The following is a 143,424-nucleotide window of genomic DNA, read 5'->3' on the forward strand; positions in this document are numbered from 1 at the left end:
AATGCAACGTTATTTATTTCGCACATCTTACAATTGTTTCATCATTTCACAAAGGAAAATTGTAAAGTGTAAAGAATACATAGAGAATACAATATACGGTGTCATTGCAAAATATGAACATCCAAATAAAAGTATTATTATTAAAATCATAGTCACATGCGAGATCGTTTGAAAACAGGTCAGAAACAAAACCAGAAATGATCCATTCCATTAAGAGTCCAGTAAGATGCAATACGGTGCACTGGGGCTGTGTATCGCCAACAAATTCACAACATACCCATCATGATACAAGGCCACGATATGATATGCATCCCCATACGAGTCCATTTTTATTACATTTCCAGTATAGCAGATTTAGAGCATAACAGACTTACAGAAACTTGCCATTCAACTAATTATAAGTTCATCTGACAAATCAATGCTCACCAGTCGTATAAAATAGAATAAGTAATGTTGCAAAAGATGTATGCATGTGTTTTACAAATAGACAATAATAAATATGAATATATGCATAAAAGTGAAGTCAGAGTTATTAGATTCAATTAAAATAGAAATAAATGACTGGTTTCTAGATGTAAGATTATACATGTGTCCGGTGCTGTAAGAGTTTAAGCAGATCTTTGCTCTTCACTTTCTGTTACACACACATTTACTGCGGCTCTTCCACGTCTTACTTTTCAAACGCTTCACTACATTACTCCAGCGGCCAGGCGTTTCGTTGATTTTAATAGTTTTATATTGAAAAATTGTTATGAAATGTTTTTTTGCATATTAATTGGCTCATTTCAAAAGTGCTGCAGAATCGGTACGGAGGCAGTTGTATTGATGCGCATCATCAGGAGTTCATGACGATGTATCACCATATCAGTATTTTGAACACATCTCTATTGTGCGCACAGTAGTAGAAAGCACACATCACCAATACAAAATTTTTATGAATTTAGAAATCATGTGTTGCTGCAATGCATTCTAGGACACAGGACCACAAAACCAGTCATAAGTATATTTGTAGCAATGGCCAAATAAAACTATTAATTTTTCTTTAAAAAATCATTAGGATATTAAGTAAAGATTATGTTCCATGAATATATTTTATAAATTCCCTTCTGTAAAATCAAATGTTATTTTTGTGAAAATCGCGAACAAAAATTGCCAGAAACACACCAATTATCACATCACTCGCTGCTCGCTCATTGAGAATGACTCCCTCAAGTTTGGTATCTATGTAAAGCTTAGAATTTCAGCTTTCGGGTTCATCGACTCTCCACAACGTCAATACAGCAGTAATCCAATAGAGAGCGTTAAAACAAACCTGTTTCTTGCTAGCAACAGCCTGCTACAGCGCCGATTTTCTCAACCTTTAGATTTTTATGCACCCTCAGATTTCAGCGTTATAAATAGTTGTATGTCAGGCATGTTTTCCTATCCTAACAAACCACCACATCAATTGAGAGATAATCGTTCAGCTTTCAGATGATGTATAAATCTCAATTTTGAAAAACGTGACTGGTTTTGTGGTCCAGGGTCACATATGAAGCTTTCGTCCTCCTCCTCTCGTCTGTGACGTCTCTCATCAGCTCTATGTTGTGCGAGGGGTGTAAACACAGCTCTCTGATGAACTAACACTGCTGTTTGTCTCCATACAAGTAGTTACCTCAAGTCTCTGGACAATACATTAAAACTCAATTACACGTCTATAGATCCCGAAGCTAACAAACAAACAGTCTCGCTCGCTCTTCTCTTTGACCTGTGATTGACAAACGCTTCAATCACTGCTCCGTGTGTTAAACCCAAGACCGCTCGCTTTGTTTTAATGCCCTCTCAGTCAAAGAACACAGAGCACGCTAAGACATGCTACACGCATGCAGTTTCGTGTCACTAGGTCTCGCAGAGTTTTATGGCTTGTCGTTCATACATAAATGCATGCGGTAAGAAATGGGACACGTTTAAAACATTTGCTTCTGGTCTGGCCTGCTGTACGGGGGACCCGCGCGGCCTGATGGGAAAACATCATTGCTTTCATTCCAGACAGTTTGCATCATGCATGAAGGCCACGTGGTGTCTGTAGCACCCCGCGTCGGCCTTCCGCTTTGGTGAAATGAGCCTCAGTACGATTGTAAAGCGCCGATATTTCGACTTGAGGGGTCTGCTCACACGTAACTCATCCCGAATCAATCAAGCAAAGATAAACCGATATTCAAGAGAGTTCTGTCCTTTCAGAAAATGAAAGAGATTTAGGACAAAATTTTCCTAGCTGTGCTTCTCATTATTATCTGCGTTTGATTGACAGTCAGATCAGAACCATCAGACTGGAGTATTCGGGTCATGGGTGCCAGGGCCCGTGTGGGACCACATTAATATTAATCCTCACCTTTGTCATTCAGGTACCAGGTGTCCCCCCGTCAGACAGGGCAGGACGGAGGAGCAGGTTCTCCAGAGGCTCCGCCGAACTCTTCCCGCAAACGACCTTTGACTCCTGCCATCCTTCCTGCGGAGTACCGTCAGTCCCTGATCGTTCACCACACTCCAGCCGTGCTACGGACGCAGACTGGATTCAAATTCAAAGGCTTTGTGGGTTCATTAGTTGCGCTCCATCCCCTAACTCTTCCCCCTGCAAACATAGAAGAAAACCGTCTTTTTATTTTTAACTTCTCAGACACCAGGAATGTGAAGGGTTCGGCTCCCATCAGGAGTTACTCAGGGCGGGAGTCTCGCTGTCGGGCCGTTTACACCTGCCGCTATGCATTAAACATGGCGTTGGCAGGGGGAATGATGGGACAGCGGCGTGCATGGGTGCTGCGAGTCTTTCATTAGCCGAGCCGTGAGGAATCTAATCGACAGCCACGCCGCGTTCCCTCCATCTCGACAGGCGTCCATCCGTTCACCGCCCCGCTGCTCCGGCTGAATACCTCCCCTGGCAGGCCGTTCTTCCATTCTTACTTCTATCCGCTCTGTTTCTCTCTCTGTTGTCCTACGTTGAGCTCTCGGTTGCCCTTTAGCGCGGCAGCTGAGGTTAGTTCCCTCTCTCTCGCTTCCGCTCTCGGTGACCTTGATGTACAGCGAGGGCACACAGAGACTCACAGGAACAAAGACGAAGAACCTGCACCGAAGCTTCACTCTCAACACACAATCAGAGAAACACTACAGATATAGAGAATATGTACAAGTGTTTTCAAATGAACAACATCGTCTTGAAGAATACCAGAGAGTCTGAATTGTGTGTGATGCAAATACGTGTGATTTGTACATGTGACTGTCTGAATACAAATATATATTTCGAGAATCTAAGTCATTTAAATCAGCGTTTATGTTTCTCCATATTTGAAACAATTCAGCCATTTTTAGCGTGTTATTTCACACATGTGTACTCGTTTCACATCACCAGGACTCAAAGCGATACTTCAACCAAAAATTCTGTCATCATTTACTCACCCTCAGGTTTTTCCCAACCTATATAAACTTCTTTGTTCTGCTTAACACAAAGGAAGATATTTGGAAGAATGTCAGTAAGCAAAGAGATCTTATCGCCCATTTACTGCCATAGTAGGGGAATAAATACGATGGGAGTCGATGGGGTATGCAATCTTTTTGCTTACTTACATTCTTCCGAATATCTTCCTTTGTTTTCATCATTCTTCATTTGTGTTGATTTTTTTATTTTTCTTTATTAGGTTGTTTTCTAGTTCTATGTTATTATTTAATGTGTATTTACTGTGTACAGACCTTTGGTCTACTGTGTATTGAAAAGTTTAGATTTGAGAGAACAAAGACTTTGGAACAACCTGAGTGCGAGTTAATAATGACTGAATTATCATTTTTGGGTGAACTATGCCTTTAAATATTCAAAAAGATTGTTCATTTGAATTTCAAAAGTCAAACAAATAGGTTTATTAAAAGTCTGTTCTGAAAGCTAGACCTTGTTTAAAGCTGGCCGGAGAGTGAAATCACTTTTCTGTCAAGCGTGTTCCTCACAGCAGTGGAGCGCCGGATCATCTGCCAGCAGTGTTCAATCACGCCAACACTCTTCTGCTCCACATACACACAACACCGCAAATCTACTCCGGGAAAAAAACACTTACCAAACTGACTCGCTGTCTTCTCAGACAACATCCTAACCATCATGAAGCCTTACAGCTCAAACCTTCTCATACTGGAGACATAGTGGACACTGTAAAAAATGATTCTTTGTTGTAGTAGATTTCATGAAATTAATTGAGTAAACTTAATACAATTGAGTTGTTGGCTTTTCAACCAAAATTTTTATTAAAATTATGGAAAAAATCTGGGATTTCAAAATTCACAAATTATTGAGTGAATTCAACTTTTTTCATGTTCAACCCACTTAAACTTGTTTAAAGGATCTTGAATTAATTATTTTGTGACTGAGCAGTGAATTTAAGAGTTCCCAGCATGTGTGCTTTTGTGAAATGTGCTACTTTATGTGCTTTAAAATAAAATTAAAGTCTTGATTTTTTTTCTTGATTTATTCATTGAAGATTGCATTAAAAATACGCTTTAAAATACTTAAAAACATTTTGTGTAATATCGTTACCATCATTTTTTTTAAGTAAATATCCGTGCCGTTTTTTACAGTGAAACAACCTGGAGGACATAATACTCAAAAATAAAAATACATATGTCGCACAAACAATGAGTAAAATAATACATAGATGAACTACTTTCCAGCATTAAGCAGACGGCTCACCAAAAACTGAGACATTAAAAAAATCTTCCTTATGTCAGGTCAAACCGTTCTTCTTCAGAACACAAAAGAAGATAGTTTGAAGAATGTTGATAATCAAATAATAAACCACATTGACTTCCATTGTATGAACACAAAACATTTCTCAAAATATCTCCAGTTGTGTTCCAGAAGAAATTGTCACATAGAGGTTTACAACCACATGAGAGAGAATAAATGACAGAATTTTCTTTTTTTATGAACTTCTCCAATCAAGCACGAGCTCATGAATACATCAGATTTAGTCAAAAGCGACACATCTAACAAACATCATAACCCCACTTTCCTTTTGAATCACCCTTGGCATCCTGACCGTGTCAGATGATGATGTCGAGAGGGGTTTTGGAAGAGAGCTAATGCGTTCCCATCGATCTTTTTAATGGCCCGAGGTGATGAAGAGGAACTCATATTAAAATGTATTTTAGGTCACTTGTGAACCTCAGGTAATAGATTTCACCCCATTATTGTTTAACGACCGTCGGCAGTGGATTTAAGCGTCTGCTTTTATTTAAATCGTTTCCTCGAATATTAATTAGACCAACAAATCAATGAAACCTGACGTCATTTGCATTTGAGTTTTTCGTGAGGAGAGCGTCGATCTCATTCAAATACATTCGGTTACGTTCGTTCCTCTGGTGACGAATGGCGCTACGCCACAAATTAAATTCCCATTAACAAAGTCGCTCTGGCCAATTTCCACTCAGAAATACCTCGCTTCCAAAATAACGAGAGAGTTCGCGAGGCACTGGAAAGCGTCGAAAGTCTGACTGAATCGCATTAAAAACGCATTAAAGTTGGCGGGGTGAAGATTGCTCCTTCGCATAAACACATTATTCCTTCCGTGTGTTTTTTTTTTGGCGGGGGTGATTTCGGGCGCTCAGGGCAGAGTCTGCTAACAGCCGCTCATCAACACCCGAGGCACAAATAGAGGCCGCCAGCTGTGGAAACAGGTTAAATGCGGCTCTCGCATCAGCTCTGGCGCAGATCGACAGACTGTGAAACACGCGCTGCTGTAACTCTTCACATCAGTTCCTTAACGTGGTCAAGAGTTCCTACAGTCGATCTGAACAGAGATCAAATGCTTCTAAATGAAGTGCAGACCTCGACAGATGTTGTGAAGTGTTTTGAGACATTTAGTCTGACACCAATTTTAGATCGCAAAAGTTTCAATTTCACGAACCGTAGGCCTAATTGTACACCTCAAAGTCGTTGCCAGTGTTGGGTGTAACTACACTGTAAAACATTCCTGTAGTTTTGCATCAGGTTTGTCAGTAACTGAACATTTAATTTACCATAAACCTATTTCATAGCGTGACGTGTAGAAACCGGAAGTAGGGTAAACGCTTATCCGGTCAATGCAAGCTCCGTTCACAAGACAGAATTGCGGAGACCAGAAGTTCGGCATTTTCTGATTTGTCTTACATAAATCAGACCTTGATAATAAATGATTCGCTCAAAAAACAATGGTTTTGTAATGTTTGTTTTCCTACTTTTTAGATCTCCCAGATAACCTTGAATAAATCTGACAACATATGCCACTTTTGTTTTTGGTGAACAAAATGAACGCCTGTGAGAAAACAAGCTGAATGAATGAATGGCTATGGCAGCAGTGCGACCGGAAAAAGATTTCCCCTACTTCCGGTTTCTTTCGCCATTTGTGAATTTTGTTTTAAACGTAAACTTACCTAGTTTATATATTTTCTTTCATTAAACAAGACTTAAAGTCTTGGGTGATTTTTCTTGTTATGTAAATGTATCGTTATTTATGAAGTTTTAATTATTTTTAGTAGAAAACAAAACAAAAATGCTCAGGAAGAATGTCATTTTTTTGCAGTGTAATGCCAGTAATGAGAATAATTTTTTTAATTCTGATGAAAGTCAAGTGTTACTCGAAATTAAAACTGAACTAATAAAAAATATTAAGTAGTAATCAAATCTACAGTAAGTTACTGGCAAAACTACTGCAAAGTTTAACAGTGCGGTTACTAAGTAATTTGTTACTGTAATTTAATTACTTTTCCCTTGAAATAGTAAAGTAAGGGATTACTCTATTTTGTCTGTCATTTAATTAAAGTTACTTCCGATGTAATTAAACTAAATACTGTGTGTAATATGTGTGGGTGTGTGCAATAATGGAATTGACATCAAAATTCAAGTCTAACTTTAAAATCTGTGCTTTAATGAATCTTTCTCACATTTGTAATACTTTGGTCAGTTAATAATACAACATTATATAGTTTAACATGATTTATTTGAATGTATTAGGAGCCGTTTTATGTTTTCACTTTTTCGGAGTAACTCGCCCAGCACTTTCACACAGAGATCGTCGAAAATACACGGAAAATGTGTCGAGGAATTTGATCCGGGATCGTTCGATTTTGTTCATTCAGTGATTTTATGGAATCTGTGCGTGCCGTTCACAAACATCCCGTGAAGATTCCAAATGACATAACTCAATGTAATGATATGTGCATTTTCTTCATGAAAAATAGGGTTTAAGACGTTGGAAGGATATTTTATATATACATATTTTATATTATAGAAGGCCTATTTTTTAGTTTTCGATTTACTAACAAACAAAAAAAACTCGTTTTACTATATTTGTTTTCATAGCCAAATTATTTACGATTTATTATAATCGTGTGTCATCAGTACAAGGCTTGTAGGGCATTGTTTCTGACTTTTTTCCACACAGGGTGCTTTCCGGGACTGACCCCATTAATGTTACTAGGTCCCCTTTCGGGAATCCCTTTTCTGATCAATCTGGGATGCGTTTGCGTTCACACTGGCAATTTTCTGGGATCAGCGGTCTGTGTGAAAGGGATTTAGGTGTCCTGACAATTTATGCTACCCAGCAGATGTTCCTACCCCGCGTTATACTGCTGAGGTGTTAGATTTAGGGGCGGTTTCCTGGACAGGGATTAGTTTAAGCCAGGACTAGGCCTTAGTTTAATGAGACAATTTAAGTAGCTTTAACAAACATACCTTACAAACAACATTACTTGTGTGCATTTTAAAACAGCACGAAGGCACTGATGTATTCTATTAGGTGTCAGAGCAAGTTTTTATCAGTTTGGACAGCTCTAACATTTATTTTAGGACTAGTCTAATTTCTGCCCGGGAAACCACCCCTTAGGGTTTGGATTGGAGTTAGTTTTGTAGGTAGCACAAATCGACAAAACATGCAGCATCCAAAGATGCTTCCACACAACTGAGGTCAACATCACACAATGCACTAATAAACAATGAAGTGAAGCATTGAGCTGCACCATAACACACAGCTACACATTACAAAGGCTAATAAAGTTTCTTGTTCCAGAACGTCAGGGTCAAAACAAGATGGAGGACATTTTGTGCAGATCTACAAACGTACATTTTGATGATTGAGTGTTGAATGTGTTGCTCTACGCATTTGTAAAATAAATACATCACTTGAGTCCTTTTATTATGATGAATAAATTGTGTTATTCGTCACAATGCGTATGGCAGTTGTAGCCTATGTGTAGTGTGTGTGTGTTGTGTACTCTCTGTGGTCCTCATGCAGTCTTCACCTGGTTTCTGCCGGTAATGAGCTTTTCCTTCACTAAAGAAGAAAGCGTTTAATAATTTGTGCCGAACGGCCGAGTGGAGCGCTTTCACTCCGCTGACCAAACGTCATCCAGAAATGCTTACGATTACAAAAAACATCACCTGACTCCTCCCACCTCTCCAATATTAACTCCACGATAAATAAGAATACAACGACATGATGGACATAAATAAGCTTTGGGGTTTAACGCACATTTGCGTTTGGCTTTGGCACAGGAGAACGATGGAGACACGGTCTCAGAAGAGCTGTGAGAGGAACTCAGGAGCCCAGTTCATAGCCGTCTGGGCCACAGCCAGCGCCGCCGCCCCCAGCGTGGCCGACAGACCCCACACCGCCATTTTTAAAAACTGGTTAGGAGTGTTCATGGGAAGGGCTAGATGGTCTTCGTGGCGTTTCTGGAGCTGCTTTCGCAGTACGGCGTCTGGGCGCTGCTGCAGCGTTGATCTCTGGAAGTCCTTAAAGCTGCTGATGGCGATTCTGTGGAGAACCAGAAAACAAAAAAACAACAAGAATCTATTAATGCTCAAGTAGTTGCTCAAGAGTCCACGCTGAGATGTGGACAAAAAACATCATTAAAACATCATCAAATATTCAAAAATTCCATTTTATTAGAGTCTCTAAGGAAGAATAGTTAACACAGAATGCAAATTCAGTTCGCTCGCGATAGTCAAGAAACGCATTCAGAGGAACCGCGGGCTCTGCGTCTGGAGGTCCTCGCTGGTTTTTCTGGTTTTCCTCCTGTGATTCCAAGCATTCTCAAGCTCTCATTAGGATCTGCGGCTAATGCGACACGGCTGAAAATAGCTGACAGGTAACAGCAGAGCAATTAACTTCCAAACTTTCCCTTCAGCAGCTGAAGACTCGGGAGACGCAGGGTTTGAGCTGATGAAAGCCGCTCTGATGCGGTGACTCGGGCCCGGCGTGAGATCTGTCACTCCACTCCGACCCTTCAACTCTCCAAACACACGTGCTGGATTCCCGTCGTCTGTTTAAAGAAACACCTCATCCAAAAATGACAACTCCGTAAGAATTAATTCTGTAGGAATCTAGAAAGCGTATTAAACAACTAGTTTATATGAGCACTCTAAATCTTCCGAGGCCAGACAACGTCTTTGTGTGTGGAACAGAAATTGAAGATAATGTGTATAAAGACTCCACAGCTAGCCTGTGACATGGGACAATCAAGAAATAAATCACGAGAGCTTCCACTGGGGCGTTACCACTGTTTTCTCATCTCAAAGAAAGCATTTGTTGCCAATGGGTCAAGAATGAGTTTTCAGATGACTTTACCTCCTCCGTCTTCACAGCAACGATGTTGGATGGCTTCTCTTGCTCCTTCTGGTCTGTAAAAGAGTTTCTAATTTTGCTGTTTCCACTCTCACAAACGGCAGATTGTGTGACCTGTGTCGCATCAGTCTTGTGTTTTCCACTCGTTCTCTTCCTTCGCCTCAATCTGTTCCCTCTGCACTGAGGGAAAGGCAGCAGATGATGGATGTGTTTACACTGGAGGAACATTTCAACGTCAAACCATCTCAAGTTCAGTCTCTCTTTTGTCTGTCGTGATAACGGTCCTTGACGTTCACGTTCACCTGCTTTCATTCAGTGCCGAGGAACCTGATCGCCGTTAGACCCCTGGGAGCCGGACGCTGGTTTTTAAGTGCATCCTGTATGCTTGAACCTCTCTTGAGATGTCGTAACATGATGGGTTAACACAGTTCAGCGAGATGCTCTCATTCTTGATGGTCTTATTATTAGACACTTGCTGCTGAGATGGTATGCCCAATTACCCATGAGTCCACGCTCTGCTTGTGTGTGTCCTGCAGGCTTTTGTGAATCAGCTCTGATGTCCCGATGACCCGTGAGCGCTGGCTCTTTGTCATGTCACCTGGAGCTGCTCACAGGAGCTCGGCGTGACACTCCAGGACTTCACTTACTCGCTCATACACACACTTATTAAAGTACAGTAACGGGGGAGACTTCGCTTCGTTTCCATGTGTCTGAAACAAATGATGCAAAAAATTATTTTTTTAGCTAAACCATCCCATTTATTTGGGCTGAGGTTTGTGGTGCACAGGTTTTTAAGACACGTGAAAAAGGGGTCACATGAAGCACACAATGAACAACAGAACGTTAAAAAGAAAAATGACAATATAAACCAGCTGCAAACATCCCATAATATCCACTAATACTATCCAACACGACCTGAACACATGATTTAATCAAACAGGTAACGCTAACACGAAACACGGATCATAATTCCTGCTGATGATATAAATTTGGTGTGTTAATGACGACGGAGCGGAGCGCGAGGTCGTGTGTTAGCCTGCGGCCATGTGCGGGGGGATTAATGAAGAACATTTGGGGGTCAGAACCATTTGAAAGAGTGTGCCACTCCTCATTACTGAACTCCACGGGGTCAAACAGTACAATAGAGAGCAAGGTCACAGGTCACGCCCCCCAGAGAGTCTGCTCATTTCACTGACACACACACACAGGGACACAGATGCTACTGGGGGAGGGGTTATGCAAAACACACAAGGACTTCATAACCCAGTGAGGCGGGGCTTAGTTACTGCAAGACTGATTTGCATAAGACAAACCACTTTCCTCCTATCACTTGTCTCACCCTCATTTCCGTCTCTTTCTCCCGCTGTCTATTTGTCTCTCTCTCATTTCTGTCTCTCTCTCAATCTTCATAGTCAAAGGCAGGCGCGGGGAGATCTTAAACGAGATGGATCTTCTCTCTGATGGCTTTTTCAGGGCTCTGGGGCTTGAATTCAGTTCCCTCTGAACGGCAGAGGAATGGCTTGCCCCCGCCGGCAGAGATAAATCATTAAAGTGCTTTCACCTGCATCTATGAATGCGATCGGTGGACTGATGGCGAGCGTTTAGACAGGCATGGGTACGACGCAGACAGCTCAGGCTGAGACATCAAAACAGGAGCTCAGGAGAGGGGATATGATGTCATACTCAACAGCTCCACCTGCTGGAAATAGGATGATAAAAATGCCCCTCAGGACCCAACATGTGAGCGTTGAATACCAACAGATGTGTGTAAACTCATTACCGACAGAAACCATCGTCCTGGAGATATGAATGATCTTCTGATCATACGTGTGCTTTTACTTTTCCGAGCATTTGAATGGTGCTGTAGTCAGGCATGAAAACATGTTATAGATCCTGCAGACTCTTTTCATGAGCACTGGTGAATTTCCCACGACCAGACCAAGAAATCGGAGTCAGTAACTAGGATCAATCTTGACTTATTCAAGAGTGCTACCATCTTAAATATACTTCAATAGGCTGTAGTAAAATGATAAAAGGTCTTTTATAGTAGTTTATGTATAAACTCACATGCTGTGTGACTGCAGAGCTGCGGACTGGGCGAGCAGAGAAGGCGGGCAGCTCTCGAACAGACTCTGAGCTCGACCAATCAGATCCTCGTACGGCAGATCCTGAGGCATCTTTGACAACAGGTGATGAACGCTGGGCATATCACACTCGCTGCTCTTCACCTCCTCCTTTCTGTACAACACAATCTGAGAGAGAGAGATAGTGAGGGAGGGAGAGAGCGAGAGAGAGGGAGAAAAATAGAGAGAAAGAAAAAAAAAGAGAGAGAGAAAGAGATAGAGAGAGATTTCTTGTCATTAGTTGTTTTATGTATAATGCTAAGACAATATTTGTAAACAAATCACAATAATGCCAATAAATACATTTAAATAGAATAGAATATACAATTCAAATATTTTAATCTGTTTGGCTGTTGTTATGCGATTTATATCCATTCACAAGTTTTTTCTGTTTAAGGCAATAAAAAATAAAAATAAAAAAGTCTGCGCACATAAAACATTTTTAAAGCCTAAATACAATTTCTGGTCATTTTTGATATATTCAGTTTTCAAACAATTTCTTGTTCAAGACACACTGAGCAGTTTGTCAATTAGGGAAAAAGCTAGATACACTTTGTTTGTCATATCTAGTCTTAATATCCCATTCAGTATTGATTTGTGAAATATATTGTTTTAAATCTATAAATGCAAATAGTTTTCTATTATTTTCAGGTTTAGGGGTAGAGGATAAATTATACAGTTTTTACAGAATAAAAATCATTATGCCTATGGACTGTCCCCATGGAGATAATAATCCAGACATGTCTCTGTGTGTGTGTCAATAAAGCTTGATCTGATTCAGAGCAAACAGCAATAACATTATCAGACCTGCTGTTGATGTCTAAACCATCTGACCTCAGAATAAAGCACACTAAACAGATGTTCACTACACTACACAGACAACATGCTGGAGCATAAGCCGTCATCTCAATCTATAGTGCAACCCAGTAGAGGTCAAACAACAGCGTTTCATTTCCAAACAAATCTCAGCCGTTCAGACTGAAGCTGGGTCACGTCCAGAGTGACTGTATCCACACATCTCCAGGCCTCCCCGACTTCAAACGGCCTGCGGCCCCCTTCGCTTTCCATGTTGTGTCTAGCAGGGGCTGAGCTCGTGGAGGCAGAAAAAAGATTCAAGCACAAACACACGCAGCCTTCCATACAAACCTCTGGTGAATTCATTAGACTTGTTTAATTAACTCAGTCCCGCTACAACAAAGTGCCCTGGATTCACACATCACACAAGAAAAAAAGCTGAAAATTCCTTCTTTCTCTTTGAAACAAGCTTTTTTTCTGTTGCGTTGATAAATTAGCTATCGCCTTAATAAGTGAATTAACAAATACACAAGCGAAACATTGTAAACAACGTCCTCCTTCCGGATAAGAAAGGCGTGTGTATATTCAGATGGTTTGTCTGACTCCATTAACAGTGTGGAGGCTTTATTTCTGCCGTTTTCCAATGTTTCATGAAAAAAAATAACCTCTGATTGTGGCACCGTGATTCTAGTTTCATGTCCAAATCGTCCATTTTTAAAATACAGTTTGCATTTGTAAGTATGGAATCATTTAGCTCTATATTCTTTCTGCAATAAACCATGCTAAATCAGATTGCTAAATTCATATCAAAAGGGTTCTGGTTTGCAGACACTTGGCGAGTGTCAATCTTGGACGTGCGAGATATTCTGAGAGCCTGTTACGCCACACGCAGAAAATAACACAGCGGTCTAAATGTCATCCAGCTTTTAAGTGCAATGATGTCTTTCCTTGCGCTTACACGAACAGAAAAGGTTAAAATGCTGCACGGCCTCGATGTCCGGCAGAATAAAGAGAAGATCTATCTTACCACAGCGGCAAAGTAAACGGCCATGAGCGGATGAGAGGCCAGGAAGAAATCATAGAGCCGCAGAACGTGTCTGAAGTCGGACAGAACATAGCCGTACCATGTGATCAGCCAGCTCAGGGCGAAGATAGTGCCCACCTCGGCCCTGTAAACCAGAGCAAAAACCAATAAGACACATAATCTGCATCGCACCATTCATTGGGTTTCTCCGTAACATCTGTAAATAATCCAATTATTTTTGACCTAACTGTATTTTCCGCGTCGGTCAGATGTGCAAACTTGAATAAAAATATTCATTTCATGATATCCCCGACAACCACAAACCCTCCAGAAACTCCAGAACACAAGAACGCATGTTTGACACGTTCATTCATCACATGCGAGCGGTTTAACAGCTGAAGGGGCTTTCTTCCATCTTGTGAAAGTGTCATATGGTTTCCGCTGTCATGACTGGAAGATGTGAGGAGGAAATAAAAACCATAACAATGAAGCCCAAAGCTCCACCCCATATGGACAGACATTATGCTGTCAATTTACAACTTCCTGCTTAAAAACATGGCACAGAAAGCCTCTTCAAAGCCCAATTCATACAGATCTGTGTATGTCTGTAACGTCAATGAGTGCGTTTACATGCACAAAATAAACAGATATCTCTCAAAAATCAGTTTAAAATGAAACCTGCTTTCACGTGTTTACATGTATAGTAATAATAAACCGGCCACGTTGAAAACCGCAGTTACACGGAAGTTTCAGACTTGCCGGGTTTCTCGCGTGCAGTGACGTCATCGTCGGTAGTCTGTTTAGTCATTAAAAATGCAGCGGGAAAATGGTTCAGAAGCTGTATTTTTTATATCTCTTCTCATGTCCGCAGTATATGCATATGTAACCATAGTTCTTCATTTTTACGTTTCTACATCAACTGCATGATTCCAGAGAGGACTTTTATACGTTGTTTAACTATTACTTCCGTTTGGTACTTTTACTACTGCGCTTTCAGACATGCGTACACATAAACTAATAGAAAACCGGTAAAGGTGTTCACATGCAGTGCGAAATTGGAGTAATGGGCAAAAAACTCCCTCTGTCGATCGGTTTCGCTTAAGCCGTTTATTTTATTTTATTTTATTTATAAAGCCCATTTATAGAACAGACTTGTTCCCCACAGTGCAAATATCAAAGGTAGAATAAAAATATCTCTTTCACTCTTTATCTTTTTCAACAAATCAACATAAAAAAAATTTAAAACATTTTTTTTGATAAAGCTTTATGACCTTTCCCAATAAAAGAAAACCGTTTTACGTGTTTACATGACCTTCCATATATCATCTTATTAAGCAAAATCAGCGTAAAACTGTGCATGTAAACGCACTCACTGATTCCCACCGAATATCTGTTCAAATCAGAGGGATGGTTTTGTGTCTTCTGTCTGTACAAATCACACATATTACCATTGAATTACATGTATCGGGTGCTGATGTACAAAATTGTGGATGATATAATAAACAACTAAATAAAGTCATTATAAAGACAAGCAGACGCCCGGTCACGCTCACGGACAGCACAGATAATATCACGTGTCAGAGGCGTTTCAGGACGGATGTTCTGTTGAGATCAGGCAGGTAAACGCTTCTCAGTATGAAGAAACCGATGCACGTCCATGTAAATAGACATCACAACATGTATTTTTTAGACTGGCCTGTTTGCCCAGAGGCTTTTAAGAGTTCTCCTTTTATTAACTTGTTTGTAAAAGTCTGAGAGTGAAAGCAACAGCCCGAGCGAGCAACACCATTAAACCTGTGGACCGGCGAGACGCTGCCATGCAATATTTACCAAGAACCTCTTATTCTCTACATTTTACATGACACGCCATTATAAATAACCTACTTTTATAAAGGAGAGCTGAGAAAGTGCACGCAAGACAGCGATGAGTATCTGTGCCGAGTTACAGGTTTATGTGAACACTCACGACTCACGATAAAGAATGACTAACTGAAGGAACTGATGCTACGAACATCACGAAATGAATTCATCTGGAGAAATCATCTAAATTATCACATTTTGTTTCAAAAAATCTATTAATCAATAAACCTTCAAGCATTTAATATATGATTTAATGTCACAAAATATTCAGACTATTTTATTTTATTTAGTTCACTGCTGTTTAGGACTCCTTCTATAAATGTTCTTGCATTGTAGGATTTAACAAGAATTTAGTGCAAAGGTTTGTTTAATGTTTAAGATTAATTCATAGTTAAAGAATCAAAGTTGTCACAAAAATCAGATTATTGTATAAATGATGTAATCCTACAGTTAGACATTTAAAAAGACCCTTTTACAGCTCACCTGAGCCCTTTTCACTGTCTGAAGAACCTCACACAACAGTTCCCTGTGAGAATTCATCATAAAGCATGCATGCAATCCGAGAAAACAGTTTTAAACGTAGCTGACGTGCTAGACATCAAATCGTATAACCGTACACGTAATTCTTGCCCTTTCTGCGTCTCGTTCAATTGAATCGTGACTAATTCCACTGATTTAAGAGCAGTTACAGGAAACAAACACAGACAAGCGTGATCTATTTTACAGACTCCAGAGGCTTTTATATGCTCAGACTGTGTGTGTGTAATAGTCGGAGATAAACCTGTTAGCAGGTGACACACTGCCATGAATGTGTGTAAAGACATCTGCTGCCCTCTACAGGACGCAGACAGAACTGCACTAACATCAGCTGGGTTGAAAGCTAGTTTTAGTTTTCATTGCAACATTGTTAAATCATTCACAGCCAATCATTAGTGAGATTAAGAGTCACCTGATCATGAAGTCATGGAGTTCAGGGTCCACACGCTCCAGAATGGGCATCAGGTAGTTCAAGATGTGCTTTGTGCTGTCCATAGTGGGGTCCATGAAGTCTCTGCAGGTCCCAGAAGAAACCGTTACAGTGCGGGAAACCTTACAAAAAGTGACCAGAGCTCATTTAAAATACCTGAGATGGTGATTGGACAGTTTTTCCATGAGCGCAATGGTCAGTCTTTCTCCCACCACCAGCAGGAAGGTCACGGTGAAGTCATGATATCCCTGATAATAGTGCAGCTGAGGGTTCCTCCTCAAAACATCCAGAATGATGTCAATCAGCTGCTCCTGGAGAACCCCCCTTTCGTCCAGACGCATGCCTGGGGAACATTGATTCACAACCTTTACAGAACCGTTAACACAGAACATCACCTGTCACTAACTAGAAGCGAATCTACGGGCCCCGGGGATAAATGAGTGTGATAGTACGTCAATGTCACTGTTCTCGATCGGATAAAAGACATCACACACTGACCCTTTGGGAAGCGGCGCATCGATCTCCTGACATCAAGCACCACCTGCCTGTGGTCTTTGTGGCCCTCGCGGACATCTTTAGCTTTATAAGAAGGAAAGATGGAGAAAAGTTGACATCATCTTGAACTGTTCTTCTGTACAAGAGTCCACAAATCCACACTTACAGGGTTTAGCAGGCAGATTGTAGACATTGACACTGAGGAGTTTGGGCCAAACTTTTCTTCTGATGTCATCCGTCAGCAAACCACCCTCACTCCCAGCCGCCTGCCGCAGGGTGTCGATGTCCACCGGGTCACTGTTGAGGGCCTGATGGATATCCACAAGCTTCCGTTTCTTCCAGGACAATTGTTCTGCAGGTGGAGTTCAGAAAGCGTGAGGCAATATCCTTACATTACAGACAAAATTAATCCATGGCCAGTCATCTGCAAACCTTCCATCAGAAGAGAACATAACACATCAACACACTGTCAACTAAAGAAAAGCTCAGAGACTTTCTAACATCTCACTTTTTACTTATGCTTGGTAGAAAAAAGTATTGCGGCAATGTCAGAAACAAAACAAAACCGTGCTGTCTATATGAGTAAGTCAAACTATCTGTTTTTATCAGTTAATTTGACAGGCTACAAAAATGAAGGGGCGTGGTTTAAATGCAGGGCCGGAAGTTGATGCGGCGACGGCTGTTGAGGTCCAGCTGCCTTTAACTTATATTAGAATCAATTTTAATCTTTTACACCTGCATTTCCTCTTCGAAAAGCAGACATGCAATTCATTCCGACTAAAGGGTGTGTTCTGATGGGAAAGTGAGGTCAGTCCACACCCGCTTATTATGGGCTTCAATCAATCAATCACACACGGGATCGCGAGCGCTTATTCTAACTGGAGAGTAACCTACAGATCAGGGTAAAATCACACAAATTCAACGAGTTTATACTTTAATGGATCACACACTCACACACATTCAGTGAGATTATATTGGATATCTCACACTTAGTTAACATCATATCAGGTAACGTTACCTTCATTTCTCCTCACAGTCGCTCGGGATTCGTTACCCTGAGGTCTCTTTCTCACCCTTTTCATCTTCTATGCAGCGTACAATCATGAGGACATAAATCGCATACTTAACAATTATAAAAAAGTGAATTTCATTAAAAACTGACAGGGAAACAAAGTGATATTCCCCTCATATCTCGCCGGTGACGCCGAGTTGTGCGAGTCTCACGAGCTTTGCTCCTATTGGCTGTTAGACGGAAAATGCCGGTGAGTCACTCAACCTTGACTGGCATCTACCTCGCACCCGATTGGTCAAAAGACTCCTCGTAGCCTGACGCCATTGGTCTAGTCGAAACTTGTCTGGGCAAGAGCTGTTGAGAAACAGAGTTGCGACACACTTTAATATCGCCGCCGCGTGATCACGTGGTTCATGGGACTCAATAGTTCCAAACTCTCGGTCTGTTTGAATGGGTTTAAGCGGGAGAGACAGTGGAAGCAGCTGTGTTTGCAACAAATTTCACTAAATACCAACACAAAATACGCACTGATTACTATGTTGGTTAAATGTATGATAATATTTTGTCTGATAAATGTGTTAGACTTACAGTATTATGCAGATTTTTGTGTTTAATTACACTAGGCAGAAGAATGCAAAATGTGCAAAACATTAACAGTATTTATGCATTCATCTGTTTCATATGCTTCTATGATCATCAGTACATTTACATTTAGTTATTTAGCAGATGCTTTTATCCAAAGCGACTTAGAGAGAGTTCAGGGAGCAATAAAGCGATATTTCATACAGGAGCGATGATACAATATGTGCTAATACCAAGTTACTAACCGTAAACTGATGAGAGAAAGAGAATACAATGTTAAATTATGTTAAGACATTTACATAAAAATGCAATTAATTTAAGTTATTTATCAATAGATGCAAGTAAATGCACCACAAATAAAACTTTTTTATATAGTTTATACACGGAGATAACATTTTATTTAATGTGCAGTCTTAGTTTATAGAAAATCATTCAACCACACATATCTTGTTTTCAAAACATCCTTATAATAAAACACCAGTTTTACAGAGATGTATTGGGAAACAGTGAAATGAATGGGCTTCAATGCAATGCTTTGAACTATAGAGCGCTCCGTGACACGAGTTACTTTTGCATTTCATTCTTCCAAAAGCCGTCAATGCACGTGTCGCAACTCTGTTTTTCGACGGCTCTGGTCTGCGCATGCTCATCAAGCGGCGTGTTTGTCTTTTTACACGCGTTACGTAATGTTTTACTGACTATTCGAGTGTTTCAAGTTTCATCTTCATGAAATTTATGCAGACGTGTTTGGTAAACATACAATAAGTATAATTAACAACATGAAATGCAATCCTTTAGCAGATGCCTTAATCCAAATCGACCCATTTTGCCCTGGAATTAAAACAAAATGCTCTCTAATATTTCAAATACAATCTGTTAATGTTTAAATCTAATAAGATTCTAGAAACGTTTTGTCTGTCTGAATAGCTTTTGGCTAAAGAACTGCACTCTGAATAGAAGAGTTTACCATACATTGCTTTTGTTGAACTATCCTGTTTAATTTAAGCTCGTGTTTATCAGTTATTTAAAGTTACAAATTTATTTGAGGTCTCTAAATTTAGTATTACATAGATTAAGTAGTAGGCACGCTGAAATATATATGGGCCCGTTGCCTCCTAGACAAACAATTATCATAGGAAGGCAAATTTATTCAATGGACTTAAGTGTTTTAACACTATTGGCAAATCATTACAGAAGACTGTAAATCAGTATAATCAATATACGCCTTTATGAGGAAGTAAAGTGTGCCAGGGTGCATTCATCGATCCCACAACAACCATTGCGCAACGTGTGCGCAGCTCGGCTGGCTTTATGTTGCCCTCGTATTGGATTCAATGCGTTGATGCGATACATCGGTGAAACGGGGACGACATGAGATAGTCTTTCGTATAAACGCGAAAATGGGCGACAGAAGCGAGAGAGGCCCGGTGAAGCGCGGACGCAGAACCACGATCTCCGGAGAAGCGGCGGGGACTCGAGCGGAGCGCGGCGGCGCAGCGGAGACGCGCAGCAGGCAGGTGCAGGAGGAGAAGAGGCGCGACTCACCAGGGAGAAAACACAAACACGACAATCATGCCATTACTGACAGACTCCGGTAAATAATGTTGAATTCAAGTGTTGTGTTTATTTCAACATTTTCCCATAGAATGCATGACGGACACATCATAACATTAATGTAAATGACAGATCTGGAGGATGAGTTGACATATTTATGTGAATTTTATTCATTAGACATACAGGTCTATATATAGACTTTGAATATCTGGAAGAAATACATAAACACAGGCATAAAGGCTTATTAATGTATGCTCATAACACATCTTTATTCTTCATATACATGTACAGTATATCTTTGGCAAAAGTATTTGAGTAAAGTATTGTGAATTGTTTAAATGACATATTTAATTCAAATATAAAATAAATCAGTTGAATAGGCTAGTTTGAAATGATAAAACAATAGATGTACTGTTCAGACACCTGTTGTTTCTCTGTTGAACACCTGTGTGAACTCGATGAGAACTGAGCTGACATCATTATATAACTTTAAACCCATGACTACTGCATTAACAACAGCGTTTAACACATAACACATTAACCCTCCTAAACACAGAACAGAAGGGAAAGCATTTGGTATAATAATAATCTAATTTTTCATTGTTATAATCATTCACTGAGCACATGTACTGTAAAACAATGAGATTTTTTGAAGGTTCCCAAATGATAAGAGTATCATAAAGGGCATTTTGATATGATATCGTACTGCTATCTGAGTCATAATGCAATCTAGTGTAATGTAGTGAATCTTTAAAACGGTAATATTATTGCAATCAATGCCTTTCATCTGCGTTGGACTTTTATCAGATCGTTCTTTCTTTGGGTTTGGGGTGTGTTGATCTAATGTAGCAGTGTCATGGTGTGCACGGAACAGAACCCAGATGCAGACAGGATCGGAGAAAACAAAGATTTTATTATAAATCACAAAGCAAAAGATCCACGAGGGGGGTAAAACAAATACTGACCAAGAGAGGATAACACAGACTCAACAGGAACAATAAACTGACCAAACACAGACTAGACTAGACTAGACTAGACTAGACTAGACTAGACTATTTTCCAAGGCATGAACGATGCAACTTCTAAACAAGGCTTTGAATCAAAACGAGCAGGCATAAGACAGAAAACACAGGGGCATTAAATAGGGAACCATATCAAGAGGGGCACAGGTGCGGGGCATTAAATAATTAACAATCAATAATGAGGAAACGAGAGGGCGGGGTCAAGAGACGAGACCGGAGACAGGAGAGAGCGCATGGCATGCCGAAACAAACAATGCCATGTCTCTCTCACCCTAAACACGATGTCTCACAAAATCTCCCTGAATGTTGTCAGCTGTCAGACCTAAATGCACTCTTAAATATAAATGGCCTGAATTTAGGCTCAGGCTTGTGGGTATTACACAGTTTTACGAGTTTTTTGCAATCGTTCTCTTCTCCATTAACTGGGTTTGTGGTTGCTGCTGCGTTTCATCAGCAGCATGATCGTTGTCTTCAATCAATCTCTCATGATTTCTGTGTTACAGAAGATATTACAGCGACCTCGGTATAAGACATTCATCACACTAAACATGTCATTGCATTAGATGACATCTGCAGACGAACACAGAACATTCTTCACTTTCATAAACCAGTCAATGTCCAGATTATGTTTTACTGGATGTCAAACTTTTCTGTAGTTTTTGCATCAGGTTGCCAGTAATTTACGGTAGATTTAATGACTACTTAATATATTTTCCGATTAGTACTGTTTTCAATTACTTTAAAACACGTTATGAGACTGGCATTAGCACAGCAACAATGCCCAAAAATTCTTCCTTAATCATTTTCTTTTGTTTTCTATGAAAAATATTTAAAACTTCTTAAAGTACGATACATTCACATAACAAGAAAAGTGACCCGAGATATTTAGTCTTGTTTTTTGAAAGAAAAATATATAAACTAGGTAAGTTAATACAAAATTGTACAGTAAATCTACAGTAAATTACTGGCAAACCTACTGCATATTTACAGCAAAGTTTTACTGTGTTTATGAGATCACGTCTCTCATGTTCACACTGGAGTAGTACATCGCATTAACTGTGCACATTTTAATAAAGTGAAGCAATACTTTGATCTCCCTTTTAAAAACGGTTCTTCTCTAAATCTGCTTTGAAACAATGCACATTGTAAAGAGCGCTATAGAAATCGAATTGAACGAACTTGCTAATTCTGATGTCTTTATTTTGTAAACCTACACGTTTTGTGAAATGTTTTGCTTGAGAAGTGTGCTTGTGTTGTTTTGAGCCATTGAGAGAGAGAGAGAGTTCTGCCAAAAGAAGTCCAAAACGCTGGAGCGTCACTTGTTTCATGGAGCCTTGAGATAGTTGCAGGAAGTTATGTTTTCTCTGTAAATGCTTTATTTCTTTATTTTTTTTGTTCATTAAATGGCTTTCGTCTTTAAATGGGTTAGAAGTTTACCTCAGTTGTTCTATTTAGTAGGGTTGTAGTAAACTTAAATATTTACTATGGTAAGACTCAAAAACACTAGTGTCGATGAGTTTTAGTAGTTTACTTTTGTAAATATTATAAAGTACACTAGATCATTTTTCACATGGGAACTAATTTAAATGTGAGACAAATTTCATTGATACAGCAGTCTTTAAAAAGGGAAATATTAGGCTTACTTTAAATGCAGAACTAAGGCGGTCAGTAAGGGCGTCAATTTTCCAGTCTGTGAATCATTTAACCAACTCGTTTAAAATGCTAATTTGAACCATTATCTCATCGGAGTCATTCAAAACACACATTAGTTTAGTAGATAAACAAGGCAGATGTAAGTGTTCAAACGAATATTAATGCGCATATGCAACATTACCTACGGTACTACGATACTACCGTTTTAAAAATAGAGAGGCATCGCGGGCAATGCTACCGGAGCATCAGTACACCGTGCAACCCTTCTGTTTAATCGCAGCTCCATGCGTAACTAGTAACATCCGGGAACTATTGAAAGCCTCCATTAACCGCCATTGATGTCAAAAAACTGTTCCATTGGAGTCCAAGTAGTTGACGCTACTCTCTCTTCCAATGGCTCTGCTCAAATATTACAATATATTATTTATCATAATGATCTTGCTTGTTCTATAAAACCATGCACTGTGTTTATACCTATTTGTTTTTTCTTATCTTTTCCTGTATAGCTGCTTTGCAACAATGCACATTGTAAAAAGCGCTATATAAATACAATTGAATTGTGTCATCATTTTTGTAAAAGAAGCAATGCAAATTTCAGAGCTTATCTAAAGTTTCATGTATGCGGTTCAGTAGCTAGTGCAGGTTTAGCTGTAATATCAGATGGAACACACCATCTGTAGCATCATTTGTCCCATCATCCTGAACATCTTGATCAATTTACAATTTTTACATTTACATTCAAGCATTTTAATTTAAATCGTAGTGGTACCAATAGAAGAAGAAGTGCTATGGCGAGTTACCGGGTTACACAAAGCAACACAAAACATTTTTTTGGGGGAAAAAGTTAGCATGTTCCTGTCACGCGCTGCTGAAAAAGATGAGTTTTTAGTTGTTTCTTGATGGATGTGAGGGATGTGCGGAACGGATTGTATATTGTGTTTGATTGATTGTGTGTCTTCAGCTGTCACACTCTTCAGGAGTCTCTGCTCAGCTCCGACAGCGGTTACAATAACTACAGAGGAATCCTCAACTGGTGTGTGGTCATGCTGGTGAGTCTCGCAACCGACCGATCAATAATCACTGAATGTGTGTGGAAGTATGTTCTGCATCTCCCCAGTCTTCTGTCATTGAAGCTTTGAGATATATTTAACTCCTCTCTGTCACCTGAGCGCTGACACGCTGTCGGCCTTCAACCTGTGTTGACTTCAGTCCGGTCACACCTGTTATTTTATCTTCCCCTTCGACCTGCTTGAGGTTTGGCATGAAGACCCCGTCTGCCCTTTAGCATCGTCCAGTTTATTCAGGTCTGTCTTGTTTTCAGCGGGATTGTATTGAGCAAGACTTTGACCTTTACTCTTGGCTTCAGTCTCATGTAATCACAAGACCAGATGTATTTACACAAACGCGGAATACAACAAAGAGCTACCGAGGCTTCACACACTGTATTCAACCGCACGGTTCAAACCAGACGCTAAAATCTATGAGGAATCAGATGAATTTGCTTAAAGTCCGATTTTAAGGCTATTGTAATATCACACCATCATAAAAATACAGTCCACCCAGTCTCTGTTGTGAACGAATTACATTATTAAAATATATTCAAATAGAAAAGACTTTTAATTTGAAGTAATATTTAGCAATGTTTCAATTTTTTCATTGTTCATCAAGATTAGATTAGATTCAACTTTATTGTCATTACACATATACAAGTACAGTGTAACGAAATGTAGTACTTTGTTCTAAAACATCAAAAGATTGCATCTATTACATGTGGATAGCTCAAATTTCGTTGAATAAACCTTATAGTTCTAGTCATTCTTAATATTAATAAATTAAAAATTGTCGTTTAAGGTTAGTTATGGCATGTACACAAAATTTTGATCGCACCATCCCCCTTGAAATTGTGTTAAGACTCCACCATTGGGTGTAATGTACTAATGTTTAATACCCCTGTGTACTTCATCCACACATGCTCTCTATAAATAGTGTTGATGATATTCACGTTCATATGTGGCTGGCTACAAGGTCACATCTCCGTCAGACTTCTGATGATGTGCCAGTCAAATGTCAAACTGTCCTTCAGTGTGTCACAGCTATCAGAGATTGTCTTCAGTACAGTTAATGAAACGTCCAACGTTTCAGAGGATTACTTCAATGAACGCTCAGAAATGTCACATGTCCTCTAAAAATAAACATCTATTTCCCCCTGAACCGCAGAGAAGCCCAGCAGGCTCTTCAAAGCCGTGGAAAGCCAATCAGAGTTTTTAAAAGCAAGATTAATCCTGCCTTTGAAACCTGATCACATTGACGTCCTCTGAGGTTTTTTATTTTACCCCGTTCCGCATGAAATATCCTAGATTGCTTTGAATTTATTAATGGATAATTGTGAAAGTCAAGTGGGAAGCGGGCTGCTTGTGAGAGATTTTGTTCGAGGAACGCAGACGGAGCTCAACGGAAGCTTTAAAAACTCTTTTCATCTTTAGAGAAATTGATTTTAAACCACTTTTTCAGGACAGGTGGACAGTGAGCTTTTACTCACAGTATACAATCTGTAGAAGAACTTCACTGCCCATAATCCTGCAAAGAGATCCACCAATCAATGTAGGCCTTGTTACAGTGGAAATTTCATATGATGATTATAAACAACTATTTCTTATACTTTCTATGCCTACATACTGTGCATACAGACCGCCAGCGACTGTTTCACTGCGTTTTACTAGTCTCTTGCAACTCTAGTTATATTAACTCTGTCGTGTCGCTAGACATACCCACTTCCTGTCACCTACAGTCACTGTAACCGGAAGTTGCGGGCTCTCCATTGAAATGAATGACATCGCCAGGCTTTGTTGCTGGTATCGCTGGTGGTGTGAACGCGGCGTTAAGCTGCATTCAGACCACCAGCAACTTTGTCATTGTGTGTCGCTAATCTCTTGCTACGAGCACATTTAGAAGGCGTTGAAGTCAGTGTTGAGGTTACCGGCGTTCTCTCTGCAGGGCCAATCAAATGGACTTCGTCTCTACGTATGTCATAAATCATCTAATGTCAAACTAAAAAAATTAATTTTAGGTCTTTTGTTTTATAAGAATCTTCTTTGTTTTACTGGAAATCACAGTGAACTAAACGTCAAGTTTAAGTTGATGTAACATTTGGAACAAGTTACCAAACTACCAATGCAAGACCACTAGACAGTGTACAGGACAGAAAACTGCATGATTCCAGTTACACAAACACTGTCTTTAATTCTATACATAGTAAAAATAATTACATTAAAAAACAGATAAAGTACAGGCAGAAAATTACCATTACATTTTCATTTATTTTACAGACATTCCCGTCAATGCTAAAATGCAATTTAATGCAGTGCAAAATGTAAAATAAAGGTAAAACAACTGTAAAAATGAATGCGGAAAATTCCTGTGTTAATATAGTATATTTTCCCCTATTTGTACAGATTTATTTTAGTGTATAGAGATCATGTATTTATGAGCCTGTGTTTATCAGTGCTGTGGACTTTCCTCCCTGCTCGTCATTCAGAAATGATGACAATATTAGACTGTGAAGAGGCCGGAAGACACAATCTCTGTTTTAAAGGCCACATTCCCCCGCAATCCCATTTTTCAACCTTTAGTTAGTGTGTAATGTTGCTGTTAGAGCATAAATAATTCCTGCAAAAGGATAAAGCTCAAAGTTCAGTGCCAGGTGAGATATTGTCTTTAACAGAATTCACTTTTCAAGGACTATAGAGCTGGAGTATATCGGTCAGATTGTAAACATTTGTCTGAGCTACATGTAAACTACTTTCACTTTTATCACAGTCCTACAGCTGGTCATAAGAATTCAGCTTCACACATTTTAAGAGAACCAACGGTCAAATATCAGCTTTTTGACTTTAACATCGACTGTGAAAGCTGTTCTGTGCGCTTACCTCTTAAACACTTCTATGACACGTCCTCTGAAGTCCTGCTTGCAAATGTCTCCTTTTTAATCTGCTTGTTTTATTATCCTACTTGGGTCCAATATAAAAAAGCAAAACTAACACTTCTGTAATTAGAGTTATTTAATATAACCGGTGTGACCCAACCAGTCCGGTGTCATTTCCCTCGCCATAGTAGGAAAAACGGTGTGATCTCTAATAAAGCTTGACGTTTGCACATGCAAATAAACATCATCAAAGCTTCAAAAACACCAAAAGACTGGCTCCTTTAAATATCAGTGAGCATAAATGTGGAAAGAAACATGATCGATCACATAAAAGTCCGGTCTTATCATTTTAATTTGTATTACAATAATACGACATTTGAGACTGTGTTGCCTTTGACATGACTCACATCAGTGTCAATGTTAAACAGTTCTTCAGTAGATTCTGAGATGAATTCTAACTCAGGAATAGATACGAATAAACTACAAACGCATTCAGTCAGTTTACTCGTCTCTCTTTCCAGGTTTTGACCAATGCACGTCTCTTCCTGGAGAACCTTATAAAGTAAGCCGAACATCAGCAACATTAGTTTTGATTGTTTGATTTAAACTCAGTGATTCATCTCTGTTAATGATCCAGAGAAAATATCTCATATATAATCTATAACACGTGTCTGGTTTGTAGAAGTGTGTTTGTGTTTTCTCTTTAGGTATGGCATTCTGGTGGACCCCATCCAGGTGATCTCACTCTTCCTGAAGGACCCCTACAGCTGGCCTGCTCTGTGCCTGATCATCGGTACTAAAGATTTCTGTTCAATGACATGTTCACGTCGTATTGTGCGGAGGCGTCAATCATCACAAAGCCGTCATCAATGCATATCGTGTTTATGACTTCTGTGATTGATAATTCACCATAAATATTTATGCCTATTTAACACATTCTTATTTGTTCCATGCAGTTTCTATCGTGTTTATAATGGCAGCTCTGTACATTGAGAGACGGCTGTCTGTGGTGAGTTGCATGCTGGGAAAGAACTCAATGCACGACGACTGAAGATAATCAAAAAGTTTAACAACTGAACGGAACATGAGTTATATTTCAGCCCAGAATCAAAGATGTCAATGAACATTAAGCATCATTTTTGTTTATGAATTACCGCAATGAAAAGTATGTTTTGGATACGATTCTAGTTCAGTGGTTCTCAAATGGCCCCCCAAAGAAAGACTTTTAATCTTAAATATTTTCAGTTATAAAATACTGGATTATCAATTCTTTTGGTTGGCGGTCTTATTCTTCCTAATGTTCACATAAAACCCACGATCATTTTTCTGTGTCATAAAATCCATGAAACCTGTGGCTCCCCCGGATCCATTTTGGAGCCCCTTTTTGAGAACCAGTGCTCCAAAGTTTTTGAGATTTCAAGTTTGTTTAATGGATATTTTTTTATTATCCGTCTGTAAGAAAGTGACGTCACACATTTTTCCTGACGCTGTAACGCAGGGCACCATCTCGGAGAGCACCGGAACATTCCTTCACTGCATCAATCTCACCGTCATTTTATGTTTCCCAGCAGCCACGGTTCTCACCCTGACCTCTATGACCCCAGGTATCACAAACCCCTACTGCATGTGAATGTTTTAACATAAAGGAACTGTTACTCTAGCAGCACTTTTCCTTGATTTTCTTCCAAAAATATAAAATTCATAAAAATGCGATGAAGGTATGACCATCTCGCGACTGTGTAAATTGGTGGTTGTGCCGTGCATGTTATTGTGTTTTTGTGTTATTGTGTATGTGATATTTGTCTTGCAGTGGGAGGTGTCTTTGCATTGAGCGTCTACACCATTCTCTTTCTGAAGCTGTACTCTTACAGGGACGTCAACAAATGGTGCAGAGAGACGAGACAGGCCAAAGCTCGGACGCTGTCTCGCTCACACTCCTGTAAGACGTGTTGTTTAGATGCAGGATCATATAAACTGTACCGTGACAGCAGATGAAATGATGATTTCTGTTGAATGTAACATGAGTGTGTGCAGTGATGAAGCTTTACTGACACCTCCTGGAGAACTGATGTACAACAACTTGTGTGTATTGCTGTTGGAATGTGTTGTGTGTGTTTATCCTGTAGGCCCGTCTGTGCACAGAGCCAATGGAAACACTGGAAACACACGCGTGTTGTACCCGGGTAACCTGACACACAGAGGTCAGCTCGTCTGTTTCAAGACTACTGATGCCTTAATGAGCTTCAATTATAAATGTGTTTCAGCTCATTTGTGTTGTAAATGTCAGTGAATTCTTCTGCATTATGAATGAGCAAATGAGAAATGAGCTCATGTCAATTTAGTCCCTCGGTGATCCGTCAGCCGTCACGATTATGACTTTGTTAGTCACACATGGCTATGATTATATATTTATATTGTGTTCATTTGTTACAGATATGTTTTATTTTCTTTTTGTGCCGACTCTCTGCTACGAGCTGAACTTCCCGCGCTCTCCGAGGATACGAAAACGCTTTTTACTGCGTCGGCTGTTTGAGATGGTGAGATGACATCAGAGGTCAACATATAAGCACATAAGTTGTACATCACGGTTAACACGACGACTGTTTCTCTCTTGCAGCTGTTTTTGATCCAGTTAATGGTTGGGTTGATTCAGCAGGTTTGTCATTTATTGAAACACTTTCTTTCTTCAGTTTCTTGCTTGTGCCACTCTTCAAACTTTAAGACTTTCTGTCTTTTAACAGTGGATGGTTCCCACCATTCAAAACTCCATGAAACCCTTTCAGGTAAAATGTTTAAGAAATTTAACATGATTTATTTGACTGAGGATACACACTTGGATTGTGAGTTAGTCAGTCTTTTTCTTTATCTTCGTGACTGATGTGAGTCTCTTGTGACAGAACATGGATTTCTCCAGAATGGTGGAGCGTCTGCTGAAACTCGCAGTAAGTGCGGACAGACGCTGCTGTTGCTATGGATGCTGTTGCTGTGAATGTTGTTGCTATGACTACTGTTGTTACAATAGTGAAATTCTTGACACCAGGCTTGTACTGTCCTAGTGAAAATGTAGATATAATAATAGACATCGTATACATATTCATACATTTAATCCATTCATGATGTCTAGTAGGACTCTTTAGTGGTTATGATTGATGATTGACATGTCTGTAGCTCCTCCTCCTCAAGAGTGTCTAACCGCACAAGCTCCTCCCCTCTGCCTCTACAGGTACCCAATCATTTGATCTGGCTCATCTTCTTCTATTGGTTTTTTCACTCCTGTATGAACTTCGTGGCTGAGCTTCTTCAGTTTGGAGACCGAGAGTTTTACAGAGACTGGTGGTGCGTTTCTCTGTCTTGACCACTTTTCAAACATACAGCCTCTAATAAAACATTACTTTCTGCTGACTGCACATGCATTTCAAGCCACTTCCCGTCATCTTTTTTATTCCAGATGGATAAACGCACATTTTTATTTACATCTGCATTCGTTTTTCTCCCTCAAAAGACAGCTTCCATCAGAAATACGTCACACTGCACTCTTAATGTTGACTTTATGTTTTTTTTTGTATTTTCAGGAACTCTGAAACTGTCCCTTATTTTTGGTCAAACTGGAACATTCCTGTACACAAGTGGTGTTTACGGTGGGACGGACGCATTTATTTCTTTTGTCATTACTGTAGTTTAAAAAAATCTAAATTCATGTTTTTTATTATTTCATTGTGTTTTATTTTGTTCATTAGCTGTAATTTTTAGTTACAATGGCTTAAATCAATACAAACCAACTGCATTTTGATTGATAATAATTAGAATGCACAATAAAAAAAACATGATTTTATATGTGATATTGATGTGATATTTTCACTTATGTGCCACTGTACCATGTTTAGAGTCATTTCTCATCCTCCGTCTCTCTTTTTCTTCTCAGACACTTTTATAAGCCCATGATGATGAGAGGAGTGAATAAGTTTGCAGCTCAGGTCGCCGTGTTCTTCCTCTCAGCGTTTTTCCACGAGGTTTTATTTCGACACAATCATTCAGCCTGTACAGTAACATCATGTTTTTCTGTATGGTCAGTGGAACTGATGCTGGGTTGTTTTATTTCTGGCAGTATTTGGTGAGCGTGCCATTGAAGATGTTTCGGCTGTGGGCGTTTTTGGGAATGATGTCACAGGTCAGGCTCACATAAGTGATATTGCTCAATACGAACAAATGTTTTCTTGTCTTAAGTTTTGTTGCATCTTTCAGATTCCGTTGGCTTATTTTGTGGGCCGGTTCTTGCGGGGAAACTATGGCAACGCCGCCGTCTGGATGTCTCTGATCATCGGTCAGCCCGTTGCAATCCTGATGTACGTCCACGACTATTACGTCCTGAATTCTGTGGTCGCGTCACAGAGTGACACAGTATGATGTTTTCTTCAATAACTGAGATGTTGAATATATTTTTACTAAGAAACTTTTTAAGGGACATAAAAGACCAATTCTCTGCGATGACATACGAAGCTAAGTGAGCAGGCTTGTGTTTTATCATGTGCACACTGCCGAGCCAAAGCAACATGACATCATGTCTTCTCACTGCTGTTTGAGCCAATGATGTGATGGAGTTTTTACACGCCCTTTTACTTACTCCATGTGTTCAAACCTGTAAGTTTTGCACTTTATTCATAAATGCATGAAGTTTGTCAGTCTTTTAAACAGGGTTGATTTGAATGCTTGTTGTCTATTATAATTTGCAGAGGTAGAAATCTCATTATTGTATGTGACCTTGTTTGAGCCAAATTGTATTTTTGTGCCATTTTAATTGCCTGTATTATATGGTTTATGATGCTCAGTTGATGTATTAATTCATATACGCTCGGTTTCATAGACAAGGCTTATCTTAAGCCAGGACTATGCCTTAGTTAAATTAGGATATTTAATTTGCTTTTATTAAAATGCCTTTAATAAAACATTACTGGTGTGCATCTCGAGACAAAACAATGGCAGTTACATATTTAAAGCTATGTCAGGCCATTTATTTTCAGTTGAGCTGGTTCAAACCTTCATTTAAGTCTGGGACTAGTCTTAAGCCTCGTCTGGGAAACCAGGCAACCAAGTATCAGCCTTATTGATGTTTTTGTCAGCAACATTTTGTAATAGTAATTGAGATTTTGCATCTAATTATTGAGATAATGCAGTTTAGATCATGAGCAGACTTCTGATGTGCCAAACTGTTCACAAGTGTTTGCTTTTGTGAATCATGGGATCAAAACGGTTTCAAAACGGTTTTCCCCATTAATCGCATCTTACAGCTGTATTTTCTTCGCCGATCGTGTATAAATATATAAAATATCTCAAAAGGTTTTGATGGAGACTTGTGAGATGAACACAATGTACTGTATGTGCTGTCAGAAGAAATGTTTTAAACTAAATGTGCAACTAATGATATTTTAATTTCATTGTACTTCAAGCATTTGTTTTTAGAGAGAGGTTCTGTTCTTTGCATTAATTTCTAAATATTTTAAATCGAACGACCAGCAGCTACTTCTTATAAAAGCCAAAGTTTGTCACTACACGCAGTGCTACATTCTAACTGTTTCGGCAGCTCGTTCAAGTTGAATAAATCTTTCGAGACACCATAATATGTCTTGTTTTTGAAACTACCATTCACACCTCATTTCCCCCAAATATAAAAACAATCTTGAATAAAGACCTCAGATATGAATCATAACACAACATTACATCATTGAAAGTAAAAAATCCTGTGTATTAAAATCTGTACAGAAGACAATAGTGTGTTATGCAGAAACAGATAACATCACCTCAGATCGTGTGGATCTGTATCTGTAGAGAAAACAAAATGTACTTCATCTACTGTTAAACACTCAGACGGACAGATCAGAGTTCAGTTTGAGCATATAAAATATTTATTAGCAGACAACAAAGATCCACACAGCTTCAAAATAACACTTAAAAAAATAAACACAGATTGGCCCACTAGAAATCTGTCCAATATGAATGTGTGCAGAAAAAACAGAGGGAGGAGATGATGAAATCCAGTCGGCCGTGTCACTGCTGTGAAGAGATGAACAATATTAATATAAAATCTTCACACCACATCAACCATTTAAACCAGCACTAATTTGAATAGACATGCAGAGACTTGTCTAAACTAGACATCATTATTGTCTTGTAACTAGAATTCACCTTTGATTTGTTTTGTACTGGTAAATAGAGTTTAAATTCAGCAGGCAGCTCGTCTTCAGAGTACAGCCGGTCAGAGAAATAAACTCTTCTGATGCGACAGTTTGCGTGGATCTGTAGGAAAACCATCATTAACACACAATGCTATTCACTAAAACTGCCACTTCCGTCGTGTGATAAAACATGAACGTCCAGATGCGGACTTTGCATCTCATCTGCGGCTCACCTGCACTCTCAGAGTCTCAATGTAATTAGTCCCGTACGCGCGCCGTGTGAAATCTGACAGGTTGAACTGGATTTGATTCCAACCATCATCGAGTCTCATGGGCATCGTGCAGATGAAAGGCTTTACACGCGTCGTACTCTGATAGTTACTCGCCCGGAACCGTCGTCTGACGTTCTTATCATCCAGCACCTGAAAACCACATCAAACATCACAATACAGTTCAGAATTTGTACAGAACTTTAGGGATATTTGAACGTCACAACATGATTCATACCTGAACTTCAAATGTGAAATACTTCTTGAGATTTTTAATGATCATTACGAGGAAGGGAAGCTTGATGCCGAGGGTCTTCTTTGGGTCTGCTGGACATGTGATGTAGGTGGTACTGTGGATATGAGACACACACATCAGCTTTACTCATGACAATGTTATCATAAACACATGGATTAACACACACATACGCACTTGCTTACCTCACATTAGTTCCCTCCACTTCAAGTACCAAAGACTGGATGTCATTGTCTGTTATTCGTTTAATGTGTCCATTTCTGACCTGCAGGAACATGTTAATATATAGACAATCCAACGAAGAACACACATTACAAATCAAACCAAATATATATAAAAACAATATATTCATATAAAAAAAAAACATACTGTACTGACTCACATCTAAATATTCGTGCAGAACATAAAACCCAAGGAAATATTTGCTAGCTTATTACATTTCTACAATATTTATTCTCTCACAAAAAGTGCTGTGACAGTACCACGGTATAGTAATGGTATGGTTATATAATGCTACTGTCATATAAGATGACAATAATTATATTACCGTACACAACTCATTTTCAATATAAGTGCATGCCATCCAATGTACTATAATGGTAAAGTATAATAAATGCATTTTAGTGCCCCCAAAAATAACAATAATATAATCTCCTCCAAACTACCAAGGTACTTATCGTGAATGCATTATATCGCACGACATTTGACAACTACACTGAATGCGGTTAGACACACGTGTATATGTAGTAATACAGATCATATGTTAACATGATAAATCTCAATGCTGTCAATCATTATCTCAGCACTACATTAGCTACAGATGAGCTAACTCACGCAAACTAGCACGTTAGTATAATTCTGCTCACCTTCTTATCCCAGATCTGCAGAGGTTTACTGCCGATACTGTAAAGAATAGACAGAAATCCGCTCTGAAATGTGTTTTTGAACATATTTAGAGCGATTAAACACGCGCATTCACTATTTATTCCGCCTGAAACGCTTCCGGCTGGCTCGCGCGACTCTCTAACACTGGTTCCGCTTTTAATATTAGATTATTTTATTTTATGGTATTTAAATGAAAAGCTGCTTCATAACGTGTTGATTTATCCTCGCGGCAGCGCGATGAGACTTTCTGGAGTTTATTTTGGAGTTGCTAGGAAACGTGACGTGATCAGGTTGTCATGTCGGCTCTTTTAATGTTGACACCGCTGTTCCTATGGTAACGGAGTTTCGTACAGGTGCACCAATGCAGCTGTGAAGAAAATAATACAAATGCTTATATTTTACTATAATATTAATATAAATAAAAATAACTAAAGTATCTTTTAAAATGTAGTAAATTCCCTTCTGAAAATTAACCATGGTTTTAATAAAGTAAAAGTATTTTTTACTACAAATATATGTCTCAAACGAACCATAAGCAACCTTCTTGACTCGTTATTTAATCAAACAGAAGTTAGTTAAGACATTTTTCACAAAGTTTTATTTCAAGATATCATGACAATTTGACTTCTATGAATAAATGAAGTGTTCGGTTCCAAAACTCTGTTTTAAATTTTTTTCTAAAATCATGTTTTTTTATTGTGGATTCCAATTAATATCAATCAAACTGCAATAAAACACAATTACACATTATAACATGATTAAAAAAATATATTGAAAAAAACTTCTCATTTTGGTACCCAACTCTTCAAATATTCAACATAATAAGATCATGTACTACAGTCATGTGCTCTTTATTTTCTCCTAGCCATCAGAAATGATTTAATAAGTGAATCATGCAATAATCCCATACTGACAAAACAGATTTGTGTAACAAAAAACATTTGCAACAACATCTCAAACACTTGCGAGACACAGTGACGCGTTGGTTCCTCCAAACCCAAAAGAGTTAGTTAAAGCGATTCTGCGTGCGCTGGGGTCCCAGGACTGTGCTGTGAAGGGTACATAATTCAAATCAAACTCTGGGTCCGTCCGGTCCAGATTCAGGGTTGGAGGCAGGGTGCCATGGTAACAGGCCAGCGCTGTGAACGCTACCTCCAGCGCACCTGCGGCTCCCAGCAGATGACCGGTGGCACCTTTAGTAGAGGACACAGACAGCGAGCGGGCATGCTGCCCAAACAATCTTTTAATGGCCGCGTTCTCAGCGGCATCTCCCAGTGGTGTGGAGGTGGCGTGAGCGTTGACGTACGTCACGTCTGAGGCAGATATTCCAGCATCCCGGATGGCCGCAGACATGCACCTGCAAGAAAACACAAAACTCAAGACACGCACAGCTGATACCGGTCAGTAATAACATCGGTTTTAGATTACAGAATCTTACCTAAAGGCTCCGTCTCCATCTGCGGTCGGTGCCGTGATGTGACTGGCATCTCCAGAGAGTCCATAGCCCAGCACCTCAGCGTACACACGAGCACCTCTCTGATGGGCGTGCCCGTACTCCTCTAGAACCAGCACCGCTGCCCCCTCGCCCATCACAAAACCATCTCTCTCCGGATGAAACGGACGTGACGCCAGCCTGGGCTCCTGGTTCCAGCTGGTGCTGAGAGCCCGAGCCCGACAGAACCCGGCTATAGAGAGTGGGCTGACGCAGGCCTCAGTGCCCCCAGCGAGCATCACTGCAGCGTCGCCGTGAGCGATGAAGCGGGCAGCGTCGCCGACGGCATGCGCCCCTGTCGTGCACGCTGTCGAAACGGCGTGATTGGGACCCTTCAGTTTGTGTCTGATGCTTATGTGCCCGGCGGCCATGTTGACCAGGATGCGAGGTACGAAGAACGGACTGACCTTGCTGTAGCCGCGTGTTTGGAACGCAGCAGCTGTTCGAGCAATCTCCTCCAGAGAGACCATGCCCATGCCCACCGCCACACCCGTGCTGATCTGCTCCTCAGGACTGCTGGGATACCACCCACAATCCTCCAGGGCCAGCTGGGCGCCACCTAAAGCCATCACCGTGGCCGCGGACATACTGTTGATGTCTCCTTTAGATACAAACAATCCCTCTCTAAAATCTCCATCTTTCTCTCCTCGTGGCACACGAGCTGCCACTTTACATGGCACTGTTTTATATTCATCTGCATCCAGACCAACTAAACTGCTCTCTCCACCAATCAGACGCTGCCAAGGTATAGCACACCCTGTTCCGAGGGGCGAGACCAGTCCAATGCCGGTGATGACCACCCTCCTCTGACTCTGAACTTCGAGGCCGGTGCTGTAGTGTCTCCTGATGGTGCTCAAACACGTGTAGGTCTCAAGGGTCCCACCAGCGAGTCTCAGTAAGAACTTCTGACAGTATCTCAGTGACATGCTCATCCCGTCCTGGAAAGACAAAAGACAAATCAGATCTTGACATACTTGAAACATGTTGGAGGATAGTAAATAATACACAGAAATAAATAAATCAAATTAGTTCAAACAAAGCAGTTTTTGAATAGTTTTCTTCCTATTTTCTCAAAAACAAAGATTTATGACAGGTCACAATAAATGATTACATCTCAGAAACATTTGGTAGTAACAGCATAACATTTATATCAAATAAAATGTATCAAGATGACTTTTCCCCTGTAGTTGAAAAAAATTGTTTTAGCTCAAAGTGATCTTTTAACAAGGCTGACTGTTATAAAGTCTAAGACCACAAGTGGAGAGGATTCTAAACATTAAAATATAAAATGAATGAACATGAAATCAAGAGTTTATTAGTACTTTAAATGTCCCTCTTTTGTCTTAAGAACATCTGCTCTGAAGCAGTTTGACCTGAACCTGATTCAAAGATCATCTTGTATTTTACACTTGAAAAAATAGAATATTACTTTTTGTAACAATGAGTTCACATTGTCAGTGTGTCTTTAGAGGTTTGATCTCACTGTGTTACTTGCAAGATTTTGAACGAATGCTGTTTGATTAATTGGATAAACTACACGAGAAGGACACAGCATAACATACATAAAACAACATAAAAAAGGTAAAAACCCTTCATACATTTTAATGCAATAAATATATACTTATATATAGTAAACAACATAACACCTTAAGACACAATGCCTTCAATCTCAGAATAACCTTGAATAAATATTGACATTTATGTGGCGTTCAGTTCAGTCCTGCACGCGCAGTCATTCATTTGCTTAGTTAAACTAAACTAAACATGCCTTAAGATTAAACGAATTAAAATAAAATAGTTACTTAAATCCACGTGGATTCTACAGTGGATGATACATAAACAAACTCAGCGAGACAGTGAGCGACGCATATCCGGTTCAAATTCAGTTCTATAATAAAAGTCTCCAGGTTCGCTGTTAAGAGTCCCAAAGAATCCCATGTCACGCGCTGTTCTTTTTCAAACATCACAGAATACTTGTGTGATTTACTGCGAAAGTGATTGTAAAAACTACAATTAACAAAAACAAGCACTGTTACTACTGCTAGCATAGCACAGCAAATCACTCTAAAATAATACATTACACCGCAACGATATTTGCGGATACCTCGCAATGTTAAACTGGTTTCGGGATAAATCATAAATAAACCACAGATAATACAGCAGATTTTAAAATGCGGCACATAATGGAAATATTTGTGCTTTTAATTGATTATTTCCTTCACCAGATGTGTTTTAAACGGCCACACGTTATGAAACACAAACGGCTCAGTGACTCTTCACAAAGTTCCCAGTTGAAGCGCTCGTGACGTAGATCTGGAGATCAGTCGAACCGTGCAGCAGAAGTCGCTGTTTACAGTCTTTTATCGTCATGTGCTGCTGTGAATGCTCTTTGTGGACTCCAGGGAGACTCTGAAGGAGGAGTTTACAAACTTTATCCCACCGCAGCAGCCGGAGGAGGCGTGAAGGAGGAGTTGTGTTCAGCCAGAGAGACGAGAGGAGGAATCCCGAACCCGTTATATCTGCACCTGAACACTGACAACACATCTGCATGAGTTATGACGCAGATTTGATTCCTGTGAAGTTCTGTTGTGTGGTGTTATACTGTATGATGTGTGAAAGCTCTTGTGTGGGGTCCGGGACCCCTCAGCGTCTGATGCTTCTGGCCCTCAGAGGAGACTGGATCCCACTGGAGCAGAAGATCAAAACTTTAGATAAAGGAGATCCAGAGGTCCTGCAGAATGATGAGGTGAGAGACATCTTCCATAAATGCACATTTATATTAGTTTTCTTTTTTAAACTATTTGTTTGTTTAGGATGTTATTGTATTTTAATTGTTCAACAAACGATGCTGGATTTCTCACAAAAACACATTTAACTCTACAGAGATTTTTTTGCAATGACTTGCAGCTGGTGATTTTAGTTGATGTATTAAAATGTACACAAAATTGTGATAGTTTAGTAGCGTTTCATCCAACAGTCGACGTCTGATAAGCAGAAAGTCACCAAATACTTCATTCATTCTTCATTCAATTAGAATGTGTGATGTTTTGTTATGTGGTGCTATTTTTCTGACAAATAAATCCCACTTCAATTTATTATATTTTGTAATGTCATGACATTTTAAGATGCAAGAGGGATTTTTTTCATTTGAATTGTCATTTTCGGCTCTCAAATGCACTCAAAATAAATCTGAAACAGTGCCAGACGTCTGTCATCAGTGTTGTGAATATTTTTGGCGTCTGGATGTTCCTGGTGTTCAGTGTCTGTATTGATTATCCTCTGGTGTAAAGTCGCACACTTTAAATCTCTGCAAGCGCACATCTGAATCGTTTCTTACTGCTGTGAATTATTGACTTTGCTCATTATTTATTCCGTCCCAGGACTCGGGTTTGAACCTCCTGATGGTGGCGGTGCGAGAGAGTCGTCTGTCTATCGTTGACAGGTTACTGGAACTGGGCGTCAATCTGAATGACAAAACGAAGGTATGGAGTCTCCTGCAGTCTTCAAATACTGAAGAAAACACTCCCGACATGAGCCGCCACACAGATGTTGTTCATTAGAAACACACAATTAACTCTTCTTATTAAAATGGTTCTATGGTTTAGCAGTTCATTAAAAATATATTTGAATATCATGTTTTAATCTGCAGTTTTATTTAAGTATTACAATACAATTGTACACGTGTCAAATGTGTTTATGCACCTGAGTGAGTTTGTGATTTCAAAAACCTTCAATGCTTAAAATTACTGTCAAGAGAAATATAAATTATGTTTACGTAGGCTTTTATTAGATTTTTTTATTGCATTGCCAGCAATGCAATGTAGCATATATAGCATAATGAAAGCAATATAGTCATGGTAAACAGCCTGTTTTAAAAGTATCCCAGCATGCACCACATGGGGTTGATTGAGAGAATGAACAGAGTGAACTATATTGTTTTTTGTAACATGTTGGAAATATTTATAGTAAAGATTAAGTAAGTGTGTCCAAACGTTTAATGAGTAGTATGTCAATGGCAATATCCGCTGTGAGTTTAATAACACACGGTCAGTTACGCCTCACACACACACACATACACACACAGCTGGTGAATAATTGTCTCTCTGTGGGTGTTTATAAGCTCAACACACATCAACAGTCAGTAGCGGCTCAGATCTGACAGGGTGGATTGGAAAATAAAAGGCGGAGAGGTGACAGAACGTTTGGAAAAGGTTTTTTCGTGTTGGAGTGAGTGGGCGAGAAGATTTTAATTCAAACCTTCAACACTTTCTGACTCTCCAACATCTGCTGCTCTTAAGAAAACCTCATCGCTTTATAATTTTGGGATATTTATTGAATTCAGTAAGAGTAGGCTGTCAAGAGTAAGGTTTTAGACTCACAATCCATTAAAGATGTTTTCAGAAAAATCTAATTTTACCCAATGTACTGTCTTAATATAATAAATGTACATTATTACTTTATAGATTGGAATCAGAAAGAAGAAACCACACTCTCTTTTTAAAGTAAAGGTGCCTTAAAAGATTCTTGGATGCCATAGAAGAACCTTTTTTGTTTCATATAGAACCTTTAACAGCCAAAGAGCCTTTCTGATTCACAAAAGGTTCTTTGCGGTGAAAAAAGGTTCTTCAGATTATAAAAAGGTATGAAAGATACGGTTCTTTGACTGAAGGGTGTTTATGTTTAAGAGCGCACCCAGGAAAGTCTGAGAGCGCTCGAACACTGAGCATCCAGAAATAGTTATTTTAGAAGTTAACGTCGCTCCTCTCAGCATCATTTCTGTCTGCAGCTCAAACAGTTAAATTCTGAGCGTTTGAGGTTTGTTGAGCTTTAAAAAGAACCACTAATTATACGAGTTGCAGAAGAAGAAAAATAGACGTAATGAATTACTACAAATGTCAGTTGTAATGTGTGCATCAATCTCAATTCAGACGGGACGTCTGTTTGGCTGTAACGTTGTTTCCACTCCGTGTGATTTTTGGATGTGTTTTATGGCTGCTGCTGTGATTTATTTTCCATTCTTTGATTTCACGAAGGTCATCAGTGATTTTCTCCATCCATCACATCTGAATGAAGAGTGCGTGTCTGTGCATGTTTAGATTCTGTCACACACAAGAGATTTTCCTTCGGCCCAGAGTTGCGTTTAGTCGGATTGTTCTTCAAGTCTTTATTTCAAGCACCTTCGCTATCTGGAGGATTGTCTGGACCTGTGGTTATCAATCAAAACCAGTAACCAGTAGTAAGACATGTGCGGTAGTTAAATGAAAAGCACATTTGGTCTAGAATTCCTGACTGTAATATCTTCTGTGCGTCTTCAGAGGTGTCTGGATTGTTCTTGCTGGCGTGTTCACTGACACGGGAGAGAACGGGTGTGTCGAGGGCTTTGGGTCGCCCTTGGGTGTCTGTTATGGAAGCATATGTGGTGCAATATTCAAAATGGCAATGCAATATTCAAAATGGCAATGCAATATTCAAAATGGCAATGCAGTATTCAAAATGGCAATGCAATATATGTTGTGCAATATTCAAAATGGCAATGCAATATTCAAAATGGCAATGCAATATTCAAAATGGCAATGCAGTATTCAAAATGGCAATGCAATATTCAAAATGGCAATGCAATATTCAAAATGGCAATGCAATATTCAAAATGGCAATGCAGTATTCAAAATGGCAATGCAATATATGTTGTGCAATATTCAAAATGGCAATGCAATATTCAAAATGGCAATGCAATATTCAAAATGGCAATGCAGTATTCAAAATGGCATTGCAATATTCAAAATGGCAATGCAATATTCAAAATGGCAATGCAATATTCAAAATGGCAATGCAGTATTCAAAATGGCAATGCAATATTCAAAATGGCAATGCAATATTCAAAATGGCAATGCAATATTCAAAATGGCAATGCAATATTCAAAATGGCAATGCAATATTCAAAATGGCAATGCAATATTCAAAATGGCAATGTATTTCTGGTCCGTGTACTTTTGCGTCCATTCGTTTTTCTTTTTTTAACAACTATATAAAAAACAAAAAATGTGCTTTTCTTTATATTTGTTTTCAAGTTAATGGAGAGATTAACCACAAACAAAGTACATTTTCTTATTTAAAATTATTTTATAAATGAAAATCAAATTATTGGTATACAACTATTTATTCAGTTTTACAAAAATGCAATTTTTTAAATAATTATTGTCTAACTTCTGGATATTTAATGTAATGTATATGCAATTTGTGTTAGTTGCACTACGGATAGTTCGGGATCATGGCTTCAAAAATCTAAATCTTCTAACAGTCCTCGCCGAACAACCTCGTCCAACACCAATTTGAGACAGATGCTCAGCAACGTCCTTGTGTGTGTGATGTTTTAAAATCATGTCTGTACGGTTCCAGAGACATGGTGCTTCGCATTCAATGGTGCGGGAAAAAATATTTCCGGGTCACTAATTTGGCCTCAGAAAACTAGTACAATTCGCTTTTATTCGATATTAATTTGTGTATTTTATAAATGTAAAGTAAGGTGCAAAAAGTCATAAACAAAAATCTGAAAATAAGTCAATATACATTTTTTTCGTAGAATGTTCTGAATACAGTTCTAATTCAAAATTTTGAATGTAACTTTTTTTGCTTAAAATACAACAACCGTTTATATTTTATTTTTATCGTCATGGTTAAAAAAAGAAAAACGAATGGACGCAAAAGTACACGGACCCATTTTGAATATTGCATTGCCATTTTGAATATTGCATTGCCATTTTGAATACTGCATTGCCATTTTGAATATTGCATTGCCATTTTGAATATTGCATTGCCATTTTGAATATTGCATTGCCATTTTGAATATTGCATTGCCATTTTGAATATTGCATTGCCATTTTGAATATTGCATTGCCATTTTGAATATTGCATTGCCATTTTGAATATTGCATTGCCATTTTGAATATTGCATTGCCATTTTGAATACTGCATTGCCATTTTGAATATTGCATTGCCATTTTGAATATTGCATTGCCATTTTGAATATTGCACAACATATATTGCATTGCCATTTTGAATACTGCATTGCCATTTTGAATATTGCACAACATATATTGCATTGCCATTTTGAATACTGCATTGCCATTTTGAATATTGCATTGCCATTTTGAATATTGCATTGCCATTTTGAATATTGCATTGCCATTTTGAATATTGCACCACATATGCTTCCATAGTCTGTGGCATGATGTCTGTGGTTTAAATCAGAGATTCTTTTCACAGGAAAATATCAGATCCAGCACAGTATTAAAAACTAAAAACTAGTTTACGTGTACATGTGTTCATTAAGCAGACACTTTTATCCAAAGCAACAAATCAGAGCGCATTTGACATCGTGCATGTCTCCACTTTCTTGTCCAGATTTTAGTTTATGCAGATCTGTCATTGATGTACAGTATGCTTTGAAATTTGTTTTCCTACAGCACGTGGCCGTCCTCCTGTTTAAGCAGCTGCGTTCTCTTAACTGAATGAAGCTTTATACAGTAATATTGTTCTTAAAAGGTGTTTCATGATCAGCCCACCATCTGACGTAGATTTGTGGGGATGTTGTTACATGAGGTGTTTCAGGCAGGTCTGGGTTAGCATCGCTTTTACATAGAATGCATCTTTTGTTCCCACACTTTCATTTTTGCAATTTCACGTGTCTAATACATGCATGGGCAACATATAACACACCAAAGACACAGAAAAACACGTGTTCATGCCATATGACCCCTTTTTAAGAACCATCTCTTTCTTACTGTGGCATAATATGAAGAAACTTTTCTCACCACAAAGAACCTTTGGTGAAACAGAATGGTTCTTCAGATGTTAAAGGTTCTTAATGGAACCAAAATGTCATCAAGGAAAATTTTCAAGCACCATTTTTAAGACTGTAGAAGCACCATGTTTGTCTAAATGGTTCCATAAGCAACCTTTACCCTCCGAGGAACCTTTCTGTGTCACAAAATGTTATTTGTTGTGAAAACCGGATCTTTTTTATGGAAATGGTTCTTTGAGGGACCAAAGATGTCACAGCATGCCAAAGCTGCAGACTCTTTACATCACACGTAATGATCCGTCAAAACAGTTTTACGAAAAACAAAACTCAAAAGTTTTGCGAAATGATTTGAAATGAAAGGAATGTCTTCAGGGTTGCCCTGTGCATGACTGCAGGCCTGGAGGATTCCCAAACTCTTAAATAAGTGACAGTGATTTTATAAAAGCCACGTCTGTGTTTTACACCAGTTTCTAAGCCCAAACCACACTTGCTTGTGTTTGTGTTGGCATGGAAACCCTCCAGGAATTCTGCCTGGTTTGTCTTCACTATTAAGAAGTGTTTCACACGGGACTTCACTTCATTACTTGTTGCTTTATGTGCGTTTATGTTGGCGTTTCAGACGGCCGTGTAGAATGTAATGATGCTCACGGATTGTTTTAAACATAAAACATAAACATTTCCAATTCCATAAATGACGGGACAATAAACCCAAATTCATCAATGACATGGAGTCATTTAGCAGACGCTTTAATCCAAATGAGTTAAACAATGGAAGCAATTGGAACAACATTAGGACAACAAAAAACATTGGTGCAGTAAAGCTGTTCTCATATAGCCCAGCACAGTTTACAAAACAAAGGATTTTTTTAAGGACATAAAGAGTAGAAAAGAAATCAGGTGTTGACGGAAGACATGTGTTTTCAGGTGATCTTAAAGATGGCCACAGAATCTGCTCATCATCAAATGTCTCATTTAAGAGTTCAGAAGAGAGATTAGAAATCTGGTGTTGTCCTGTAACCTGTGGTGATCCCGCTGGTCATTCACTCGAACCTTTGAATTGATGTTGTGTCTGAGAGTCCTCAGATAACCTCTCACTGTCTCACACACCGCTGAAAGAAGACGAAGCCAATGAGCTTGGGGTTGAAAAAACTGCTTCCTGTTATGCAACAATTTGTGTTGACACCATCTGTCAGATTTGATATTTAGGATGTTCTTATCAAGTTAAAATTTTGATTAGTATTATGAAGCCCTAAAACCAGCTGTCCTTAACCCATCCCTCAATACTCAAAGAAATCTAGAGGTTTTGCATTATTTAGTTCATTGTGCATGTTTGTTTTTTGTCAAAACCATAATTTACTACACACAAATTATTTGACACATTTTTACTTATTCCATTCTTTCTTTCTCTACAGAATATATAAGTTATTTTATTATCTACAGTCTGTATGCTATAGTGTACAATTGGCCTGTGATCATTCCAAAAATTTTCATTTACAGTGTTTGGGCGTAACTAGTTACTGAGTCATTAGTTACTGTAATTGAATTACTTTTCCCTTGAAATGTAAAGTAAGGGATTACTCTATTTTTTCTGTCATTTAATTACAGTTATAAATTAAACTAAATACTTTGTGTGATATCAAAATTCAAATTCTATCTTTAAAATAAATGCTTTAATGTATAATTCTCACATTTGTAATAGTTTGGTCAGTTAATAAGAATAATTTATGTAGTTCTATATGATTTATTTGAATGAATTGAGACTCGTTTCATGTCTTTTCTTGAATCACTGAACTAATCAAGGTTGATGTAGGATATAGAAAGTAATCAGTAATGAGTAATTAAACACTTTTTGGAGAGAATCATTTGTACAGTAATCTAATTACATTATTGAATACGTAATTAGTAACTAGTAATGAACTACTTTTTAAGAGTAACTTACTCAACACTGTCGAATACACTCTACACATAAACATCTGAGATCAAAATGGTGTCAGTGTGAAGTGTTGTGATGTTTTTGTGTTGATTGTGGTGTTGTCGTTCAGGATGGACGATCTGTGTTACACGTGGCGGCTGCTCACTCCAAAGACGAGATTGTCAAAGTCCTGGCGAGAAAAACTGATCCTAATTTAGCAGGAGGGGTAAGATTCTCAACATTCTCTCCATGACTGACGGATCATGTGTTTGTGTTTAGTTCTGCTGTGAAACTGAATGCATTTGTAAGTAGGATCAAATTCTATTTCTAGGTCGATTTTCTATCATTTTCTATGTAAACAAAACGATTTTGTGGTGATTCAGTTCTTAACGTCATTAAATAATGTGATGGTTATTATTCACTGACAGGAAACACTCGCTAATATCTGTGTTGATCATCATGACTATGCCCACGAGAGTCATGATGATCAACACAAATATAAGCATGTGTTTCCTGTTCCAACAGGAAGTGGATGTGTCTGTTCAAGAATTCCCGGCTGATGATGTTTATGCCTGTAAGATTGTGTTTACAGTTAGTTCTTGACCCTTTATTGTACATTGTGGTAATTTCGAGGGTTCTTTAAAAGGTTTCTGTTATTAAAGTACATTAGCATCAGTCTTTACCTAAGAATTGATGTCTGGCAATTGGTTTACGTCTCGTTTTCAAACCCTCTGAGAATAAAAACTAACAGTGTAGATAGCTGTGAATCTTAACTTGCGTTATGATTGGACTTCGTCCACTAATTCTAATGTAATAAAAATACAAATACTTTTTTATTTACTAGCTAGATGCCGCATTGGCCACTTTGCTCCGCTGCGTTACGTCAGTAGCGTCGCCATATTGGTGAGGGCAACAGTGAACTAAAAGCTCACTGAACACAATGGTAGAGCTGTGCTTTTTCTGCGATATTATGATTACTCTGCCATCACGTTTACATTTCTTAACATATTTCAGTGGTTTATGATTTACGTAAAGAGTACAACTTACCATGTCTCTTGTAAAGTTGATATTCTTGTGATTGAGATGGTTCCCCGTGTCTTCATATAACCACAAACACTTGAGCTGTCAAATGATCTCGGCAATGAAAGTCATGTGTATTTACACATAATGTACCGTATGAGAACAATCTCTGAATGTTGTTCTTGTAGGTCAGTGGTCAGTTGCCTCTGCATTACGCAGCCTCTCGACCCACCGGAGGACTTGGAGTCGTACAAACATTGCTGAAATACAGCAGCAAAGATGCTCGAGTCACACCAGACAAGGTACAGATGCTCAGTTTCATTTGATGATTCAATAAAAATGCTTTCATGAGCCGAGCACAAAACCTTGTTTATCACAATTAAAGGAGGAAAACACACACAACAAAACTTTAACATTTGTGCGTGTTTGTGAGTCATCATCAGTCTGACGTATATTGATGAGATCAGATGATCTGAGTGTCAGTTTTTCTGCTGTCTCTTCTGGGTTCAGGAAGGCCGTCTCCCGCTGCTGCTGGCTGTCCAGGCCGGGAATGTTGCGATTACACGGGAACTTCTCTCCAGCCAATCAGAGCCGCAGCTCAGAGCCGTCAAATCAGTAAGAGTCTGATCTTACACACCTGAAGATGATAATGATGTAAATCAGTGAAGGAGAGTTGTTTTGGGTTTGAGGATGTGAAGTGTATTTAATATGACACTGAAACGCTCTTTGTGCAGCTCACAGATGTGTTCTCAATTATCTTTAAAGTGATTTAAGATGAAATCACATAGAAATGTTCTCTGGAAATGAAACAACAATGCTTCAGTTTTGCCGTCCGAGTGATTTTCACGTAATATCGGTGTGAATACACAACAGTGTGGGATGTAAACAACTTATCTCTAATCTCTCTAAAAGCATAGTTTACATTGTTAACGTCTTCAAATAGCAGTTTAATCTGTTAAAGGTGTAGTTTGTTTTCTTCAAGTGATAGTGGGAATGACATGAGGATGAGGAAAGGATGAGCTCAGGTGATTGGCAGTTGTTTTGGAAGAATATCTTCTGACGATTTGATGAAGTTCTCTTTGTACTCTGATGGTTGAATTGCGTTTCCAGGGAAACGGAGACACGGTTCTTCACATCTGCTGCAGACGGAAAGACGTGGAGACGGCCAAAGTCCTGGTGGAGTTCGGTGCGCAAACGGACCGTCAGAATGTAGGAGGCAGTGCAGAGACGCACAAACACACACACACACACACCAACAAGATCAATATATTCACACAAGCACACAAACAAACACACACACCAACAACATCAATATATTCACACAAGCACACACACATGTATGTTTTACTATCTCTATGGGGACAGTCCATAGCTGTAATGAGTTGTATACTGTACCAACTGTATATTTATCCCCTAATCCTAAAGATTGTAGAAAAGTTTTTTGTATTTATAGATTTTCAAAAATTATCGCTCTGTACATTTTATAAGTTTTTGTGCCCGTGGGGTCCTCAGTTTTGGTCCCCACAGTGACACGAGTCCCCATGAGCTGGTGTACATTCAGGTTTAGATCCCCCCACACACACACACACACACACACTCACACAAACAACATCAACATATTCACACATACACTAACACAGGTTTAAAAGAAAAAGGAAACTTTGTTATTGGAGTATTAATAACACAAAGTCAGCAAATGAAAACTACTGTAACGAACACAGAAGAGCTGTCACACATGAGTCTGGACACACACAACAGTGACATTGACTTGATGGACATTACAGAGGCTCTTTAGAGAGACACCAGATACGCTGTGTGTTAATGGTCTTTGATCCGGAACAATCATGAGTCTGATCAACATTGTGATAATGATCCCTCTACAGCTAATGACTGATGTCTTGACTCACATCCTCTCTGTCCTGAGATCAGACGAGAAACATCTCACTGTCCACGAGCATCTCGTTCACACCGAAATCTGCAATCCATCTGAATCATACACATCATAAACCAGCTCACCAAGTTTTTGATTCAACTTAAAATGAGAAATTCAGCTCAATGAACGTTGACAAGAAATAATTGCATGAGCGTTTCCTCTTGCGGTGGAATGAAGAGATTGTGGTGATTCCTGCGGTCATTAAAACATTTCTTCTGGGAATGACTGTCTTACTGTAAAACTGTCCAGAGATCATCTTATCAGAGCTCTCAATAACTCTTTAATCCTGTGATTCAATGGAGTCTCAATGGGATAAAAACCTTGGATTACTTATTGTGTTCTTAGTGCTTATAAAACCTCCGGCTCGTGAATATTTAGGAACTGTCAGTATATTTATTCATATTTTCGTCACAGAAATAAGTTGGCGGAGTTGAGACACGGTTTATTTCACGTGAAAACACACAACAACTCTTTTGATAGGTCAATCCTGACCGTTTGTTAACATTCAAATGACAGTTGTGATTGCTTCCCAAACAATCCGGAACTTTCCGAAGCTTGTGTGAGGTTTGGAAAGAACCGGAGGAAGAGAGTGACGGGCTGCTTTCAAACTTTTATTAGAAATTATTTACACATGACCGGAAAGTAAATGCGTATCGGTCTGCTTGCGGTGATGTATTTATTTATTTATTTACATTGTGCCGTGTGGATTTCATTGAACATTTTGTGTTGCCCCCATTGTGTTTCTCTCCATCATGGTGGCGGAAGTGGAAGTGGCTTTAGATTAAAAGTGAAGAAGCACTTTAATAGATTGTGTTTCAGACGGGTTCATCAGTTATTCATCATTCACCAGACGCCTCAGATTCATTAGTGAGCATTAGAGCGCTCGTCACACACACACACACACACACAAACTACGAGTCACCGAATGGACACAAAGAAAATCCTTTAAAGTTTGCCAATATAAACAATGCCAGTCAGTGTTGTGCTACTGTATGAAACATAAACATTATGTGACATGTGGATTTTCATTTCTTTGAGAAGTTGTCAACTCAACTTGACAGGGTGACATTGATCTAATTACCCAGCATGCCGTGCTTGTTTACTCTGTGCAGAATGAATGGCAGACGCCTCTTCACATCGCTGCTCTGGAAGGAGATGAGAACATGCTGAAGTTTTTATATCACTGCAAAGCCAATCCCAACATCTTAGACAAGGTGAGAGAGAGAGATTTATTATTTATTTTGATAAACTCTTTATTTACACACATTTATTTCACCAATTATCTACGTACTAAAGAGTGAAAGAAAAAAAGAAGAGAAAACATATTAATAAATAAAAATAAGCTCTTTTGCTAAAGCAAGTTTTTCATCAACAATAGAGCAGAATGCATTTTCGCAGCACCATTCACATTCAAAAACATTAATATTGTTCATTAACTTATAGAAATTAAAGCTAATAAGAATTCTTGATTTCACCATGTTTTTAAAATGAATACAACGACTTGTTCACATTTTATCTTCTCCTATATTTCTTCTTGTGATATAAACACAAGATATTTTGTTCCAGGAATAGGAAGAAGTGGCAAACTTTTAATAAAATAAACAAACAACAAATCAAAAGTAAAGGGCCGACAGCTCCCTCACGGTCGTCTGCCGGCCACACAAACATAATAAAACCTAATGTCAAGTCCAGGGGTCTCATTTCTCAACAGTGCCTTTGCTCAGATGTGTGCGTAGTGAGTGTGTAAGAATAGTTTCACGCAAAGTTTGGGATTTACCAATTTGTACCTATACGTAGAAATGTGCGAAAATATACGCACCCCTCTGAGCATGCTTACGCAGAAAACCTAGTGGTAGAACAGTGATACTACTAAAAGAAAGTGCCACTGTGTGTTTCCTTTGTTCATTTTTTGCAAATACTCAACTGGTAAATTCATAGTTCAAGCTAGACATTTGTATAATCGGTATGAGAAGCTACAAAAGACAGATGGGAAATCATTTGAAATGATTTATTATTTTTGCAAACCTTTTCTTGAAAGCACAATGTAAAAGACACTGTTAACAGAACAAGATATGAAAAAATAAATAAAAGAAAACACATTCAAACAAACTGAAAAAGAACAGATTTGCATATTAATCATTATTATAAAAATTATAAAAAAAATGTTTTAGATCTTATTGCTTTTCTATTACTGCATCGCTTTACCAAATAATAATAACATTGCAATTTCACCAAAAAAATAACTGCAAATTAGTTTTCTGTTCTGAACATTTTAATTTATGCAAGATAAATCTCCTATAAATAATTATGAAATGAACAATAAAAACCAAATTGAGCAAAGCATGGATTGCGCAATGAATGTGTTTTCAAAGACTGCTGTGATCACATTCACGTGATTTATAAATGAAGGTTTCATCACCATATATGGTTCATTGGGGGCGTTTCTGAATGCAAATGACCGTGAACGAGCGTGGCGCATCAGAACTTGAGGGATTAATGAACGATGATTACTCACTGGTGTGCGTAAGAACCGTGTACACACGTTTGATAAATACAGATTTTTTTATACTTTGACACATTCAAAATTTGATGAGGTCCTCTCTCGTCGTACACTCCTGTCGCTCGTCCTTTTATGCTTCCGATATCCTCCGTGAGAGATGCGAGACCGGTGCAACGCGCTCGCGTCACTGCCCTCGCATCGTTCCCACACGGCTCTCATCCTGCCTTGCTCGTTACAATCACATTTTCATTTCTGTTATGAATTGTAGATAAAATCAAACACAAAATCTTTATAGAAACTAAAAGGTTTATTGAGGAAATAGTTTAACACTGTGATTGTGTGTTTGTGTTGTGTGGTCTCAGATGGACAGATCTCCTCTGCACATCGCAGCCGAGCAGGGTCACACAAGCGTGGTGGAGATTCTCACCGAGAAGTTCAAGTCGTGTGTGTTAGCGAGAACCAAGGTGACTCATTTCTTCACATCCCAGAGGAAAACTGGACATGATGTTGGTTGGTTCTTTTCAAAGCTAAAGGAACTTTCATGAGTTCTCAGTTCGTCCTCCAGTTCTAAAATAGTTATTGAAGTATAAGTGTGTGTAGCTTTTTTTTGAAAATAAAACATAATAGCTGTTTTGTGAAAATCCTAAAGTCCCATTTAAAACTCCATGAGGAACAATGAAAATATTCAATCTCTTCTGGATTTTAGTTTACCTCAACGGCTCTGAGCGAGAGTTTTTTTTTCTAAACGTTAACCTGTAGTGATATTTTTTCGGTAGAAATGAATTAAATAGAGGTTTTCATTTGAAGAGTAAGGTTCCAAAATGAGATAACTCAACTTGTTTTGATTTAAGCCAGTACAACTAAAAGAATAACTGCAATAAAACACTAAAACATAATAAAAATCGTGATTTTAAATTATTTTTTATCTCATTTTGGAACCAAACTCTTCATTTGTTCGCCACTTTATCTCACTGTCTTATTTTGAAAGATTGAGAAGTTCATGAAATTTCTGAATGTCTGATGAGGTTTCTGATTTTCTTTCCGGCAACACTTTACAATAACATCCTATTAGTAAACAATCATAAACGCATTAGCAAACATTAGCAATTTTGTTTTTCAGCATTTATTTATCCTTGTTAATTTTTGTTCATGGTGCGTTACGTTTGATTTAATAATATATTGTTAAATGATGAAATTGACATGAGTTAATATGAATAAATTCTGTAGAACTGGAGTTCATTGTTTGTTCATGTTAGCTAATGCATTAACTCATTGAAAACAAAAAGCACATTATTGTAAATCTTTGCCTTTTTTTCTTTTGCATAAACATTTGAAACGAAACTCTTCTGGTGTAGGATGGAAATACTCTTTTGCACATCGCGTCTCAGTGCGGTCACCCGGGTACAGCCCTCGCTTTCCTGAGGAAGGGTGTTCCACTGCATATGCCAAACAAAGTAATGATCTTCCGTTTATCAATATTCTTATCATACAAACTGATTTGAGAGCGTATTTGTTTTATTTTCTTTATTAATTTGATTCATATTTTATTGCTTGGCTGTTTAAAAATGAAAGAGTTAGTTTCTGAATGCTGATTGGTCAGTACTGCGGTGTCCTTGCTTCAGTCAGGTGCGGTGTGTTTGCATGCGGCTGCTAAGAGAGGTCACACAGCTGTAGTGAAAGCTCTGCTCCAGAAGGGGGCGCGCGTGGACTCCTGCGCTAAGAGTGGTCAGACAGCCCTTCACATCGCCGTGGAGAACTGCAAACCTCTGGTGGTCCAGATGTTGCTGGGGTTCGGTGCACACATGCAGCTCAGAGGAGGAAAGGTTACTTGTTTATAACGATTATTTTGAATCATTACATTTTTATCCTCGTTAAATAAATACAAATAAAAATGATGAATATTCATCATTTGTGACCGTGGACAACAAAACCAGTCTTATGGGTCAATTGTTAGAAAAGGACAATATCTGGCTGAGATACAAAAGGTTAAAACTCAGGAATCTGAGAGTGCAAAAAAACTCAACTCAATGTGAACTTGTTTATCGGAGGCACTGTGACAGGACATCCACTCACAAAAATAAAGTTTTGATATATTTAAGGTAGGTCATTTACAAAATATTTTCATGGAAAATGATCTTCACTAAATATCCTAATTATTTTTGACATAAAAGAAGAATTGATCATTTTGACCCCAAAAATGTTTATTGTCTGTTACCAAAAATGTTCCCGTGCTACTTAAGACCGGTCTTGTGGTCCAGGGTCACATTGATGTTCTCCTTCTACTTTGCTATTGGAAGTGTTTTTAGCCTTACGTGTAATGTATACAGTATTTAAATGTGTTTTACAACATACAACTTGGTCCCACAATGCATTTGTGTTGTCCGTGTGATGTGTATATGAAAGGCTCAGGAGACTCCTCTGCACATCGCTGCGAGAGTGAAGGAGGGTGAAAGAGTGGCTGAGATGCTGCTGAAGAGCGGAGCCGATGTGAACGCAGAACAAGAGGTTCGCTTGAAGTTCAAAGCGTTATCAGTAACTATTTTTAAAAATCGATATTAATGAACGAAGGAAAGATATTTCGAGAAATGTCATGAAGTCAATGAGGTTCAGTGTGGTTTGATTATCAACATTCTTCGAAATATCTTCCTGAAGTAGAGGACAGGTTTGACATGAGGATGATGAGGTTTTATTTTGAGATCACTTAAACAGAATTCAATCGTTGTTTGTCAGAATGGAGAGACTGCGCTGCACGTCGCCGCCCGTCACGGATCTCTGCAGGTGATACGAGCGTTGATCCAGGAGGGAGGTGATGTCACCTGGACATCAAAGGTATTCATTGTTGAATGTGGTTTTGGGGGACAAACGCGGGTCTGTGTAAAACATATTAAATTGAAACGGCCATTGTTTGATACAGCTGGGTGAAAATCCTCTGCATGTGGCCGTGCGTCACTGTCATGCACATGTGGTGGAGGAGATTTTAAACTCTCTGAGCAATGAGAGGAGCCGGCAGGAGGCACAACTCTGCGTCCGTCAGGGTAATCAGGTCAGTCTCGCCAACGCATGACCACAAACACAACAGAGACAAACACCCAGCATGCTTTGCTCTGCGTGCTCCCCCTGCAGGACGGTGAGACGCCGCTTCATCTGGCAGCTGAACTCAAGAGAGACGCAGTTCATCAGACAGACGAGGACGTCGACATCATCAGGATCCTGATGGAGCATCACGCTGACGTCACCGCTGTTACGAAACGGGTGCGTGTGTTGTCCAATCACGTCCTTCGGATCGATGCACTACAGCTGACTGCTGATATTTTATATGTTTATGGATTATATATGATTGTCTGATTGTGTCAGAGTGGAGAAACACCTCTCCATTACAGTGCCAGGGTGGGAAATACGGCGGTACTTCAGGAGATGCTCAGTTACGTCCCCAGCAGTCAACTCCAGACGGCTGTTAATAAACACTCAAGGGTACTGAAATATATGAGATTTTATCACCTTGAATCATGTTTTTTATCTTGATAACACATTTGATGCAGACGGAAATGATCACTCACAACCTTTAAATGACTTGAGCAGCTCTGAGCAAAAGTTTAAGCCCAGACACACTTTGCTTCTCAGGTAAATGTATCTTGATTTAAGATGTTTTATTTATATTTGTACTGCAAATTAAGACAAAATACTGAGTAAGACTTTCATATTTTTCCTAGAGCTTTTTGCAGGATCACATATTCTGTATTAATATATTTTCTAATGATTATAACAAGAGTACACGCATCAAAACTACAGAAAAACACTGTAGGTGAATTTGAAGAAGTGTTCTCTTGTCGTTTTATTAAGCAGCTTCTGAGATGCTTTTTAAACAGATGTTCTGAGGTCATGTTTTTCTTGAGTCTTTTGTCAAAATCATCCGTTTCAAAAATATTTTATTAAATAATATTATTAATTAATAAAAGCAAGTAATATTGCACAAAATCCATTTCAGTCATTTAAGCAAACTCCTTCAAATCAAGAGGTGAAGCTCACTAAAGTGATCCTTAACCTTTACGGGTGGTGTAGTTTATCCTCAAAATATGAACGCTTCATGCATGTAAATACATAACAGATTTGCTGTACTTTTGAAACGTGAGCGTCACTTCATTCGTGTTCATGTGTTCTCTACAGAACGGCTGGTCTCCGCTGCTATTGGCCACAGAGCGAGGTCACACAGAGGTCGTGCGGCTTCTGCTCCAGAACAATGCCAGGGTGGATGTGTTTGATGAGGTCAGAGAGATGATTTTTAAAAGAACGTCTCATTTACAGCACGTTTCAATGACTCATTAGGATGTCCAGTGCAATACTCGCGCCCAGTATCAGCCCTGCATTATCGCCATTTTGGGGTGAAAATTTGCATATCAATCTGCCAAATAACCAAATTTTATTGGTAAAAGCTAATGGTTTATAATGGTGTTTTAATGGAAGCCATTAAAATTGGGTTTCAATTTTTTTTCAACAGGTGCCCCAACAGAAACCATTGCAGAAATTCCAATGGTTTACAATAAAATACCATTATGAAGAATAACTTTTTTCATTAAAAAACATTATAAAATTATTTTTGTAGTGTGTTTTGGGCATTATTCCAATTGGCTTTAACATCCCACAAATAGAATCCATCTCACACCAGTAGAACCATTCTAGTTTCCATTAAAACCAATACAAATCCCTTTAAAACCATTATAACTTCTAAAATGGTTTCTGTTGTTTATTTCAGCAGGGCATTTAATTTAATGGTTTTAAAGGGATTTGTATTGGTTTTTAATGGAAACTAGAATGGTTCTACTGGTGTGAGATGGAATCTATTGGTGGCATGTTTTTTTGTACAGGAACAATGCCCAAAACACACAAGAAAATGCATTTTGTAATGGTTTTAATGGAAAAAGCTATTGTTTATAATGGTATTTTAATGGAAACAAATTGAATTTCTGTAGTGGTTTCTATTAGGTTTCTATATTTTTTTTCAGCAGGGTTGCTAAAAAATAGAAACCATCACAGAAATTCATGTTTACCATTATAAACCATAAGCTTTACATTACAATGTTCCTTTTTGTAGTGTGGATTTGGTATTATTCCGAAAGGATTTAACATTATTACCATTAAGTCCATAAGTCAGCGCTACGTAAATTTGCCTCTTGGTATCTATACTCTTCGCTGATACTGTGATGTATACCATGGTACCACACAACACTGGTACTATTTTCAGAATGTCTCATAATCGTGTATTTTAGAGTTTAAAACAATACAATAATGTTCCTTGAATACAAATCTCATTTTTTCTTAATTCGACAGGAGGGGAAGGCGGCGATCCACCTGGCTGCAGAACAAGGTCATCAGGACATCGTCGACATCTTGCTATCCCATAAGGCCTTTGTCAACGCGAAGACCAAGCTGGGCCTGACGCCACTGCATCTAAGCGCTCAGAGCGGCTCGGCGCGACTCGTACGGTCGCTGGTGGAGACGCATCAGGCCAGCGTTGACGCTCTCTCTCTGGTAAGACCTCAGGAGCGATGTGGAGAGTCTTCAGATCTCTGAGATGTTCTTTTAGTCTGAGAACCCAGTCCTGTGTGTCTCCATCACTTCTGCAGAGAAAACAGACTCCTCTGCACCTAGCAGCCGACAGCGGGCAGCTGGACGTCTGCGGAAGCCTCCTACACCTGAACGCCGACGTCACCGCCACCGATATTGTGAGTTGAAAGAATGTGAGGTTTTAAAGGAAGGGATGAAAGCGTGAACCCATGTGTCGTTTCAGCACGGACAGACGCCTCTTCATCTGGCCGCCGAGAACGATCACTCGGAGGTGGTCAAGCTGTTTCTCAGACACAGACCCGAGTTGGCCACGCTGGCTAACATGGAGGGAGCGACGTGCGCTCACATCGCCGCGGCTCAGGGCAGCGCTGCCGTCATTAAAGAACTGCTGATGTTTAACCAGGGAGGACTGATCACTCTCAACCACAAGGTGTGACGTCACGCAACACCCCATCAGCCCTCAATAGGACACGACACATGCACACGTGTTTTACATCATGCCCTTTTTCCAACTCGCAGGCTAACGGTTTGTGTCCGCTGCATTTAGCTGCAGCTGGTGGTCATACGGAGGTTGTAAAAGTTCTTCTGGACGCTGGAGCGTCAGTCACAGAAGAAGACACGGCGAGTTGAAAACACACACAATGAACTGCTTTGTGTGGCAGTGATTTAGAGGAGCTAGAAACAAACGCACATCTGTGAACAACGTTCATGAAAGACAGAGAGAACAGGGCCACATGAGCTTTAATGTGAAATGAGGTAAGGAGCAGTGATATTTGCTCGTGTGAGTGACCTTTGACCCTGTGATCTTCAGGAAGGGATGACCGCAGTGCACTTGGCTGCTAAGAACGGACACACACACATTCTGGAGGTTCTGAAGTCCAGTGTTTCACTTAAGATACAAAGCTCCAAGGTGCTTCAGACTCAACAAATAATCTCACTTTCACTACATCAATTTCACTTTATTAATCCGTGTGTGTGTGCGTCTGTGTTTGTGTGTGTGTTTCTCTGTATATATGTGTTTGTGTTTCTCTGTGGGTGTGTCCGTGTGTGTGTCCATGTGTTTCTGTGTGCGTGTGCGTGTTTCTGTGTGTGTTCATGTGTGTGTGTGTGTAGACGGGGTTGACACCTCTGCACGTGGCAGCATGTTTCGGTCAGCTGGATTTTGTGAGAGAGATGCTGATTAAAGTTCCAGCTACCATCCGTAGTGAAGCTCCCGTCGCCAGCGGCAACAGCAACAGCAGCGGTCGCGATGACATGAAGAGACATCAGCCGCTAGCTGAGGTGATGACCTGACACCACAGTTGGCGTGACTAGTAACTGTAGTTTAATTACATTTCCTTATTTTTTTCTGATTTAATTATAGTTATTCTGGATGTAATTGAACTAAATACTGTGTAATGTATACAATACTGGAATTGACATTAAAATTCAAAGTCTAACTTTAAAATACATGCATTAATGTATCTTTCTCACATTTGTAATACTTTAGTCAGTTAATAAGAGTACATGAATATAGTCTTATATTTTAATACATTGATGTTTCTACTATTGTTAATATATTTTTTACATTAGTTTTAATATATGTTTTATATTTTTTATATTCAAATCTGCAGCGGAAAACATGAAGAGACCATTACAAACGGTCATTTAATCTGCATTTCTTGACTTTTATAGTATTGTGGTTATCGGAAAAATGAGAAAGACTGACGGCACAACAACACGCATAAACACTGTCATGAAATCAAGATCATCACATAGAAAATAAACACATGACTGTTGTGTAGCTTAAAAGCTAATCTGATCTTGTTTTCTTCGCCGTATTTGAGGTCCAGTTTTCATTTTCTGCAAATAAACGATTTTTATTTGAAAAAAAGTTTTTTATTTGAATTTTGGGAGAAATATTGTTAGTTGTTCACACAAGGAAACAAAAATGATTATTTAACCTAAACACAAACCTATAAATAGTCAATTCAGAACAACTGAAAATAATTCAATTCAAATAGTCTCGTCTGTATATCAGTCAACAGCAGTTTCAAGTCTTCAAATAAAGTATAGTGCTCATTCTGTACTAGTTCATCATGTTTGTGTGTATTGTGTTTGTGTGTGTTCAGTCAGGTTACACCCCCCTTCATCTGGCAGCCCGGTCGGGTCATGAGAATCTGGTCCGGTTGCTGTTGAATTCTCCTGGTGTTCAGGCAGATGTGGAAACAGATGTTCATGTAAGAGTCCTGCAGCATTCACCTGAGAGTTTGAGAGCGGATGTGAAGATGTGATGTGCTCGTGTGTTCCCAGGGCTCCACTCCTCTTCATCTGGCGGCTGAGAGCGGACACGCGGCTGTGGTGGGTCTCCTGCTCAGCCGCTCCGGATCTCTCCTGCACCTGACGGACAAACGCGGCTGCACCTGTCTGCACCTGGCGGCCGCACACGGCCACGTGGCCATGATCAGAGTCTTACTGGGTCAGGGAGCTGAAATCAATCACACCGATCAGGTCAGCGGTGAGACTGAGATCCAATGAGAAGAGAAAGATCTGGATTGTGTGACAGAATGAATGATGTGGTGGTGTTTTGTCAGAGAGGATGGACTCCGCTGCATTACGCTGCTAAAGCCGGTTGTCTGGAGGTGGTGTCGTTTCTGGTGGAGAGCGGAGCATCGGCGCGGGTGGAGTGTCGTGCCGGACGAACACCCCTTCAGTATGCTGCCCAAGAGAATCATGAAGACACGGTCATCTTCCTCCTGAGACCAGAGAAGAACATCCAGCGTCTGCTCGATGACAAGAAGGTTTACATTCACATATCACTGAAAAACACTCAAGTCTGTCACGTCAGGTTCATGTATTTAGAGGTTTTGAGACAATTCTTTATAAATGAGGAATAAATGGAGAAATCCTGGAGAGACACAAGTGTGAGTCAGGAGGAACAGATCTCCTCTCACACACCACAGCTGCACCATGAGACTTGACTGATAGTCAGTGAGTTAATGTTTATGAGGCACAAGTACTTTTTAAAGATTAACTGAGAGCAGTTAGGAATATTTTGTTTTAAATTGACGTTTGTTTACAATAATCATGTTTGTGTGTAGTTTCTGTGTGTGTTTTTGTTTCTGTGATGTTTTGTCTAGTGTGTATTGATTCCTGTGTTTGTGTCTGCAGTTTGTTCTTATTTTAGTGATGTTCTGTCTGTAGTTTGTGTTTGATCTGATGGTGTGTGTGTTGATCTGATGCTGTGTGTGGTTTCGTGTGTTGATCTGATGCTGTTTGTGTAGTTTGTGTGTTTGATCTGATGCTGTGTGTTGTTTGGTGTGTAGTTTGTGTTTGATCTGATGGTGTGTGTGTTGATCTGATCCTGTGTGTTGTTTGGTGTGTAGTTTGTGTTTGATCTGATGGTGTGTGTGTTGATCTGATCCTGTGTGTTGTTTGGTGTGTAGTTTGTGTTTGATCTGATGGTGTGTGTTGATCTGATCCTGTGTGTTGTTTGGTGTGTAGTTTGTGTTTGATCTGATGGTGTGTGTGTGTTGATCTGATCCTGTGTGTTGTTTGGTGTGTAGTTTGTGTGTTGATCTGATGCTGTTTGTCTAGTTTGTGTGTTGATCTGATGCTGTGTGTTGTTTGGTGTGTAGTTTGTGTGTTGATCTGATGCTGTTTGTGTAGTTTGTGTGTTGATCTGATGCTGTGTGTTGTTTGGTGTGTAGTTTGTGTTTGATCTGATGGTGTGTGTGTTGATCTGATCCTGTGTGTTGTTTGGTGTGTAGTTTGTGTTTGATCTGATGGTGTGTGTGTTGATCTGATCCTGTGTGTTGTTTGGTGTGTAGTTTGTGTTTGATCTGATGGTGTGTGTGTTGATCTGATCCTGTGTGTTGTTTGGTGTGTAGTTTGTGTTTGATCTGATGGTGTGTGTGTTGATCTGATCCTGTGTGTTGTTTGGTGTGTAGTTTGTGTGTTGATCTGATGCTGTTTGTCTAGTTTGTGTGTTGATCTGATGCTGTGTGTTGTTTGGTGTGTAGTTTGTGTGTTGATCTGATGCTGTTTGTTGTTTGGTGTGTAGTTTGTGTTTGATCTGATGGTGTGTGTGTTGATCTGATCCTGTGTGTTGTTTGGTGTGTAGTTTGTGTTTGATCTGATGGTGTGTATGTTGATCTGATCCTGTGTGTTGTTTGGTGTGTAGTTTGTGTTTGATCTGATGGTGTGTGTGTTGATCTGATCCTGTGTGTTGTTTGGTGTGTAGTTTGTGTGTTGATCTGATGCTGTTTGTCTAGTTTGTGTGTTGATCTGATGCTGTGTGTTGTTTGGTGTGTAGTTTGTGTGTTGATCTGATGCTGTTTGTGTAGTTTGTGTGTTGATCTGATGCTGTGTGTTGTTTGGTGTGTAGTTTGTGTTTGATCTGATGGTGTGTGTGTTGATCTGATCCTGTGTGTTGTTTGGTGTGTAGTTTGTGTTTGATCTGATGGTGTGTGTGTTGATCTGATCCTGTGTGTTGTTTGGTGTGTAGTTTGTGTTTGATCTGATGGTGTGTGTGTTGATCTGATCCTGTGTGTTGTTTGGTGTGTAGTTTGTGTTTGATCTGATGGTGTGTGTGTTGATCTGATCCTGTGTGTTGTTTGGTGTGTAGTTTGTGTTTGATCTGATGGTGTGTGTGTTGATCTGATCCTGTGTGTTGTTTGGTGTGTAGTTTGTGTTTGATCTGATGGTGTGTGTGTTGATCTGATCCTGTGTGTTGTTTGGTGTGTAGTTTGTGTTTGATCTGATGGTGTGTGTGTTGATCTGATCCTGTGTGTTGTTTGGTGTGTAGTTTGTGTTTGATCTGATGGTGTGTGTGTTGATCTGATCCTGTGTGTTGTTTGGTGTGTAGTTTGTGTTTGATCTGATGGTGTGTGTGTGTAGTTTGTGTTTGATCTGATGGTGTGTGTGTTGATCTGATCCTGTGTGTTGTTTGGTGTGTAGTTTGTGTTTGATCTGATGGTGTGCGGGAGGATGAATGATAACGTGGCTCTGGAGCAGTGTGTTCTTCACTCGTGCGCTCCTCTGGATACGGCGGTGCGTCTGTCTCGAGCTCTGACTCTGGCCGCTCTCAGAGAGAAGGAACGCTCTGTTGATCTGCACGCGGCCGCTCATCACTGTGAGCTCATGGCCTCTGACCTCCTGACGTTAGCAGCATCAGCCGGAGGTCAGGGTGCAGGTCCCATCATCAGAGCCGTGGATCACAGAGGTGCCAGCGTGTTGGACTGTCTGATCGAGTGCCGTCAGAAGACGGTGGTGTCTCATCCGGCCGTACAGAAGTGTCTGACAGACGTGTGGTACGGTGGCCTGCAGTGGGACTCGTGGAAGATCCCGCTGTTGTTTTTCTCTTTGTTATTCTGTCCTCCTCTGTGGCTCGCCCTCTCACTGCCTCTCAGACACAGGTGACAACTTTCACATTTACTTCTTTACCTTTCTAATGACATTTTCTGTTTAAAATAACACATGTATTTTTACTAAAAACGTCCATATTTGAGAAATGATATTAAAGACGTCAAACCTCTGAAATGACACCAATAAAAGTGTGGCCATGATATAGTGACATAGTATATTATAAATGTTATATTTGAGTTTCTTTAACATGACTTCTGGGATAATTTTAGACTGCTTTTTTGTTCAAAGTAATTTATTGTAAGTTTTATGATAGTTTATTCATATTTTGAAATGGATTTTAATTGACTTTTTTTAATAATTCAGCAATTTTGTTACATAATTTGGTAATAAATGAATTTTGTTTCACTTTTAGGTTTTGTTCATTTTTTGATGAATTTAGAGTTAAAACATTTCAACTTATTTCAGTTTATTGCTTCTTCATCTTCTTATTTAAATTCCATACATTGTGTTTTCAGATCATAATTAGACCTATATTTCAGATTAGATTGTGGTTATCAGAGATGTTTTTCTGCAGACATTCTGGTCGCTGTGTTCCAGATGTGAGAATGAACTGCGTTATATTTTGTTGTTGTTTATCTCCACACAGTTTCAACACCATCCCGATCGTGAAGTTCATGAGTCATCTAGTGTCGCACGTCTTTCTGTTGGCTCTCTTCATCCTGACCATCGTGTATCCTCGCTTGAGTCCTCGCTCTCAGTCCCCTCTGATCCCCGGCTGGTCTGAATGTCTTCTGCTCCTCTGGCTGTGTGGCCTGCTGGTGTCCGAGCTGACGTTCCCCGGCGAGCGAGGCGGTTTAGCGTGGATCCGTCTGCCACTGCTGGGCTTCTCTGCCGCCGCTCTCCTCTGTCACCTCCTCGCCGTCTTAACTCAGCTGTGGCATCCGGCTCATGAATTTCACCAGCACTGCCTGTTCGCCCGGAACGTTCTCCTGGCGGTCGCCATGACACTGGGCTTCATACAGCTTCTGGAGTTCCTGACGTTCCATCATCTGTTCGGCCCGTGGGCCATAATCATCCGAGACCTGTTAAAGGATCTGTGCCGCTTCGCCGTCATCCTGGTGCTGTTTCACACGGCCTTCACGCTGAGTCTGACGGCTTTATATCAACCTCTGTATCCTCAAAGCAGCCCTCAGGACAACAGCAGCGCCAATGCCACTGACGTCGCCGTGCCCGGCCCTTTAAATATGTCCTTTCTGCTCTTCTTCGCTTTGTTCGGCCTGACCGAGCTGGATAAGATTCCGGTCGTGGAGCGTTCGCCTCCCGCCGCGGCCGTGTTGGCTAAAATGTTTTTTGGCGTGTACCTGCTGTTGACCTTCATCGTGCTGATCAATCTTCTCATAGCCATGATGAGCGACACCTACCAGCGCATCCAGGCCCAGTCCGACACCGAGTGGAAGTTCGGTCGTGCCGTTCTCATCCGAGATATGTGCCACAAGTCTGGAATTCCCTCTCCGTTCAATCTCTTCACCAACCTCTTCTATTACATGAAGATCATCTGCAAACGTGGAGGTGAGACGTCGCTTCATATTGATGGTGTTTTATTATAGGACGTGGTGTGTTTAAGTGTGTTTGCGTTGTGCAGGTCAGATGTGCTCTTCTGATGATCATGATGTGATGCATGAGGATGAAGACGCTGAAGGTTTGTCCAGCTCACGATCTCTAGATCTTCTGGCTCAGACGTCAGTCAGTTGGGTGAGAGGGAACAAAAGATCACAGATCCTCCCCGACGGCAAGTACACACACACACACAAACACACACATACACTTCTGTCAGCTGTCTATGTGAGCAATTCATTTAATGTAAATCTGACAAACATGTTTTTGATCAAACACTCCGTTTCCCATAAATCTTTGAGGAACAGATTCAAATTCTGCGGATGTAAATGAATCTCAGTACATGTTTTGAACAGCAGAGGCCGCTGTGTTTACTGCAAACGTGGAAGATGTGGATATGCAGATATTTATTTATTGTGAAAAAACTTAGTTTGTTTACATTAGAGACTTTTGTATTATTCAAATTTGTTTTGAAATTGCAGTTTAGTTTAGTTATTTGACATAAAATATATATTTTTAAATATATTTATCCTGAAAGCACACCAACTCATGGAGACTTGTGTCACCGTCGGAACCTTGATTGAAGTCCACACAAATTTTACATTACGTAATTTTTTAAAAATCTAAAAATCTTTAGGTTTAGGGGATAAAATATACAGTTTGTACTGTATAAAAATAATTTTGCCTATGGACCATGCCCAGTCAGAGTTAATAAACCAGACGTGTGTGTGTGCGCAGGCAGTCAGGTCATGATCTCCAGATCTGGAGGACAGCTGCGTGTGGAGAACGTTGTTGATTGGCCGATGATCGTCCAGCAGTTTTTAGCCCAGCGCAGACAGAGGGACAGATCGTCTCCGGATGAATCTTCAGTTTGAGAAACCATCTGCACTGTCTCATCTCTATCACCTGAGCCCAGATCTGATCTTTCTGTTTGATAAAACATTATAACAACGGTTACGGTGATGAAAGATGGAGCCACATTTAATCCAGATCATCATACTGACATACAAGAGGAACTAGAATGTTTGAGATGTCTGCGAAGAATCCAAATGCATTGTGTAGACAATGTGTTCTGCTCACATTTATCAATGTTGAGGATCATTTCTGGACTTTATCACTTATTACACATATTATTAATTGTGTGTGTGTGTGTGTGTGTATACATGTTTGTGTGATGTCATACACCTGCGTCTAGACGAAAATGTCCCTTTTCATAAATTGCATACTAAGGGCCATTCACACTGTGCAAAACCAGCTCGCAACGCTCGCCACGCCTCTGAATTATTCTGATTGGTCCACTGCTGTGGAACTGACATTGATGCCTGTTAAATTTGGAATTCTTTTCATTTCCAACGTCTCATAAACGCGGCGCTCATGTGTGAGGCGCTGCAAAGGACGCGAGTGAAACGGTAATGCATGTCCGTCACACGCGTGTTTACATAGAAAAACAATGGTGTTCTGTGTGAATGACCCCTTACAGTTTGAACAGATTGAGACAAAGTATTTTGTCACCAGCTCATACATCAGCATGTTCTATATAGTATGCAAACTACGTCAACCATGTTTTCATTGTCACGCTGTGTTGGTTCGAATATGATGATGTGTTTACAACCCGCAAAAATAATTCACTGTTGTTAGAGAAGAACAATTGAATCACAAGGAAAACATTTTACAGATCACTAACGGCGAAGTCCAGACTGACAATCTGGGCAACATCTGAGCAAAAGTCTTATATTGTATTTTAGACTTAACATGTATTAAAAGAACGGCCAACCCTGCTGTTATCTGGCCTTTTAATGTAGTTGTTATATGGAACTAGATGAATTTGTAGTTTTCTCTCAAGTTAGAAGTTGAACTTAGTGGCGTTGTGTCGAGTTTTGTCATTGTGACTTTACTGAAACACAACTGTATTAAACCACTCAAGCACTGCCCAGAGATTGTGTTACACTATTGTTATTCATTTTGTGCTGTTTTATTCATGGTGCCATGAGTGTTAATGAAATATATATCTCTGTTTTTTATTTGAACTTTTTTAAGTTTATTTCTGTCTACATGTAAAGGACACACATGGTAAACTGTACAAACCGTTCATTCATCTCTTTATGACCACAAACAGCACGTGTAGAGAAATGATAGAACAGTCATGAATTCAGTTTTTTCTTAAATAAAAAGCATTTGTTGTGTTAGTCAAAAACATTCATTCGTTTTTATTGCTGTGTTCATAAGAATTGAGAGCTGCTGTACAGTTCACTTTTAGATATTTTTAACTGTAAAAATGACATGAAAATGTATTGAACGAAGTTTCACAACAAGTTTTACAACAAGACTAAAATCTAATCCCAGAATAAACGGTGATGGGTTTATTTTAATCATCTTGACAAAATATGTCGGTGCTATCGTTTTCTCTTAAAGGGATACTCCACCCAAAAATGACATTTCTTTCACCATTTATTCATCCTTAAGTTGTTCTAAACATGTAAACATTTATTTGTTCTGTTGAATACAACATGAGAAATTTTGAAGAATTTAAAAAAGCAAACCCTTTAAGGGCACCTTTGCCAATCATTTCATTTTTATTATTCTAGATTTATTTATAGTCAGCTGCTAACATTTTTCCAAATATCTTTCTTTGTGTTTAACAGAACAAAGAAATACATACAGGTTTTAAACAACGGGGGGGATAATTCTTGACAGAATTTAAATTTTTGGGTGGAGTATCCCTTTAAGATTTAGACCAGTAATGTTTTTTTCGATTTAATTCAATTCAATTTAAATGGATTTATTGTCTATCCATAATATACTGTAACCACAGATAAGTTGACAATTCTCAAAATGAAAGACAACTTTTTGGTTTAAAACTGTGATCATACTCTCCTAATGCAGTCTGATGCAAAGCATGCTGGGAATTGGAATCCTTATCGACCAATTGTGTAGAATTAACATGTTTCAATTTAGTAAATTAAACAAGGTGCTATTTAATTTACTCAAAAGTAAAAATGTTGCAGTATTCTGAAATATTGAAGTAGAACATTTAGTTAACACTACTTAATCCGTTTGATTATTTTGAGCAGTTGGGTTTACGGTGAGAAAATTGTCTTTAGACAAAATGCTTAAACACACAAACAATACAAATAATCATCACAACAACACTTTACATTACATCCATCACTTCACAATTATAATAATACATAAAAACTATAAGATCCTATTTAAAATCTTTTTCTAAGATGTTTTTTATAAATGTTGCTTCAACATAGTCCAGACTTAATCTAAACCCTATCTTTTAAACCAGGCCATTGTGATTTTCTCCATTACATGTGTGACCCTTTACCAGCTACACCCGAGATCAGATCTGACGAGAAATGACATGTCACAGGTCTGATGTTCTGAGACAAAACAGACTCTTTACTTCATACAGATATATGATGATTTCCACAGCCACAGGAAGTCTCTCTCTCTCTCTCTCTCTGTTTTAGGTGCAGATAAATGGCTTTTATGCCTAAAAAATTGATATCTTTGTGTGTGAATTCTCTGTCAGGTTTAACTTTGGATGGAGTGATGAGAGGAAGAATAAACATTTGTATGAGGTAGAATTCTTCACTTTTATGGATGTTGATCTTTGGCTCTGTGTTTATACTCCGAGAGAGAGAGAGACAGACATTCACACTTCCTGCATTAAGATGAAGATCCGTCTTTCAGAAATGTCCTGATGTAACATTCATTCACATCTTTAATGTCAATTGATGAGTTTGCATTTGTTGTACATGAAGAGCAAACAGATGATACTCGTTTTGTGTCTGTTATGCGACTCTGATCTCAATCTTTCTTTTTCAACATTTAGAAGAAGAAACATGAAACTATTGGATATTATTAAATTATATGTACTTTGTGTTACAGACCAATGCCACTTAGAACACTCGTTCCATTCTTCATGCATCTTTTTGTTTATTTGATCACATGAACATGAAAATGGCTGAGTGTTTGTGCACATGTGAAGTTCCTGTGTTTTCTGTAAAGGTTCAGCTTTTCTATGAATGTGGAGAGTTTGACGCGTCTCCTGTCTGTATAGAGAAGGGCTTTTGAATCCAGCAGGGGTTTATTGCTTGTTGAAGGACAGGAGTGATGTACTGTATTTCTGGGCTGTATCAGGAGGACAGATGTTTAGACGGAGATGTCTGAGAGAGGATGGCAAACGTACTGTGCTCGTGTCAGTATTAGTTCATGTGAACATGTTTGACAGTTTCTATCACACAAAAAACATTCATCATCTCAACCTTTCACTGTTATGTGTAACAGGTAATGATCCTTTATTTGATATAAAGTTTATATCCTTTAAAGATATAAAAAATCTTAGACTTCTTCAACTATAAAGCCAAAATGCCTACGCCTGACACAACGAGAAAGTTCTTCGGTCTGATCTGGTTTGAGCAGGTTTATCTAGTGTCCAGCCAAGACCAATAAATGACCTCAGACCACCTTAAAGGGACAGTTCGCCCAAAATTGAAAGTTCTGTCACAGTTGACTCACGCTTAAGATGTTTCAAACCTGTTCACATGTCTTTTTTTTTGTTGAAAACAGAAAGATATTTGGAAAAATGTCATTTTCAGTTTGGGGACATCATTGACAACCAAAGTAAGAAAAAAACTTTACATTAAAGTGTCCTTCAATAAGAAAGAACAACATTCTCCAGTGTGACAGCCTGTTTTGCGAACAACATCAGGATAATAATGAATCTGCTTTCCAGTCAAATAAATAATGAATACATTTATTACACATTTATAACATGCGAGTTAAAATGTCTCACTATTTGGCAGGTATTTCGTTAGAATCCCCCTATTCATGCAGATGTAACTGCTTTATAATGTATTTGTAAATGACTTATTATTAATTAATGAACACATTTATAAATGTATAAGTGTTATCGTGTTATTGAATTGAGAACATCAACCAGTTCTGGGGGATATTTTACTAGCCCGTTAATTGCTCCTTATATGTCAGTCACTGATGTCCCAGAACTGAAATTTGCTCACATTCTTCCAAATATCTTTCTCTGTGTTTTTCATTTTTGGGTGAACTGTCCCTTTAAGAGAGATGAAAGAGAATGCACTATGATGATGTTCATCTGTTAAAAACACAGAGGGACAGCAGACCACCCGTGAGTCACCCATCTGAACTCACAAACACAGAGACATGAATCTTCATCCATCAGCATGTTAAAGGCAAATACACATCGAGTCGATGTCCAGCGTTATCTCAACCAAAACCTCCATGTTAGGACTCTTTTACTCTCATGTCCCCTCTGTCATAATGCTCCCATAATAGGCTTCAAACTCTGGATTTGATCTCTGGATTCACACCTTGTCATTGCGCACTTGCTGGATGCAGATTTTTGACATGATTCCTACTTAAACTCAGGAGGAAGGAGAGCTATGAGTTGATCTAAATATGGAGTGTGGATGTCATGTTTTGCCAAGGCTGACCTCCCAAAGGCCTGTTTATGGGGTGAGGTTTATAACGTTCCTGTCCCACAAGACTGTGAAGTAAAGAATTCTGCCCAAAGACCAGAGAGAGAGACAGAGAGCGAGAGAGAGAGACCATCGACTTCACCAACAGTTGCTCGCTCACGTTTCTCTGAGAGTCGTTGCCGCAGCTGAGAGGAGATTTAGAGGTGATGCTCTGTAACACAAATAAGATTTCACGAGACAAACCTCGGTCAGCGTGAGCCGTGGACATCATAGAGAACTGATGTGATTTAAGAACTCCAGAAAGACAAAACTAAAGCTCGGATTCACCTGAACCAGAGAGAAACATCCAGACCAGCAGGTAAAACCATCTCTCTTTCTTCATGATCATGTATGTATTTATTATAAAGTTGGGTTAACGCCAGGACTCTGGATGTAAAGGATGTGTTTTCCATGGAAAGTTCCAGCGGGATTCCCCTGCTGACTGAACCATGAGGGAGATGATGGAGAAGCCTAATATGGAACATTCACGGTCCTCAAGTAGATGTTTGACTTTGTGTAAGAGAATGCGTTTGTGTGTTTAAGTCGAGCTGTGTACATTGATGTTCAGAAAGACACGGAGAGACTTTCACAGTGTGAAGAAACAAGAGCTAGCCGATAGAAAAGACTTGTGATGGAGTTTCACACTGAAGAACGCTTTTTGGTGTTCTGAAAGAATATTTAACTGTCTTTAGTCACAGATGCTCCCTGATGCTGTGGAGCGATTTTCTGCGTTACGCAACATGAAGACGATGCTCATAGCTCCCTTCCTGTCTAACGTTGTTTGTTACGCTGCTTTTTGTTGATTATTTGTGGAGTTTGACAGCACGTGTCATCTTCCTCACTTTACAGTGTTGGGCAAGTTACAATGAATTACTAGTTACTTATTACATATTCAATAGTGTAATTATATTACTGTACACATGAATCTCTCCAAAAACTATTTAATTAGTCATAACTAATGACATTCTATATCCTACATCAACCTTGATCAGTTCAGTGATTGAAGGATAGACATGAAATCATTCTTAATTCATTCAAATAAATCATTAATAACTACATAAAGTACTCTTATTAACTCACCAAAGTATTACTAGTGTGATAAATGTACATTAAAGCACAGATTTTAAAGTTTGATTTTGAATTTTGATATCAATTTTACTGTTGCACACACACATATATTACTTCATCCAAGATGTTTATGTGTTTGTTTCTTTAGTGGAAAAGAAATGAAGTTTTTGATGAAAACATTCCAGTCTTTTTCTCCACATAGTGACTTCAATGGACTCCAAATGCTTGAAGGTCAAAAAACAGTTTCAGTGAAGCTTCAATGGACTTTAAGAATAAAAGTCTAATCTAGAGAAACCATCGCAAAGTATATGTTTTATAAACACAAATGCTCGTCTTGCTCTGTTCTGCGATGCGTGTTCATGACATCAAAAAATACAAAGTTATGTTGAAATCTCGTAAAAAAAAAACGTTGATACTTCCGCCTACGTCAAGCGTGACCTTTTCAATATTATTTTCTGCAAGTCGAGCATTTGTTTATAAAGCATATACATATATATTTTTTTTTAAATAAGCGATGGTTTCTCTAGATAAGTCCTTTATTCATGGTCTGGTGTGGTTTAAAGTCCTCTGAAGCTGCACTGAAACTGTCATTTTCACCTTCAAGCGTTTGGAGTCCAGTGAAGTCATTATATGGAGAAAAATTCTGGAATGTTTTCATCAAAAACCTTCATTTCTCTTCCACTAAAGAAACAAACACATAAACATCTTAGATGACATGAGAGTGAGTAAATGATCATGAACATTTCTTTTGAAAGTGAACTACTCTTTTAATTACTTTAGAAGTAACTGTAATTAAATGACAGAAGAACTTTGAGTTAATCCTTACTTTACTTTTTTTTACTTTTTCGGAAAAGTAATTCAATTACAGTCACTAATTACTAATTAACTAGTTACTCCCAACACTGTCAACCTGTAGGAATATTTCGTTTTTGGACGAACCCGTCTGTTGTGATCGTGTTTGTCTCTCAAAGGAATTTGAAAGTGATCCGTTTTCTGCGAATCTTTTATTTTCAGCATTGCAGTCATGGGGGCGTCTCTGGGAGGTCACGTGAACGTCACCGCAGGGTGTCCCGTCAACGGCAGCGCTCATCTGTTAGGTGTGCCGTACCTGACGAGTCTCTCTCATCTGGACAAGGAGATGTTATATGAGAACTTCTATGCTCTGTGGATCACGCTGATGGTGGTGAACACGCTCATGTTCGTGGTGGGCGTGGTCCTCAACAGTCTGGCCCTCTATGTGTTCTGTCAGCGCAGTCGCTCGCGCACCACTCCCGCTATCTACACCATAAACCTGGCGGTGGCTGACCTGCTGGTGGCGCTGTCTCTGCCCGCCCGCATCGCCCTGTATCACAGCGGGGGTGACTGCGCCGCCTGTTTCTACGTCCACACCTTCAGTTATTTCATGAACATGTACTGCAGCATCTTGTTTCTCACCAGCATCTGTGTGGACCGTTACATGGCGGTGGTCCGCCCGTCCGGAGCGGCGGGCCGCTGGAGAAGCCCCGTGATAGCCAAAGGTGTGAGCGTGTGCGTGTGGCTGTTCGCCGTGGTGGTCACCTACTCCCTGCAGACCTCCGCCCTGGAGTTCGGCGGCACGTCGTGTTGTCGTCTGGCCGTTCTGTTCGCCCTCACCCTGCTGGAGTTCGTGCTGCCGCTGCTGGTCATCGTGGCGTTCACCGTGCGTGCGGCCTGCGCGCTGGCGGACGGCGGGCTCATGCCCCAGAGCTGGGGGCGGCGCGCGCGGGCCGTCCGGCTCCTAGTAGCCGTGCTGGTTGTGTTCACCGTGTGTTTTACGCCGTATCACGTTCGTGAGGCTGTGGTGTACTTCCAGCTAGGGGGCAGCAGAGAACAGCACCTGGTGGCGTATCACATCACCATCACCCTCAGCAGTTTGAACAGCTGCCTCGATCCCGTGGTTTACTGCTTTGTGCCCGACAGCTTCCGTTCGACGCTACGCAGGGATCGGAGGAAGAGGTTGACGGAGCACCCGGTGCCCGGATCCGTGGTCAGAGGAAACAGGAGCCCCAAAGATTCGGGAACGGCAGCGGGCGTTGGGTACAGCGTGGCTACGTTGACGCTAACATCGTGCACGCTTCCACCCAAAGACATCCCTGCCTGAAACAACACAAACAAACAAACACAATTCATACACAACTTACTCACATCAAATTGTACAAAAATCCGAGCGATCTACATTCTGCGGTGACGGTAAGCTTTAAGGGCGGAGCTTCATGAGGACCAATAAGCTTAGTCACGTGACCAGAGGCGTCGGTCAGAACGTGTACGTCACAAACGTTCGCTTCTACCCTACACGGTGTTCTCGTGCTGTTTATTCCGCTCTACACTTGATTTAATGGAGGTGTGAGCTCGTGTGTTTATGTGTGAGGACCACACTGAACCCGTGGCACGCTCACACAACTCAAAATAAACCTCTTTTGTGGGCACTTTTACTGTGAGAGTAAACGGGGACAGAATCAGATAACCGTGTTTGTCAGATATAAACTCGACGGCAGGTATTTTAAGAGATTAAATGGATCTGTGTTGACAGGAACGGAAAATCTGTGTAACTAAATGACATCTAATGCTTCAATCGTTTCATTTGGTTATGAAGATATTTATGTTGCTGTATTTGTAATGGATGATTTGGAATGAATATTAGAGGAAAAGCGCTTCATCTGTGTACAACACGCACGAGGAATCAAGTCTGTTTGAAAAACGTCTCGCGATGTTTAAGAGTTCTTGTCATTGTTTAATTCTCATAATTCCGGCAGTTGTTTTGAAGAGATGAGCAGGTGGGTCTTAACAACTGTCACGTGATGTTTACATTTTACCAAATTTAAACACAGTTTAACCGTGATATGTGTAGTGAAACTAATGGTAGGAATGGCAATCAAAAAAAATATTTACTGTATTATTTATAGGGGTAGAGTTGAGTATGATGTAGGCTTTTTTATTTAAATCCGATCAGTTCACGTGAATGTTCTAAAATTGTTTGTTTTTTCGATGTTTTATCGACCAGATTTGAGACTTACACTAAATCCACCACAAGAGGGCGATGTTTTCTTCGGAATGATCCTCGTAGAACTTCGCACAAATCTAACTGTCAAAAGTAAAAAAAACTTGACAAAGAGTCTTAAGCAAATCAAATGGGAAAATTCTTATTCGTTTGTGGTGTTTTATTGTTAACTAATAAACATCAGTGCAGTTATAAGTTATTTATATTCACTTTGTAAACATTAAGGTTTGCCGAACAGGGATTAAGGCTAGTCCTAGACTAAAATGAATGTTAGAGGCGTCTAAACTGAAAACACTGACATATCTTATAACACATCAGTGTCATTGTTTTGTCTTAAAATGCACACAAGTAATGTTTATGTTTTTGTCCTTATTTTACTGAGGCTTAGTCCTGGTTTAAGATAATCCCTGTCCGGGAGACCACCCCTTAATGTGTTTAAATAACCAAAATGTATTTTCTTTGGTATATATTGGTAGTATCACTTGGTCACATCTGAAATGTGCTCATTATTCTGTACAATAAAAAGAGTTCCAATAAACAGGAACACAAGTTTGTATTGGCTTGTATCTGGTGGTGAAATGATATATGAATCATTAATACGGTACGCTGTGTTGAGTGATGTTGTCACTGTTCTCTATTAGACACATCTGATGAGAATAGCAGTGTTGTGAAACATCTAACACTGAAGTTTAGTGTTGAGCACTGTTCCGCTCTCTTCCACCCATGAGAGAAACTGCACCAGCTGCTTTTCTCAGAGTCCTGGTGAGCAGTTTCTCCTCCTGACATCCATCTCAGCATTTTCATCCTCGGAAAGAGAAAACTCTTGAGTTCTGGCGTTCACTGTCTCAGCGTTTCTCATCCTCTGTGCAAACAGAAGTATCTCTCTGAGGCTGAAGATGAAATGAAACAGGATTGGTTATATTGTGATCTCCAGTGAATCTGATCATTGTTTGTTTGTTTAATGTGAACATTCAGGTTGTATGATAATACGATAAGAGGAAAAGTCCTCACATTTGATCTGGTTTAAGATGGTCTGTCAGCAGGCAAGTGCATAAGACCCCCTCTGGAAATTGGTTTATAACATCTTTTTTTCTTTTCTTGAGAGGAATCAGCACAAATTCTTTTCGTTTTCATCCCAGTTCCTCACTTTAAACCCTGATAAATTAAGATGACTCAAAACATTTGTGGAAACTGATTACCTTAAAAAGGTTTAAACTGACAACTCAATTCGTGTGAGTTAAGAACACTAAACACGTAAGTAGAGTAAACTCAAAATAAATTTGGAATAAACTTATTCCTTTAGGCTACTTGAGTTTCACAAAAGTTGTCATGAAGGAACAGCCAATTCTAGCTGAAGCGTTAACAATGTGATGCTTTCAGATCAATCACTTGAAATTTGAAATGAGTCTGTTTTCCTCCTAAGCAAATGCTGTACTTGTAAAAGTTGTATAAGCCTCCTCCTGTTGTTATTTCGATATATAAACGTAAAATAACACTCTATTACCAGATTTACTTTCTTTATCCAGTCCACACAAAGAATGCTTGGAATCGCTCGGACGTCATTGAAAGATATTATTAACGTTTTTGAGTTGTTCCTGGAACTCAAAATATAAAAATAGTTAAACGCACTTAAAACTTGTTAGTTGGATGTACTTATTCACATACAGTTTGCTTATTTTAAATGAGTAGATTATACCGTTCGGGAATACAGTGCTCTCTTCAGTAATGATTGTTTTCTAAGCTAACACCAGGTGGACAAAAGCTTCATCCCTTCTCATGTTGAACACACGAACAAAGAAAAAGATTATCGTAGAGTAAAATGTTTCAGCAGGTCATTCAGTCATCTCTGTGTCACCGTGAAACAGGTTCATCTTTTGAAAGAGGTCTGAAAGGTTTCTATTCACAGCTGGAGAATAGCACTGGTTTAGATCAATACTGGTTAAACTGGTTTCTCTCTTTGCACATGTGTGTAGGATTTTCATGCATTACGTTGAAAACCACAACATTTTTAGCAACAAACAGAAACAAAGGAGGTAAGATGTGCATACAGGATTGTGAGAGGATCAAGTGTCTCCCGTGTTCGGTTTGATTTTCACACAGATCCCACACTGAAGATTGATGAGCTGAAAGACACCGTGAGATGATCCCAACTAACAAAAGTTTGTTATAATATTTATATTACGTTTATTTGATTTTCATATTTTTGAAAACGTTTTAAAAACATACAACATGACCCGTTTTTTTCGTGTTTTAAGAACGTTCCAAGCTAAAAGTCACCATAATGGTGATGAGTGTTTCCTTGAGTTTGGGCTCTTGTCCCTTGACTATAAGTTTTAGATATTTTGGTAAGTTGTAACTGTGTACGTGTCACCATCATCATGTGGTTAAAAACCTTGATCTCATTGGTTTCGAGTGCTATGATGTTATACCTAAAAATAAAATCGTTAGATCCATGAGTTTTATTTGCCTTTTTGTGATGTCTAGACGCTTAAAAAAACGCAGATATAGTTAATATGTCTTCAGTGGATCGTAATACAACATTATAGTGTTATTGATGCCCACTAACAAACTCTATTGGATTTAATCTCAATACGTTGCCATAACAACAGTAGATCACACAGAGTTACAACTCCTGAAAAAATCTTAAATATGAGAGACGAGGGAAAAGAGCCCAACTCAAGAAAACATTTTGTAAATTTGTATATATCATTTTGTATATTTTTAAAACGTTTTCAAAACGTGAAAAACCTCTAAGGAACACTTATTACAAACTTCTGTTTGCTGGGTTGTGGCACAGCACTTGAAGAAGACATGAAGAAGACAGAGTGATTCAAGAAAGAGGTCAAAGTTATTCACACCATCCTGTGGATTAGCAGAGACTGAAGACATTGTAACTCATTGAAATAAACCTGTTCTGCCTCACCCATTCACATATATTGTGATTAAACAGGTAAAACTGGTCACACTTAACACTGAACCATCAGCAAACAAACAACTCCACCTGCATCACTTGTATCGATTTCTTACAAAATGAGTACCACAAACATTCTCATATTATCAAAAATAATGACATCATACTCTCAAAAAACGCATGCACATTTTACATGAGACTACAATGAGAACGTGTCACTCAATGAAATATAGACTACAAATAATAATGAATACAAAATAATTAAAGAGCAGATTGAAATTTGATTCAAAGAACTTCGATTGCTGTTCACGTCTGAGTGTGTCTCTTGTTTAGTTGCGTTCTCTTTTCGCATTTTTAATCCAAAGATTTTCTTCAGGTTCAGTAAAGGCACTTACTGACTCAAACACACTCTGGGGACGATATGTACCGTTCTTTCTTTCTCTTGGAGCGCAACTAAATTCACTTCTTATCCTGGTTAAATCAGAGCATGTGAACAGAACAAATGAGCGTTTTGTTTGGAGATCAATAAACATGTTATGAGTCACAGAACTCATCTGAAAAGTCCGACTATCAATGGAGACATTAATGAGAAATCTGATTTGTGTGATGAGGAAGAGAGGAAGACGTGTGATTGGTGGAGGTTTTGGTGAATGGTTCCGGTGAGTGCGAAAGTTGATATAATCTCACACTTCTCATGGAGGAACAATAGTGGAACTCCATCTCTCTCCTGAACTCTCAGCCTCTCTCTCTTTATCAACACAATGTGTTCCTGCCGCTCGGTGTGTAGTCTGCGCGCGGGCCCAGATCCCAGCGAGAGCACCGGAACCCGCGGGTATGTTTGTGATGACCCGTCTTCCTCTCAGACATTCATCAGAGCTAAAAGAGTGACGAGGGAAAAACAGCTCCCAGCTGACAGCTCGACAATAAAATAAACAAATAACCCTTGGATTTATAGCCGGACATCACATGAGCTGAGAGTGAGAAGAAATGAATTGTGTTGTGTCAAACTCAAGTTTCCTTTGATCACAAGAGCTGCTCAAAACAAGCCGCTGAAATAAACCAACTGCTTTCTCATAGAAAAGAACCAGATCACAGATCTCAAATGTTTGTCCACTAGACAGCATTGAGATTGAATGGAAGTGAGAAGTTTCTCAAACTGTTTGCCAATTTGTAAAGTTATTGTATTATTTTTAACACTTTTCTTTATTCGCACTGACACACAGTGCAATGAAACTTACTGAACTACAACAACATTTTGTGATATTGCCTTTTTACAAGCACTCACTTTTTCACATGAAAGTTGTCATCACTCAAGACTCTTACTTTGTATTTTTGGACAACTTGAAACACACGCTAGTTTGGATGAAGCCCCATCGGTGGATGTAGGACCTGTTCAGCAGGACCTGACTCGTGTGTTTATATTGTTTGATTTGAGAGGTCATGGGCGTCAGAATGGCTTGTGAGAGACGTTGATGTGGTGGTCAACCAGACAGGAAGTTTTTCATAAGATTTCCCACTGGTTGTTATTTTTATGGATGTATAATACCCGACACTTCCAGCTGGTGCTGTCAGCTTCCCTTCTCATAAGAATATTCCAGCGCTGAGGCTTACAGCACATGGGAAAGGCCAGACATACACCCAAACATGCAATGTACAGTACAATAATAATGACCACTCGTCATGATCCGTACCATTCTGTGTCAGCTTTATCCAACAAACATTACACATCAGTTCATCATGCATCTCTCTCTCTCTCTCTCTCTATCTATCTATTTAATAAATATAAATATATTCTTCTTATTATTATAAGAGAAAGTAATTATATATTTATTAAATAGAGTAATAATGTATATAATAAATAAAAGGATAATATTTTTAGAAATATATATTTAGTAAGTAAAGTAGTAATATTTATGTAATAGTTAATATATAAATAATAATTAGCTATATTTATACCCAATATTTAAATCAGGCATGTCACATGATTATTTTCGATTAATCGCATCCACGATCAAAATATTGTGTTTAAACAATGCAAGTCTGTGTTCATATACATACTGTACATGCATACATTTGAGAAAAATATAAAATCACAATTGATAAATGTTCTAATATAATTAAAAAAATGTGTGTTTTAATATTATATGTCTGTGTGCTGAGCATATTCATTTTGTTTTATAAACACATACACATTCTGTACATGCATATATTTAAGAAAAATATAAAATATCAATTGATAAATGTTTTATATAATTAGAAAATGTGTGTTTAAATATCATATGTCCGTGTGCTGTGCATATTAATTTTGTATTAATAAACACATACATATACTGTACGTGGATATATTTAAGAAAAATATAAATAACAATTGATAAATGTTTTATATAATTTTAACTACAGGTAGATCTATCTTTCCATCTGTCTGTCTGTCTGTCTGTCTGTCTGTCTGTCTATCTATTTGGTTCACACGCTGGCAGGTGCAGTTGCCCTTAAACCCGAAGCCCCTCCCACATATTCAAATGAGGACCAAATCCGTCGGCGGAAGCGGCTCGCGTCTATCCGTCATATATTCCCTTTAAAGGCGCATTATAACAGCGGCTGAAGAGTTGAACCCGAGCGGAGCAGCCCGGTGCAATAACACCAAAACACACCCTCGACAGATAAACATATAAAGCACATCATTTTCCCGCCAGCTGCGGACTGACGTCAGGGTGAGTATGTTTACGGTGTTACAGTATCAATGCGACATCGGCGCGTTTGATGTTTCTGTCATATACATCGCTGTCGTCGTCATTAACGTTCAACACAGTCGTGTTTTATTAAAGTGTTCGTGCTGTCGTTGCTGTTAAACGCTGAATCGGTTCTCGTCATGCTGTTGGTTGCACGTTTGTGCTTCATGAATGTTTAGAGACGCATTATTTTCCATACTGATGTGTAGGCGACACTGAAGCTTTGACAGATGCTGTGTGTCCTTCAGATGTTATTCTGCAGGTGCAGATGACGCTGACAGTGACTGATGAATGAGAAATAAGATGTAAATTTTTTAACAAGTGTGATCAGATGTGGTGATGCTGGAGGACAGACGCCACCAGACTGATGCTGACTTCAATGTCATCTTTACATCTCGCGATGACCTTCACAAACACTCTCTGTTGCTTTGAGTTTGTTTATTACAAAGATGCATGTAGGTGCATCATGTACCAACGCCATTTCATGTTTATATAGATGTACAGTAGTATTACAGATCTATCATGTGATGATGAATGCCTGTTGCATCACTTTATTTGAGTATGCAAACGCAAAATTAAGGTCAGTGTTGAGTTGTGTGTTTGATAAATGTTTGTATGTTGAGTTGCTGTCATTCACAATGCATGTAAGCTGATCCTCTGCGCTATGCAAAACAGAAGTGTGTGTGTGTCTCTGTGTGTGCGTGCGGTTGTCCCAGTGCGTAATGCTTTAGCACAGAATGTTTTGTGAGATGTGTGTAAACTCTCTCTGCAGGTTCTCAGACGGCTGTGTGTCTGTCAGGGTCCTGCAGAGGAGACGCGCTGCTGTTCTATGCAGACGGACTGGATTTTTATGAACCTTTCGAGGCTTTTTGGTGAGTCACTGTGTTTTTGTGATGAAACTCTGAACAAGTTGTTTTTTTCCATCAATTCTTTGATTTGTGTGTTTAAATGATACAGACGATGTCATCTATTATTGCAGCAAGTGCAGCATTTATCAACCACAAGCACAAGGATCTCCATTAGATTGTTAAATCAATCATCATTAGATTATAAATGTCCGATCTCCATTAGAATCGAAGACTAGAAAGCGTTGCATTTACAATACACACAGGATTCAATCTAATATTTTGCTAGTCTACATGAGATGACATTGAAACACGCTGTCAACAGCAATGTAGTGTTTCGTAGCATTAATCACATCAACTCGTCAAGTAAGAAACACAGGATGCTGAAAACAACGGAGTCACGTTATACAAGTTTATAATTGAAAGACTGTCTGTCACTCGTGTTGTTTTGTCTGTCTGTGTGATGGTTTATGGGGTGTTTGTGAATGATTCATATGGTTTAGGGTCATATGGTTCATTCTGGAGTGGTCGAGTTACTGTCCTCCCACTCTCTGTCAGTCACGTGACAGCCTGTTTTTCTACAGATTGGTAAAACTTAAGAACATAATTGTAATGAATTAAAGTAGAGCTACTAAATATGATAAAGTATGATAATACATGAGTAGTATTTGGCTCAATTTGACTTTTCTTTAGTGGGGAGGAAGGACAACTCCATTCCGGACGCAGCGGTGCGACAAAAGACTAAAGAACTCAATATTCAGTCATGCAGTTACTCATTTAGCAGCCGCTTTCATCCAAAGCGAGGGAATATAACACACACGCGTCATAACATAACACATACTTAAAAGTGTGTGTTTGAGAAAAGGATGTATATGCTGTCCCAAACCGCCCAAAAATGCAAAGAAGTGAATGAAATCGCAACTCCCATCAGTAGATTTGAAGCCATTGGTATGCGCGCCCAAAAGATGGTTCGGCTTGTGATTGGCTGGATGTTACTTCACTCAAATCTTTGCAACAAACCAGAGAACACGGGCCGAAATATAGGAAGTGGGTCAAAAATTGTGCAGGGGACAGAATGATCTGTTTCTAAGGGTGTGTTCATATGTTTGCTTCTATTAAAATGAATTTGTGTGATTGCTCTGTTAGTGCGGCTTATTTAAGTAATAGGGGGTTCACACCAAATCCGAATTATGCGTTAATTACATATAAAGTCCATGCAAATACAAGTCCAACGTCCGGACCAAATGAACCGAACTAGAAATGTGAACGCACCCTAAAAGTGCCTGCGGCTGCTACGGCCCTGGGTTACATGACTTTGTGAACGCTTTAGATGATAGTGGCCTGGACTGACAATATAGGTCTTAGCTTGGTCTAATATTATGACTGGAAGAACATTTGAGTATTGTGACTTCTCTTAACCAATCAGTGTTCAGGACCTGGACCAGGTGTTTACTAAAGCATGTTATAGCTCTGGCTTTGTGAGAACCTCTCTCTGCTTTAGTTTATACACAGACATTTGACACTACAATGGGTTTAACGGAGTAAACGAATGCAGTATGTTGTTCTTGTCACGGCAGTGGTGCAGGACTGTTGCATAAGATCTTTTTTTAGTAGAGGCCTCTCGCTGCTAAGCACTTTTCCGTCCGGGTTCGACCCTCTAAAGCTGCACCGCTTTATCCCTGCGTGCCGAAGTAATATTTAAAGTGGCGCTTAATGACACACGCTAAGAATAGTGTTTGAAGAGAGGTGAGTCCTCTGTAGTGTCCATAAACCCGATCGTTTGGACGAGAAATATAGAACTTCAGCCGAAGAACCAGATTGATGCTGGTTTGAGCAAACTCTAATGAATGATGCTTCTCACCTGAAGTCTTTAAAAATAAATATATATATATATATCTCTCTCTCTCAACATGAGTGTGGTCATAAGGTGCTAACAGAGAAGTTGCTCACACATGTTAGAGAATCACAAGTTCAGAGCCCGCAGGAACAATCTGCTGCAGCTCGACGGAGCTTGACTCTGTAGACTCACATTAAATATAAAACCTCTTTGCTGACTCGCTGTTGTTTGTGTGCACTGTAGATCGTCTGTAAGTTTTGAGGTTTTGTTGGTTGGATAAGAATGGCAGTCGACGTAAGCTGAGGCATGTAAACTCACACAGCAGTGTGTTCTGATCTGTTTTAAAAATCAAATCTAGTATTCATTTTCTGGATATCGACCTCAGTTTGAGACATTGTGAGGTCGAGCGTGTCTGTCTGTGTGGAATGGATAGCGTCTCCAGGTGAGTTTATCAGCGCTGTCGTCCTGGAGAACATTGGCAGTCGTTCAAGAGAAACATAAGCACAATGCTGAAGCTGTTTGTGTTCGGGGTCCGTCCATCTGTCCGACGCTGTGGTGATCGCTCATGTACGGCTGATGTTGGGTCAGTGCTCCCTACTTCAGTAAATGTTTTCTTGGTTTCTTAGTGAACACTGTGTCCCAGATGGAGTTTTTTTTGTTGAAGCTTTTACAACTCAACATATTAGTTCTGTTCCAAAAAAGAGCGATTTTATTAAAGGGGTCATATGGTATAAATACATGTTTTTCTGAGTCTTTGGTGTGCTATAAGTTGCTCATGCATGTATGAGACACGTACAATTCAAGAAATTATAGTGTGGGAAGAAAAGATGTGTTCTATGTTAAAGCGAATAAAAAGCAAACAACCCCACAAATCTACATCAGTCGGTGGTCTGATTTGACCAAGACCGCCCAAATGTATACTCAAGTATGGTGGTGTACCTGTCAGTTCCACAACACACCTCACTTTTCAGAGCCATGACCTTTGTTGAAAATCTGCCTCTTTCAGACAGGAGAGGAGTGTGTGTGTGTGTGTGTGTGTCTGTCTCTCTGTCTGTGTGTTTGTGTGTGTGTGTTTGGGGGTGTCTGTCTGTGTGTTTGTGTGTGTGTGTGTGTGTGTATGTGCCTGCAGATGTGAGAATATTTAACGCAGTAATGTGTGTTATAACTGCAGTAAAGCTGGTGTGTATAAAGGAAGCTTTGTGTTCTCTTAATATCCAGACAGAGCTTTTTTTCTGCACAGTAGACTTGAGTTGACTCATAAACCCACAATATGAGATCTCTTCTGAAATCTGCTGAGCTCCCTACATAGACAACGTTTTTAGATAAACTATACACCAGAGGATCCAGAATACATTCAACAAATTCTTTAAAAAAACAAAAATGAAAATTCTGTCAACATTTACACATCATTGCAGATTTGGATAAAAGCGTCTGCCAAATGCACAAATGTAAATGTATTCACCCTCTTGTCATTTCAAGCCTGTGTGAGTTTCTTTCTTCTGCAGGACACAAAAGAAGATATTAAGAGAAATGTTGGCAACCAAAAAACCGTCAGTCCCCATTAGCTTGCACTGGTTTTGTGTCTATACAGTAGAAGTTTTTGGTTACCAACATATTCCAAAAGATCATCTAATGCGTTGTGCCGAAGAAAGAAAATCACCAAACAGGTTTAAAATGACAACTGGCTGAGTAAACGATTAACAAATTAGTAAAACTGAGTAAAACATTTTTAGTTTTGTAGGTGAACTGTTCCTGTAGTGTTATATTCAACGTAATTCATTCAATACATAAAATAAGGAATTTGAAATTGTTCTGCTTAAGATGTGTGTATGTGTGTGTGTTTGATATTTTGAGTACCACATCAACATCACACAGTTGTGATTGTGTGTGTTCTGTCAGACAGTGTTTGTGTAGTCCTGTATGAAGGTTTGTGGATCACTCAGATGGGTTTCAGACGTTTGGCTTGTGTTTGACCCAGCGGTCCATTCCTTTCCAAAGGTCCCGCTTTCTCAAGACCGGAATTTTCCATGAAGGTTGGTCTGCTGTGGGCGGAGCTGTACGGGGTATTTCTGCAAGTCTTAGTGTGTTATAATTCAAGAGCGGTGCTGTTGTCGTTCAAATCAAGGACGTTTGCTCAAGGATTAAGTGTTGTTGTCCTGAACAAATGTCTCCTGCTGGATCTGCACGTGTTCACTTAATTGTGTCCGACATACCAGTCATCATTTCTGAAATACTTCACAAAACACTCACCCAGAGTCCACTCTGTGAGAGATATCCCACAATGCAATTTGTTTGACCCGCTCTTGTATTTCTAGTGTGTTCGGCCAGCAAAAATTTCACGCGGTGTTGAAATTGCTAAATAAAAACCAAGCACTGAATTAAACACGCACAGTACGGCAGAAAGTGTCGCATACTTCTTCACGTACTCAAAATAAAAATAGTTGGCACTCTATGCTGTTCGCCGCACTAATATTCTGTTCCAAACTTAGCCTGTGATTGGATCGTGTTACTGGGGCTCATTACCCAGAATGCATCTGTTAAGAGAAGGTCAACACCGTCAACAAGAGTTTTTGATTTATGAGCGTGTTGCGTTTCTGACGGCACCTCGTCTCTGTGCTCGTGCTTCGTTTTTATACTAATGTGTACTTCGTCTTGTGCTTTGTCAACAACCCGATCGCTGTTGCCAGGCAACATGTTTTTACAGATTTGATGGTGAGCCACGAAATATCTTTATTTGGACACGGTTTGAGAAGACGACGGGGCTTGTTAGTGTTGAGAACCGTCCACACTGGGTCAGGCACAACATCAACACCCGGCCTGACCCGTGTGACAGACGTCTGTGATGTCATCAAAACTTCTGACCTCATCCTACAACAATGTCTATGTCACCTCTACAGCTGCGTGTTATTAGGTGTAACCCAATCAGAAATGAGTGTGTGTCAGAGGTGGGAGGGGCTGCTGATGATGTAATGAAATGTTTTTATTTATCTGTGGCTCCGAGTTGAGCGTTTGCCGATGGAGCAGGTAGACGGTCATGATGGATGTGATGAGGTGGATGATGGTCTTTATATAGAGCTGTAAGCTTACCAGGAAAACTTACTTGGATTGTTGTGTTGTGTTTGATCCGCTGCCTAAACCTGACGCCAAACACCAGAGCGGGACCTTCTGAAGGACATGGTTGAAAACAACATCTGTTGCTATAGGTATTCATGCATGTTTTGATTCTGTGTTTTATAGACAGCATTTGTGCCATACGACTTAAATAATATCAAACAAACAAAAACTTGATATGATTAGTTTCACCTCAGGATTTGTAGGTTCTCTGAGAGAGGTTATATCACACTGTATTATGCAATATTTACAGATTTGTTTTGGCATGTGAACTTAGGAAAAATATTTGCATAGGGCCTGGTTCATTATTAAAAAACAATACAATTCTTAGGACTTTATGTCGACTGCATTGAACTAAAAGTTAGAATTTATGGTAAAAAAAGGTCAAATGATTTTGTTTAATGGTAAATGACATCATGCCCCGTGTGCTGACACAGCCGTGTGTCTTAACTTCTGTATTTTTAGCTTATGATGTCAAGTGATATCTCAGCTGATCTTTGTTTGTTTTTTATTATTATAGTGGCTGACACACACAGATGTGAGAGGCGTTTCAGTTCAGTCATCGTTTTCATCTTCATGACTCATTCACTGGGGATTCAAACTCATTTAACTACATTCTTTCGATTTGACGCAGGGTGTTAACTGCACGTGCAGAGAGGAGCTGATGCAGCATTAAACAAGACCCTGTAAATCCTGCCTGCATGTGTGCGTCTGCGCTGGGTCTGCAGGGTTGTGAGTCATAAGACGAGTTTGTTACAGAAGCTGATCGAGCTCTCCAGATGCAGATGTCAGAGAAGCTTGCGGGAAAGTGTGTGTGTGTTTCAGCAGTTGGTTATGCAGTAGCCGGGGGAAAAAGAGAGAGTTTATGGTGAAGATTTGTCATCCTCATGCCTCCTCCTCCCGCGCTGCACCACTGCAGTCACTGCGTCTCATTTGTTTACATTCCTGAGAGTCTCATGCACTGCTGCAGCATCGCATCCAGTTCGGTGTGAGATCTGCATATAAGTCACCGTTGCCATAGAAATGAGATTCATTGATCGCCAGATTTATTTGCCAATCAAATTTGCCCGTGGACGTGACAGAGTTATATAAGAGTTTTCTGCTCATTTGAATATTTTGTCAAATAAGGGAAAAAATGTGATTATATCTACTACCAAATGTACTACGTTAGTACGCATTGCCTGCCTTCATGAATCTCAACATTCTAGCGAAATGCCATCAGAGCAGAATGTGAGATGCTTTCATTCATCCTTCAGCGATCGATTGTGATTGGTTGAGGCTGTGTGTGATGTCACGGAGAGGCAGATGGAGATGTTGTAGAGAGGCGTCTTGTCTCCGGGGAACACACGCTTTCGGCTGTGACCTCATGACTCTATCACACGTGTGTTATTATTAGATCAAGCCAGAGAACAGACGAGAGCAGATATTTCAGTTGGAACAATGAACAGAACGACAGAAAGTTTGATTTTTGTGTGAATAATATAATTCATCTTCATTATAAATGACTCTTAATGCACACTGCTGTAGGGCTGTTAAGGGTTTTTGCAAAGTAGCTGGATGGTCTGATCTGAACATTATGTTCTGGAGGTGTCATTTTCTATTTTTTTTATACAAATAATTATAATAATAAAGCGGCAATGCTGTGTCTTTCAGGAGACCTGGATCATGTCAGTAAAATAAATATTTCTCTTTGGTACGGAAGGATTGATGTGCCTCTGAAATGAGACTTGTTGGAAATTTGATTCGCAGTATCTCTAGATTAATTGTAATCGGAGCATCACCAGTAACCGTGGCGACCTGATCTCCGTGTGTGCCTGGTGAGCCTTGTTAAGTGACCCAAATGTTCCTGAGGTTCTGTGGCGGGATGCTGATCTGGGTCCCACTGGATCAGGGTGTGGATGTAGGTCATTTAAACAGGATACCTCCACTGCAGTCAGCTGAACTCATGAAACATATCCACTGTCAGTCACCTCACCAGTGCTCTGTTTCACCATCTGTGTGTTTTTTACCAAGTGATAAAATACCAAATATAAACGTGACAATATCATTTTTAGAGAGTGGGGGTAGAATTATTCATGCAGTTTGCAGACAGAGGTACACAGTGAAATGTGACATCAAGTGATTCGTAGTTCAACACAGAAAGTGAATCAGGAAGTCTGATGTTGGGCTGGGCAAATTATATTGCGATTCTTGTTTTTTTTCATCAATAGGGTAAATGATTATATCTCATAGCACAACATTGCACGATACAAAAAAACACATCATCTAAAACATTTTTATCCTGTAGCTGAGATGTCTTAACAGCTTTGCAATTGTTTCGTAATAATATTAAAGAATCATAAAAAATCTTTATATCTGTGGAAAACAATCTGTTCGACATAACTCTGCTTTATGTATGTGGTATTTTCCAAGTAGAATAAGAATTTTAAGAATATTATCTATTTCCAAAGAATCAGAATCATAACCCAAAATACAAGACCATTTTGTCAGTTATATTACTAAACTTATCCTCAATTTTGACCCGAGCTTTTGTTATGTAAGAGGGAATCGTATTCCTGTAAGTGTCGGAACTGAAATCGCCCTTGTAACTGCAATTACAACTGTTATTGACACCAGCGAACGCCAGGTCATAGAATGCACCTATCTAACTCCGCCTCCATAGAAAAATATCAACGACTACTTCTCTAGCCCCGCCCACTGGTTCGCACAAGACCGAAGTTAATTTTTACATGGGTGAAACATTACCGCGGATTCCTTTTTTAGCAAGGCACAGGTTGACGAAGGATTTGCGGTGAGACTAAAATTAAAAAGCAGTGCTGTGCAGTCAATATTGGATCCGATAGGAATGGCGCAGCAATCTAATGTGAGTAAAACATATTTGTACCATGTTGTACTTTTGCTTTGTTAAAGATCGATGTGCCCTGAGCACTATTCACACGAGATTAGTATTAGCTGGGGACCTCCAGTCATTTGTATTAATTGCAGAGGTTGTCTGTGAACTTAATCCCGTGCTAATCTGCCATGTCTGTCATTTTTAAAGGAAATTTCCCCCATAAATGACCTATCATATTTTGATGAACACCTAGTTCACAGGCTTCAGTTATCCCGTGCAAATGCGCCACATGAAATACAGATGTGGGGAGGTCATGATGGCTGTGTATGAGGTCCAGAAATGATTGTGATATAAAAACTGGTATGTGACCTCTGATGCTCCTGTGGGGATGATTGGACCGGTCAGTCTAGCACTAGCAAAGCCAAAGTCATGGGTTCAATCACAGGGGATTCCATATAGTCAGAAAAAAAAAAAAAACGTCTGTCAAATTCATCAATGTGAATGTAAATGTAATGTTCAGCAGGTTACACAGGTCTCTCTCTCGCTGTGTCTCTGTCAGGTTCATGAGTCTGAGAGATCAATGTTTGTCATGTTTAAATGATTGAACATAGTCATGTTTGTGAAGTTAAACACTGTTTAGGGGTTGCAGTATCTGTTCTGTTGGCACTACAACTGGAAATAAACATCAGCTGCAGATATAACCAAATTAACCTTGAACTTTAAGACGAGTCTTAACACCGCTCTCTCTTTCTCTGTTTATGCGTGTCGTGTCTCGGACGTGAAAGCAGATATACGTTTACTTATATTTATCTTTTAACAGAACAGAGCGTATCGTCTGTTCAGGAGTTTGCGGGTCAGTTGGTCAACAAAGAGATTTTCCCCAAACTTACGGTCTTGTTTGCCTTCCAAAGTGTTTTCTCAGAGATCACAGTCTTGAGGTACTGGGACAAGAGGTCAAACAAAAATCCATCATGTAATAACACTTGTTAGGAGGGCTGTCAAATGATTATTCATCACTAATCGTGTGCAAAATAAAGGTTTTTGTGTCGTACATAATGTATGTGTGTGTAGTACTGTCAATAGTAATGTATATAAACTTACACAAAGGTATGTAACATTTTAAGATATATTAATGATTTATATTTAAATGATATAAACTTTATACATATCAAAATATATAGGCACATGTAAATATGCAAAAAGTGTGTCTATGTGTGTATGTGTGTGTGTGTCTCTGTGTGTGTGTGTGTGTGCGTGTGTCTGTCTGTATGTGTGTCTGTGTGTGCGTCTGTTACAAACTGTACACACACACATTATGTACACAAAAACTTGCACAGGATTAGTCAGGAATACTCGTTTGACATCATTTGTTTTGTTGTTTGCAGAGTGCTTTATGTCTCTTTATTGTGTTTAAAGATAAAAGATTTAAGGTCCAGCCAAACATGAGTAAAGCACAATTACCAATGAATCACGATTCAGGTTTTGCCACAATATCAAAGCACATGACGTGTGTGTAGATTTGTTTGTGGGAGAGCGAGGTTTGGCCTCATGTGATGTTGTTATACAAGCGTCTGAGCACAGGTGAGGAGAGACATCATACGCACACAAGAACACTTAAGAGTCACTGTCGGTCTTTATACTCTTTTTGTCAAACTCTTTTCCTGATGTTCCTCTGAGATAATATCTGGGTGTAGTTTCTTCAGAGGTTAGTTGAGCAGAATTTCTGCAGCTGGATCCGTTCTGGATCTCCAGTATCTTCTCACGTAATGGACACTGAGGGTACATGTGTCAAACCCCTGGAGAAGAACGGGCTGAAAGCAGATCTGTGTTGTTGTAATGCAAAGGTTTCTGATGCCGGATGATTCCACTAATGTGGTTGTTTAATGGCTTCACTAATGCTGTATAGCTTTTTATGTTTATATGAGGAAACTCAACACTATCTATCTCTCACTCGCTATCGCTCTCTCTCTTTATCTCTCTCTCTCTTTATCTCTCGCTCTCGTTCTCTCTCTCTGGATGTGGTCGGATTCTTAATTTTGCTAAAGGCCACTTTTGCTAATCCTTTTCGAGTTAACATGACCTCTCTGCATCTTTCATTCGTAATGATAATTGAGAGAATCAACTTAGTCTCTGTGCAGAATAGAAGCCGTGCTTGATTTTTACAGAAGTGTTTAGCATGCGTCAGACGTTTGTGTCAGCAGACTCCTTCCTGAGACGTGATCTTTGTTCATCTGCTGTATTGTTTTGTCATATCCTTTACTCTTCATATTCCTTGTGTAGCTGTTTGTTAGTCTGCACCAGAACTTTCATCACATCTGTTGTAAAAACAGGCACACTGGAAATATAAAGAGTGAGGATTCTACTGTATTTCACATGATGTTTTGCTCTTTCTGTGGTGTGTTGGAACGGCAAAGAATTTAAGAATACATCCAGAGGAGCAAAGACAAAGTCAGTCTGAGTAATGCACATTAACGCAATACTTTATTTGTGTTATCTGCAATAACATCTAAATTTGAAGTTGATGATGATCACATCACTAACCAGGAGCAAAGACAGACTTGTTGTCACATTAATGCTAAACATTACTTGTATTTAATGCTAAACTTACAACACATGACAGCAGTTTGAAGTTATATACATGATCCCATTACTATTTTCCCTGCTTTTCATTTTCTCAGTAACTTTTAATCAAAGTCAATGAGTGCAGCTGTGACACTTAAGAGGGGATTTGACCCTCCCGGCTGAGTTTGGTTTCTCCCAGGGTTTTTTCTCCATTTATTTATCATTGGATTTGGGTTCCTCGCCACAGGGCCGTGTTGATATTAGATGCTTTCCTGTGTCTCAGTGGTTAGAACATGGCACTATCAATGCCAATGGCATGGGTTCGATCCCAGGGGATTGCATATAGTCAGAAACAAATGTATGATACGATGCAATGTAGGTCGCTATGGATAAAAGTGCTGCCAAATGCATAAATGTAAATGTAGATTAGCTTAAAGTCCCAGTGAAATAAAAAATGACAATTCTTATTTTTTCATGAAATATTGCAGCGTTTATGGTAAGTAGTTCATCAATGTGGGACGTTTTCTTTTTTAAATTTAGTTAGAATCTGAAAATGCACTTATGCCCTGAAATGACGATCTATCTTAAATGATGTCAACTAGACAGCTTGGGCGGAGCATCCGTTAACTCCTCCCCTTCAGTTGCCAGTCTGCTGCAAGTTTCATTTCAAAAATCAATGCAACAGATATTTTATATCCAATCAATTCGCAGTGAAAACGCAAGCCACGCCCACTCATTTTCACTCGGAAATGTGTCAGAATACAGAAGTAAAAACGATCGAAACTTCCTGGTCACTGGGACTTTACATTTTCGTTAAAAAACCGTTAACATCACTTTATAAGAATGATATCCCGCCGTACTTCACATCGTTTTTTTTCTCCTGTAAAGCTGCTTGGTAACAGTGCGTGTGAGTTTGTCTACTGTTAAATATCTTGCTTTTGTTGTGTTTTATATGTTCTGTGTTTATAATGGTGTTGATGTTTATTTAGGATGAAATGTGTTTTTATATTTGTAAATTGACCTTGGGTGTCTTGAAGCATCTTTTTGAATTAAAAGTATTCTCATAAAGTCTAGACATCTCATATCTCTCTGGATTGAGTAACCGGGTTAAAGCGTGACTCTTATGACCCCGAGGGAATTCCAGTCATCTGTTCAGATGTGATATTTAAATACTGGATGAGAACACAGACTCCAGCTGATAACTGATAGTGTGTCTGTATGATCTTTGTCTCGGGTGATGACCCAGTACAGATTGAAGTTTGGAGGAGTCCGCCTCATCATCACCTATTGGAGTTCTTCTGTGATGTTGTGTGTGTTTGGGTTTATTTCAGGTTTTTTCGATCTGTATACGGCAAACACAATGTCCACCCTGTTTACTGCTTTAATCCTCGAGCACAATCCTTTTATAAAGCCCTCGAGACGGCATGTGCAGATTAATCACATTCTTTCAGTCACATTAAGAGGTTTAATCAGCTTGTTTGTGCTTTCTGAAGCGTGCCACATTTAGCTCTTTATGTTTTGCACTGTTCTGAAAGTCTGATTCTTCCTCCAGAGCGGTTCATTCTTCTACTTTAACACACATATGATCGTAAGCAGAATGTTCTAGAGATGCTTCATTTTATTGAACTGAAAAAAATCTTACAAGTTTTTCACGTGTAGACAACATCATCACACTTTAACATGTGGTCTCATGGGTTTTTACATGGAAATTTACATGTGATTCACACAAGAATGTTCTAAAACCACACGTTTTAAATGTTCTTGCACAGGTGAAGCTCATGTGTTTTTTGTATGGGATGAGTTTAATGTTAGGTCATGATATTATTAGAGATTTATTATTGGTCATATTATATTTTTTGCACCAGAAGTTTCACATGTTGACTGGTTTGTGTTATACAGACATGAAGGATGTGTGTTAAAGGGGTCATATGACACGGCTAAAATGAATATTATGGTTTTTTTAGATGTCATGCAATGTGTATACATGATTTACGGTTCATAATCGCTGTATTTTCCACATACCGTGCATGTTTGTATCTCCTCTTTGCTCCGCCTCTCTGAAACACACAGATTTTTAACAAAGCTCATGAGTCTGAAAAGCGAGGTGTGCTCTGATTGGCCAGTTCACCAGTGTGTAGTGATTGGTGGAATAATGCAAGCTTGTGAGGGAAATGAAACGCCTCTGACCATATTTGGAACATCAGGTTCCTCTTCCATTGTACTGACAGGTACACCACCTTACTTGAGTAGACATTTGGGCGGTCTTAGTCACATCAGACCACCAATTTACCTAGATTTGTGGGGGTGTTTGCTTTTTATTCTTTTACATAGAACGCATCTTTTCTTCCCACACTCTCAGTTCTGGAATTGTACGTGTCTAATACATGCATGGGCAACTTATAACACACCAAAGACACAGAAAAACACGTGTTCACGCCATATGACCCCTTTAAGATATGTGGCTTGAAGAAGCGACGTGAGCCAAACACACTGTAACAAGATCTTGTTTTGTGAAGAACTCTTGTGATTTCTTTGAATTTCTGAATTTGAATCTCTCCATCTCTCTCTCTGTCTGTCTGTCTGTCAGATTAATCGGTCACTCCATGGGGATTCTCCGGGGCGCTCCATCTGGTTTCTCCTGCCCAACACCCCTCAGCCGTCCCTCCTCCCTCTACTGCACCGCCTCCATACAAATCATGAAACTGGTATTAACTGAATGGCATATGATATGGATTTTTACTTATTCCAGTAGACAGTAAACACAAAACACACACACGTGCACATCACACACACCCACATAAACACACACACACCCACACACACTTGCATCACAGTGAATGACCTCATGATCGGGTCATATCTGTCTCAATCAAATCACCTGCGAGCGTCTGGAGTTTGGAGTCTGATCCTCGCCGGAGCTTCTGAACACCAGGGCACCCGCAGGATACGGAGCTGCTGCTGCTTTCTGTGTCGGATCGCCTCCGTTCTGATTTGCGTGGAGTGTGACGCGAGTGCATGCCGGCGACGGCGATGGCCCCGCAGAACAGCGAGGCGGATGGCGTGCAGCTTCAGGCAGTCGAGGCGGTGCAGAAACACAGCGGCCGCTCAGGTGGTGAAGGCGGAGCTAATGGAGCCAGCGGAGGAGGAGCTGGAGGGCGGGATTTGGAAGGTCAGGAGGAGACCGTCAGCGAGGGGTCTATAGATCGTATCCCGCTGCGACAGTGGATCATGCACGGTGCCATCATGTTTGGACGAGAGTTCTGTTACGCCATGGAGACGGCGCTGGTCACGCCTGTGCTGCTTCAGATAGGTAAAGCAAAAGATTTGATCTAATATGACACGACACTATGTGATTTCATCCAAAAGATGTTTATTTGAAAATGTCACAATGCAGAAAGGTTTGTGTGATAGTTTGGTTTAGATCAGGGGTTCTCCACCTTTTTGACTCTCAAGGCCCCCCCATTTTATTCAACAATATCCTAGGCCCCCCAACCCTTTACATTTCTACCCAACAGTGCTTTACAATAACTGGAAAAACGTCAATTAATGATAAAAATGGCCAAATAAAATCTTGTATTTTCATGTATTTCAATGCTCATTTTATCTCATTTTAAAATAGTGGACATCTAGAGGCCCCCTTGGAAATCAACTGGGGGCCCCCTGTGGACCTCGTACCCCCTGTTGAGAAGCACTGGTTTAGAGGATACAACATACCGTTTGTACAGGATAAAAATCATTACATGTGTAGAGAGACCCCACAATGTATGAAAGCAGTTATTTAAGTTATGTGCAGTCGTAGAGATCATGACAAAGGCTGAAGGAATGTGTGACACTGCACATCTCTACGTTTTTGGGGTTGAAGCGTGTGTCCCACAATGCTCAGCCGGATGGACTGAAAGAGGGATGTTGTGTTTTCAGCCTGGAATGTGCAGGATCGTGAGGAAATTTTGCTTTTCACAACTGGTGAATTTCAAGCATTCACAAAACAAACACAATCCACAGTTATTCTGTGTGTGGTTTCACTCATAAAGTTCACAACAAAAACACAGACAGACGCTGAAGAGCCTGAAACTAGAATAAGTGTTTGACTTTGTTTTGAATAACATTGGAGAAAAGGTTGTCAAAGATTCAGAATGTACATTTGTGTTTTTGTTTGTTTTTCATGAAATATTGCAGCATTGATTGTTAATAGTTTATCAATGTGGGTCATTCTGTTTTTAAAAATTGTGAGCCTCATAACCTTCAGTTAAAACCTAAAATCTTTGATGATGCAAGTTAGATGGCTTGGGCGGAGCATCTGTTAACTCCTCCCCTTCAACTGTCAGTCTGCTGCAAGTTCCATTTCAAAATTCTAAATGTATTTGTGTTGTTTTTATATCTCGGTGGGGACCTAAAACTGAATACACACCAACTCATAGGGACTCGTGTCACCGTTGGGACCAAAATTGAGGTCCCCGTGTCCAAAAGCATAGAAAAATATAAGTTTTTTTTGTTCTGTACATTTTATATGATCTTAAGGTTTAGGGGTTAGGTTAGGGGGTACAATATTTACAATTTTATTTTATAAAAATCATTACGCCTTTGGACTGTTCCCACGGAGATAATAAACCAGACATGGGTGTGTATATCATTAAACCTGGCAGCTTTCATGTCTCTCAGCATAAGCAGATCACTGACCAGATAAAAAGCAGAGAGGTTTGATGTTTGAGACGCACACAGGTTTGTTCTTATATTAATGACGATCATTCATGCTTTGGATAAGCATATTTTGCATGTCATGTCGTCATCATAAGCATGACGTTTTACAAAACCAACCGTGATTGGTTGCTTTACCTGTCAGTCATATGCCGCTGCTGTTATTTGTCGGGTGCTAAATACTGATCTCAGACCAGTCTGTTAGCTGTCAGGATTGCTGAGCAAATCCAAAAGCACTCATCTCCATCCGTCTGTCTCTCTCTCTGTGTGTGTGTGCACCCGTGTGTGTGTGTGTTTTGAATAATTAATATGGTTGTGTTTTAGCCGGAGTGGGACGGAGGGTTATTCCGGACACACGCTGAGGTGGAACAGAACATGAGAGCTGCTGTTAATATTTCATTCTGCCATCTGCTCCATTTCGGACCAATCAGAGTTAGGAGGGATTGGGTTTCTCATTCAGGTCCTGGATCACCTAGTGTGACCGACAGGCTGAAGTCTGGTCCACGTGTAATCTGCTCTTCTTCTTGTTTGATGTTGTATTGCACCTGATGAACGGGCTTGAGAGCCTGAGAGCACCAACTTCCTGTCTTTTACACATCTGACCCTCTCTCTCTCTCTCTCTCTCTCTCTCTTTTTTTCTCTCTCTCTTTTTCCCTCTCAATCTCTTTTTCTTTCTCTCTCTCTCATTCAATTTTAAGGTATGTTATTGGCATGATTGCCAAAGCATTGAACAAATAACAAGAGACATTCATTAATTACAAACATTAGAATAAAATTCTAATAATGTTCTCTCTCTCTCTCTGGCGTTGTGGCTACACTCATCGTCCAGTGTGAGCATCTTTTTTGTGAGGTCCGCTGTGAGAATCTGATGTTGTGTGTTTGGGTGGCTGATAACACAGGCAGACAGGGAGTTTGTTTGTGTTCTTGTTGATAAGACAGAAGAGCGTGAGATTTACAGACCGCCGCCATTCTTCTCTTCCTCCGGTCGACGCGCTCGGCTCTCAGCATTGTTGGTCATTTTTGACTCGGTGGGAAAGCGAAACGTCCCGTCATTATTTACTGAAATGTCCACGTCCTGTTTGGATGTTTACTAGACAGATTTTTCCAAGAACAAGTAACTTGCTTAACAGTCGATTCAGATCTTTTGTTCGTAAAGTTTGTGTTGATATATATATCAAACCTGTATTTGTGTGAGGAAGAGGAAGTGGATTTGATGCGGATGGTGACAGGAAGAGGTTGGTGGTCGCGTGAGGTGAAGCTCAGGTCATCTGTGACTCTGATGAGATGTTTGAGAGTTCTCTCAGCAGGTGCGCTGGCTCATTTCATGACACACTTCCTGTGATGTAACGAGGATATAGTGTGTATTCTACACATGTGTTGAGTCTCTCTCGTTTTCTCCGAATACATGTTTGTGTGAACACCGGTCCAAGTGTTAGAAGAATGTATTTGTTTTTCTGGGAAAGATTGGTGGATTGTTTGAAAAGCTTGTGAAGAATGGTAGTTTTTTTGGTCCGATTTGAATGTGTTGATGATCAGATTCAGAATTCATCGCTGAACGTTTACTGACCCTGACAAACTTACATAAACACACACCTGTGTGAAGTTGTTCTGTGACGTATCTACTGCTGTCCCAACATCTCAAACCTCATCACTTACATAACAAACAGGCATGTGTGTGTGTGTGTGTTTGTTTCTCTGTGAGTGTGTGTGTGTCAGAGAGAGAGAGAGAGGTAATCCTATTATGGCATCCTTATGCCGGGGCCTCACCACAAGATAATCGGTCTGATTTCTCCCTTCAGACAGTCCTAGGTAAAGTCCTGATGATCTTAACGGCTCTACAGATGATTTCCTGTGGTGTGACGTGTGTTAAGAGTGAATGAACCTGATCGTAAGAACATCGGAGTCGCCCCGATCGAGAATTGTAAATATTCAACATGTTGATAACGATCAGAAATCCTGAAGTGTGGGAAACCCTGAGGACAAACGCACAAGAACTCTGTTGATTGTCACGTGGAACCAAACGATACCCAATCAGAACAACCTCAGTCATGACTTCAACCAAACCCATTTCTTTCATCTGTCGACTTTCTGTCAAAAGCATTAAGAACAATATCATCTCAATTATGAATCATTTCAATAAAAAAATCTGGTTATCTACAAGTTACAGTAGTGTGAGAGTCTTCTGTTCCACCTTAAACCATGCTTTAAGGTGGAACAGAATAAATAGGTCCAGTGGAGCCAGCAGACTCTTTTAGGTGATAATGTCAGCAACTATTTACAAAACAGTATGAATATTCTTTTTTAAGAATTTCGCACGGTTTCTTCAAACACGACCCATTCAACAAATTGTTTATTAAATAAAATGAACATACAACCATAATTAACAAATTGTTTATTTTATGCAATTGTGAGACGGTAAAATAATAGCACGAATGAAAATAAACATAAACCAAACCATCACACAAACTTTTCTGCATTTCACAGTTTCAAATAAACCTGATTAGTTTGAAAGATTTTGTTCGATTAATAATCATTTACATTTATAATCAATTTACATCACACTCACACACACACACAAACACACACGTGTCTTTTATCTATGGCTTGTTTTGTTCTTTCGGGTTTGTTGGACTTTCACGCGTGATGTGTGATATACATCATTAATCCTGGTTTGTGTTTCATACTTATCAATATTTATCTGAATTGGCTCTATGTCTCTCTCCTCTCCTCCTGTAGCTGGTGTGTGGCTGCCGTCGCATCATCCCGGTGGAGGTTTGAGGAGAGACTGTAAAGCACTTCGGGTGTACAGCAATACACAATAAAGCGCAATATAAATGCCTCGTTCATTCATCCATATTATTAGAAATGTGGACTGGTCCGTGCTTTAAAAGCGTCTCACTCGTGGGAAGTGACATCACACTCGTGTGTAGTTTGTGATGCTGATCTTCATACTCTGGTGTTCTCAGGTCTTCCAGAGCAATACTACAGTCTGACGTGGTTCCTCAGTCCCATCCTGGGTCTCATCTTCACTCCTCTGATCGGCTCGGCCAGTGACCGCTGCTCACTGCGATGGGGACGCCGCCGACCCTTCATCCTTGCACTCTGTGTGGGCGTGCTCCTGGGCGTCGCCCTCTTCCTCAATGGTTCACTGATAGGTGAGTTATCAGATTGCATGGGACAAAATGCTTTTGAAAGTCAAGTTGAAAGCAACATCAAGAGTTCATATGATGAGAAGATTTTTAAGGTTTGTCTCATTTCCAGATTACCTTTGCCAAGGTGAAATGTATTTAAAGTAATGTCATGATGTTCTGTAAAGTACTACAGAGCTCCAGGTAAACACCATGGTACTTTATGTAAACATGGTAAATGCAACTAAAAAAATTTAAGAATTCTCATGTGCCGTACAGTCACTATTACTATAAAGTGCCTCTGAGACTCCACAACTTTCAAAAAACAAATCTGAGATTAATATTTGTTGTATTTAGGCTTTTAGAAAAATATGTTTGTCCAGCTCACACACTTTTTAGTATTAAACTACAAGCAGACACCATATGCGCAAACAACAAAAGATGTCAACCCTGTTATGGACTGTTTCAAAGTGGAGTAAATCAAAACCGATCATCATCAATACACATGCTTTGCCAATTTTGTCAAAAAAGTTAATATCCTCTTCTCATGTATTGCATCTAGGGTTATATTATGTGTTATTACTGTTGTATTATATAATATTTCATGTTATATGATATTTGTTGATGACAGGGCGGACATTGACAAGGTGGATATTTTTTGGCTAAAGTTTGCATTTAATGAACACTCTGTGTACAAAGTGATTCACTTTTAAAATATGTCTTTGATTTCTAAAATGTTTTTATATTAATGAATATATTCCTATGACAGGGTGGACATGTTAAGCTTGACAACATCAGACTACAGACACAATATGATGAAAATTGTGAAATACAAGTGTAGATACTCACTTTGTGTGTAGATGTTTTAAGGCAAAAAGGAGAAGGGACGTCACCGAGTACATCATATGATTTCTTAAAGGTCCATTCATCCCATAGTGACAGGGTGGACATCAACTTCAGGGTAATATTATCATGAAAATAGTATATAAATTATTTAAAATAAAAGCGTTTTATTAAATAACTTACTGAGGAAAATAAAAACATTCAATATATTTTAATCTAATGTATTTGATTTGTTTGTTACACTCAATGACGTTAGCTGAGCAGTGTGAGGGACATGCCAAAGTCACATACATCGAATCAAAGAAAATGGTATAAAATGATCAAAAAATCTTTTAAGATTCTTCTTTTTATAGTTGTATGTGTGTAAATATTTGGACATTTATAGCTTTTTATGTGGCTTGTATTATTTGCTTGAGAGATTGTTTTGATGTGTTGGGTGTGAGCACAGTATTATAATATTCCTCTCAGTAACATTAATACAGAATTCAAGTCATGTGCATTAAATGACTGTATCAGTGTTTGAGTTTATGACATAAATGTTCATGTTGTCATGTCAGTCATGTACAGTTCTATTTGTTTCATAGCTTTCATGTAGCTCAGTGGTGAGAGCAACAACACAAGGTTGTGGGATTGATCCCAGGGGATGGCATATACCTATGTGAAAAAAAGCTTACTTATTTAAGCTTAGATAAACTAAACTTCCCTCTGTACCCTGTAGTAGGTTTTCTGCTTTTTGTTGTCCTTATGTTCGACCCAATTGCTTCCATTGTTTACCGAACTTGTAAGTCTCCCATCACCACAATAGAAGTTTAGCCAACTATGACGACTTCTGCTGCTGAGAGACCCAGAAACATGTGTGTGTATGTGATCATAGTGTGTGTGTTTGTGCATGTACGTGTGTGTGTGTTTGTGTGCGTGTGTATGTGTGTGTGTGTGTGTGTGTGTGTGTGTTTGTGTGCATGCGTGTGTGTGTGTGTGTGGCTCTCTATGACATGGGAAAGGATTAGGAATAAGTTCACAGGAAACAGTTTCCTGTTGTGCCCTTTCTTACCTTTCATTGGCTATCAGAAACAACTTCCTGTCTCCACGACTGCACGCCGACTCCATTGTGAGAGAGAAACTGTGCTGTTCAAGCTAACACTGATCTCTCACTCTATTCTAAGAGTTTATCTGAGATGTTTTGGGTGCTATACTTTAGCATACAGGAGCTGGGCTGAATATGAATGTTTTAAGTTCCTCTAATCCAACTGTTTGGTTCATCCATATTATATTTAACCCTGACTCGAAATAACCATCAAGTATACAGTCAGAGCTAGTGCACTTGATAGTTCCTCATTGGTCAGATTGTGAAGCACTGAACTGATGCGGGACACACACATGTTAGCGTGTGCTGTGCAGGAGATCAAGGTCAGTTCACACAAGCTCAATAATGTGTTTATGGCATGTGTCCTCAGGCTGTGTGTGCATCTGTATGAAATATTGATGGATGACATACACACAAACAGAGAACAACACAAACAATGAAATAACACTCACTCACTCACCTCTGCCCCGTCTGTGCATCTGTGAGCACTTGTGTGTTTCCCTCTCTGAGGTATAATGTTCAATCATTTTTTATGTGATCTGGACAAGAAAGATTAAAACACTTCTTTATGGAGTCACACTGATGCTTTATATGTTTACAGCTTTAAAGTCCCAGTGAAATTAAAAATAACACTTCCTATTTTTTCATGAAATATTTCAGCGTTTATTGTTAATAGTTCATTAATGTGGATCATTCTCTTTTTAAAATTAATGTGCCATCATAATCTTCAGTTAAAATCTGAAAATATACATCCGTCCTGTGGTGACTTTACATCTGTAATGATGTATGTTAGACGGCTTGGGCGGAGCATCCGTTAACTCCTCCCCTTCAACTGCTGCAAGTTCCATTTCAAAATGCTACGGCTGTTTTTATACATTAACATTTATTCATTTAGCAGACACTTTTATCCAAAGACGAGGAAAACAATGGAAGCAATCGGAACATCATAAGGACAACAAAAAGCATTAGTGCAATAAAAAGAAAACTGGGCTCATATAAACTACCACAGTATACAGAGCTAAGTACATTTTTTGAAAGAGTACAAAAGAGATAGAAGTCAGAACTGATGGGTCAGGTGTTGACGGAAGAGACTCTTAAAGATGGACACAAAATCTGCTGATCTTGTTCCAATGGGCAGATCAGTCCATAAATGTGGAACCGATACCAGAGAAAGGAGAAAGCCATGCCCACTATTTTTCGAAATACCATTTCACATGGAAATGCGTCAAAATGTGTATATTTAGCCTAAATGTATATGTAAGTATGTGTTTTATTCGTATGTAATGTATCTTGTTTAATTGTTTATGTTCATTATAACATTGTGGTAACATGACTGAGTTTGCCATGAATTTGATATGGCCTAAAATAAAGAAATGTTTGTTTCTCTCTCAGGTCTTGCTATAAGTGACGTTCCCAATAATCAGCCGATAGGGATTGTAATGACTGTACTGGGGGTGGTGGTGCTGGATTTCTGTGCCGATGCGACAGAGGGTCCGATACGAGCGTACCTGTTAGATGTGGCTGACACGGATGAGCAAGATATGGCCCTCAACATACACGCCTTCTCCGCAGGTACAGCACATCATATAAAAACCACGAATCTGCAAGAGAACGTGCAAACTCTTAACAAATGCTCATGAAAACATGTTTGCAGGTCTGGGTGGAGCAGTGGGTTATGCTCTGGGAGGGCTGGATTGGACTCACACGTTTCTGGGTCGGACCTTCAAGTCTCAGGAGCAAATCCTGTTCTTCTTTGCTGCGATTCTGTTCAGTGTGTCTGTGGTTCTACATCTCTTCAGTATCGAGGAACAGCAGTTCAGCCCTCAGCAGGATCGTCTAGATGATGAGGCGGAAACCCACTCCAATGTTAAAATCGCCGGATCTCTGGCACACCCGTCCCAGCTCGACATGATCCGAGAACACGAGCCTTACGACCTCTACGCTGACCGACGCTCGGAGCGCGAGTTGGACATGGACTTCCTGGACGTGGACATCGTCCGAAGTAAGAGCGATTCTGTTCTGGCAATGCCCGATGCCACGCTGGACCACTTTGACCACGACTCTCTGTTCTTGCATGAAATCGAGCCTTCGATCTTCCAAGACCGCCTTTCGTCCTGTCACGGGTCGCCCCCGCGCCGCAGCAGCAGCGTGGACAGCCAAGAGTTCCTGCGTGGTAGACTTAGCCGTCTGTCGGCGTTCCTGCAGCAGCCCGAGCGGGACGGAGAGGAAGCTCTTCTCGACGAATCAAAGCCTCCCAACGGTCATCCCACGGATCAGAACGCCCTCAACGGTCAGACCTCGCCCGGCACGTGCATGAAGCCATCCAGCACCAACGCCTCCATGAGACGCAGACGTCACACCTTCTACAGACAGTCATCCTGCACGTTCTCGTACTACGGCCGGGTCGGCTCCCATCGCTACCGCTACAGGCGGGCCAACGCGGCGCTCCTCATCAAACCGTCCCGCAGCATGAACGACATCTATGAGATAGAGAAACGGCACAGGCAGAGGCAGAGGAACGGCCAGAGGACCAGACATCAGAGCGGAAACACAAACTCCAGCGGAGACACGGAGAGCGAGGAGGGAGAAACGGAGACCACCGTCCGTCTGCTGTGGATGTCCATGTTAAAGATGCCCAGAGAACTCTTCAGGCTGTGTGTGTGTCACCTGGTCACCTGGTTCTCCATCATCGCCGAGGCTGTGTTCTACACCGACTTCATGGGACAGGTCATCTACGATGGAGACCCTACGGTGAGAGATGCGTTCTCTTTCTGTTCTCTGGTTTCACTTTGACTCAGAACTGCATGGGTTGGCCTCGCAGATAATAAGGACAGATGATAAGGGACGGATTGTGTGCGTATTTGGCGTGCTGTCCTGGGGAGAGGGCTCCGAGTTTGGTAGTTCCTCCATACTCGGAGTGCCCGCCCCTTGTCCGGACTCGGCTTGTTCCCCCCTGTTATGCTGCGGTAAAAACAGGTTGATGATGAGGAGTTGGGATGTAGGAGGGATGTTGAGAAATGTAGAGAGAATGAGGATAAGGGGTGATTGGTGAGATTGGTTATAGGAAACCAGCTGGGTTAGTTATCTTCAAGTGCTCCGACCAAACTAATAAAACATCATTTGTTTGAGGTGACTTTTTTTTTTTTCGCAGGCTCCGCTGAACTCCACCGCTCTTCATAACTACCACCGGGGCGTGCAGATGGGCTGCTGGGGTCTGGTGATCTATGCGACCACTGCTGCGATCTGTTCGGGTCAGTGTCCTCCACGTCTACGTCCCATTCACATCCTTGCGTTTCCTGTTCATTGACTTTTCGTTCTTTTGATTCTAGCTTTACTGCAGAAGTACCTGGATAACTTCAACCTCAGCATTAAGGTCATTTATATTTTGGGCACCCTGGGCTTCGCGGTTGGCACGGCCGTCATGGCCATCTTCCCGAACGTCTACGTCACCATGGTGATGATCAGCAGCATGGGAATCATCTCCATGAGCATCTCCTACTGCCCGTATGCTCTGCTCGGACAGTATCATGACATGAAAGAGGTCAGAGTCTTCATTCATCACAATCTCATCATACAGATGTTAATCCTTGACCTTGTATGTGTTCCGAGCATCTGTCTGTGTAATGATCTGATTGTGTTTTGTGTCTTTCTGTCTGCCTGCAGTACATCCATCACAGTCCTGGTAACTCCAAGCGAGGTTTTGGCATCGACTGCGCCATCCTCTCGTGTCAAGTGTACATCGCGCAGATTCTGGTGGCGTCGGCGCTGGGCGCAGTGGTGGACGCTGTCGGCTCCGTGCGGGTCATTCCCATGGTGGCGTCTGGCGGATCTTTCCTGGGCTTCCTGGCCTCCTGCTTCCTGGTCATCTATCCAGGGTCTAACAGCGAGGGCGAGGGCGCGAAGGGCGAGCAGACAAAGGCGCTGACGTCCCCCAGTAACGGAGAATCCGCTGTGTCGGAGAAACCCAGCTTCCTCAAGCTCACCCGCAAGGGCGCCGCCATCACAACCTGCAAAGTTGAGTGTGAATCCACGCTGTGAATGCAACTCGACACGCATCACTAGCTGTCATCCATCAAGGATGAGCACGTTTTGCTTGCACGAATGAGATTTCTTTGTGTTTGTTTGTCTGTACTTGGCCTATAGCGTAGTGGTCTCAGGGTTGCGTTGCAGACTAGACGAGTGTCTTTCCCTCTCAGGGCCACCAGGGGGCGACTCTGGACTAAACTCTTCAGGGAAGAGAGAGAGAGAGGACCTGTTGGTTCTCTATCGCTCTCGTCCACATGCACATCCCTTGCACTCTTCCGCTCAAAATAAATCTAGTGTAGTATAAACTGTAATATAAACGATCATTTAATAACTGTGTTTCTGACGTCCCTGTAGAGGACATGATGATTACCAAAAGTTTCTCCGTGCAATAATAAGAGTTTCTTTATAATGGCTTTATTTCTCACGCCTCATCCTGACAGACGCTCAAACCTCATGAAAGACGAGTCGTGTTTCACCCAGAAATCAGTGAGGATTTTGAAGTTCATTAAGGTCGTTCTCGTTATATGAATATATAATCTTCAACTTATATTCACATTATTACAGAAGAGATTTTTTTTTCATTTCCATAACAAGCATTTGGTGGGAACAAGTTTAAATGTCAAAATCACTTTGGTACAAAATGTAAATGGGAGTAAACAGGCTTTATTATTTTAATGCACATGTAAATTGTTATCTCTTTAGCTTTCTAAATGTCTGGGGTGAAACATGACTCGTTTCCTGACCGTTTCTGACCTTAATGAATTTTTTTTGGATGGAGCGTCAAATATTTGATGTCCTGAAGTGCTTTAATATGTTTGATTCAGAGCTGCTGAGCTCGGTGCATTCACAGTGACTCACATTTTAAGAGAGAAAAAAATTTTCTCTCATTGTATTCCACATTTCCCATGATTCTCTGCTCCCCCACGCACACACACACACAGAAGGGCATAACTCTATGACTCTTGAGAGCGAATAATAACCTCAATGCTGCATCAGATACCAACACGCTTTTCACTTTAAATCAAGTAGAAATTCTTTTTAAACCGACTATGTTTTAGAATCTGCAGTGTTCTTCTGCTGTATAAATGCACATTTGGAGATGTTTGATGCGTCGCAGGTTTATTGCGGTGCCTGTCGCATTTAAAAAAACATGTGTGATTTTAATGACTTCCTGCGTTTCGTGGCAGAACTTTACATTTAAACGTTTAATCTCATGGAGGACGCTATAGCGCTCTCTGTTTACAAAGCACCTGACTGACGCGTGTGTGATTCGCGGGTGCTTCCTCGACTCATCAGTCCAAATGACAGTGGCCCTTTTATTGATGTTTTTGGGCTCTTGCTGCACTCTACAGTTTCCCGAGGAACATCGTGTCAGACTCAAGCTGGTTTCTGGTGTGAGCGATGAAAGTCTGGAGGCTTATTTCTATATTTAACTCGCACACCAGAGATTACTGTAAGCTGAAACGTCTGTACTTCTGCTTCCCATGGACCACATGTCTCATGACAGGACGTTTGAACTGGCTTTGACCTTCCTAGGGTATTGAAATCTCAACAATAAGCTGATTTTTATTTTCTGGAATGTTTATTGAAGTAAAAGCAGTTTGATTGAGAAAAAAATCAAGTTTGTGACAAATCAAAGTTGCGATATGTGCACCTGCCTCAGTAAGTGTTGGCATTACCGCGGTGAATGGCTGAGGTCTGGTACTCCAGAACACACACGGGACTCTTTTATTTGAATACTTGAAGTGCAATCTTGGTTGCGATTGGATATTTTTGAGCGCGTGTGATGACGTCTTCAGACCTTGAAGCAAAGATTCTGGAATGTTGAGATTGTAGAGCCGGGTTTGGATACTCATCTGCGGTTGAAGTTCCCAGTATTGAATGTAATGTTTGTTTGTTTGTTTAGATTAAGAAGAGGCACTGTTGCACAGAACTTGCACATACAGAGTTTAAAAGAAAATGAATTACTATCTTGCAATAGAAAAACTTAAATACTGTGGTTATTTATTTTTTGGAGCGCTTTATTCTTAAATATTTAAAGTTATAGGCCTACCTATAGAGAAAAATATATTTACATTGTGTGTAGAAATGTAAGATGAGTGAGGTGTGTGAGAGAGAGAGAGAGAGAGAGAGAGAGAGAGAAGCATACAGGCATGTTTGTGCATGTTGTGTGATCACTGCGTGCTTGCGTGCATGCGTGTTTATGTTCCACAGTTCTCTCATGACAACACGAGCAGGTCATTTTGCTACAAAATCAAATTGTCAAAATTGTGATTCTCATTAGATTGTTGTTACAGTGTTTTTTTATGGTGTCACGTTATCGAGTGCTCTATAGACACTCTTGGTTGTCTTTAAGTCAAACACACCATAACATGTTTTCATCTTCCGTTAGGTTAAACATGAGCCGAATGATTCACGTGATCTTCAGTTCATCATTAGTTTACAGTTCACTTTACAATAAACCCGAGTAGTCTTCAGATTTAACATCTCTCATATAAATCTTGTTTTTCAGTCAGTTTGAATGCGGAATGTTTTCATGTATGTTATTTCAATGCATAATGTAAGGTGGGAGAAAACATTGCGGTGTACCTAATGCCTTGGGATATTAAAGATGTATATATAGTTTCTCTTGCTTCTGTACAAAAGCTGATTGTTTTTTATTAGTTTTATTTTCTATGAGGACTGTATATAATTGATGTACATACGTATGCCTGCAAATATAGAAGAATTACACTCTACTGAATGCACCTTTAAAGAATTCAAACCAACTACATCTGTCTGGTGTCTTCATTCTTTCACCTGAAGAGTTCCACATTATTCTATTCTGTTCAGTGTTGGGTAAGTCACTCTTAAAAGTATTTCATTACAAGTTACTAATGACCGATTCGATAGTGTAATTAGATTAGTGTACAAATGACTCTCTCCAAAAGTATTTAATGACTTTTTACTAATGACTTTCTATATCCTACATCAACCGATTAGTTCAGTGATTCAAGGATAAACATGAAACGAGTCTTAATTCATTCAAATAAATCATCTAGAACTACACAAAGTAGATTATTAACCGAGTATTACAAACATGGGAATTTCACATTAAGCACTGATTTTAAAGTTAGACTTGTCATTTTAATGTCAATTCCACTATTGCATACACATATATTACAGACAGTATTAAGTTTAATTACATCAGAAGTAACTGTAATTAAATTACAGAAAATTAAGTAATCCTTACTTAACTTTTCCAAGAGAAAAGAAATTAAATTATTGTAACTGATTACTTAGTAACTAGTGACACCCAGAGCCATTGAGAGAGAGAGTCGGGTCTTCTCTGTTGACTCCAATGGAACAGTTTCAATAGTTCCCGAAGTTAACAGTTACTCATGGAGCTGCGACTAAACAGACCAACTAAGGTAAACTTCTAATCCATTTAAAGACGAAAACCATTATTTCTTAATGAAGAAAAAAATGAAGAAGTAAAAGCATTTAAAGAGAAAACTAAACTTCCTGGACTTTGGACTTCCGTTGGCAGAACTCTCTCTCTCAATGGCTCTGGTTACACCCAACACTGGTTCTCTCTGTGCCCACTTTACCTTACTGGAGTAAAATATGTTTTCGGCCTTATGAAAGACCAAACACAATTAATATTAACATTATTTCTTGTTGAATTGAGAAAGTGCAAAGACACATTGTAGATAACTCATTGTCTATTTATTTATAATGTAAATGTAAAATGAACTGTTTAGTTGCAGATTGAAGCCTCTCATTACTGGATTATATTAAATGAACTGTATATTTTCTCCCAGGCAGCATCACTCAAGATGTTCAGTTTACATTCAAGACTCAAGGTATGTGTCATACAGAAGCAACACGTGATTTAATAAGGAATGTATATAGGATTCAATTTATCTCATTATGTATAATATGTTCATGCAGATCAAATTCATAATTCTCTTTAGTTTCCCAGTAACTTCATGCTGTTTATTGGTTGATCAGTGGCTCCCTCTACTGGTTAGATTTTGAAGTGATTAAACCACAAATACAGAATAAAACTAGCAGTACATATTCATTAGACTCATTTTACACTATGGCTGTACCGCGGTACAATAATGTACCATATTTCTGTTACATTCACATTTCAAAATGTTTGTTACATGATCGTAGGATTATTACTTTTTTTGTCTAGTCGATGGAACACACAGAGTTTCAGGCCTGGAGACCAAGAATGACAAACAATTCTCACAATGATAAAATGCTTCACGTTACCAAAGAAATTAAAAAGATAGTTCACTGTCATCATCACCCTACTGTCATGTCAAACCTGCATGAGTTTCTTTCTTACTGCAGAACACAAAAGAAGATGTATTGAAGAATGCTGATAATCAAACAACACTGAACCCATGGACACAAAACCACGGAGACATTTCTCAAAATATCTTCTTTAGTGTTTCCAGAAGAAAGATACATACAGGTTTTGAAGAACACCAGGCATGATGACAGAATTATTCTTTAATTCCTTTAATAAACCTGTGTCAGGATCGGGTCCTTCGGGTGATCATTAAAGTCTGAATCAGTGCTGAACATGAGTCATATCTGCTGAATTTACAGAGAAAAAAGTAAAAGGTTTGAGATGTGATGTCACGTTGTGATGACTAAATAGCAAATGTATATTGACTGCCTGTTTCTTTTGTTAACTCTGGACACAAGTCAGAAGTGTGATGATAAGAGATGCTGTATGTTTTATTAACACAGCTGTATAGTGTCAGTGGGATACAGATGAGGTCGTGGGCTTGTGCGGAGAGAACCGTGGCTGTTTGATAAATCACCAGGAATCATCGACGTCTCTGGGCCGGGGAATCTTTATTAACTTTTGCGGATGTGGTAGGCTGGTAATGAACAAATCAATTATTCATCTTTTTTATGTAATTTAATCTTTTCAGCTGATAAATGAGTCTATACCTTTTTATATTTTTATCCTTTTTAAAAAAAAAATCTTTTATTTTCTTGACAGGTTAAGGGTTATGCTGTCAGACAGTATTGGTGATGATTTGCTTTGGTGAATCATTCCTCCTCTCTGATAGTTAATTTCTTTAAAAAAATCTCACATGCTGCCGCCCCAAAACAAAGTTAAAAGATATCTTCACCTAATGAATTTTTACAAAACGTATAAATAAATGTAAGAGATACTGTCAGAGAACAGAATGACTGAAATTGATCCGTGGAAGATCAGAACTGAAATATCACACATTTTCTTTCCATGTTTTATGAGGACTAACCATTGACAGTGTAATAGTAAGTGCATAAATAAATGTTACTGCGCATGCGTGCGTTTGTGGACTGCCCTAAACTTCCGTTACACAATCACAAACAAAAGAGTGCCTGTCGATTATTTCTGATACAAAAGTACCCATGCGCAGTAACGTTTGTTAAGATGAGACCGACTATAACCGGGGAGCGTTTTTAAATTCATGTCTTTCCCTCTACATCCCTGTTCTCCAATTAGGAAACATCCAAGCTGAATTATGCTCACCATGGCAACAAAGTCAGCATGTCTTGTCTTTGATATCAGCCCGTCCCAAAGGGAAGAAGCTTTATCACAGCACGCTAAAATTAGTCTCTGGTTCTCTCTCTCTCTTCCTCTTTCATTCACACCAAAACTCTCTCTCTCTTTCTCTCTCTTGTTCACAGAGATCTTCTTCTGTCTTCTGTTACGACCCTGTGACTCGTCTACTAGTTATAGTTACTTGAGTGTAACAGACCGGTCGCTCTTAGACAAGTGATTCACAAACCTTTATTAAATATTTACTACAGAATAAACGCTTAGATCCTTCTGCCGAACAGAGCTTGTGACTTCACAAATATCAGCAGATAGAAGTAAAGAAATAGAGATGAAGCACAGAGTGTAAGTGTAAAGATTCAGTGCAGATGGTGATTTAATGACTCAGAATCTCTTGAGTGTTGTTCTGTGACACATATTTATAAACACTGACATTAAAAGACCATCAGCACACGTCACATCATTCATCCAACACAACAGTTTGTCATATTAAGAGCACCAATCCATATAGATTGTGTGTGTGAAACCATTATCAGATGCTCTCATTCAATCCCATAATGCACCAGAGCATGTTTGTTGAGGAAGAGACAGACAGATTGAAGCTCAGGAGAATGTCTCTCGGGTAAAGAAATCTTTGATGTGTAAAGAACTGCAGCAGGAGAGAGAATCGATCAGTCTTGTGTGTTTGACCTCTGTTAAGTGCTCATGTTGTGTCCGCTCATCTAACACTATTGACCGCTGCTCCTCTATCACCTCTGACCTTTATAAACATCAACCAATTACTGCTGCCACCTGTATTCAGCTATTACTGAGACTCACGCTGATGAAGTCTAGACCCTCCCTCCTTCTCTCCTTCTCTCTCTCTCTCTCTCTCTCTCTCTCTCTTTTTCTCACTCTCTCTCTTTTTCTCTTCCTCTCTCTCTCTCTCTCTCTCTCTTTTTCTCTTTTTCTCTCTCTCTTTTTCTCTTCCTCTCTCTCTCTCTCTCTCTCTCTCTCTGCCTCCCTAGAGTAATGTAGTGTCTATCTCTCCCTCTCTCTCTCTCCCTCTCTCTCTTTTTCTCTCCCTCTCTCTCTCTCTCTCTCTCTCTCTCTCTCTCTCTCTCTGTCTCTCTCTCTCTCTGTCTCTGTCTCTCTCTCTCTCTCTCTCTGTCTCTCTCTCTCTCTCTCCCTCTCTCTCGCTATCTCTTTCTCTCTCTCTCTCTCTCTCTCTCTCTCTCTCTCTCTCCCTCCCTACAGTAATGTAGTGTCTATCTCTCCCTCTCTCTCTCTCTCTCTCTCCCTCTCTCTCTCTCTCTCTTTCTCTCTCTCTCTCGCTCTCTCTTTCTCTCTCTCTCTCTCTCTCTCTCTCTCTCCCTCCCTACAGTAATGTAGTGTCTATCTCTCACTCTCTCTCTCTCACACTTAAGAGTGCTTTATTGGCATGACTAAATGTACATTCATATTGCTGAAGCATTTGCAGCTGGGCTGCGTACAAATAGTGCAACTTTAAGTGTTTTTTAATATGTGTAAATACATAGAAACAGAAATAGATTAAACAAAGTATATATTTACAAAATTAAAATATACATTGAAGTAGCAGAATAAAGGGATATAATAATATAATGTTCTTTACATATATTGGAAACATCAGGGGGATGTTCAAGCTCAAACACGACTCTTCGTAGGGCGATATTCCAGTTTTGGATCCTCTCTCGATCTCTTTCCCTATACACAATATTAATGTTCATTTCTCAACATTAGAAGCGTTAGAAGGTAAAATCTCTTTCATTCTCTCTCACAGCGTACTAGTCCAGATCTAAGCAGCGTGAGCTTCTGAATTCATTTCCTCAGATCTGTTTTATGGTCTTGCTGTATGGACGCTCACGGTCTCTTAACCTTCACTCTATATTTCTGAGAAAATCCCGAACATTCACTTTCTTTCTGCTGTGTGTGCAAATGATCAGATGATTCCACCCGACACGAGTACTTAACGTTATAAACCCCATTTAGAAATGAATCGTGAGGTCAGATGATGTTTTGTTGATGGATGAGGTCGTGTGAATCGTGTTGATCGTACAGAAATGATGAAATAGATGGGAATGACTTCACTTGGTTGTTTTGATCACGAGCGCTGGCTGTTGTTGTGCAGTAATAGATGCACATGTGTGAATCGGCCCAAAGCGCCAATGATTCATATTAACGGCTCTTCTGAGAATTGATCAGATATATCTGAGGTTGCTCTTTCGTTGCTCAGGAGACATATTGGCAATTATGTTTCATTTAAGGATCAGAAGTGATGGATGGAAAAAAACATTCAGACTGATATGAAATGAGTTTGGATAACATCAGATCAGATAGTTTGGCATTGTAAGAAATTGATGAGAAAAAATCTCATTGCTGCTAAAGAGAAATACATGTGAAATTCACATCTAATAATGAGTGCAACGTTTCTTACGTTTGACAAAGATTTCATTTATTTTATCCATTTATGAGAAATATATTTTGCCAGCACTTTTCATTTGCATGTTGACATTAAAGTCACCACGAAACTGATTTTTGATTTACTATTTTCCCGTCTCGTGAAAAACAAACAGAGCGGGGCTTCATCATGTCGCCCTCCACTAATTGGTTGTAAGTTGGCCGGATACACCAGCGGTACCCATTGGACAGTCAGTTTAGTCCTTCCTTTTTTTCAGGCCTCATGTCATAAAATGAAGAGTTGTTATTCAGAGGAAGAGAGGAGCTTAATATTTTTATTAAAGATTAGAACTGCGAATGAATTTAACAAAAACATTGATAAATCATTTATCATAACCACTCCAAAGATAAAAAGATAAAATATGCTAGATTGAATCATCTATGTTGGTCATTTTCTTTTTAAAATTCATGTTCCATCATAATCTTCAGTTAAAATCTGAAAATGCACTTCCACCCTGAAATGACGTAAATTTGACGTCTTGGGCGGAGCATTTGTTAACTCCTCCCCTTCAGCAGTCAGTCTGCTGCAAGTTTTGTTTCAAAAGCAATGCAACAGGTGTTTTTACACATCCAATCAAACACAAATGTTCTCCTTTGAAATTCCTTTTCACCCGGAAATGTGTCAGAATACGGGAGTAAAAACGATGACAACTTCCGGTTCATGGGGCCTTTAAATCTAAATATGATTGCTTTCATCTCAGGTCAGTGTGGTGATGCAAGTGTTAAACACAGAGGCGCAATGAAATAAAACAAGCGACGTCCCTCCTTTCACAAATGAAATGGTGAACTCAGTGAACACTGTCTGTGTTTAATACAGTCTGAATATCCGCTCAGGTGTCTCTCTCACCTATGGAGCAAATCTAAAATGATTTTATTGGAAAGTGAGACCAAACGCCACATTCATCCTCCAGCCCTCTGAATTTTTTTAATGTTTTATTCACGAGAATACGGTGGGCAAGATGTTCGACAGTAATGAAGCACATGTGACATTTTTCATCCTGCATCTCCTCACATTTTCTGCTCTTCCGTCCAGTCACACAAGACACTTGTGTGCTCTTTGTTTGTTTGATGTTTGTTTGTCATTAGAAAAAGTGGAACGAAACCAAACTGAAAAGCTGGAGAATATGACCACCACGGTGATCATTTTCATGATCTTTGATATTCTCTCTCCTCCTGATGAGTTTCTTTCTGTCTGACCTGATGTTCATTTTCAGTTTTACTCCTCAGACACTAAGTTTCTTGCCTTTCAGAAAGCCGAAGCTTGTGCCGAACACGTCCAGAGTCTGTGTGAACCCACAGAGACAGAAGGTTGAAGAAGAGACCCCGGGGACTCCGGCACAGCTGCGGCAGAATCTGAAGGGCATCACCATCATTACTGCATCATAACAGACGACTGTTATCATGCCCCAGACACACAGACACAGGCTCACTACTGTCTTACACAGTGGTTTACAGTCTAGTACTGAGACCTCTTCTGCACGATTGAAACCAAACGACGGGACATTCTGCTTATTTTACATCTTTACATTTTTGTCATGAAAAAAAACGATAAAGGGTGAAGGAGTTCATTTTGGAACGAACTATAACAGTATGAGGAGAATATTTCCCGACGATGGGGTGTGTTTGAAGTGAAAGGTTTTATCTCAGACGAGAGCTGTATTGATCTGTGATTCTGGGAAAGCTCACGATCAATAACGATAACATCTTCAGATGATCATTTGATTCTTCTGTAGAGATGCTCAACTCCGCCCCCCACACTTTATTCACATCAGGATCTCATAAATGTGCAGTTTTATTTCTAAAATGAAACTCATCCTCTGTGGTTTACTGTCTGGTGTGAAGGTGAAAAAGAAGCATGAATTATTTGTGCTGTCAGGTTCATTTTAAGAGCAGGAACGGCGGGGTCTCGAGGAAAGAGAAATGAAATCACAATGTGATAAAGATATCCAGCGCCTCTGAAAGCCACATGAGGCTTTTTTTTGCTCTTTATAATGAAGCTTTTCAGTTTTTAGCAGATCTTTATTTAACCGTGAGAGAGTGTGAGGGTCTCCCGTGAACAGATGGTGGATGTTTTCCACAGACAGAATGGATTTAGTGATGTGTGCGCTCACTTCTGTGTTTCACTCAATACTGAGATGTATTCATCATGACTGATTATTTCTTCTTTTTCATGGTTGTGGCCGTAAAGTAAAGTAAGAGTACCCTCAAAAATGGTGGTCTTTGACTTGACCATAGTCATTTATTCATACTGTTGAAATCTGGAATAAGCTAAGGTTCTAAGATTCACCACATAAAATATTTTTCTTTTACAAACATATGAAGAGTTCGGCTCCAAAATAAGATAAATGATTCAAAAATCAGATTTATTTTATTGGGCATTCTAATTAATATCAATCAAACTGAAGTTGGTTTGTTTTGAATTAAGACATAATAACTCCAAAAATACAGCACATACGCAATAAATTTTGGAACCAAACTCTTCATATATTAGACTCTTGAATGATAAATCAGATATCTGTTTACCCGCTCCAATGCATCACTGTTCTTCTCAAAATCAGTGTTTCTCATTTATTGATGATATTTCATGTTCAGTGATGATTATAGTGTACAATACAATCATTGCTTAAATGATTTTAATAAGTTTTTAAATAAATTACTAAATAACTGTGTTCTTTAATGCTGGACAGTGTTGAAAATCACACAGAATTAAGCTAAATGAATGTCAAATTAAATCAACACACTGACTGATTTTTCCTTTTGAAAAACAGGGAAAGTTGAAAAACAGTTTGTTTGTTTTCATCAGTGATGTCAGGTCAGAATATATGAACATCACGGGATGACTTGTGTTCCAGAAGCCATTAGTGATAGAAGCTCTCACTGAGAACACAGAGAGATGTTATAAAAGTTAAAAAGTTTTAAGAGACATTAAGAGATTTTCAGAGCCATTTACCTTCTGCTCCATTAAAAGTCTCAAACATCAAGAATAACAATAAATAATACATCATGTGCAACGTTTTAGATCCAACACAACAATAACAACTCGACACAAATGCATCTGCCCGGGATGAATTCTTCATGAGACGGAGACCCCGACTTGACTTCTCTATTATAAACACTTACATTCACTGGACAAACACATTTGCTTCATGTGTCGTACATTCAGAACTTGTATTGGGTGTGTTTTTATTATATACTGTATACACTGTGCAGAAAATGCAGCAAATTCCATTTCTATTCTGAATATTGAAACTAAAAGCACTTTTGATCTCTCTCAGGGATGTTATTCCAGCAGGAGCGATCTGTTATCTGCATTGATCATCCAGACCTTTCGCTGAGTCTGAAGATCCGAGCCGCAGAGGATTATTATAAATGATCAGAATAATTCAGAGGTCAAAGCAGGTCAGACGACGTCTAAAAGGTTCCGTCCCTTCACTCCGCAGGATGAGACACACCTGCATGCATTATACGGAGGTGGAAACATTCATGCAGTAGATATATTGACCGAATAATTTTATTGCGGTCAGAGATGAGTGCAGATGAAACACATCTAACATCTCTGGAGGAATGTCATCATCAGAAATCTAAGCATTGATTCACTCAGAGCAGGTCTGAGACAGGACCAGGCTCCACACAAACCAGATCACGCGTCATCTTCAGACTGTAATGGCGCGTGTTTGTGATGGATTCTCCGTGTACTGACTACTACAGCAGAGACGGAAATCTGATTCGGATTCCAAAAATGGACTTTCTTCATAAATAAAAGATTGCAGAATAACACAAATCTACAGTCTGCGCAGAGAACTTGGCGACACGGTATTCTGTTGCTCTGTAAATATGTCTCTTGTTTGCCTCTGCGTTCTACTGAAAAATAATCGATTACAAAATTTACATTCAAACCATGTCACAGATATATGAAATATCTGTCATGACCCACAATTGCATTGCGTTGCTTTTTGAGAACAGCACGAGGAAAGATATTCTGCACCATCATGACGGGAATTCGTGAAATTGTCACGTGATCTATTAATTCGTGTTCATCAATACGAATTTCCCTCTCTTTTCGTGTCAGTCAGCACGACTTTCCATCAAAAGTGCTTTAATACGCGATATCTCTCATTTGTATAATTATATATCAACACAATCTGAAGGGAATTCATATCTACTTTACAAGGTGCTCATTCGTGTCAATTCTTATTTCCTACGATCGTATTCGTATGTTTTGTTATGATATGACTTTTACCACATGACGTCAGGTTTAGGGGCGGGGTTAGAGGAGCCATTTATTAGTAATTTGACTCATTTTTATCTTAATTAGCCTTTGTAGCTGTGATTTTAGGGTTTGAATTGATCTAAGGTGTCGGTTAGTCAACTCCTAAAGTAAAAAAAGAGGAAATTCGTGATGAGGAAAACGAATTAATATATTACATTTTGTGACAGTTTCACGAATTCCCGTGAGACTGGGTGCATATATAGTTTATACTGCGAACAGTAAACTGCCAAAATATAAGCCGTCGAGCATGTCGTTATATTAGAAAGAGACAGTGAGTTGTTTTTGTGTGTGTGATGTGTGACGAGACTAATCCTCCATCATTGAAAGCTAATCACTGACATGCACTATCTAGTGCGCCCTGCTAGGGGTCGGTGACCGGCCGCTCATTGGCTGACAAATAATTACTCACTTAGTATGCAAATGAGCGTCACAAAGCATGACCTTTGAAAAGCAGGAATGTAAATGTGTTGTTTCGAATAAAGGCGCCGTGTGTGTTTGTTTGGACTTTTGTTGTTTGTTTGTCAATCAAATGCAATGCATCCATTCCACGCAGAAAGATTTCTTAATAACACGCTTCACACGCAACCTGCCAGTTTCATTCTTGAGAATCACATCAGCCCATAATACAGCAGCTGCTGCGTGTCACGCTCAAAACCAGCTTTATGAAAAAAAACAGTAAAAGATTGTGTTGCTTTGATGTTGAATAAACTGAATCAAGGTCCTTGAAACAGTCAGAAAAGAAAAAAACAAACAGCTCTTGAGCGAGATAAATGATCATCAAAGTCTAAGCTAAGTGACTGGAGCTTGGTTTTGTTTGTTTAGCTGAAAATGAGCGTCAAACTTTTGTTGATCAACTTCAGTTCGTTTGTCTTGAAATTGATGTTTCTCTATAATAATGGTCTGTGATCATTGACAGATAAATAATAGGAAAAAAACACATTAAACTGCATAATTTTTTGTAAACATTGAAAGTGAATTTGTGATAGGAACCATATCTTTCTTTTACATTTATATACTCATTATTACGTGTACATGTTACGTATTCATTTGGAAGACGCTTTCTGGAGTGAGTAAAGGATAGAATGAACAATATACATTTTTGACTGACAGACAGAGTAAGTGGTTAATCAAATAAATGCAAACATAAATTTTCTTTGCATTGTGTGGTCAAATGTTGATGGGATATTGATGGTTTGAATGCAGTTTGATTTTCCTATTCATGCCAAAAAACGCGATATTCATCGTATTGACTTCGCATTTAATCAGATTTACATGACAATAATAACATAGTTGATATTTTCACAGGGAAAGCAGTGTGGTTTAACACCCGCACATCCTCATTTTAAGAGGGCTGGAGTTACCCCGGTAACACACACGCGCGCACAGGCGAGGGCGCGCGCGACCGACAGCTCCGCTGAAGTCATGTTCGTTCAGAGAGTCGGTTCGTTCGGATCTTCTTTTAATAAACCGTTTCCACTACGCAATTCTATTCGTTTAGTTATGAAGGAAACCTGGTGTGACATCTGAGGTGACTGTGTTTATCCTTGTGTGAGAATTTGGGTGTTGCCTGTGTCCCACATATTGTGAGAATGATTTCAATGATCATTTATAACCGGCATCCAGACTGTCTCAGCACTATATCCTGATTGGGATGTTTAACACTCATTCAGTTATGTCTAGCCTTACTAACTGCACTTCAAAAAACTTATTTTTTTCTTGTTCTCCAGTAAAAATGACTACAAATTCTTGAATCAAGATGCAATTTCTTGATGAGGAAAATGACATAAGAAAAATTATCTTGAATTAAGGTTGTAGTCACTCAATTCAAGAATATTTTTCTTACCCCATTGGCAGATTTTTTGGCTGGTTTTAAGCACAAATTCACTGAAATTTCATCTATTTTTAATAAAAAGAAGACTAATTCAGTATGCTCATCAAGAAAATGCTTCTTGATTCAAGAATGTTTAGACACCTTTACTTGAAAACAAGAAAAAAGGTCTACACAAGAAAGTCATTTCTTGCAGTGTGTCATCGACTTCAAGTTTCGGCACCAAGATAACAGAGTGTTCCAGATGCTGAGAACAAGGAACTAACTATGTGCTGCCCTTTGCTAATAATATTAACATAGAGGTCTGCTATTTTTCCATATACCTCACTTCCTCTTTTATGCATATAAATATTTGACCTATACTCAATAAACATTGGACTCTGATTGAACTGCACTTCTGTGTCTGTGTCATTCTTGGTCTCCAAGCCTGAAACTTTGTGTGTTACATTAAAAGGGGTAAGTGTTTTTAATATTTCTTTTTCTGACTTGAAGAAATATAACGCTTACCCTATAGGATTCCTGTGATTGATATTTCGTAGATGAAATAGGGTATTTTCAACTCATTGTTAGTGAGATTTAGGTCCAATGGGACAGTGTGGCTGGCAACAGTTATTGATTAAACAATTATTAACGCAAGAGTGAATTTGATATACAGTCCTGATCACACTGTGTATGTTGATCGCGGTGCAGCTTTGCTATTCAGAATATAAGATTTGTTGTTCAGAAAATCTGTTTTGTTGTGATTCTGAAAATTCAATTCTTATTCGAAAGGTTGTATTAAATTGGGAAATAAATAATTGGTATCACTACTGTATGTCACCCACGGTCGCAATACGATACATTGACTAAAGTTGAAACAGTTGGTCGATTGAGCACTGAAGATTGGTACCTAGAACCGAAACTTCTCTAAGATTCTATTGCTGCTATTTTGGAATCGAGCTGGCAAAGGGCATGATGAAAGAAGGGTGGGGCGACCCATTATGGGATTATCCATACATGAATAAATCTTATGCCGTATGGAAGGAAATGAAAAAGGTGTGGGACCAGGGTCCCGAGAAAAGCAAATTGTCGATTATGTTGCGAACAAGAAGTGATGTGCATCTGAGAGGCCTCCATACTCTGATTTAAGCCAACCCGAGAGTCTTCCTTCTGCACCTCTGACGACACCATCGCAACCCAAATATATTTCAAAACCTAAACATAGGGGGCAGGAAAAAAGAGCTAATAATACGATTGCTAGAATGATTGATGATGAATCTGACACGCGTAAAGCGCTTCAAAACTCAAGAGTAAGAACTGGAATTACCGTCAATGTGAGACCATTAAGAATGTCTGTGGAAGCAATTTGTAAAAGTTTGCCGTCTCCACATGAAGCGGGTAGATATGTGACTATTTTACAAACACATACGAAATATGCACATTTTACAGGTACAGATTTCCGCTCGGTGTTGTTAAGAACACTCAAGAATGATGTGACTGAAGAATTGTTGATTGACAAGTGTCCTGCGTTATCACTTGACAATTATGAAATCACCAGAAGTGGTGCGGCTCAAAATCCACGCGAATTGTTTTGGGAAAACCCTGCAAATGTTGAATCATTCTTTAAACAGTTGAGAGTTTTTCTTGATGAATGTTTAGGAAGCACACAGGATTTATCCTTTGCAGCAAGCACTAGACAGGTAGCGAGAGAGTCAGCGGCTCAATTCTTTGTGCGTTTTAAAACAGCATGTTATTAAAGATTCTAAATTCCCAATGACTAATGAAATAACGCCTCTGTTTATTTACATGTTGTTAAATAACATGAATACAAAACAAGCGAAATTAATCAGAATTACAACTTCAAACTTCCATGATATGCTCATAGACGCTCTAGGAAAACGAATAAGGGAACTTGAGGCATGTGGTGGTTTTGCAGTTAAAGTTGCTGTGTTTACAGGACAACTGAAGGGGAACTTTGGCCGCACTTCAACTCCTGATCCGCAGCATCCTATCCAAAGGAGGAAGTCTGATACCATATGTTTTCATTGCGGAAAGAGGGGCCATTTCAGACGCGAGTGCAGGCAGTTGAGAAAGCAGGAGTCACTTCTGCTAAACTCGGGTGACACACACTCAACACAGCGGAGGAACGAGAACTCGGGTCACTCGAACCAAGCATAGGGGTGCCCACAGAGTGATGTCAGGTCTAAGTTATGTATGATGAGCAGAGGGATTCACCTTATTTTACTCTTATGGTGAATGGACAGCCTCGAACTTTACTGCTTGATACAGGAGCAGATGCTTCATCTATGACTTCTAACAGTTATGAGGGTCCTGTAACTAATCAAATAATTTACTCTGTGGGAATTTCCGGAACTGACATTGAATGCGCTGTGACGCCTCCTTTGGAGGTTAAAGCCTACGGTATTAAATCATTTTTTAAACAAATTTACAATTATTCCAGGTGCGCCATTAAATCTTACATGACGCATTAATGAGTATGGATATTAAAGGTACAGTTTGTAGTAATTGCTGCTACAGGGCACACGACCCAAACAACAACAATCGCGTAGCTTGATGACGCTGTGTAGAAGTGTAGAATGATGGGATATGTTGTCTTTAACTCCTCCGCTCAGACAGGAACGAGAAATCATGTTAGCGGAAGAGGTAAAGTAATAAAGTTTTATAAACGTTGCTTCATTTTATTTCATTATGAATTAGACCCAAGTAATGTAAGGTTTAAAACTAAATTGTCAGTCATAGATGTTACAGTAATTGTCCAATTTGATGGTGTGATAACAGTGCGCAGTTTTAAGTGTTCAAATCAATCATAGTAAACGTTATTTTTTAATGTACCCACATCATTTGTTATAATGGTAGACAGACCGACGGTACAAATTACTTCAGCATCTGTCTACGACAGTGTCACGCGGTTGCTACGTCAGTAAGGCGGTAACAAAGGGTAAAGCGGATATGACGCCATTGACAGGCGACTAAATGACCCCGGTCAACTGTTTAGAATGGAGATTTTCTCACGATTTAAAAGCAGTTGGAAACATTTGAGATATTGTAAGTACTAAAATATATAACTTGGCCTAGTGGTTTTTGGATACTTTACTGCAAAATTCTTACAAACTCTACCTATAAATTTACTAACCGAAAAGCTGTTTTTTCTTTTCTGTCCAGTTTACAGGCATCCGTCAATCCGTTGCCGACATGTGGACAGCCAAGTGGTTCACATGCGCCTGTTTCCGGGTGCAGCATGCCTACACGGGTGGACTCCATGATTAACTTTGTTATGGTCTCAGTTCAAGGATGGCACTGGTTTCATTGACATGGAACCTTACAAAGCCAAACTTAAAACAAACAAGCCGGTCTACATTAAACAATACCCTTTGTCTAAAGATAAGGAAGAAGGTATTAAGCCTTTGATTGAAAACGAATCATCCAGCAGGGTGTCCTCGAACCAACACATTCACCATGCAACCCGCCTATAAATCCTGTAGTTAAAGCTGATGGAAAAACTTGCCGATTAACTCAAGATTTGCGAGCTATTATTCAGTTAATCATACCCCTTGCACCAATTGTACCTGATGTTCCAACTGTTATAAACTCTGTTCCATAGTCACATAAGTATTTTACAGTCATTGATTTGTGTGCAGCTTTTTTCTCGTTACCTGTACACCCAGAGACTCAACATTTGTTAGCTTTTACATTTAAAGGGAAACAATATTCATGGAAACGCCTTGCACAGGGATATACGGACTCACCTGCTGTTTTTTCTGCAGCAATACACAAAACTTTGGCCAAAATGGCTGATTTGCCTTGAACAGTTTGTGTGCTTCAGTTTGCAGATGTCATCCTCGTGTCAGGGGAGACGGAGGAGAACTGTGAGAACGCATCTGTTATTGTTTGCAATGTACTGTACTTGTTGAAACAGATTTCAAAGCATGAAAGAGAAACTGCAATGGGTCAAGACTAAGGTGACCTATTTGGGACATGTGCTTATGCAGGGTCTCCAAGCAATATCAACTGACAGGGTCCAGATGATCAGAAACATAAAGTCCCCACGAACAGTGCAGCAGCTCCAAAGTTTTCTGGGACTAATTAACTATTGTAGATCGTGGATACCTGTCTGCGCGACTCATGATAGGAACCTGAGGGGTCTGGTAGATGACAAAACTCTGCCCAACACACGACTGAAGTGGACTGCTGAGGCAGACGAACATTTTAATGCCTTGAAAGAAGCCATCACTACCACCCAAGCATTGGGCCTACCGGACCACACCAAGACTTTACGTGCATGCTAGAGAGGCAGAGGGTGTAGCTGTTGGTGTCCTGTTGCAACTGCATGGTTCCACTTACAGACCAGAAGCATATCTGTCTAAAAAGTTAGATAACATAGTCACAGGTATGCCAGCATGTCTTTGTGCTGTGGTTGCAGCGGCTCTGATTGTTCCGATGGCCGAGAAAACTGTTGTGTCACACCCATTACACAACATGCAAGCCACACGACAGCGCAACGACACTCGGGTTACGAGGCTACTCTTCTGGCAACAAAAAATCTTAGCATTCAAACTACAGCAAACATTAATCCTGCTTTGCTGTGTATTTTGGGTATGGTGGACATGGCAGATTTGAATGTTGATCATGATTGCATCTTTGAACTGACAACCTCTTACTCTTACTTAAGTTATGTTGATGGGTCTTGTTCGAAGCCCTCTGATGGTGTCTACCTTTGTGGCTATGCTGTGGTTTCCGACTCAGGAAAGGTAATAGAAGCTTTTGCTCTAGACTACAATTTGGCCCAAACTGCAGAGCTGGTAGCATTAATTTGAGCCTGTGAGCTGATGACAGAAAAGCGAGCCACGAGTTACACAGACTCCAAGTATTTGTTAAGGTGTACCGAAGTACCACGGACCAGCAACTGTGATTGGCGTGACCCGGATAGGAGTTCTGCCAAACTACCAGCCGCAGTGGATACACGCTTCCAGACTGAAGTTGTGTTCTTCAGGAGAGCAGGCAAGATCCAATTTAACATAGAATCTCAACAGGGGACTCACCTTACTGCACCTCAGTGTGGAGAAAGCACTGACTACGCTGAGGAAAGAACTACCTTTCGTGAGGTGGGGGCCACCCAAAGCAAGAAGATAGAAGGCCCATTGAGCCAACAGTGCCGACTCCGTACTCACCCCTGAGTGCACTAAGGGCCAAATTCTTATGCATATACTAGATATCAACTCCTTCACCGAATGTACGATTGCAGAAGCCCTCGTTGTGTTTGGAGAAAACGTTGTTATGCTAAAGTCAAAATTGATGTGGGTATACTTTATTCATATATTTGAAGGTATGTTTTGTTTCTTTTAAGTGACACAGCGTTGTTTGTAAGACTGTTGGTCTGAGAGTGGCCATTGTGGGAATTTGGGTTTTGCCTGTGTCCCATACATTCCACACTGTTTTAAGCACTAAATCTAGCTTCTGATGTTTCTTTATGTCACTGAGAGTTACGACTTCAAGTGTCTGTACCAAGATAGCAGCATGTTCCAGATGTTGAGAACAAGGAACTAACAAAGTGCTGCCCTTTGCTAAAAATACTATCTTAGAGGTCTTTTATTTTTCCATGACATACGTCACTTTCTCATTTATTCGTATATTTTGGACCTGTCCTAAATCAACATTGGACTTGATTGAACTGCATTTCTGTGTCTGTGTCATTCTTGGTCTCCGGATCCTTTGTGTGTTCCATCGACTAGACTCTTCAACCTACTTACTAATCAAAAAGTGATCATCTTAGATACACCTCACAGTATGCACTGTTTTATCGTCGTTACCGAAACCATCCCCACTATAATTATTCGGGCTATTTATGGTTGTTCACTCCCTCACACAACCCGATTCACAAACGCTCTCGATCGAGTCGGTTCAGTACAAATGATTCGATTCGCGAATCGGTCCTCAGAAGAGGGCGCGATCGAACCCCTCCCAGTCACTCCCGCGAACATCACACAACAATCTGCAGGATATGCGAGACATTGTGAGACACGAGGACTGATCGCGTGCACCAGAAGATGTGTGAGGATGTTCAGCATCACGGATGCGGAGATTCACGAGTGTTTGTGTCGCAGGTGAGAGACACGCATGTCGCCTGTTGCACGCACGCAGAAAACACACACTGGACGTGCGTTCATATGTGTCGCGTGTACACTTTACTACATGCATTTTGATATCTGCAGAACATGCTTCTCATATGTGCGTGCAGAATAAATTGAGAGGATTTACGTTGCATTCGTGTCATCCGCATCTTCTGAAAATCGTTTGACATCATTGATGCTTTTTCGTGTGCGGTTTTTGGGTGTGTGTTTGATTGTTTAGACAGTTGTTGATTCATCTCTTCTAATGTAACGTTAACACTCACGCGGATTAAATTCACACTGATCTCGTGTTGACTCGGGTGTGGAAACATCATCTGTGATGTCGACAAGGAGAACAAAAGTTATTTTGTGCGTGTCTGTGTTTGTTTGTTGTGAGATGGTGATGTTCAGACTGTAAGGGGTCAGACATAATGTGACATCTTCTAGGATTTCATCAAAGCTTTGAGTCTGCTCATATGTGTGATTGTATTCGTGTCTAATGTGAATCACATCTGCTGTTGAGATGTTGTCATTTCATTCTTTTTAAACCTCTGCTCCACACTTTCTTTCTCTTGAGCCTTTACACAAAATAAAATAAAATCTGTATTTCAAATACATCTGCTATTGAATTAAAGAAATTCATTCGTTTTCATTCAGGTACTCTCACAGATTCCAAGTTTACTTAAATTAGTCAGAGCAAAAAATGATTTTAATAGTCCTTATGTCTTCTAAATGCATAAATGTGAAATGTAAATGTTCCTCATCTGCATAATTTTCCGATTATGAGTCGTAATGTATTATAATGACTGTAATGATGATAAAAGCTTTACGGTCAGTTTAACTTTCCTTAGGGATGTGAATGAGATCTGCGCCTGATCATATGCACCAAACATGATTTTTCTACATCAATTCTTATTATTTTAAGTGGAGGATTTGCAGGACTTGTCGTTTGCTTCAGATCATGAGATGGTTTAGAATATAGAATATTCGTCTTGCATAAAAATTCATCTATATATATATATATGTTTTTTATTGTGCGTTCTAATTAATATCAATCAAACTGCATTTGGTTTGTGTTGATTTAAGCCATAATTACTCAAAAAATACAACTAACTTACACAATAAAAACATAATAACATCATAAAAAACACGATTTTTATTATCTGGTTTTGGAACAAAACACTATATATTAATATCTTTGCCTTTGTTGTGTAGCCTCTATCCAGAATGTAGTTTGTCATTAATTTGTGTAACATCAATAGTACCTGTAAATAAACTGGTTTTGACCAGTTATTTTTTGATTTCAACTAGAATTATTTTACACTGCAAAAAAATACTTTCTTACTGGAAAACAAAACAAAATTACTTAGAATTCTTGAATCACGATGCATTTCTCGATGAGCAAAACTACCTGTCTTGTATTTAGACAAAAAATATGCATCTTGATTCGAGAATTTTTAGTAATTTGTACTGGAAAACAAGACAGAGATACTAAAGTATATAATCATTTTTTGCACTCTAGGATCTATATTTTGTAGTTTTGACTTGTCAGTCACACAGTAGAGATGTGTGTGAGCTGTCTTCATACAGAATGTCCCATGAGATGTATGGAATACCAGTACTTCAGCTGAGGACTCACACACACACACACACACACACACACACACACACACACACACACACACACACACACACACACACACACAGAGAGAGAGAGAACAGGGCAGGTTAACTGTGCTCAGAACAGATCATTCTATCAATAAATGATACTACATGCTGTGTTGAATTATTCTATGTGTCTTTCAGTTCTGGATTTGGACATGGTGTCACAAGCGTGATGAGGTTAACATGTTTTTCTACAATTGAATGATTTCCATAATGACTCCGTGTGCTAAACTGAGCGCGCTCAGGCGACAACATTCCATGCGATGATTTATTTTCATGAACCGTGATGAATGTCACGAATGAGAGAAGCATGTGTTCAGTTTGAATGTGTGTTAATTATAGCCCGTGACCTTCACCGCGTGTTACAGCTCTGTCAACTCGTCTGCATGTCAGAATATAACCAGATTTAAACACAGAGATTCAAATACATTTTTAATGTCGAAATACTTTATGTCATGCATATGCGTTTGAGCAGTTTGAACGCTGCGATGGTAACCTCCCTGTGGTCTTCCCTCGCAGGTTTAAACGCACGATGATCGCCGCCGGACGCTTCTATCCAGAGACCCGAGGTTCGTGCTGACGGCCATGGGGCTCCGGTGATCGCCCCGGGCGTCGGTTCGCCGGCGTCAGGAGCATGTCGAGCGCCCGTCAGCATGACGCCGTTGGACCTGTGGCTTTCGCGTTCCATCCCCATGTGTCTCCTGCTCCACAGTCTGGTTCTGATGGCCCTCTGCCTTCCGTCCGCCAGCACCTGTCCCAAAGGCTGCACCTGTCAGCGCTCCGAGAGCCCCCCACACGGCCTCAACGTCACCTGTAGCTTGTCGCGCTTGAAGGAGATTCCGCCCGACGTGCCGCCCGACACGCAGCTGCTCCAGCTGGACAGGAACCACATATCGCTGGTGCCCGACCGCATCTTTCATGGCTTGAGGATGCTGCGGAGGCTCAATCTGTCGCACAACGCCGTGGAGACGCTCGGGGAGGGGGCCTTTGTGGGTCTGGAGGGCTCCCTGGAGTTCCTGGACCTGTCTCACAATCGCATCACCAACGTGCACAAGGACGCTTTCGTGCGGCTGAAGGCCCGCGTGCTGGTGGACAACAACCCGTGGCACTGTGATTGCGCTCTGCAGCAGGCGCTGGGCGGCATGGCGCACAACCACGAGGCGGCCACGCGCGTCCTCTGCCGGAGTTCCGAGCTTACAGACCAAGAGGGCCAGCCGTTCTTGGCGGTGGATGCTGACTTGTGCAACCTCGCCAAGCGGACAACCGACTACGCCATGCTGGTGACCATGTTCGGCTGGTTCGCTATGGTCATCTCCTACGTGGTCTATTACGTGCGGCAGAACCAGGAGGACGCCAGGCGACACCTCGAGTACCTGAAGTCCCTTCCTAGCAAACCCAAAAAGCCGGACGAACCGGAGGACATCAGCACGGTGGTGTGAGATGGTCAGCCGGACTTTACAGCACGCGTCTCCATGTGGTTTGACATAGTTAAGCCGTCTTCTCTTTTCCAGTGTGCTTTCATGTATGTAGAACACGTCCGGCTGAGAGAGTCATGGCGTTTCTGTCGTCCTGTGTAATAGCCACCGCCGGCGTGAGAACGTCTCGTTTTCTATTCTACTATGTCGTACGCTTGTCAGTCGTTCATGAGTGGTAAAGGGATGTTGAGAAAGGAAATCTCAGGTGTTGATAGACTCCAGTGATTTATAAGAACCCCGCCCACGTTTTGATGCCGCAACGTTTTGTAACGTTAGCTACAATCATTTTCGAAAGAAAGCGTGGAACCCTTTATTAGCCGAACGCCGTCGAGGAATGTGGTCTTAAAGTGTTATCGTTACGCCCGATTTATTTGCACATCTTTGTTGAATGGTCACATGATGTCGTCCGTCAGTAATGTTAGTCTTGACACTCTTTGTCAGGTTGTATCTCGCGGGCTCGTGTTTGTCGGGTGTCGTCTTAAGGACGCTTCGGATGGCCGATGTGTTTAAGTTCAAGAGTTTATTACCTTCGCATAAACTTTCACCTGTGAAACGGAGCTGTGGTGTGTAATGAAAGCATCTCTCTCTCTCTCTCTCTCTCTCTCTCTCTCTGTTATATTATTGTGTCTACTGTAATGTGCCGGGATGGTTATGAGCAGAAAATTACACCTGTCAGTCTGTTTCTGGCCCTGGAGAACCAGAGAAGAGACGGCGAAGGAAATGAAAAATAGAAATGCAGGCGGCTCACACAGATGATATCGGTGCAAGATATAGTGATCGTTTCAGATGATTATTCATGATTTTACTGTATTATATTATTTACATGCTACTCCAGTTTACTCAACAAAAAATGCCATGTTATTTCTACAAACATAGTATTGCATCCATATCCATATTATAACCATAGTACATGTCATATAAGAAAACTTTGTATTCATAGATGAAAGTGTGTATTCAAGATTAAGAACAAATGTGAAAAAAAGCTTGGTTTAATCGACCATCAGTAGACGGATGTGATGGAACATATGCAAAATCTCATGCCAGTGACACACCCCATTATACCGTTTTCGTCAGCAGAATAAGTCCGGTGCGTATTTTTTGTTATTTTGTCTTCTGTGTTCAGTAAAAAGCTGTTTGACAACATTTAAAGACATATAACCATCAGTCAGTTAAAGGGATAGTTCACCAAAAAAAGCTAATTCTGTCATCGTTTACTCAACACTCATGTCATTTCATACCTGTTTAAATCACTTTGTTCTGTTGAACACAAAGGAAGATATTTGGAAGAATGTAATCCAGTTTCATTACTGGAACATCATTGACTACCAGGGCTGGGCAGGTTACTTTTAAAATGTATTTGACTAGGCTACAAAATACTTTGTTATCCGGAACGTATTTTCATTAGTTTTGTAACTTAATCTAAATATTTTGGAATACTAATAAGGTACTTTACATAAAACAAAGGGCTTGTGAAACAGAAGACTCGGTTATTTAAATTAGCATGCAATTCGAAACCAGATTCTTTTTGTTTTGTTAAAATTATTAAAATTTAGCATATTCTGCAAGGGGGATGAAATTTATGAAGCTTTTGCAGATTGTCAGAGTCAGAGAGTCGGAGAATCACAGATTGCTGTTGACATTAAATGTCTGTTACAGTTTATATTAATGTTTAAATGAGATTCCAAGTTCTGAAATACTGTAATTTGATTAGCATCCATTTAAAAGCAACCATAATGAAATACACTCTCAAATTTTGTATTTTAAATACGTAATGTATTTTGTTACTCTCCGGGCCTGTTGATTACCATAGTACAACAAATTAAGTAGTCAAAGGTGCACCAGAACTCCTAGAACCTACATTTTCCAAAATATAATAACGAAACAAAAAAATATACAATACTTTTATACCATAGTAATAGATGAACTCCCAGAACATTCTTCTAAATATCGTTCTCTGTGTTTGACAGAACAAAGACATTTAAACAAATTTGGAACAATCTGAGGGCGAGTAGATGACGACAGAATTTTCATTTTGGGGTAAACTGTCCCTTTAATGATTGATTGATTGACAATGTAAACGTGACATCACATCATCCCGAAGCGTATAGAAACATAAGAACAACATTAAAGTGACTTTGCGTACAGAAATCCCTTTAAACGTGTGTGTGCGTGTGTGTTTGAATGTGTTGTATTGTGTGTCTGCAGTCGTATCGTGATGTTTTTAATGCAGATTCACACTGAAGCATGCTGTAGCCAAGGACACGCGGAGAGATGTTTCTAAGTGCCTGAAATACACGTCTATAACTCTCTCTCTCTCATACTTCCAGTTACTGATCACTTTCTTTTGAACGTTCAGTCCTGACGACCTCGAGTTTACCTGATCTGAAATGTGTCTGTAACACAAAAGATGTTAGTTATGGGTAAAGGTTTCATGATACGGTGGTTTAAATCTCCTTCACATGGTTGGTGTTGATGTTGTACCGCATGTCACTTCCACACCGTTGCACACGAATCACAGACGTAACAGACGGATGAAATTTCACCATGGTTTTATTATAGTAACCATAGCTATCTGTTTAAAAGCATAGTAACCACACATCACTATCACCATCCTTTAACTTAACAGGGTAACTTCACTTTTACTCTAATAAAACCATGGTTTATTTTCTAAAGGGTGATAATCAACTCGGATGAAAAAGCAGAGCATTCTGATGTATGTAGAGTCGGTGTTGTTGGTGAAATGATTGTTAAAAAAAATTTGATTGTGTGTAGAGATTCATACATCGACACGCGTGCATCATGTGACAGAGAGACGGTACTCAACACGGCTGCAGCATCCCTCTCTTCCCTCTCTCTTGATATGTTTTATGATGAAACTCTCTTCTGCTCCAAAAGTTGTTAACCTTGAAAATGTTCAACTGAAGGATGACTAATGGTACAGGACATTGTAAGCGCATGATGTAGAGAAACTGAAATAAAAGATTTATTCACTCTGTTTCGGCTATTAATGGGCACTTGTTTTTCTTCAGCTCATCTCTAAACCTAGTGAGCTCCCTATGTAGGTGATATTTCAAGGTACAGTTCTTCCATTGAGGCTTATCTATGAGAAATGCATGAAGACAAACTTTTTAACAGTGTTATGATTTGTGATGAAGTCACTTCATGCTCACTTACAAGGTGCCGTGTCTGTTAGGGTGCTTTCTATGCAGGCGGCTCACTAGGCCGATGTGCGATGTATACTGTACGTGTGTTACTGTATAAACATTAAACCTTTAATTCAAATATAACCGCAAAAATATCATTAAATACAGAAAACACACACACTGTTATTCTTCTTTTAGGGAATAATACGCCTCTAAACTCACACATTTGCATCCAGTGGCAATTCTCTGGCTGTGAGATAAAAACTGGAAGCTCATGAATAAAACACAGGCAGAATTCTGACAGGAGGCCAAAACTGAAGAGACCGAGATGAAAACAAAAGCATTGGAGAGGAGGACGGTGGTGAAAGCGTTGGTGATTCTCTGACACTGACAGCTGTTGTTCTTTTCATATGAAGCGTGGACACACATTAGCGTCTGAAACCGGCTACAAATTGAGTCTATTTTTGAGGCGATTTTGTGCGCCTCATGGTCAGCTGCTGAACGTGAGATTTCTGAGAGACATGTGTGAGACAAACAACGACATCTGGAAGAGCTGCAGAATCTTTCATGTGAATGTGGTGGTGTCATGTGCCGTCTTAACCTATAATACACTAACAGTCTGAAGAATATGACAAAAGATTTGGACATCTGATAATGTCAGAATTGTGTTCTAAACACACATTCTTTTTTGCAAGTAACTGATGACAATGTGATTTTATTGGATATATACGGTTACACGTTTCATTAAAGGTGCTTCAAAAGTAGGTGATGGATCCCATGGAAGGTCCTTTTGGTTCCATAAAGTACCTTTAACATCTGAAGAACCTTGCTATTTCAAAAAAGGTTGACATGGTTCTTTAAAGAACCTTTGATTCTTTGTGGAACCAGAAATGGTTCTTCTGTGGCATCGCTGTGACGAACCTTTCAAGCACTCTTTATTTTTAAGAGTTTTGTTTTCAAGTTCACACGTGTCAATCATCACATTTACTAAAGACATCAATTAAACCAAACCGACTTCTTTTTATTAAATGTTCTCTTTGAAAAGTGTGCTAGTGCTGATAATAAGATAAATGACACTTTTATATTTGTGATATTTTGTTGCCTGAAGCAATGACATTTGTGAACCTTAACACGGATCACTGTACTTGTTTTGTTTATAACAATGTCTTCACATCTTTTTTCAGAGGGAAGGTCCTTCAAAGGAGAACGACTCGCAGGCGTCTGTTTTTACCTGTTGTTTAGTTTGTGTATACTAAATCATTTTTAATTCCTAAACTGCTTTATAAATTGACAGTTTGTTTATTTATCACGTCAAATGTTCTTTCATTTGAGGATTATGAGGTTCTAGGCTTATTAGTTATTTCTTCAAACAGCATCTAATTTCATCTAGACTCTTTAGACATTTAATCTTTCTTTAGACAGTCTCATAACTGCCAAGAGCAAACTTCAGACCGACAAAACTAAAAGTGCTTCGACACTTCAAACGGACTTTTGAGTTTAAAATAGCCGTGAAAACCTTGAGAGGAGATCATGTGTTTGTACAGACATCTCAGTTATTACAAACACTGACACAAACACATCCACGTTGGAGTTTGATATAGATTTACAGTAGTGTTACGGATACCTCGTTCATGTTGGAGGTGATCTGTGACTAACTAAAGATGACACTGTGGTTTTGCTCATTCGTGATGAAATGTAATATTGTACACAAGAGTTTTGTTTGTTTGACAGAAACAGAAGCTGCTGTAGGTTGTTTCTCTAACTATCTCAAGCTGATGTGTTTGAAATCTCCTCCTGATGTGTGAGAGGCAGAAGACGAACATCAGCTTTGACTGCACGTCATGTGGTGTCCGGACCACGAGCAGGTTCGGACACGTTTACATTTAATGAGAGTTTTGTGTGGAGTCTGAAACCACAGATGTGTGTTTGGACGCTGTGTGGAGTCCCTGTGGATGCTGGAATCATGTTTGTCTGTTCTATAAATATAACTCCAGCCTGAGAGACCGAAACTGAGCAATCACAGAGATGATTGTGTGCTGAAAACAACACTGATCATGTGTTTCTGGACAGATTGATGCAGAAGATTTTACAGCTCTGGTGTTTTACGGTAAATCTGTGAGATCTGGTGATCATTTTGCGGTCATTCAGATGGCACACGTGAGAGTACTGGACTCTGTTTTCAAGAGAAAACCTGAGAGGCAGGAGTAGGAGGACAGTTCAACCAAAAATGAACATTCCTTCAGCGTTTATTCATCCTCCTGTCATGTCAAAGCTGAGTTTCTTTCTCCTACACAATGAACCACTGAGACATTTCTCATAATATCTTCCTTTGTGTTTCACTGAGGAAAGAATCATGAGGACCATGCAATCATCTCTTTAGTCATCTCGTTGCTGTTTAATAATTAGGTTTTGAATGATATGTGACTTGTGATTTGTTTTGGGTGGGAACCCTTTTGTGTGTTCCCATGATTCTTTGAGTTTGAGACTTCAGCTCATGAATAGTGTTTGAATTAAACAGAGGGATTCATTGTTAAGCTTTGACAACACGTTATCAAGAGAATCCAGTCTGAAAAGTTGACGATTTACCCTCTTATTAAAGTATTAATCTTATGACAAACCACCACATCTCACTCCAGCGATGAATGATTCATTTCTGAAATGAAGCCATTGTTTTCTAATGAATGCTTTTGTGTAAAGCTGACTCATTGTCATGCAGATCAACCAGAATATTCCATTTATGAAGACAAATCTTAACAATAAAGTCTGAACAACAAGAACAACAAGCAAAGTGTTTAATGAGAATGGCTCCTGTACATTTATTAAAGGGTTCACCCCAAAATATTATTTTGTCTTTTTTAGGGTGACTATTGTGTATTTCAGCAATTGTTGGGAAGAGTCTGTTGATGCATATAAATGTAGATTGTAGAGCTCAAATAATCATGATTTGTAGTTCTAAACCAAATTTCGCTTTCTGTAACTTCTAATGACATTTTAGACCCTTTCAGTCTGGTTTTAAGGCCAAGCACAGTACTGAGTCCCCCATTTTAAGAGTGACGTGTTATCAGGCGACTCTGGTAAATGTGCAGTCCTTGTGCTGCTGGATTTAAGCACAGCCTTTGATTCTGTGGACCATTGCACTTTGTTAAATAGATTAAACCATGAGGACGGTATCCGTGATGCTGTTCTGGACTGGTTTCATTCTCAGTATATCTGTTGATTTCGAGAATTTTCATCATCCCAAGTGCTTTTCACCAGTGGGGTGCCACAGGGTTCAATTTTGGGTCCAGTTTTTTCTCCCTTTACATGCTTCCCTTACGCTTGATTCTTGAGGGTCATAAGGTTTCATATCACATCTACGCAGATGATACCCAGTAGTATTTACCATTAGATTCTGACTCTGTTCTTTCTCTGCTAGCGTGTCTAAAGGATCTTAAGGAATGAATGGATAAAACGTTCTCCAGTTGAATGAAAAAAAGACAGAGGTTATCCTGTTTGGCTACAAATCGCTGACTGACAAATATAGTGTAATTGGGCACCTTCAGTCAAAATCACTCTTGTGTTACAGATCTGGGGGTCGTTTTTGATTGCCACTTGAAGTTTGACAAACAAATTAACATAATTATTTCCAGTTAAAGCAGCAACGAAAGTTAAATCTTTCCTTTCTTTTAGAGATTTGGAGACCGTTATCCATGCGTTTATTTCCTCAAGGCTTAACTACTGCATCGCCTTTTCTGCTGGAAACAGTCAGTCATCACTCTCATCATTACAAATGGTCCAAAATTCTGCAGCTCACTTTTTTTGTCAAGGGTAGTTGTGCTGTAGCATGTTATTATGAATTACTGTTTTTATATCTGTCAGCCTTCAGATAATAATACTTGGAGTGATTTGTTTTTATCATGTATGTTTTTGCTAGTGCTTTGTAAGCACTTTGGTCAACACTTGTTGTTTTAAGGTGCTTTATAAATAAACCTTGACCTTGATTTGTGTCAATTTGATGAAAAATTTGTTTTGATTGCAGACTTGACAAATCTGAGCTCAGTTTGACACATTTATCAGACTTCCGACTCTTTTTTTCAGGAGAAATATCTGAGACGCAGATAAGAATAAATGAAGAGTTTCCATTGGCAATAATCTCATTGATGTCTATGGGAAATAATTGAGATATTAAAGAGATCTCAACTGTGATTTTTGTTAAAAACAGACAGAGTGAATCGGTCAGTGTTGTTTTTACCACCATGTCGGTAAGTTCTGAACGACTCACCTTGCGGTGGGTGTAAATTTAAATTCACACTACGGATTAGAGAACACACCTACACCCGCCTCCCGCCTCCATCCACTGATAAAACACTGTCTAGTGTATCTCCACTGACAATCACAAACATGTTTTCATGTTCACTTACATTCAAAAGACAAATCACGAGAACTGAGACTGAAATGAGATATGAAAGAGAAATAAAACGTTCCTATGATCTGCATGTATATCATTTACAGGTTTTATTTTCATGTTACCTGGCTGTTTTCTTCCGGTCTGTTGCTGGTTTTGAAGTGTCGTGGGCATAAAAACTGAACGCTTGGCTGTTTGTGTGTTATTTTTATTGTAATGTATTTTTAACACTGGAACAGAGGTTGCGTGAGTCGTCCATGGCAACACACATGTGATGCTGAGCTGTGTGTTTTAACACCAGGGGAATCTGTGAATCTCATGTGGCTTAAAGCACTTTCACATCTCTCTGCATGTTCAAATTGTGCTCAAACATTTTCATCCATCCTGCTCTTCATTCTGAGAAGAAACCTGACAGGAGCTAACGTTTCACTGAACGTCTGAAGCTTTCATGTACAGCTATTGAAGAGTTTAAACACACACAGCATATTTTAAGCAATGACAGCTAAATCTAGACTCTTTGTCTATTTAAAGCAAACAGCTTTTCCCCAAGTGCACATCACCACACAATGCTTCTATTGACCAAGTGCAATGAGAAATGTCATCAGAATTACAATCTGACCGTGATTGATCTATTACAGTATAATACTGACAACTTTACAGAACAAAAATATTATATTTGATTCATTCTATCTTTGTTGTGTTGTTATGCATCATATTCATTGTGTTTGACCTGTGTGTGAGCGTGCGTGTGTGTTCTGTCTCAATGGAAGTGATTCTGTGATGTTTATTCAAACCCAGCAGGCCTGAATATATCTGTTTATAGAAAGCAAACATGCCATTTGGCACCTTCTGTCTGCTCATCTCTGCCTACTTTCTGCTTCTCAGATCTCACACACACGTCCTCATTTATCTTTCCTTTGGCTCGGAGAGAACTTGAGGTGTGAGAATGTTCACGTTTATGTTTCTCCACATGCTCTGCATCTGATCTGCTCAAAGACAACATGACATCAAAACTGAGATATGTCTGCCTGTAATACAGAAAATACATCATCTCACATTATTACAACATTATATGATCTTCCAGCTCCGTGTGGCTGTCAGGGCATTTCTAGGCAACTCTAAAAGTGTCCGTGGGGTGCTGTTAGAGTTGCCTTAGTCTCGTGTAGCCTGGAACCTATCGATCTTCAATCTTGACTTGTTGCAGAAAGTGTGTGGCAGTCTGCAGATTTGACCAAAAATATAACATTTCAGCGAATTTGTGCTTAAAACAATCAAAAACAAATCTGCCAATAGGGTAAGAAAAATATTCTTGAATTTAGTGACTAAGAAAAAGGTCAACCTTAATTCAAGATTCTTTTTCTTGCAATACCTCCAAAACCTCCACCTCAGTCATATACGTGTTCTCTGAAAATCTCAGATGTGTTGCGACGGTGGTTCATCTTATGCAATACCTCATTTGTCGCTTTTTTTTTTTTCTTAATCATCGTTTGACTTTTGGGATGTCTTTTAGAAACAGAGAGATGTAATGAAGTGGTGGAGAACGACCTGCAGAGGTTCACAGCCCACAACACGCTGCCTCGCTCCTCAAGAAGTCTTCTGGTAATTAATTTCTGTACGCCTCATTGAGGGCGGCTTTGGCCTTGTGTCTCTCCGCTAAGTTAATATTTGCTTAATTGTGTTATTCAGGGCAGAGAGCCAAGACTGAGGGTTTGTCGTGCATGCTGCTTTATGGGGAAAAAATAATAAGGTGCCATCTGATGCGTTCACTTACAGAATAAAACATGATATAAGAATAAACAACCGTCTGTCTTGTTGAAATCTCCTGGAGCAGAGCAGCTCTCGTCTGGCTTGTGCTCTTCTCTCTCTAGAGAAAAACAAAGTGCAGGTTTTATGGAATCAATCGGCGTCTGATGGGAATTGAGGCTATAAAAAGAAATAAAAGGGGAAATACCTTCATTCTGTGGCCGCACACAGACGAGAATCAATAGGACAGCAGAGGGTTTTCTCACCTCATTCACAGAGTTCACAGATGTTTTGCTCGAGCGTCTGATGCTTTCAGACAGAAACACAACATAGAGACATCTGTTATGATTTCTCACATTAAAAAATGATTATGTTAACCTTTACTGTATCTTCTCTCTGTGTTTCTATTGTCTTTCTCTTCCCGTGCCTTCAAGAGATCAAATATAAAGCCTTTCTATATCCTAACACAGTATTTGGCTGCTAAAAGGTGTGAATGTTTCTGCAGCGGACTGGATTTAATCTGAATGCATTTACATATTTTGAAGAGATATAAAAACAGCAGGAGTGGATTGGTACAGTCTGATTGGGTTTTATTCTTTGTCAGTGTTTTCTGATTTAACTCTGATCAGGAGTCAGGATTTTTTAAGCTATTTATTTTTTATTTGCACACATTTTTCATTGCTTTAGATAGAAACATATTTATATATAAGAACGCTCTTTATTTGTCTGTCTGTCTATAAACGCATATGAACAGTGTTGGGTGTAACTAGTTACTAAGTAATTAGTTACTGTAATTTAATTACTTTTCCCTTGAAAATGTAAAGTAAGGGATTACTCTCATGTTTTCTGTAATTTAAATACAGTTACTTTTGATGTAATTAAACTAAATATTTTTGGAAATACATGCGTGTGCAATACTGTAATTGACATCAAAATTCAAAGTCTTACTTTAAAATCTGTGCTTTAATGTATAATTCTCACATTTGTAATAGTTTGGTCAGTTAATAATATTATTCTTTAATGACTTAAATAAGCCGTTTCATGTCTATCCTTGAATCACTGAACTAATCGGTTGATGTAGGATATAGAAAGTAATTTGTAATGAGTAACTAAATACTTTTTGGACAGAGTAATTTGGACAGTAATCTAATTACACTATTGAATATGTAATGAGTAACTAGTAATTAATTACTTTTTCAGAGTAACTTATCCAACAATGCATATGAAGATTTTTACCAACTCTGTTTATGACACATTCAAGCTCTTCCATACGACCAGACGGTTCAGAACACTTCCAGAGATCTGTTGCTCAGGTTCAGACTCAGACATGATCTGACAGCAGTTTATTCAAATGAGAGCTTTGTGAAATAAAGAAGCATTCTGGTTCTTTGATACGAAACATTTGAGAGGTTGTGTTTTTAAGACCAAAGGACGAGTTCCTCAACCTCATTAAATGCAGAAAAGCGTCTGACATGGGTGTTAAACTCTTCACACAAAGGAAAAATAGACTCTCTCTCTTCTCTCTCTCTCTCTCTCTCTCTTCTCTCTCTCTCTCTCTCTCTCTCTCTCTCTCTCTCTCTCTCTCTCTCTCTCTCTCTCTCTCTCTCTCTCTCTCTCTCTCTCTCTCTCTCTCTCTCTCTCTCTCTCTCTCTCTCTCTCTCTCTCTCTCTCTCTCTCTCTCTCTCTCTCTCTCTCTCTCTCTCTCTCTCTCTCTCTCTCTCTCTCTCTCTCTCTCTCTCTCTCTCTCTCTCTCTCTCTCTCTCTCTCTCTCTCTCTCTCTCTCTTCTCTCGCTCTCTCTCTCTCTCTCTCTCTCTCTTCTCTCTCTGTCGCTCTCTCTCTCTCTTCTCTCTCGTAATTGGTCAGCCTGCCCAGCCACAGCACTTACTTTTAATGATCAAGTGGCTCCACACGTGCTTCCAGCCCAAAACACAAGAGGGCGCTGTTGTTATACTGATTCCAAATGTACACAAAGACTCAATCATTTTATTTTAATAACGTACGGCAAATATAAACGTCTATGTAAAGATCTCATTCTGTTAGCGTCGCACGTTATTTTTAGGACATTCCGTTTTTAATGCGAGGTTCACAATTGTCTGTGTCGCGTGAATTCGTGTTTTCTTACACACTGATATCTTGTGTACAGTTTTCATTATTTACGAACCACGATACAATGTTTAGATACCATGCGTACATACTAAATTTCAAGTTAATATCGTAAATAACGAAAAGCTCTTTATAATAGTTAAGTAATAACTAAACGTGTAGTTTATCAACCATCTAAACCTTTTTCATTCAAATTACTTCAGATAATTAATCGAATAAAAGGGATATTTCATATATGTTATATGTTCCCAGATATCTTTATAACCTTTAAAAATCGTTTACACAAACACATTAACAAAATCTGTTATTTAATAATATTTTTATATACAGTATGTTTAGAGATCAGCAAAAGCTCGGACGTTTATTTTGACACGCGTTCGGCAGACGCGCATGCGGGACTTTTATGTTGACACACGCAGTCGGTCGGAGGAATTCTTCGCGTATCGTCGCGTGCTTCACATCATCCCTACAGCTCACATTTACGTCTGTTTACATCGCTGTGTTTATTAAAGTTTAGTCTAGTTTATATGTGAGATGAGCATGATGAGTTTGGCCTCCACATCATGCGAAAAAACACCAGGATCCAAGAAAAAAAGCGAGAAGAAGACTGCGTCCAAAGAGGAATACAGATTACTGTCTAATATCATGGGAGTGATGAATAACCTGAGGAAACAGGTAACGTTGCTTCTCCTCACAAAACCTCACTGGATCTGACATATACATAGAATCTCAGGTATCTGACATTATTCATGCACTGAAATGATGCATAAATTCTTGCTGATGCCAAACTTATTGTCCTATGTGTTCAACAGTAAGAGATCATAGACTTCATGAAAACCAATATGGTTTTTTTTTACATATAAAAACTTCATTTCTGTATTTGCAAATAAAATTATTTATCTTTTTGTTATGGGCGTGTATACTTCATATACAATTTATTTGAATAAAGTCAAAGCAATGCTGAATGAAGGAATGCATAGATGAATGAAAAGTGATGGAGTTTGTTTGTCAAACCCTTTTTTTTTGCAGGGAATCTTGTGTGATGTCATCCTGGTGGTTCAGGGAAAACACATCCTGGCACACAGAGTGGTGCTGGCGGCTGCGAGTCACTTCTTCAACCTCATGTTCACATGTGAGACGCACCTGAAATCACAACAAATGTACAACACATCTAACACAATATTATCTGATGAGATCTACACTAGACGGTATGCAGAATGGACAGTCGTGTAAGACATGCATTGATGCTTTTGCGTTTGTTTCAGCGAGTATGATAGAAGCCACGAATCATGAGGTGGAGCTCGGCGGAGCAGAGCCGGAGATCATTGAGTTACTGGTGGAGTTTGTGTACACAGCCCGGTAAGAAGTTATACGTGCAGACAGACCGTCTCGCTCTCGAAGGACACTTAAGAGTGCTTTTTGTGTTCCTGCAGGATATTAGTGAACAGTAATAATGTTCAGTCTCTACTGAACGCTGCTAACCAGTACCAGATCGAGCCGGTGAAGAAGATGTGTGTGGACTTCTTAAAGGAACAGGTCGATGCCACCAACTGCTTAGGTTAGATGTCAATGTTTTCCCAATGTTTTTTAATTTTCCGAAAGGTGTTTTTTATTTCTTATAAGTCACAAGTGCTCTGATTGGTTGTTTTTTACTTGTAAGGGATCCGTGCTCTGATTGGTTGTTTTTTTCTTGTCAGGCATCAGTGCTCTGGCCGAGTGTCTAAATTGTCCTGAGCTGAAGGTCGCTGCAGACGATTTCATCCATCAGCACTTCACAGACGTCTATAAGATGGATGAGTTTCTCCAGCTGGATGTCAAACAGGTGACATACCTGCTCCAGCAGGATACACTCACCGTCCGAGCCGAAGACCAGGTGAGACCTTCAGTCAGACCACCAAACACTGTGCTTGATTTATTACATGCTCTGACTGATTTAACATCGTATTTACATACCAAATACTGTGGAGAAGACAGCGGTGTGTGTGTGTTTGTGCAGATATATGACGCTGCTGTGCGCTGGCTCAAGTATGATGTGTTGAATCGGCAGCAGTACATCGTGGACATTTTGGGAAAAGTTCGATTTCCTCTCGTATCCAAAAACTTCCTCAGTAAAACGGTCCAGGCTGAGCCGCTGATTCAGGACAATCCAGAGTGCTTGAAGATGGTCATCTGTAAGTTGACTTAACTACCGTCATCTATTCGTCATCTGACAGATTTGATGTTCTCATGTTCTCGTGTGTTTGTCATCAGGTGGAATGCGTTATCATCTGTTGTCTCCGGAGGACCGTGAGGAACTCGGTGAAAGCAGTCGACCTCGCCGCAAGAAACACGACTATCGTATCGCTCTGTTCGGTGGCTCGCAGCCTCAGTCCTGTCGATACTTTAACCCAAAGGTACACGCTAAATAATCCATTAGATCACCTGCGTATCACAGCAGTGCTTTATTTGAATAACACGCACACAGAACGTGTAATTTATTAACATTTCTTGAATGAGTATATCTTTTTCTGAGTTAAAACTGAACATGGGGATTCTTTCAGGACTACAGCTGGACGGACATTCGCTGTCCCTTTGAGAAACGACGAGACGCCACCTCTGTCTTTTGGGATAACGTTGTGTACATTCTGGGCGGCTCTCAGCTCTTCCCCATTAAACGCATGGACTGTTATAATGTTGTGAAGGACAGCTGGTACTCTAAACTCGGACCCCCCAATCCACGAGACAGTCTGGCCGCCTGCGCCTCCAAAGGAAAGATCTATACCTCAGGAGGATCTGAAGTGGGTGAGTTTGAGCCTGAAACAGATCTTCAAGTAGAAAAAGACGCGTGGCGTGTCTCCTCTTCCTCAGATATAGACATCATTTATAGACTGTAGATGTGTGTGTGTGTTGATAGGAAGCTCTGCTCTGAATCTCTTCGAGTGTTATGACACACGCACGGAGACGTGGCAGACGAAGCCCAACATGTTGATGCCTCGCTGCAGTCACGGTTCGGTGGAAGCCAACGGTCTCATCTACGTCTGCGGTGGGAGTCTGGGAAACAACGTATCGGGTCGAGTGCTGAACGACTGTGAGGTGTATGACCCCAGCACAGAAGAGTGCGTACACACAGACCTTTCTTTAATTTACACACCGTGACTGAAAATAACAAACAAAACCACATTAAATGATCACAAGCATAATTCAGAAACTATATTCATCTGAATTTGACGGATGATTAACTGTGTGTGTGTGTATTTTGTTGGGGTGGGGTGTCAGGTGGAGGGTTCTGTGTGGGATGAGAGAGGCCCGGAAGAATCACGGTCTGGTGGTGGTGAACTCAAGAATATACGCCGTCGGTGGACAGAACACTCTGGGTATGTTTCCTCTCGCTCAGGAGCGTATCAGTCTGTCAACTCGAGTGCTTTAACAGAAACATTATGATCCAATCAAGTTCTTTCATTTCAGATGGAGTAAATATGTCACTTTGTTGAGCAGAAATTACAAACTCCACCTACTGTGGTTATGAATGACTGCACATTGAGAAAAAGCACCCGTTGTGGAGTAGAAATGATGTAAAGAAACGCAGAGCGTTAAAATGAAATATAATATAACTGGATACAGTAAGAAAACCGAGTTGATGGATTATGACAGAATTCAGGACCATTGTGTGAGAGAGTTTCATTTCTGATCAACTAAATGTAATATTTATAGTTATTCTGACATCTGCTTTGTGCAAGCAACAACAGCTTCTGTGACGATGAGCTGAAGACAGACGGAGCAGATCTCCTGCGGTGTGTTTGTGTGGTGACTGATCTGTGATCTGCGGTTTCAGGTGGACTGGACTCTGTGGAATATTATGAGATCGGCAGTAATGAGTGGAAGATGGCGTCGCCGATGCCCTGGAGGGGTGTGACTGTGAAGTGCGCTGCCGTGGCCTCCGTGATCTACGTGCTGGCGGGGTTTCAGGGTGTTGGGCGATTAGGTCACATCATGGAATATTATACGGAGACGGACAAATGGGTCGTGTCCAGTAAAGTACGTGCCTTCCCCGTCACCAGCTGCCTGATCTGTCTGGTAGACACGTGTGGGGCCAACGAGGAGGACATGAATTCCACATCTTTACCCTCCTCCTCTGTGGATGGGAGACTGTAGCATTGCCACGGCAACAATGATGCGGTGCCTCAGATGAGAAATTGACTTGTTATTGTGCCAAAAGATTAGTGCTGTTTTATACATTTGCCGGATTGTAATTTTAGCAGAGACTGACGCTTTTTCGTGCGTTTGGCTGCTGTCAGGAGGACTGATGCTCAAATGATCATCATGTTCCCTGTGTTATTCCTTTACTTTAATGCTGCTTTTATCATTTTAAGATTGTTGTTTATATTATGTGTAGACAAAGTTGTCACTGTTTTTTAAATATTGAGAATTTTATTATCCTCATGTCAAGGAGCTGCCGGAATTCAGCTTTCAAACTTTTTTCAATGTGAATTTTATCAGTTCGTGTTTTTTTAGTCAAGACAACCAAGCTGCTAAGTGTAGAGGACTATATTGTTTATTACCACAATAAAATTGTGTCACCTGTGTTATAATTCAGATCATGTATATATAATCTTTGCGTGTTTAACCAACCAGTGTCAATGTCCAATAACAACATATATATTTGATTTTTTGTATATTGAGTGTAACTTTGGTTTTACTATAGTGCAGTGTATGTGTAATCCAGGATTTATAAAAATACTAATATTATGTTATTGGTTTGTCTTAGAATGATTTTCAGGGAAGAAAAATGTTTTGATATTTTAGTCCGCACTGATTCGGGTTGTAATGTTATCAGGGCAGTGATTCGTTAGTTACAGACACTAGGTGGCGCTTTAGTTTTTCTTTACCGCAGTACTGACTGGTATCAGCAATTAAATCATTAAAAATAATTACTTTAATGACATATTATTAGTGCAGATTTATCATAAATCGTATTTCTGTCAGTCCCGAGGGAGTATTTGAGTTTGTCTCATGAATTATTGTGTCATTATTTAGTCTCAAAACATCGATGACGTCAGCACGTCCCGTTGTCCTCACGTGGATTCAACGTCATGAAGGCGTGAATGGAATATGTATGAGATCACGTGACTTGAAGCTCGGT

At 39.7% G+C, this 143,424-nt stretch overlaps 9 protein-coding genes across 18 annotated transcripts; 6 read left to right on the forward strand and 3 right to left on the reverse strand.

The window, feature by feature from the left end:
* Positions 1-6,899: 6,899 nt before the first annotated feature.
* Positions 6,900-18,099, reverse strand: zgc:63863 (uncharacterized protein LOC393372 homolog). 5 transcript variants are annotated; one of them, XR_008905996.1, is made up of 10 exons: positions 17,900-18,099; positions 17,048-17,233; positions 16,885-16,965; positions 16,543-16,729; positions 16,369-16,470; positions 13,563-13,704; positions 11,685-11,869; positions 11,398-11,532; positions 11,179-11,316; positions 8,817-10,327 (listed from the first exon to the last, which is right to left on the reverse strand). XR_008905996.1 is itself a non-coding variant. In XM_056741999.1 (8 exons), the coding sequence occupies exons 1-8, from the start codon at positions 17,961-17,963 to the stop codon at positions 8,567-8,569; spliced, it is 1,188 nt and encodes a 395-aa protein (XP_056597977.1). In that variant the 5' UTR covers positions 17,964-18,099; the 3' UTR covers positions 6,900-8,566. The 5 variants fall into 5 exon arrangements, 1 of the variants encoding a protein (XP_056597977.1); XR_008905997.1 differs by having other exon boundaries at positions 8,817-9,315; positions 9,621-10,327; positions 11,179-11,532; XR_008905998.1 differs by lacking the exon at positions 8,817-10,327 and adding an exon at positions 8,706-8,807 and having other exon boundaries at positions 11,179-11,532.
* Positions 18,100-19,343: 1,244 nt separating this feature from the next.
* On the forward strand, positions 19,344-32,231 carry dgat1a (diacylglycerol O-acyltransferase 1a). The gene is made up of 17 exons (XM_056741667.1): positions 19,344-20,069; positions 23,666-23,753; positions 27,148-27,188; positions 27,334-27,419; positions 27,583-27,635; positions 28,125-28,230; positions 28,437-28,565; positions 28,753-28,827; positions 29,060-29,163; positions 29,244-29,282; positions 29,368-29,409; positions 29,524-29,568; positions 29,850-29,962; positions 30,199-30,264; positions 30,549-30,636; positions 30,732-30,794; positions 30,869-32,231. Exons 1-17 carry the CDS (start codon positions 19,876-19,878, stop codon positions 31,028-31,030), a joined length of 1,494 nt encoding a protein of 497 aa, XP_056597645.1. The 5' UTR covers positions 19,344-19,875; the 3' UTR covers positions 31,031-32,231.
* A 272-nt stretch (positions 32,232-32,503) lies between these two features.
* On the reverse strand, positions 32,504-34,493 carry cfap20 (cilia and flagella associated protein 20). Its single transcript, XM_056741673.1, has 6 exons — positions 34,185-34,493; positions 33,504-33,583; positions 33,304-33,415; positions 33,030-33,218; positions 32,807-32,917; positions 32,504-32,674 (listed from the first exon to the last, which is right to left on the reverse strand). Exons 1-6 carry the CDS (start codon positions 34,266-34,268, stop codon positions 32,669-32,671), a joined length of 582 nt encoding a protein of 193 aa, XP_056597651.1. The 5' UTR covers positions 34,269-34,493; the 3' UTR covers positions 32,504-32,668.
* A 285-nt stretch (positions 34,494-34,778) lies between these two features.
* oxsm (3-oxoacyl-ACP synthase, mitochondrial) lies at positions 34,779-37,895 on the reverse strand. Its single transcript, XM_056741704.1, has 3 exons — positions 37,342-37,895; positions 35,642-36,633; positions 34,779-35,560 (listed from the first exon to the last, which is right to left on the reverse strand). Exons 2-3 carry the CDS (start codon positions 36,625-36,627, stop codon positions 35,158-35,160), a joined length of 1,389 nt encoding a protein of 462 aa, XP_056597682.1. The 5' UTR covers positions 36,628-36,633; positions 37,342-37,895; the 3' UTR covers positions 34,779-35,157.
* Positions 37,896-37,917: 22 nt separating this feature from the next.
* On the forward strand, positions 37,918-65,569 carry trpn1 (transient receptor potential cation channel, subfamily N, member 1). Its single transcript, XM_056741705.1, has 29 exons — positions 37,918-38,441; positions 39,076-39,177; positions 45,539-45,634; positions 46,617-46,730; positions 46,939-47,043; positions 47,539-47,637; positions 49,474-49,575; positions 51,224-51,325; positions 52,217-52,315; positions 52,484-52,684; positions 53,265-53,366; positions 53,592-53,690; positions 53,776-53,904; positions 53,985-54,113; positions 54,216-54,332; positions 55,026-55,124; positions 56,187-56,387; positions 56,483-56,581; positions 56,647-56,853; positions 56,943-57,044; positions 57,235-57,333; positions 57,537-57,704; positions 58,535-58,642; positions 58,716-58,913; positions 58,997-59,203; positions 61,362-61,819; positions 62,416-63,338; positions 63,412-63,562; positions 64,126-65,569. Exons 1-29 carry the CDS (start codon positions 38,244-38,246, stop codon positions 64,256-64,258), a joined length of 4,947 nt encoding a protein of 1,648 aa, XP_056597683.1. The 5' UTR covers positions 37,918-38,243; the 3' UTR covers positions 64,259-65,569.
* Positions 65,570-68,607: 3,038 nt separating this feature from the next.
* On the forward strand, positions 68,608-73,448 carry LOC130415663 (G-protein coupled receptor 20). Of its 2 annotated transcripts, XR_008905956.1 has the most exons (3): positions 68,608-69,206; positions 70,970-72,747; positions 72,975-73,448. XR_008905956.1 is itself a non-coding variant. In XM_056741514.1 (2 exons), exon 2 carries the CDS (start codon positions 70,980-70,982, stop codon positions 72,072-72,074), a length of 1,095 nt encoding a protein of 364 aa, XP_056597492.1. In that variant the 5' UTR covers positions 68,608-69,206; positions 70,970-70,979; the 3' UTR covers positions 72,075-73,448. The 2 variants fall into 2 exon arrangements, 1 of the variants encoding a protein (XP_056597492.1); XM_056741514.1 differs by having other exon boundaries at positions 70,970-73,448.
* A 4,993-nt stretch (positions 73,449-78,441) lies between these two features.
* LOC130415932 (solute carrier family 45 member 4) lies at positions 78,442-106,343 on the forward strand. 3 transcript variants are annotated; one of them, XM_056741953.1, is made up of 9 exons: positions 78,442-78,593; positions 79,384-79,483; positions 92,387-93,109; positions 97,461-97,649; positions 100,942-101,121; positions 101,204-102,300; positions 102,701-102,800; positions 102,879-103,090; positions 103,213-106,343. In XM_056741953.1, the coding sequence occupies exons 3-9, from the start codon at positions 92,815-92,817 to the stop codon at positions 103,585-103,587; spliced, it is 2,448 nt and encodes an 815-aa protein (XP_056597931.1). In that variant the 5' UTR covers positions 78,442-78,593; positions 79,384-79,483; positions 92,387-92,814; the 3' UTR covers positions 103,588-106,343. The 3 variants fall into 3 exon arrangements, with proteins under 3 accessions (XP_056597931.1, XP_056597934.1, XP_056597933.1); XM_056741956.1 differs by lacking the exon at positions 79,384-79,483 and having other exon boundaries at positions 78,444-78,593; XM_056741955.1 differs by lacking the exons at positions 78,442-78,593; positions 79,384-79,483 and adding an exon at positions 84,343-84,496.
* Positions 106,344-118,052: 11,709 nt separating this feature from the next.
* lrrc3b (leucine rich repeat containing 3B) lies at positions 118,053-129,926 on the forward strand. Of its 3 annotated transcripts, XM_056741890.1 has the most exons (3): positions 118,053-118,140; positions 119,621-123,785; positions 125,976-129,926. In XM_056741890.1, exon 3 carries the CDS (start codon positions 126,110-126,112, stop codon positions 126,893-126,895), a length of 786 nt encoding a protein of 261 aa, XP_056597868.1. In that variant the 5' UTR covers positions 118,053-118,140; positions 119,621-123,785; positions 125,976-126,109; the 3' UTR covers positions 126,896-129,926. The 3 variants fall into 3 exon arrangements, with proteins under 3 accessions (XP_056597868.1, XP_056597870.1, XP_056597869.1); XM_056741892.1 differs by lacking the exon at positions 119,621-123,785 and having other exon boundaries at positions 118,074-118,140; XM_056741891.1 differs by lacking the exon at positions 118,053-118,140 and having other exon boundaries at positions 118,147-123,785.
* Positions 129,927-138,671: 8,745 nt separating this feature from the next.
* klhl7 (kelch-like family member 7) lies at positions 138,672-143,030 on the forward strand. The gene is made up of 11 exons (XM_056741885.1): positions 138,672-138,980; positions 139,335-139,437; positions 139,571-139,664; positions 139,739-139,863; positions 140,003-140,178; positions 140,302-140,476; positions 140,556-140,698; positions 140,846-141,086; positions 141,199-141,400; positions 141,561-141,658; positions 142,117-143,030. The coding sequence occupies exons 1-11, from the start codon at positions 138,840-138,842 to the stop codon at positions 142,434-142,436; spliced, it is 1,818 nt and encodes a 605-aa protein (XP_056597863.1). The 5' UTR covers positions 138,672-138,839; the 3' UTR covers positions 142,437-143,030.
* Positions 143,031-143,424: the final 394 nt, after the last annotated feature.

This window comes from Triplophysa dalaica, chromosome 25 (genome assembly GCF_015846415.1).
Source record: "Triplophysa dalaica isolate WHDGS20190420 chromosome 25, ASM1584641v1, whole genome shotgun sequence".
Classification (NCBI taxonomy): Eukaryota; Metazoa; Chordata; class Actinopteri; order Cypriniformes; family Nemacheilidae; genus Triplophysa; species Triplophysa dalaica.

Bases quoted from the DNA above. Each gene is read 5' to 3' on its own strand.
- cfap20 (XM_056741673.1), bottom strand. From the start codon at position 34,268: ATGTTCAAAAACACATTTCAGAGCGGATTTCTGTCTATTCTTTACAGT. The intron at 33,416-33,503 runs GTAAGCAAGTGC...TCATATCCACAG, and splicing joins GTGGAGGGAACTAATGTGAG to TACCACCTACATCACATGTC. The intron at 32,918-33,029 runs GTGAGCCGCAGA...GTTTTCCTACAG, and splicing joins TTGAGACTCTGAGAGTGCAG to ATCCACGCAAACTGTCGCAT.
- LOC130415663 (XM_056741514.1), top strand. From the start codon at position 70,980: ATGGGGGCGTCTCTGGGAGGTCACGTGAACGTCACCGCAGGGTGTCCC.
- LOC130415932 (XM_056741953.1), top strand. From the start codon at position 92,815: ATGCCGGCGACGGCGATGGCCCCGCAGAACAGCGAGGCGGATGGCGTG. The intron at 97,650-100,941 runs GTGAGTTATCAG...TTTCTCTCTCAG, and splicing joins CCTCAATGGTTCACTGATAG to GTCTTGCTATAAGTGACGTT. The intron at 102,801-102,878 runs GTCAGTGTCCTC...TTTTGATTCTAG, and splicing joins CACTGCTGCGATCTGTTCGG to CTTTACTGCAGAAGTACCTG.
- dgat1a (XM_056741667.1), top strand. From the start codon at position 19,876: ATGGGCGACAGAAGCGAGAGAGGCCCGGTGAAGCGCGGACGCAGAACC. The intron at 28,828-29,059 runs GTCAGCTCGTCT...CATTTGTTACAG, and splicing joins GGGTAACCTGACACACAGAG to ATATGTTTTATTTTCTTTTT. The intron at 29,963-30,198 runs GTGCGTTTCTCT...TTGTATTTTCAG, and splicing joins GAGTTTTACAGAGACTGGTG to GAACTCTGAAACTGTCCCTT.
- trpn1 (XM_056741705.1), top strand. From the start codon at position 38,244: ATGAGTTATGACGCAGATTTGATTCCTGTGAAGTTCTGTTGTGTGGTG. The intron at 51,326-52,216 runs GTGACTCATTTC...CTTCTGGTGTAG, and splicing joins GTGTGTTAGCGAGAACCAAG to GATGGAAATACTCTTTTGCA. The intron at 63,563-64,125 runs GTACACACACAC...GTGCGCAGGCAG, and splicing joins CAGATCCTCCCCGACGGCAA to TCAGGTCATGATCTCCAGAT.
- zgc:63863 (XM_056741999.1), bottom strand. From the start codon at position 17,963: ATGAAAAGGGTGAGAAAGAGACCTCAGGGTAACGAATCCCGAGCGACT. The intron at 17,234-17,899 runs GTAACGTTACCT...CTCCACCTGCAG, and splicing joins GACTGTGAGGAGAAATGAAG to AACAATTGTCCTGGAAGAAA. The intron at 16,730-16,884 runs GTCAGTGTGTGA...AATGTTCCCCAG, and splicing joins GATGCGCCGCTTCCCAAAGG to GCATGCGTCTGGACGAAAGG.
- oxsm (XM_056741704.1), bottom strand. From the start codon at position 36,627: ATGAGCATGTCACTGAGATACTGTCAGAAGTTCTTACTGAGACTCGCT. The intron at 35,561-35,641 runs GTAAGATTCTGT...GTTTTCTTGCAG, and splicing joins GATGGAGACGGAGCCTTTAG to GTGCATGTCTGCGGCCATCC.
- klhl7 (XM_056741885.1), top strand. From the start codon at position 138,840: ATGAGCATGATGAGTTTGGCCTCCACATCATGCGAAAAAACACCAGGA. The intron at 139,665-139,738 runs GTAAGAAGTTAT...GTGTTCCTGCAG, and splicing joins GAGTTTGTGTACACAGCCCG to GATATTAGTGAACAGTAATA. The intron at 141,659-142,116 runs GTATGTTTCCTC...CTGCGGTTTCAG, and splicing joins CGGTGGACAGAACACTCTGG to GTGGACTGGACTCTGTGGAA.
- lrrc3b (XM_056741890.1), top strand. From the start codon at position 126,110: ATGACGCCGTTGGACCTGTGGCTTTCGCGTTCCATCCCCATGTGTCTC.